The sequence below is a fragment of the Camelus ferus genome, chromosome 9 (assembly GCF_009834535.1).
Source record: "Camelus ferus isolate YT-003-E chromosome 9, BCGSAC_Cfer_1.0, whole genome shotgun sequence".
Lineage (NCBI taxonomy): Eukaryota > Metazoa > Chordata > Mammalia > Artiodactyla > Camelidae > Camelus > Camelus ferus.
In genome coordinates, this window is record NC_045704.1 from 18,745,721 (window position 1) to 18,868,605 (window position 122,885).

The following is a 122,885-nucleotide window of genomic DNA, read 5'->3' on the forward strand; positions in this document are numbered from 1 at the left end:
AGGGCAGCAAAAGTAGACCAATCCTCACACACGCAGTCGCAGACCACAAAGAGCATCTTTTCCTCATTGTTTATTTGCAAAATTTTTACAAAAAGTAGAAAAATAAACATTTTATTGGGTCTGAGTTTGAGAATTCATACACATAAATACAAAAATAGTGACTTGCAGGCAATAAATTAAGAAAATGGTTCTGATGCATCAATACACAAATAACATGTAAGATGCTGGAACAGGTTGCAGGTAGATCTCAGGCTCAGACACACAGGTGTCCGCTGGCGACACATTTCAGGTCCCGGGTGAGGAGGCGGAAGAGGTTGAACATGACAGAGGCCTCGAGGCAGTCCTGGGACTCCTGTGGGAGGGGAAATGGCTCAGTGGTCCCCGTGCCTGGGCGCCCAGCTGCTCCCAGACATCAGTTTCCCCACCGCGGTCACTCACCTTCTTCGGGGCCTCCTGGAGCCGGTGCAGCCAGTGGTGGAGGCGGTCCCGGGGCCTGGGGCCTGCTGTGGGCTGAGCTGGGACCTGTGGGCAGAGGAGGGGGGTGTGAGGGGGTGAGGAAGGGCCTGGGACAGAGAGGGACATTCAGGTGGTCAGAGCCCAGACACGCTGCGGGTGGCCCGAGCACTCACACAAGCCTGGAGCTGGGAGTGGATGTGGCCCAGGGTGTGCAGGGGCTGGTCCAGGGTGCTGCCCAGGGATGAGTTAGCCATGGTCCCCAGGACGGCCAGGGTCAGGGCCACCTCAGCCTTCAAGGCCACGGGACGCTCCCACACCTGAGGCGGGGAGACAGGGGCAGGGGAGAGCTGCATGTGAGAGAGGACAAGGGAGGAGGGACAGGTGGGGAGGACACAGGCAGGGACAGTTGAAGGGGAAGGTCAGGGTCAGGGGAGAGGCACAGCCGATGTGGTCAGCGGAGGGGAAGGGGTCGGGGACAGGTGGGCAGGGCGGAGAGAGGAGGAGGCGGGAGGAGGAGGAGGGGAGGGGCCGCCTGCAGAGCCAGGTGATCTGGGCCAGGTGAGGGCAGGTGGGCCTGACTCTCCGGACTCACCTGCAGCTGCCTCAGGTCCCGGGTCCTGGGGAAGATGCGCGAGCTGCAGTTCCAGTCCTTCTGCAAGAGTGACTCTTCCTAGGGAGCAAGAGCAAGGTCAGCCCACAGCACGACCGAGGGGAGACCCCGGTGAGACTGGAGGGAGGCCGACCTCAGGAGGAGGGGAGGTGAAGGTCCAAAGGACGGCAGAGGCACGACCACCACAGGAGGACAGGGCTCAGCCCTCTGCGGGGAGGGCGAGGGGCCGGTGAAGGGAGAGCAGGTCCCCCTTGAGCAGAGGAAGCCCGGGCACCCACAGCGCGGGGGTGGAGGGGAGCCCACAGCAGGCGGGGCTGGGGGACACTCACAAAGGCGTCCTTGGCTCTCTTGAAGGCCTGCAGCTCTTGTGGGGACAGAGACTTGAACTGGGCCAGGTGGCAGCCCCTTGTGCCCGGGAGGGCCCTGAGGGGTGAGGGGACAGGAACTGCTCCTGTCCTGGTCAGCGCTGCGGTCATCAGCAACAGCCCCAGCAGGCAGCCCGAGGTCATGCCTGTGTTGTGGAAGGAGAGGAACGTGAGGGGACGTAGGTCACTGGGGACTGAGGGGAGGGCGTTTTGTGGGGCTCAGGTCCCGGGCAATGATGTCGGAGCTCACCCAGCTTCATTCCTGGTCTCAGGTCTCTGGTCTCTGGTCTCTGTCAGCAGGTGGGGGATCAAGTGTCCACTCCGAGGCTGTCGCCTGAGATCTCTCAGTCTTGTTTGACGTCTCTGACCCCAGTCTTCTCTTCTGGACCTCAGCCCGCTGCTCTGTCCGAGTGTCTGAACTTCCAGCTCCGTCTGAGGTCTAATTCCTGCCTGAGCTCCATGGTGCCGCTTTTAGCCTGTGCAGCTGGGCAATCCCAGCTGATGTAGGAAAAGTGAAAACACAGCTAGAGGGTGACACCGGCCACCAGGGAGGCCCAGGCAGGAAAGCCCAGAGCAGGGCGGGGCCTGGGAGCCAGGTGAGCAGCTGAGTGAAAGAGAAACTGACATCCATTGGGGCTCACCTCCAAGAAAGTGCGTTCTGAAGACAAAATCCAGGCTGGGGCAGCTGCAGCCCCACATGGGGGTGCCTTGTGCAGTGGCCAGGCTAGATCTAGGACTGGAGTGGGGAGGGGACAGAGGGATTCCTTTCTGCAGGATGCCCCAGTGCAGGGAGTGGAGGGAAAGAGCACGCCTAGAAGGAGTTGCCGGGAAGAACCTGGACCTTCCAAGTGGGAGGCTGTTTAGGTGATGGGAGAAGATCTGGGGGTGCTGCTGGGGGTGGGGAGAGAGAGTCAGAAGGCAAAACACACCCATTAAGAGAGAAGACCAGCTCCTCCCCACCTTTTGCAACCTGGTACAGACAAAGATGGAATGGGGGAGGAGGGGAGCCCGCACTAACATCTCTAATTGTCCAGGCATAGAAGGACCCAGGAACAGGAGGCTCTGCTCTGGAATTGCGGGCCGACCAAGCCTTCAAGGGAACCAGCTTGGTTTGTGACAAACACCTTCATTCGTTCACCAAATATTTATTCAGCCACCACTTTGGGTCAGACCCTGTTCAAGGTGCCAGGGCAAGAGCACTGAAAAAAGAAAAAGACATACCACAATCCTTCATGGAGCTTTTTACTAGAGAGGAGGAACACACAGTGGAGGTCGGGGAGTTAGGCTTGTGGTGTGTATTGTGTCAGAGAACGTCAGATAACAGAAAATGAAAAAATGAAACAGGGATGAGAGCAGAGTGCGGGAGGAAGTTTGCATTAAATGAGGTGTCTGAGAAATGACATTTAGGGAAAGACCTAAAGGAAGTGAGGGAGGGAGCTCTGTGAAGATCCGAGGGGGAGCATTCTGCGAAAAGGGAACAGTCAGTGCAAAAGGAAAACAGACACCACCGCCACCCCCACTTTTGGTGTATGTCTCACCCTGTCACAGAGGCTTGGCCACAACGTGGTTAAATACCCACAATAGCACCAAGGACTTACTGTGCTTTGCCTACATGTCAAATACAGATGGAAGTTTAGAGACTCAGAGAGGTTAAGAGACTTGTTCAAGGTCACACAGCAAATAACTAGTGAGGGCAGGATTTTAACTGAGTTTTGCCTGGCATCAGGCAATAACCACTGCACCCTCCAGCCTGACTGTAGCGAGACCTCCTGGACCTGGAAGTGATGGATTTCTTGGACAGAAGTTGCTGAGTCCTTTTTGACTGTTACTCCCACCCTCTCTTTCCCTCATTTTAATTCCAGGGAGAGGGTAGACTGAAATCCATGTTGGGGAATATCTTTGAGGTCTGATACGCAAAAATGTTTTAAAATCAATAGCAGGGATGTGCAAGTCACCCCCGGTGTTCTGGTCAGTTTCTGTCACTTGGAGGAGGCCTTACCTCAGGGGAGGAGACAATGAAACAAGAATGAATTTTGAAAATTTACTTATTATCTCAAAATCCCTAGACATCATAATGTCTTTCTTAGAAAGAAAGCTCAGGGAGTGGTTAGGAACATGTGATCGAGAGCTGAAGACTTGGGGGCTCCTCACTAGCTGTGTGATCTTGGGAAACAGGCTTTGCAGTTGGCCACAAAGATTACCCATCCTGCCCAGATCTTGATGAATGTAAAAAGTACAATTGTTTGCACTTTTATGTGTGTGATTATTTCATGGAGACCATTTATTAAGATCATTCTGTGACTTCAGCTGGAAGCTTCACGAGCACTATTTCAATGTGTATTACTCATGGCAAGGGACGTGTAATAATATCATGGCATAGAAGACTAAACGGAGGCTGGGTACACAATTAAGTGTCAGGGGCAGAACTGAAACTCAGGTCACCTGATTTCCCTCTCAGCATTTTGTGCTGTACAGTCACCCTCAAAATGATCACAGAGAAACAACCAATGCAAATGCAATAATATTTAATAACTGGCGATAAATTAACCCAAGAAGACAAAAGAGCAAATATACATAGGAACTTCATAAATACAAAACACGCAAAAGTAACGGAATTCAAAAAACTACTTAACAGAAGGACTCTTGCCCAGTCCCTCATGGAATGAGGTCTCCCCAGCAGAGAGATCCAACAGTCCCATATTCATGGAATGTCAAAGCGGGCACTGAAGGTTCAAAGCAGGCGTTGGAACCTGTCAAGGGACAGGGAGGTTTCTGCAACCACAGAAGTAGAAACTGGTCCATGGTACGTGGTGGTCAACGACCAAGGTCGACACGGAATCCAGTCTTTTCCTGCCAGCCCGGGGCCCTGGAAGATCTTAGGGCGACACTTCCCACGGAAATAGAGCGGCTTCCAGGGGGAACTGGTTCTGGCCCTGGGAAAAGGGCGCCTCTGGCACCAGCGCAGGCGGGTGGAGGCTGAGAGACCCGCCGGGTCCAATGGGGCAGCGGAGGAGGGCGGCGCCCGCAGCCAGGCGACCTCGCAGCTTCGGGTCCCAGGCGGGGCCGCGGCGGGATCACAGACAAGGTCCCGAGTTTGCCACCAGCCGCAGGTCCCACGCGAGCAGGCGCAGGAAGTTGAAGATGACTCTGGCTTCATGACACCGAGGCGACTCCTGGAACCCGGGAAGGAGGCAGAGCCGGGCTGAGTCAGGCCCTCCCCCCCCCCCCTGCACTCCGTCACCGCTCCAAGGCGCGCGCCCGGCCCGTCTCAGCCTCACACCGTCCTCTCTGCGGTCTAACCGCTTGACCGCCCGCTCCACTCACAGCTCTGCGAGTTTTGTGACGCCTCCTGGGCGGCCGCGGGGACTTCCTCCAGGAGCCTGGCCGGACCAGCTGGAGCTGGAGGGGAACCGCACGTAACTTGAAGACGGCGAAGAACGGAGCCTCCCTCCCAGGTGGCTCCGCCCCTCACCCTCCCAGCCGCAGACCCAAGCCCGGATTAGGGGACACCGAGCGAGCTGGGAGGGGTGCGGGGCCAGGGCGGGACCGGCACTCACGCAGGCCGCCACGTCCCGCCCCGCGGCCGTCAGCAGCTCCAGGGTCGGGCCGACGCCGGGGAACAGCTCCGGGCTCGGCAGGCTGCTCAGCACGGCCTGGGCGTCGGCGAGGCCGCGGGCCACCAGGCGGAGTCGGGCGCAGGACTGCGGGGACCGAGCGGCAGTTAGATGGGGCCGCGCTCGGGGCCCAAGTCCCCAAGCCCCTGCCGGCCGCGGGCCTCACCGACGGCGGCGGAGGGTTCCTCCTCGGGTGGAACGAGCAGTTGCGCGGCCTCCAGCTCAGCGTCTCTTCCTCCTGCGGGACAAGGGCCGGGATGATGCTGGGGATCCTCGCGGATTCCTGCACGTGGATCGGAACTGGCCCTCAAGGTTGTGCTCATCGTGTCCTGACCAGAGAGCTCTCTGAAGGCGCGAGGCAGGCCTGAAATGCACCTGCGCTCCAGGTGCGGATCCTGCGCCGGGACGTGGAGCCGAGTCCACCTGAAGGGGGCGCCCCTCTGTGACAGCCACTAAGGCCCGGTATGAGCTGACCACCAGGGCGGCTGGAAAGATGTGATCTGAATTCTGGACCCCGAGATCCAGGATGCGCCTGCTGGACGCTAGGACAAGAGGGCCCCTCGGGACAAAGGTTGTCGTCTCGGGACCCGGGGGCCCAGGGTCCGGGGGACAGAGGCGTGTGGGCATCACTCACATAGCGGTTCCTCAGGGCCTTGGCTGCCTCCAGTGCCCGGGGATCCAGGGAGCGGTATTGGGAGAGGAGGCAGCGCCCGGGAGCCTCCACACCGGGGTCCACCGCCACGCCCGCTGTCACCAAGACCCACAGCCCCATGGCCACCGCGGCTGCGCCACTCGGCCCCATCTCTGCTCCTGCAAGAGGCGACAGACGTCAGGGAGCCCAAGGAGAAAGCCCCCAAGTCCAAGCCCCTGCCTCTGGTCAGACTCGCAGAGGGATTGACGCTCAGAGGGCGGGCACTGAGCCCTCTCAGGGGGAGAGACAGGATGGGCCCGGACACCTACTCCTACCTTCAGCCTCTCTCCCCTCACTCCTCACCTACCATGTGTCTTCGGTGCCACTTGCTGCAGCAGGGCCTGCCTTCCAGTGTCCCCTGGGTGGTGTCCCGGGTGGTGTCCAGATTGTTGTCCACCTGGGACAGTGGTACCTGCACCCTCCATGGTGGCTCTTAAGTGAGGGGCTGAGAATGATGAGCAGCCGGGCTTCCCCATGCAGATTGTTTCCCAACGTCATTGCTGGCCATTGATCGGCCTGGAGAGTTGCAGGCATGGTGTGAGGACTTTACCCGCTCGTGGGACAGTGCCAGCAATGACTCTACCCAAACTCTTCTGCCACCAGTTATTGTTTCTGTCCCTTTCTGTATCCTCTTGCTTTCTTTTCGTCACCGTCGGTTTCCTTATCTCTGTTGTATAATAATAACCAGCCCTTATACAGTGTTACTGTTACTAGGCCTTGTTCTAAGTAATTGATATGCACATGTCTCATTTAATGCTCAAAAATAACACTGCCAGAATTTTTCTACCTCCAATTCATGGGTGGGAAAACTGAGCCACAGTAAAGGGAAGGAACTTTTCCAAGATACAAAGTAACTGGCAGAGGCAGGATTTGAATATATACTCAGTCCAGCCTCAAAGCTTGGTCTAACCCATTAACTCCCCCTATATATCTAATTCAATGCCTCCTTCTCTCTCTTCACTGTCTGTCTGTGTTTCATTCCATTTCTCTTTCATCCCTCTCTTTATGCCTCCCTTTTGTCTCTGTTGCTCAGTTCCTGGTTTTGTCTCTGTCCATGTCTAATTCCATCTTTCTTTTTCTAGCAAGCATTCAGGCCAGGGTCTTTCTGTCTGTCTCTGTCTCAAGCAGTCTCTTTGTTTTGAATGAAAAATGAAATCTACCACTTATCTTGATAAAATTAGCAAAGCAGGATCATTGGTTAAAGCTTGAAAAATATAGACATAATATAAGGGAGGAAAAAACCCACCTCTCTCCCCTCACCCCAGCTCTGGAACAATTTTTCCCATGTGTAGAAATGTTAAACATATTTATTTGTGCATATGTTTTCTGATTATCAAAGTAACACATTCATTATAAAGATACAGTCAATACAAAAACATACAACTTGGAGAGTTAAAGTCTTGAATCCCACTTCCTGGACGTCATCTTTTTAGTCATCAGTTACTATTCCTCTTTTTTTTTTTCTCTCTCTCTCTCTCTCTTTCGATGAACAATTTCTCTCAAATTGAAACCAGGCTGTATAAAGTTTAGCAGCTTGCTTTTCGTGTCTTACCATTATCTCTTTTTTTTTCTTTTTCTTTTTTAACATTTTTTATTGATTTATAATCATTTTACAATGTTGTGTCAAAGTCCAGTGTAGAGCACAATTTTTCAGTTATACATGGACATATATATATTCATTGTCACATTTTTTTCTCTGTGAGCTACCATAAGATCTTGTGTATATTTCCCTGTGCTATACAGTATAATCTTGTTTATCTATTCTACAATTTTGAAATCCCATCTATCCTTTCCCACCCTCCGCCCCCTTGGCAACCACAAGTTTGTATTCTATGTCTGTGAGTCTATTTCTGTTTTGTATTTATGCTTTGTTTTTTTTGTTTTTGTTTTTGTTTTTGTTTTTTAGATTCCACATATGAGCGATCTCATATGGTATTTTTCTTTCTCTTTACCATTATCTCTTGTTTGCATTCCCCCACATCTTTAGTTATATTGTATCAGTGAAGGTCCCTTCAGGAAACAGATGGCCCAGTCAGTTTAGGGTAACTTGAGGTGGGTTTAATACCAGGAGTATTTACAAACGGATTGGATAGTGAAGGAAACAGATGAGGAGTAGTGCAAGGCCTTGGGACCCACATGCATGAGGGTCTATCATCTGTAGGCCTGAACAAAAGGGAGGGAAGGGAGTGGTTACTTGACCTGGAAGGGAGGGGTCAGGTACACAGGTGGAGGACACAGAGAGGTAGTGGTTGCCCTGAATGAAGGAAGCCTGGGGAGTAAATACTCTAACACTCTCCTTCTCTTCTCTCTGGCCCTACTCCTAGGCTCCCCATTGGCTGCACCCAACAGAAGCCAAAGGCCAGCTTCCTGGGGCCCAGAGGTGGGTGGAGAAGTGGGAGGGGCAAAAGGGAGACATCCCACCTATACCACTAGTAAGGCTTCCATTCTAACAGGATTATTGAATAACCATCCCCTATTGGTGAACATGAATGTTCTTTTCAGTGTTTTGTTAAAGTCATGGTTCTCAAGGCTAGGGGTGAGAAAGGAAGTAATTTTTCATTCTTTTAACAGTATCTTTCATAGGGCTGAAGTTTTATATTTTTCCATCTCATTGATTTTCTTCTTTTATGGATGATGCTTTCATGATTTTAATAAGTCATCACCTTGGTCCCTTACATTTTCTCCTATTTTACATTCTAGGAGTTTTATAGTTCTGCACTTCACGTTTAGGTCTATGATACGTTTTAAGTTAATTTTTGTGAAATGTGTAAGGTCTGTATCTAGGTTTTTTGTTTTTTCCCCTACGTGAAAGTTCTTTCAATACCATTTGTTGGAAAGACTATCTTCTCATCATTGAATTGCCTTTGTTCCTTTCTTAAAGACCAGTTGACTTTATTTGCATGGGTCTATTCCTGAGCTTTCTATTCTGTTCCATTGATTTGTCTATCCTTTCATTAATATCACACTGTTTTGATTAGTGTAGCTTTATAGTAAGTCTTGAAAGTCAGAGAGTGTCAGTCCTCCAACTTTGCTCTTCTCCTTTAATATTGTGAAAGCTATTCTGGGCTTTTTGGATCGCTGTATAAACTTTTACTTTGTCAATATTTACAAATTAACTTGCTGGGATTTTGATTGGATTGCAAGGAATCTACAGATTAAGTTGGGAAGAACTGACATCTTGACAATATTGAGTCTTCCTATCCAAGTTCATAGAGTATTTTCATTTTTAGATGTTCTTTTATTTCTTTCATCAGTTTTCCTCATATAGATCGTGTTCAGCATTTGTTAGATTTGTACTTAAGCATTTCATTTTTGGGTGGTGCTGATGTAAATGGTCCTTTTTTTAAATTTCAAACTCAAATTGTTTATTGCTATTATACAAGAAAGAAATGGACCTTTGTATATTAACTTTTATCTGGCAACATTGCTATAATCACTTATGATTCAGAAATATGTTTTTAAATGCATAATATTAAATACACAGGACTATGAAGGAAACTGACTATATTGAAACACAGTTACCAAAACATAAAAGCAATTTTGTGATAAGTAATACATATGCCTTTTTATTAATGTATTAAGTAACAAGATATTGCAATGAGTTTAATAACTACTATACTTTTGTGGTAGTAATGAGAGTAAATGATATTTCAAGATGTGTGCCACATCGCTAACATGTTATGAAATATTTATGACTCCTTTTAGTGACAAAGTCACAGATTCTGCTAATACTATTGTGGTTTGTTACTTACATTCATCATGGAAAGAAATGCTAAATTTCAGTTAAGGTTAGTGAAGATGGAAATGCAGCTTTTTCTCATGTAAGTTCACCCTCCCCTGAATCCTATCATGGGGTGGTCCACGAACCCCAGGTTAAGCTAGATTTGCAGCAGTTAAACAGAATGAAGTAGATCTATATGCACTGACATGGAAAAACTTTCAAGGCATATTACAGAGTGAAAAAAGTAAATTGCTGAACAATACACATGGTGTGACACTCCTTGTGTTTATAAGTACTCACACATGCAAAAGCAATTCAGTGGAGAAAAATCGCCTATTCAACAAATAGTGCTGGAGTAATTGGACACCCATAGGCTAAAAAAATGAACCTTGACCTAAACCTCACATTAAAATAAAAATTAACTCAATATGTGACATGGACTTAAACATAAATTATAAAGCTATAAAACTTTGAGAAAGAATTATGAAAAACCTCTTCAGGCAATAGGAGGTGCTGGAAGCAGATTGAGGGAGGAAGGAAAGCAAAGTTGGAGTATTTATTCTCCCTTCTGGTTCCTTCCTGGCAGGGATAAGATCTGACAGTGGCTGGGTTCCTCTGTCTCCAGCCACACATCTCACCTAGGATGGTAACAGCTCTCCGTGTTGCCAGCCTCCAGGTGCATCACCGCCCTTTGTTGATTTCATTAATCCTACCCACTTTTTCCCAGGTTAAACATTTGAATAGGTCCCCTGCTTCCTGTACATATCGTTTTTTCCGGAGTTTGTTTAATTGAAATTTTTACTGAGATCATTGTAAGGTACCTCTGGGAAGCACATGGGAACCGAGGAGATGATCATGCATGCTGTTATAAGAAATAATACAAAGAGATCCTGTACACTCTACCCAGCTTCCCCTAGTGGTCACATCTTACAAAATTACAATATTACAACCAGGAAATTGAAGGATACAATCCACCCGTCTTATTCAGATAGCCCCTAGATGTTCATCTAAATTGTTGCATGTATCAATTGTTCATTCCTGTTTCATACCAGACTTTGCTTAATCGTTCACCCTTTGAAGGACCTCTGGGCTGTTTCTACTTTTCGGCTATTACTAATAATGCTGCAATGAACATTTGTGTTCAGATGACTGTGTGGACATCAGTTTTCATTTCTCTGGAATAAATACCCAGGAGTTCAATTGCTGGGTTGATGTGCAGTTGCATGTTTAGTTTTACAAGAAGCTGCCAAACTGTGTTTTGGAGGGGCTGTACAATTTTTACATTCCTGCAGGTCACTTATGAGGGATCCAGTTTCTAGATTGTTTTTTAAGTTTTGCTCACAAATAAGTTCCCCAGAGCTTTTTTTGTTGTTGCTATTGTCTCCTAAATTCTTGAAGCAGTTTTCTTTTAATAGAGTAAACATCTCAAACAGTGGATCTCAAGAAACTTTTCTGCGAGGATGATATTTGTCTTTGTCCAGTTGGGCTGCTTATAACAAAATACCACAGACTGGGGAGCTTAAAAACAACAGAAATTTATTTCTTACAGTTCTGGAGCCACGATCAAGGCACCAGCATGGTCAGGTAAGAGCTCTCTTCCAGGTGACAAAATTCTCATTTGGTCCTCACATGGTGGAAGGGGGCGAGGGAGCTCTGTGAGGTCTCTTTTTAGGAGGACTAATCCCATTTTTGAGGGCTCCATCTCATGACTTAATCACCTCCTAAAGACCTCCACCTCCTAATACCATCACCTTTGTTGGTTAGGATTTCAACATAACAATTTTTGAGGGGACATTCAAACCACAGCAGCCTGTATTAAATGTAATTTGTGATTGCACCTAACTCAAGCAAATAACCTGCATTGCAGTGCCCAGAGTTGAATCACTGATTATTGAGAACTTGCATCTGGTACTTTCCTGTGTCCAATCCCACTGCATTCCACTCTTCCTGCCGTTATCAATTTTACTTCCAGTTCTTCAGTCTTTGAAGACACGTGGTTTCACTTCAGCCCCATCATGTGTATCAGGACACTTTTGGTAGCAAAAATAAAAAACAAACAAACCAAAAGTCCAACTCAAGCTGGCTTGAACAATGGAGAACTTATGGACTTATAAAACTGAGAAGTCCAAAATTAAGGTGAGGCTGCAGGTAAAGTTTGATCCTGTAAGACATAGTGAAACTCCCAATTTTGTTTTATCTTGTTTTTTATCTTTCAGGTCTCCCTTCCACTGGTGGGAAGACTGCTTACCCTTATAATTCCAAGATGAGTGCTAGTGATTCCCCTGGCTTCACACTTCATCCTTCTCCAGTAGGAAGAAGATAGCGTCTTTCTCCCAGAAAGTCCAGGATTGAGATTCATTCTGATTAGATTGGCTTAAGTCAAATCCCCAACCCCAAACCCAATCACCGTGGCCAGAGAGATGAACTAAAGTAAATGGCTGCAGCCAGGTCACATACCCCAATCCCAGGGATGCGGGGGGGTGGTCAAGTCACCTTCCTAAAACCATTTGGATCTGCAGTCGAAGTGGGGGATGCTGGGATGGGTGAGGGGAGAGGTAACAGAAGCTTGGAAAGTTTGCTGCATGGACACTTTGGAGGAAACTCTTCTAATGTTTCAGCAGAATTTCTCACGTGCTTTTTCAGAGTGCTTATGTTTCAACAACTTTGATGTTTCTTAAAACTTCTATGCCTTGGAATAGGAAAATATACACTGAAAAACAAAATAAGTTTCTCATATTAATGCTGAGGAAGACATATACCTGAAAAACAGCCATTACTTTCCTGCAATTATCAATATTTATTAATGAACTTAATTATAATTAATTAAAGGTGGTCTCATATAGGAAGCTTGGCTGAACGTGCCCTGAACATACCTAAGCTATTCTGCACATGGATAGATCTGTCTATATAGATGAGAAATGGCAACACTAACCCAGACAGCCTGGGATCATATCTACAAGCTGTGTGATCTTGGGAAGACTCATAGCCTCTCTGTGCCTCAGTTTCCTCATCTATAAAATGTCAGCCAGTGAGAGGACCTACCTCACAGTGTTGCTGGGAAGAATAAAGCAGTAAATATGTGAGAAGAGCTTAAAGCAGTGCCAAGCACACAAGAAGTGCTCAGTATGTATTAGCTATAATTATTATTGACAATGGTTGAGAAAAACATGTCTGCAATTCCAACTTTCAACAGCAAACTAACAATAGTTTTATAATTGGTAAAGGCATAAATATCACTTAATAACAGACTAAGGAGGCCAGAGAGAGCTTGTCTAAGGTCTTGATGAGGAAAAAACCTGAGAAAACAGAGGAGAGCAATATTCATGCAAAGAACAAGATATAAAAAGACAGGGAGAGAAAGACAGGATATAATGACAAGAAAAGAGTGATTGAAGAGAGAGCACAAGAAACCCTAGTATGAACTCCTGCAGGGCAGGCACTTGTATGGGGACCTCTGCCATGTTTGCAGCTTCCAACAGGAGGAAATAGTCTGTTTTCAGTTCACTCTTAGAGTGTGAAAGAAAGAGAAACACACAGAAAAGATAAACAGAATCCTCAAAATGAACAGTAGTAATTGACCCAGGAGAGAGGGTCCGAGCAAAGTCATTGTTGACACTGTCCCACAAGCAGGTAAAGTCATCACACACTGGCCAGGATCCCACCCGGCCAGCAGCCAGCAATGGATGACATTGGGAAACAACCGGCATGGGGAAGCCCGGCTGCTCATCATTCTCAGCCCCTCACTTAAGAGCCACCATGGAGGGTGCAGGTACCACTGTCCCAGGTGGACAACAATCTGGACACCACCCGGGACACCACCCAGGGGACACTGGAAGGCAGGCCCTGCTGCAGCAAGTGGCACCGAAGACACATGGTAGGTGAGGAGTGAGGGGAGAGAGGCTGAAGGTAGGAGTAGGTGTCCGGGCCCATCCTGTCTCTCCCCCTGAGAGGGCTCAGTGCCCGCCCTCTGAGCGTCAATCCCTCTGCGAGTCTGACCAGAGGCAGGGGCTTGGACTTGGGGGCTTTCTCCTTGGGCTCCCTGACGTCTGTCGCCTCTTGCAGGAGCAGAGATGGGGCCGAGTGGCGCAGCCGCGGTGGCCATGGGGCTGTGGGTCTTGGTGACAGCGGGCGTGGCGGTGGACCCCGGTGTGGAGGCTCCCGGGCGCTGCCTCCTCTCCCAATACCGCTCCCTGGATCCCCGGGCACTGGAGGCAGCCAAGGCCCTGAGGAACCGCTATGTGAGTGATGCCCACACGCCTCTGTCCCCCGGACCCTGGGCCCCCGGATCCCGAGACGACAACCTTTGTCCCGAGGGGCCCTCTTGTCCTAGCGTCCAGCAGGCGCATCCTGGATCTCGGGGTCCAGAATTCAGATCACATCTTTCCAGCCGCCCTGGTGGTCAGCTCATACCGGGCCTTAGTGGCTGTCACAGAGGGGCGCCCCCTTCAGGTGGACTCGGCTCCACGTCCCGGCGCAGGATCCGCACCTGGAGCGCAGGTGCATTTCAGGCCTGCCTCGCGCCTTCAGAGAGCTCTCTGGTCAGGACACGATGAGCACAACCTTGAGGGCCAGTTCCGATCCACGTGCAGGAATCCGCGAGGATCCCCAGCATCATCCCGGCCCTTGTCCCGCAGGAGGAAGAGACGCTGAGCTGGAGGCCGCGCAACTGCTCGTTCCACCCGAGGAGGAACCCTCCGCCGCCGTCGGTGAGGCCCGCGGCCGGCAGGGGCTTGGGGACTTGGGCCCCGAGCGCGGCCCCATCTAACTGCCGCTCGGTCCCCGCAGTCCTGCGCCCGACTCCGCCTGGTGGCCCGCGGCCTCGCCGACGCCCAGGCCGTGCTGAGCAGCCTGCCGAGCCCGGAGCTGTTCCCCGGCGTCGGCCCGACCCTGGAGCTGCTGACGGCCGCGGGGCGGGACGTGGCGGCCTGCGTGAGTGCCGGTCCCGCCCTGGCCCCGCACCCCTCCCAGCTCGCTCGGTGTCCCCTAATCCGGGCTTGGGTCTGCGGCTGGGAGGGTGAGGGGCGGAGCCACCTGGGAGGGAGGCTCCGTTCTTCGCCGTCTTCAAGTTACGTGCGGTTCCCCTCCAGCTCCAGCTGGTCCGGCCAGGCTCCTGGAGGAAGTCCCCGCGGCCGCCCAGGAGGCGTCACAAAACTCGCAGAGCTGTGAGTGGAGCGGGCGGTCAAGCGGTTAGACCGCAGAGAGGACGGTGTGAGGCTGAGACGGGCCGGGCGCGCGCCTTGGAGCGGTGACGGAGTGCGGGGGGGGGGGGGCCCTGACTCAGCCCGGCTCTGCCTCCTTCCCGGGTTCCAGGAGTCGCCTCGGTGTCATGAAGCCAGAGTCATCTTCAACTTCCTGCGCCTGCTCGCGTGGGACCTGCGGCTGGTGGCAAACTCGGGACCTTGTCTGTGATCCCGCCGCGGCCCCGCCTGGGACCCGAAGCTGCGAGGTCGCCTGGCTGCGGGCGCCGCCCTCCTCCGCTGCCCCATTGGACCCGGCGGGTCTCTCAGCCTCCACCCGCCTGCGCTGGTGCCAGAGGCGCCCTTTTCCCAGGGCCAGAACCAGTTCCCCCTGGAAGCCGCTCTATTTCCGTGGGAAGTGTCGCCCTAAGATCTTCCAGGGCCCCGGGCTGGCAGGAAAAGACTGGATTCCGTGTCGACCTTGGTCGTTGACCACCACGTACCATGGACCAGTTTCTACTTCTGTGGTTACAGAAACCTCCCTGTCCCTTGACAGGTTCCAACGCCTGCTTTGAACCTTCAGTGCCCGCTTTGACATTCCATGAATATGGGACTGTTGGATCTCTCTGCTGGGGAGACCTCATTCCATGAGGGACTGGGCAAGAGTCCTTCTGTTAAGTAGTTTTTTGAATTCCGTTACTTTTGCGTGTTTTGTATTTATGAAGTTCCTATGTATATTTGCTCTTTTGTCTTCTTGGGTTAATTTATCGCCAGTTATTAAATATTATTGCATTTGCATTGGTTGTTTCTCTGTGATCATTTTGAGGGTGACTGTACAGCACAAAATGCTGAGAGGGAAATCAGGTGACCTGAGTTTCAGTTCTGCCCCTGACACTTAATTGTGTACCCAGCCTCCGTTTAGTCTTCTATGCCATGATATTATTACACGTCCCTTGCCATGAGTAATACACATTGAAATAGTGCTCGTGAAGCTTCCAGCTGAAGTCACAGAATGATCTTAATAAATGGTCTCCATGAAATAATCACACACATAAAAGTGCAAACAATTGTACTTTTTACATTCATCGAGATCTGGGCAGGATGGGTAATCTTTGTGGCCAACTGCAAAGCCTGTTTCCCAAGATCACACAGCTAGTGAGGAGCCCCCAAGTCTTCAGCTCTCGATCACATGTTCCTAACCACTCCCTGAGCTTTCTTTCTAAGAAAGACATTATGATGTCTAGGGATTTTGAGATAATAAGTTAATTTTCAAAATTCATTCTTGTTTCATTGTCTCCTCCCCTGAGGTAAGGCCTCCTCCAAGTGACAGAAACTGACCAGAACACCGGGGGTGACTTGCACATCCCTGCTATTGATTTTAAAACATTTTTGCGTATCAGACCTCAAAGATATTCCCCAACATGGATTTCAGTCTACCCTCTCCCTGGAATTAAAATGAGGGAAAGAGAGGGTGGGAGTAACAGTCAAAAAGGACTCAGCAACTTCTGTCCAAGAAATCCATCACTTCCAGGTCCAGGAGGTCTCGCTACAGTCAGGCTGGAGGGTGCAGTGGTTATTGCCTGATGCCAGGCAAAACTCAGTTAAAATCCTGCCCTCACTAGTTATTTGCTGTGTGACCTTGAACAAGTCTCTTAACCTCTCTGAGTCTCTAAACTTCCATCTGTATTTGACATGTAGGCAAAGCACAGTAAGTCCTTGGTGCTATTGTGGGTATTTAACCACGTTGTGGCCAAGCCTCTGTGACAGGGTGAGACATACACCAAAAGTGGGGGTGGCGGTGGTGTCTGTTTTCCTTTTGCACTGACTGTTCCCTTTTCGCAGAATGCTCCCCCTCGGATCTTCACAGAGCTCCCTCCCTCACTTCCTTTAGGTCTTTCCCTAAATGTCATTTCTCAGACACCTCATTTAATGCAAACTTCCTCCCGCACTCTGCTCTCATCCCTGTTTCATTTTTTCATTTTCTGTTATCTGACGTTCTCTGACACAATACACACCACAAGCCTAACTCCCCGACCTCCACTGTGTGTTCCTCCTCTCTAGTAAAAAGCTCCATGAAGGATTGTGGTATGTCTTTTTCTTTCTTCAGTGCTCTTGCCCTGGCACCTTGAACAGGGTCTGACCCAAAGTGGTGGCTGAATAAATATTTGGTGAACGAATGAAGGTGTTTGTCACAAACCAAGCTGGTTCCCTTGAAGGCTTGGTCGGCCCGCAATTCCAGAGCAGAGCCTCCTGTTCCTGGGTCCTTCTATGCCTGGACAATTAGAGATGTTAGTGCGGGCTCCCCTCCTCCCCCATTCCATCTTTGTCTGTACCAGGTTGCAAAAGGTGGGGAGGAGCTGGTCTTCTCTCTTAATGGGTGTGTTTTGCCTTCTGACTCTCTCTCCCCACCCCCAGCAGCACCCCCAGATCTTCTCCCATCACCTAAACAGCCTCCCACTTGGAAGGTCCAGGTTCTTCCCGGCAACTCCTTCTAGGCGTGCTCTTTCCCTCCACTCCCTGCACTGGGGCATCCTGCAGAAAGGAATCCCTCTGTCCCCTCCCCACTCCAGTCCTAGATCTAGCCTGGCCACTGCACAAGGCACCCCCATGTGGGGCTGCAGCTGCCCCAGCCTGGATTTTGTCTTCAGAACGCACTTTCTTGGAGGTGAGCCCCAATGGATGTCAGTTTCTCTTTCACTCAGCTGCTCACCTGGCTCCCAGGCCCCGCCCTGCTCTGGGCTTTCCTGCCTGGGCCTCCCTGGTGGCCGGTGTCACCCTCTAGCTGTGTTTTCACTTTTCCTACATCAGCTGGGATTGCCCAGCTGCACAGGCTAAAAGTGGCACCATGGAGCTCAGGCAGGAATTAGACCTCAGACGGAGCTGGAAGTTCAGACACTCGGACAGAGCAGCGGGCTGAGGTCCAGAAGAGAAGACTGGGGTCAGAGACGTCAAACAAGACTGAGAGATCTCAGGCGACAGCCTCGGAGTGGACACTTGATCCCCCACCTGCTGACAGAGACCAGAGACCAGAGACCTGAGACCAGGAATGAAGCTGGGTGAGCTCCGACATCATTGCCCGGGACCTGAGCCCCACAAAACGCCCTCCCCTCAGTCCCCAGTGACCTACGTCCCCTCACGTTCCTCTCCTTCCACAACACAGGCATGACCTCGGGCTGCCTGCTGGGGCTGTTGCTGATGACCGCAGCGCTGACCAGGACAGGAGCAGTTCCTGTCCCCTCACCCCTCAGGGCCCTCCCGGGCACAAGGGGCTGCCACCTGGCCCAGTTCAAGTCTCTGTCCCCACAAGAGCTGCAGGCCTTCAAGAGAGCCAAGGACGCCTTTGTGAGTGTCCCCCAGCCCCGCCTGCTGTGGGCTCCCCTCCACCCCCGCGCTGTGGGTGCCCGGGCTTCCTCTGCTCAAGGGGGACCTGCTCTCCCTTCACCGGCCCCTCGCCCTCCCCGCAGAGGGCTGAGCCCTGTCCTCCTGTGGTGGTCGTGCCTCTGCCGTCCTTTGGACCTTCACCTCCCCTCCTCCTGAGGTCGGCCTCCCTCCAGTCTCACCGGGGTCTCCCCTCGGTCGTGCTGTGGGCTGACCTTGCTCTTGCTCCCTAGGAAGAGTCACTCTTGCAGAAGGACTGGAACTGCAGCTCGCGCATCTTCCCCAGGACCCGGGACCTGAGGCAGCTGCAGGTGAGTCCGGAGAGTCAGGCCCACCTGCCCTCACCTGGCCCAGATCACCTGACTCTGCAGGCGGCCCCTCCCCTCCTCCTCCTCCCGCCTCCTCCTCTCTCCGCCCTGCCCACCTGTCCCCGACCCCTTCCCCTCCGCTGACCACATCGGCTGTGCCTCTCCCCTGACCCTGACCTTCCCCTTCAACTGTCCCTGCCTGTGTCCTCCCCACCTGTCCCTCCTCCCTTGTCCTCTCTCACATGCAGCTCTCCCCTGCCCCTGTCTCCCCGCCTCAGGTGTGGGAGCGTCCCGTGGCCTTGAAGGCTGAGGTGGCCCTGACCCTGGCCGTCCTGGGGACCATGGCTAACTCATCCCTGGGCAGCACCCTGGACCAGCCCCTGCACACCCTGGGCCACATCCACTCCCAGCTCCAGGCTTGTGTGAGTGCTCGGGCCACCCGCAGCGTGTCTGGGCTCTGACCACCTGAATGTCCCTCTCTGTCCCAGGCCCTTCCTCACCCCCTCACACCCCCCTCCTCTGCCCACAGGTCCCAGCTCAGCCCACAGCAGGCCCCAGGCCCCGGGACCGCCTCCACCACTGGCTGCACCGGCTCCAGGAGGCCCCGAAGAAGGTGAGTGACCGCGGTGGGGAAACTGATGTCTGGGAGCAGCTGGGCGCCCAGGCACGGGGACCACTGAGCCATTTCCCCTCCCACAGGAGTCCCAGGACTGCCTCGAGGCCTCTGTCATGTTCAACCTCTTCCGCCTCCTCACCCGGGACCTGAAATGTGTCGCCAGCGGACACCTGTGTGTCTGAGCCTGAGATCTACCTGCAACCTGTTCCAGCATCTTACATGTTATTTGTGTATTGATGCATCAGAACCATTTTCTTAATTTATTGCCTGCAAGTCACTATTTTTGTATTTATGTGTATGAATTCTCAAACTCAGACCCAATAAAATGTTTATTTTTCTACTTTTTGTAAAAATTTTGCAAATAAACAATGAGGAAAAGATGCTCTTTGTGGTCTGCGACTGCGTGTGTGAGGATTGGTCTACTTTTGCTGCCCTAACAAATTGTCCCAAACTGAGCATCTCAACACAAGTTGAATTCCTTCTCTCACGTTTCCACAGGGCAGTGATCGGGTGAGCTCACCTGGTTCCCCTGCTGTGGGTCTCACAAGGCTGAGTCATACTGTGGCCAACTGGGTTGTTTTGGAGGCTTTGTAAACCCATCTAAGTTGTTGGCCGAATTCTGCTCCTTGCGGTTGTCAGGCGCCTTGTCCCATTTCCTTGCTGGCTGTGAAGACCTGTCCTTAGCTCTTGGCTACCTCTTTCTGGTCCCAGTAAGTGGACCTTCTACCTCAGAGCCCGCGATGGTGGGTCAAGTCCTCTTCATGCCTGGTATCCCTCCCACGTCTTCTTCTGTCACATTTCTGCCCTCAGCTTGAGAAAGTTCTGTACTTTTAAGAACTCATGTGTTCAGATTGGGCCTTCTCAAGCAACCCAGGTTAATGCCTCTATTTTAAAGTCAATAAACCTTAATTACATCAGCACTGTCTCTTTGGTGTGTACAAGATATTTATAACTTCTAGGGATGGTGTGGGTATCTTTGTTGGGTTATTATTCAGCCAAGCACAGTATGTGTGTGATGGTGTCACTAGAGTGCATTCTGTTACAAGTAAAGTAATAGTAAGTAAAAATGCCTTAATAATGAGAACATTTATTATTGTACAGAAGTCTTGAGGAGGGAGGGTATAGCTCAGTGGTAGAGTGGGTGCCTAGCATGCATGAGGTCCTGGGTTCAATCTCCCATCACTCTATTAAAATAAACAAGCAAACAAACAAATCTGATTACCTCCCCCCACAAGAAAGTAAAAAATAAGAATTCTGAAACAGCGGGGTCTATTTTAGCTGAACTGTCCAGTAGGGTCCCCAGATCACACGTAGCTATTTTGCAGGTGAAATGTAACTAGTGGGAGCCAAGCTGTGCTCTAAGTATAAAATATCCTCCAGAATTTAATGCCTTTTAATTTTTCTTATTTTATTTTTTCAGATGGTGCCTGCCAAGTTTCTCCACTGTGCAGTTTCTAGTTTTCTCTTTGTAATAAACAAGGATGTGGAGAGTCTTTGTAACCATGTTAATTCCTGTGACTTCTCAAACTCTGACCCAGTCTTTTTAGCATCTATTGATGGCTTTGCCTTCCTGGAACATTATGACAGCCACCCCGTAGTAAGCCTCTACCTTCATCCATCTTTCTACATTCCTTAGCAGACATTCTACTCTTAAGAGGAGGTTTCCTCCCCTCCCTCATGTGTACTTACCAATGGATTTATATCAATATGGACTCATGAATTCTTTTTTTTTCAATGGATTGTAATTCTTTACTATCATTTACTGTGATGCTCAGTTTGTCCCAGATGAGGCCAGTGAGAACCCTTTCCAGAGAGCTCATGTCCTTTTGATGTATTTCCCTCATTTTTGGGTACTTCTTCACCTTCTGGAATCAGATTTCCAGGCTCATTTTGTAATTTTCCTGTCCCTTCTCTATAACCAGCTATTTCTCCATAGAGCTGTGATTCTTTTTAGTGGAGAACAGTATTTGGAAACCAAGATTTGGGTGCTAGGTGGGCTGATTGCTGCAAGGATCTCATTGCCTCTACCCTCTCAGTGGACAGAGCTTGAGAATAGATGTTTGTATGTATAGAATTTTTATTTTCTGTAAAAAAGTAAAATTGCATTAATAATTTGTATATTGATTGTAAGTCAAAATGATATTTGGATCTATTATGTAAAATAAAGCTTAGAGATACTGGGAGTTTGTTTCCAGACCACCATAATAACTGGAGTATCAACAAATTGAGTCACACAATTTTTTGGTTTCTCAGTGCATGTCTAAGTTACGTTAACACTCTACCACAGTCTATTAAGTGTGAAATAGCATTATATTTTAAAAAGTACATAACTTAATTAAAAAATAGGTTATTATTAAAAATAAAAATAAATCAATTATTGTTTTTTTTTCCCCTTAAGGGAGGCACTGGGGATGGAACCCAGGACGTCGTGCATGCCAAGCATGCACTCTCCCACTGAGCTATACTCCCAGCCCCCCAAAATAGGTTATTGTTAAAAAATACTAACCATCATCAGAGCCTTCAGCAAGTCATTATCTTTTTGCTGGTAGACAGTTTGAAATATTGCAAGAATCACCAGATTATGACCCAGAGACATAAGGTGAGTGATTGCCGTTGAAAAAATGACACTGGTGAGACCTACTCAAGACAGGGTTGACACAACCCTTCAATTTGCATAATAAGTGATATCTGTGATGTGCACTAAGGCACAATAAAATGAAGTGTGCTTGTATTTAAAATTAATTTCGTATATTTTTAAAACTTTTAAAAGGTGGCTACCAGAAATGTAAAAACTATATATGTGGTTCACATAATATTTATATTGAATAGTGCTGGTTTAGACAGCGTGATGTCATAGAGAATCTAGGCTCTTTCCCTCTGGCTGCTCCTCCATTCTCAATGTATCAGTATTCTCTCCTTGTAAGAGCGTAAGATGGCTGCTTCAGCTCCAGCCATCACACAATCACACAATTTTCAACAAAGCAGGAGTGGCAGAGACTCCAGCTAGTTGTCTCTGTACCTATTCTAAACATGCATCTTGGCCATCCTAAGTAACTGTGGGCTGCTTCTGAACCTCCTTTCTGGTGGGAATGGAAATACTGCATTCGCCTGATCGAGGGCTGCATCTCACATATCAAGGCTGTGTTAATCCTCTCTGGAAGACATACCCTGTCCAGCAGAGCAGCTGCAATTTAGGCTATTACTTGGTTAAGTTCACACATCTACCATCATCTACCAGGATCCAGATGGTTTTTGAAAGGGTCAGATGGGTGAATTAAATGAGAATATGATACAAACAACCACTCTGGCATCCTTCATGTCTTTGTGAATGGCACTAATCTCTGCCATCACCCTTGGGATGTGATGATTTAAAAAAAAATTATGATGGCCAGGATGGGAAGGGGCCAGTTCATGGGCCAGAGCTGAGTCAGGACTCCATTCATTATCTGCCTCCATAATGTTGTCCCCCTCCCCCCACTCCCCCACTGCCTCTAACCGAAGGGCGAGAATGGCTCTCTGTGTCCTCAGCATCAACATTAATTCAGATCCTGTGTCCAACAGTTACCAAAGGTCCGAGTTTTCTCCTTTTGCCAGTGTGCTGTTAACCAAGGAAATTGCCACTGGCACCAGTCTGCCCATTAAATGTTCTACAACAGGGTCTCTGAGGAGAAAAGCTCTAATTTGTAGCATTTGAAAATTTCTGTGGTGCTAACACAACCACCATGGCTGATATCAAGCTGCCAACATGATGTCACTGAGCACGGAGTTTGGAAGAGATGCGTAACAGAACATTACATAGTATTTCTATATAGATGTAATACACAATGTTTTACTTTCATGGGGCTGTCATAACAAAGTACTTCACCTGAGTGATGTGGAACAACAGAAATTGATTGTCTCACAGTTCTGAAGGCTAGAAGTCCAAAGTCAAGGTGTCAGCAGGGCCCTGCAGGTTTTCCTCTGAAACCTGTAGGGGAGAATCTTTCCTTGCCTCTCCCAGTTTCCCGTGTTTGCCAGGGGTCCTTGGTATTTCATGAATGCATCACTCCAGCCTCTCCCTCACTTGTCACTCCACTGGCTTCTCCTTCTGTGTCTCTCCCGCTGTGGGTCTTCTCTCTATACGGACCCCAGTGATACTGGATTAGGGCCGCCTTAATGACCTCATCTTAAGTAATTCCATCTGCAATGATCCTGTTTCCAAATAAGGTCACATCTTCAGTCCTGGGGGTTAGGACTTCACGATATCTTTTTGGGTGGACACAACTCAACTCAGAAATAATCTCCAGAGCATAGATAATATAAAAAGGGGTAAAACGATCAGGAAGTGATTGATGAGTATTTGACTTTTGGTTTAATATAATTTTTAATTGTAAGTTTATATAATTTTAAATTGTAATGGCTTTATTTAACAGTCAACTTACAAAATTCCTGCAAATTGAACACTCAGTTAAGGCAAGTCCGGTGCAAGCCAGCTCCAGCTCGCCCTGGGTCACTGGGAAAGGATGTGGGAAATCGCTAATAACACACTGGCAGCGGCATTACAGCTCCGTCCTCATAGGGACCTGGCCTCCCCTGAAGTCTGGGATTTGAAAATTGACTCTGATCTGGAAACCGGGTAAGGGACCATGATTTTCTATGAGAGTGTCTGCCCTTAGCCTCCAGAGCATTCACCCTCAATTTCTTTTGATTACGTAAATGAAGACATGTTCTTCTTGACTGCTATATATCTTGCCTCTTGGAGACTTGTGTTTTACTAACCATTTCCATCGCTCTGTGGGCGTCGGGTCCACTGGCTGCTGATCCAGCCTTGCCCCTCATTGCAATGACTGTGTCCAGCTTGCTTCTGAAGTTTGTGTCACCACCTTGCTTCTATGATTTAGGGATCTTACCACCACCATCGTTATCAGGGAGACCAGTTTGTAAAAACTTACCCCGCCCCAACCAGCCCAGGCCCATGGAGGGAGCCACCTCTGACTTCCCTGAAGATGCTGGTTCACTCTTGCTGGGACGCTAGGGATGCACCTCTTTCATCCCGGAAAACAATGTCATTCATGCAGCACCTGCCATGGACCATGCAGCCTGTACGTGACTGTGGCCCTCTGAGTGTGTGTGGATGGTCACGGGGAGAGGGAAGAGAAGGAGAGGGAAAGAATATGAAAGAAAGAATGAATGAGGAGTGAAAGGCTCATTAAGGATGTTTTCAGCTATAAGCAATGGAATATTTCATTGTAAGTGACTTAAACACCACAAGCAATCATTACACCAAGTAATAAGATATCCAAAGGAGGCTTTTTGGCTGGATCAAATCAGTGGGACAATGGCTCTATCATGGACCTAGGGTCTGTATCTGTGAAGATTCTTAGGGATGTGGGTCAAACTTGTGTTTGTGGTTCATTCACTCAACCCTCCCGTGGTTCTAAACCTGGGATGACTATTGTCAGGGTAGAGATTGGCTGGGAGAGATTTGTCACCAAAAAGTCATTAAGTTCTACTGTGGGCATTGTTCTATGTAGACAATTATATCATCTGCATATAATTTTATTTCTTCTCTTCTGATCTCTGTAACCTCTAAAAATCATAATACAATAAAATAAAAAGAAAGGAAATGTTCCTTACAAGCCTCAACACTAGAAGAGGTAACTAGCTTTTGTGTGTATTGTCTCCACTTCACACAAGAGGACACGGAAGGTCACGGAGGTTGAGCGAGTTCCCGGGTTCGCGAAGCACGTAAGTGGCAGAGTGGGGATTTGAACCCGGGCCCCAGCACGCCCCAGCCCGCGACAGGAATCTCTGTGCTTTGGCGCCACCTTGCGAGTGCGCCCAGCCTCCCCCGACCCGGCAGGCGCACGCGAAACCTTCCGCGCCCCGGGGTGAGTAGGCTTTCCACTGCCCACCTGCCGGGGCTCTCGAGCCCAAGCTGCTGCAGCCCTCGGGAATTTCGGACTTTGCTTCTGCCACAAGCTTCCTTCCGAAATGTCATTTGGATTTTTCTTCCAGCTTCAACCATCCCGTGTTCCCCGACCTCTTCCCGGCCCCCAGGGCCTGGCTCACTTCTGAATTCCCGCCACGCCCTCCTGGTGGCAGGTTGCCAGTTTGGAGCTGTCTTCTTGCTGCATCTGTCTCAGCTGGGTGTGTCACCCTTACTCAATGGCCCCCAGCAGCCTGACATCACCTGGGAGCTGGCTGGAAATGGCGGACCCGAAATCCTACTCCAGACCTGCTGAACTGGGATCTGCATCTTAACAGGACCCTCCCCGCCCCACCTCACCCTCAAGTAATTTGCAGCCCAGTGAAGGTTGGGTAGCTCTGGCCTAGACCACAAAGGGGTCGTGGGACCCAGGGAGCCTTACAGATAGGCACCTCACCTGGGGCAGGTGTAGCTAAGAAAATGGTCTTCAGCCACGTCTTGAAGTTAGATGATGACTGACTTTTTGTCTGTTTTGGGGAAGATTCAAGTTCATTTCCAGCATTTGGGTACCAGGCACTGTCTTACGCCGCTGCATCTGGGATCCCCAGAGATACTCCGTTTTCTATTGCTAATGGAATTTTGTTTAATAATTTGTTTGGAAATCTATGTAAAATAAACTTTATAGGAGCTGAGCAAATTGAGGTATCAATATAGAAATTCTAGATGTAATAAACAACCAGTGACATATGAAGTGTTAGGAGACCAAAGCCCTAACCCAGTGGTTCTCAAACTCCAGCATCAAGTTACCAAGAGAACGTTTAAAACTCAAGACTGTTGAGGAGGGGCAGGCAGAGGTTGGAAGGGTAGAGCTCAGTGGTAGAGCGCATGAACGTGGTCCTGGGTTCAATCCCCAGTACCTCCATTAAAAAAAAAAAAACAAAACCTAATTACTCCCCTCAAAAAACATTAAAAAAAAAGGATTATATAGAAATGATCCCAGTCAGTGACCTATTCTTACAGAAGTGTAATGCATTCCCATGATCTAGTGTGAACTTAAGTGCTGATGTGATTTTCCTGTATTTATGCAGCAGATTTAGTATTTTCTTTTTTAAAAAATTTTTGAAAATGGAGGTACTGGAGATTGAACCCAGGACCTTGTGCATGCTAAGCTTGTGCTCTACCCCTGAGCTATACCCTTCCACCAGACTTAGCATTTTCGTTTAACTTATGTGTCACCTATCATGTTATTTATGTTTTGGTTCCACCCTTATTGAGACAAAAACTTCCAGTGACAATTTCACATGTATACCAATCTCCTTTTTTATGGTCTAATGAAAAATGTCAAATCAAGGTGTGACATCTAAAAAGAGGGTTTTTTTCCTATTATATGAATCAAAATATATTGGTGGATTTTTTTTTATAAGCCTGCTGTTCTTCCCACTGTAGTCCTAGAGTCCTTTATAACTCTTTTCACATTGTGTTCGAATTGTTGGTTTACCTTCTGACTTTCTCAAAGGTTCATGGGTTCCTCAAGGACATTCTTCCATTTGAAGAAAAAAAAAGTGTAATAAGGAGATGTTTATTTTTCTACTATTTGTCCAGTTTGTCTTATTAACAGTGAGGAAATTGTTTCTGGATGAAGATGCCTGGTGAGTGCTCATGTGGGCATGTTAGATGTGGGCATGGGGGTTTGTGATTTGAAATTTCATGGAGTGTAGGGGGGTAGTGGTTGAGGGGTGGGAGCTTGTTGGTGGCTGTGGGTGTGTGATTCTACAGGGAGTGGGGCATTGTCTGGGACTGTGTTTCTCTGGGACACAAGCATGTGTCTACATTCAATATGTGTAGCCCTCTAGGATCCACCAGTGAGAATCAGTGATCATCAGTGGCTGACTGCGTGAAGGAGTGTCCCTACCCCCCTGCCCATGTGTCTGTCCCAGGGTTGGGGATGCAGTGCCCATGTCCTGGGTCTCCATGGGTTCTCTCTGACGCTGGCTGTGTGCTCTGGCCCCATGGGTCCTGTGTTCCTGTCCATGGTCTGCCTCTCTGTCGAGGTCTCCTCACTATCCCATGTCGCTCTCCATGTCAGAAACTCATGGCCTTCCTGGGTGGCTGGGGTTCTAGGTGACTGTGTCCATCCCTGAGTCCAGATGCCCTTGCACAGCTGGGACAGTGGGAACTCTGTGCCCCTGAGGTTAAGGAGGCCAGCTGGGAAGTTAGCGGCTGGAGATTAGATTTCAAAAGGTCACGAGAGGAAAGGAGGGAGAAGGATCCAGGTCTGGTCTGAGGCAGGCCCAGGTCAGGGTCTAGGGTCTCGGAGCCATTATAAGAATAGTCTTAATAGGGTGGGGGGGTATAGGTCAGTGGTAGAGCGTGTGCTTGGCACGCACGAGGTTCTGGGTTCAATCCCCAGTCCCTCTGTAAAGGGGGAAAAGAAAGTATTAAGAACAGTCCTAGTAATTCCTGCTTATTGAGCACATACTGGACTTCATGCTTTATATTCATATTGTTTTTATATTATATTTATACTGTTATTTATAAATATATTTATACGGTTGCATTTATTCAATATCACACATGCAGTATTTATATTATATTTATAAGTCACAATTATGTGAATGGTTCCTAATATTCTATTAGTTATAAATGCCTTGATACAGTAATTTTCTATTATCCTTTTCTATTTTGATGATCATTTTCTAGTATTCCCTTGAAGGTAGGAGGAAAAGCTCAGAGAGGTGAGTTCACTTGCCCAAGGGCATTCAGCAAGGTGACAGAGTCAAAATGTGAACCTAGTTTCAAGTGTTCCCAGCCTTTGGCTCTTAACCTCTTAACCTTACCCTGGCCAAGGCGGAAGATGGCATCTGGGGGCCCAGGAGGGATCAGGGTCAGCTGAGTGGCCGTGGTCAAGAGCAGATGTGTTGTTCTGGTTTACGTTTATTGAGCCCTTATTGTGTGCCAGGCACTGCACTAAGGGCTCTCGTAATAATAATATGGCAGATGCTTGTATGGCGCTAAGCAAGGGCCCTATTCTCAGCACGGTTATGTGGATTAATTCATACTCCTTACACCAGCGTTCTGAGGTGGATACCCTCGTTGTCTCCATGAGGCCCTAAGATGGAATCCTGTGCAAAAGCTTGTGGAGGAGCTGGGATCTGGCTCCAGACAGCCTGGCTCCACAGGCTATTCCTTTAGCCCCCATACTTTCTACTATCCCTTGTAATCTTCACAACAATCCTACAGTGTAGGAAGAAAATTCGCCCATTTTACAGATGAGGAAACTGAGGCCCAGACTTGGACTCACCCAGGGAGCCACAGACTTGAACCACTGTCTGTCTGATCAGCTCACCCACACTTTTGACCCTATGCTCATCTGGCAGGAGGCCAGGAACTCCAAAAAGTCTCTAAAGGGCCTTGGTCACACAACCAGATGCCGGGGGCCCTGTATCTCCCTGGGGTCCCAGCCTCCCTAACATTCCTGTACAGCTGCTTAATTTTGCCTTAGACTTGTGTCACTGCTGCCTGCTGATTAGTAAGCACTCATTGTACAAGAATTGTCTGTTTTCACCCAATGAGGATTTTGTTTGTTCTTTGTTGCTATTACAAAAAGTTTAAGTTTTATACAGCTCAATAGGATCTTTATTTATTTTATAGATTCAAGTTATCCAAACTTAGTTAAGAAAATCTCCTGGCTCCTTGGGATTGGGAATAAGGGGGTGGCAGTTTCCTCTTTCCTCAGTCTCTCCCTCTTTGGCTTGTCCTTGGAAGAGGGGATCTTGATATCTTGTCAATTTGTAAGCCCTCTTTATATATTATAGCTACTAATTCTACATGGCCCCAAGTGCTGCAAATTTTTCCCCAAGCTTTTTGTACCTTGCAATGGTTTTTGTTATGCAAATATGTCTATCAACATCTCGACCTTGGTCTGGATCTCCTGCTTCGGGGGAGGTGGGAACGGGGTCTCCCTCCCCATCTCCTCCCCTCCTCTCCCTTCCCCGCCAGGGTCTCTCTCTCCTTATCTCCAGCTTTTCCTTTCCCAAGGTCCTGCGTCTGGGTAGGAGACCTGCCCAGCCTGGGAGCCCAGCCCCCCTCCCCCTCTCCCCTCGCTGGGTCTCTCCTCGTTTGGAAGGGGGTTGTTTCATTCCTTGTCAATTTTCAAGGGCTCTTCCTACCTAGAGCTATTAACCCTATGCTACCCTTTGTATTGCAAGTCACTGGTCCTGCTATTTGCCACATAAAATTTAAGCTGCTAATTTTCTACAAATAAGTCTGTCTTGTATTCTTCGGTCTGGGTTTTTGACCTACTTCAGGACGGTCTCCCTGTTCCTGGGAGAGGGGCGCCCTCCCCTTCCCTCCCCAAGTCCTTATCTCGCAGCTTCTCCTTTCCCACGGATCAGATGCATAAAAGGACATGGGGGCGTCGCTTCGCAGTGTCACCATGTCCCCGCTGTGCCCACTGCTGCTGGCCCTGGCCCTGGCCCTGGCGGCCGTCCCCGGTGTCCGAGGCGCCTGCCCGGTGCCCGCCGACCTCAAGAGCGCCAACGGGACGCGCACGTGCGCCAAGCTCTACGACAAGAGCGACCCCTACTACGAGAACTGCTGCGGCGGCGCCGAGCTGGCGTTGCAGCCGGGCGCCGACCTGCCCTACCTGCCCTCTGACTGGACGAACGTCATCTCTTCGCTCGTGGTGGGCCAGCGCTGCGAGCTCACCGTGTGGTCCATTCGCGGCAAGGCCGGCAAGAAGCGCAAGTTCTCGGCCGGCACCTACCCGCGCCTGGAAGAGTACCGCCGCGGCATCTTCGGGGACTGGTCCAACGCCATCTCCGCGCTCTACTGCAGGTGCGCGCCCGCGCCCGTCCAGACCCCGCCCCGCCAGTGTCTCCTAGTCCGCACATCTGCTTCCCCAGCTCCCAACCCAGCACCGGGGCTCCAGACCGCCCCCCCTCGCCCCGCCCCCTGAAACTTTGACCCAAATTGGGCATCCTTAGAACCAGTCCTGGAGATCCCCCTTCTCCTCACCCCAACCCCCACCTCCCCCCAAGCCCATGCCCCTTGGATCTCCCAGACCCAACTCTGAGATTCCCAGACTCAGAAGCTGACCCAACCTTCCTGCCTCCATTGCCCCCTCCAACCTTCCTGAATCCCCCACCTGCCTACCGCCTACTGGCAGCTGCACTTTCCAGGGAGTGCAGACTAACTCCGGAGTCCCCAAGTCTAGCTCACCCTGAAGCCCCCAGAACCAAAACCAGTTCTTCCCCACCCTCTAAGTCATCAGATCCCAGAGCTCTCAGACCTGACTCTGAAACTCCCAGATTCTACATTTGACCCAGAACTCAAGACCCCAGACCTAAGTCTAGGAATATCCTATCTAGCCTTCATGCTCCACCCACCTAGGCCTTCTAGTGCAACCATGGCTGTGGCCGGGAAACCAGTTCCAGAGCCCCTGTGAAGGTTCTGAAGCCCCCAGACCCAACTTTGGAGGCCCCTGAACCCACCCTGGACTCACATATCCACGCTCACAGACTTCGCGGCCCTAGATCTAGCCAGAATGCCCTCTAAAACCACCCCCAGCTGCCCCTCTATCCCCAAGAGCTCCAGGAGCCCCCAGCCCCAAACTCCCAGGCCAGGATGCCTAGGTCCTGAACTTCGAGCCCAGCTCCAGCTCCCCACCTCTTCTCAGGCTTAGAACTCTCCACACTTTAAGGCTCTGAGCCCTTGGCATCCCGTAGTAATCATTTTTGATTCTGTTGCAGATGCAACTGATACCTTAGAGGTCTGTCACCTCCATCCTCCACAAATTGCTGAGGCCCTCACTTGGCCTTGTCTGTGGGATCTGCTGAAGTCCCCAAGATCCAAGAGAAGAGAGCTTTCTGCTTGCCCCCACCCTGCCTTCCTTGTAATACAGCCCTTGTAAGTCATCCGGTCTGCTGTCTACTGTGCTCGGGACCCGAGTCCACATGAACACGGGGTGGGATGGTGAGGAGAACATGGTGGTGAGGCCTGGGTCAGCTCATGCCAGGGACATGGGTCCTGACATGGATTTAGGTGCGTGCACACCCCCCCACCACAGGACACGTGTGACATGCAGATTGTTAAACGTCAAAATGCTTCCCACACTTTTGGTGGACGGCCCTTCTCTGAAAGCTTCCCGGTTTTTCAGGCCTGCCCGGGACCTCTGGACTCCCTCCGAATTCATGCATGGGACAGAAGGAGGCCTTCAAGGACCCTACCCTAGGCTAGGGCCAGGGTCTGTTTTGTGATTTTGCCACTGCCCAGGACTTATGGGTTGTTAAATACTTTCAATGCCCCCCTCCCCAACACCTGGAGACCACTTTAGTTCAAATTTGCATCTTTCTGCAAATTTGACTTTTCAACCTATTTTCCCCTACTTCTCCCAAGGGTAATAAGGGCCCTTGATGGATATCTGGGTTTGGGAGGAGGTAGAGAAGGAACTAGAGAAAAGAAATGAGGGGTCTTGGAGATAAGAGAGGTAGGGGCACAACTCTAGGGGGCTGACAGCTGGGGTTGGAAGGAGGAAGGGAATTGGGGGAGATTCTGAGAGTTAAGAGATATGGCAGAAGAGGTAAGCAGAGATGCTTGGAGGCTGTATATTGGGGATAAGTGAAGAAATCAGAGGTCAAGGGAGGTGTAAAAGGTTCAGGGGTTGTGAGAGGCTGGAGGATCAAGGATTAGAGGATATACAAGTGGGAAATGAACTCAGTCAAGTTCTAAGGAGCAAACAGCAAGGAAATAGTCAGCATCCTTGGGCACGTGTATTTATTCATTTCAGCCAACAAAGATTTATTGAACCCCTACCATCCATCAAGCACTGGAAGAAGTGCCACTGCCCTTGTGGCACTCAGGGAGGGCAGAGAAAATGCCAGAGAGTCAGACATTCAAAGATGTGTGGAGATGTCAAATGAGAAACCAAGGGCCAGGCAGGATTAAGGGGTGTAGGAGGTAGTAAGTGATCCTGGAGCAGCTGACGGGTCATGAGGGTATCAAGGGAGCAGGGAGGTGCTAAGGGAACATGGTGGTGCTTCAGGGACAAGGAGGTGCTAAGGGTTAGGGACTTCTAAGGGCCATGGAGCTGCTGTGGGGTCAGGGAGATGCTAAGAGGCCAGAAGTGATAAGGGGACAGAGAGATGCTAACGGCTCAGGGAGGTGTCAAGGGGTGTATGGGTGAGACAAGGGGTCAGCACGGGCCCGGAGTTAGCCCGTCACTCCCTGAACTGTACAGACACGGAGGAGTCGGTCACCCTTGTCCGCCGCAGCCCACCATGCTCCAGCCGGTTCTTGGACTTGTGCAGGAAATGGACAAAGCGCACGCCGGGGCCATACTGGCGGAACACGTGGGACACCTGTGGCAGCCCCGGGGTCAGGAAGAAGTCCTTATTAGGGACCCAGAAATCCTGCTCTCCTCCCTCCTCCCTCTGCGAGGTCTTGGGACACGACCACTTGGGTACGGGTGGTGGCCGCAGTAGGGAGCCTCACCTGGACCCAGCGGCCGGGGGGGCCTCTTCCAGATGTCCGGGGGGCCACATGGTGCTGTGCAATGACTGTGCGGCGGTCAGCTGCCAGCAGCCAGACGTGCAGCTCATACACACACACGTCCAGCCGGCTGTCCTCATACCTGGGGGTGGGGGCCAGGCCTTCAGCTGCCACCACTGCCCCAAGCTCCCAGCTTCAACCCCTGGCTCTGTCACCATTCAACACACACTCACTGGCATCCACTCTGTGCACTGGGGATGGGTGGTGCTGGCCACACAGCAGTGACCACGACAGCCCCCTGCCCTGCCTTCATGGGATTCATGGTCCAGTGGGGGAGGCAGACATGTCACCAGGCAGTGACAACCAGGAATGGACAGGGCTGGGATGGGGGACATCCGGGGCACTGGAACATAATGCATCTGACCCAGTTTGGCAGTGGTCAGGGAAGGCTTCCTGGTGGAGCCATGTGCACCGACTCCTAAAGGAGAGGGAGGAATTTGTTTCTAGAAAAGAGGGTGGCCAGGATCCAGGGAAGAAGGAACAGCCTCTGGGCTGGCATGTTTGAACAACTGAGAATCAGAGAGAAGGGGCCAGAGAGGTGGGCAGGGCTGGATCCTGCAGCGGCAGGACAGGGAGAGGCTTGCCCTTTGAGGAGACCCCGTGTGCCACCTGGCTGGTCAGGCTGGCTGGGAGAGGCACGTACCAGTCCATGACCGTGATGTGTGGCTGTTCATCATCTAACAGCTCCTCCCACAAGCCCTCGGCCAGAAGGTCCACACACTGCTGCTTCACAGTCCAGCTGTGAGAGAGGGCATGAAGGAGGTGAGGTCTGTCACTTGCTGGGATTCTCAGGCATCCCCCAGGTTGGCCTGGCCCCCAGAATCAGGACACCCTGATCATGGCAGGCATCCTGACATCGAAGTGATGTCAAGGGCACCCACATAGAGGCCCTGAGCCCTCACTCAGCACCTCGCAGACTCAGTTCCCACAAGCTCCTCTGAGGGTGATGCATTCTGAACCCCGGGCTGCAGATGGGGAAACTGGAAACCGAGGCTCACTAAGGGAAGTAATTTGCCAAGATTAAGAAGAAAAGAAATGGCAGAGCTGGGAACCCAACCCTGGGATGCATAACTCTGAGCCCCTGAGTCACTCCATCTCACCCCCTGTGCAGAAGCAGGGCCTGGTTTAATCGAGAACAGCTGGTGGCCTGGCTGAGCCTCCACCTCCCACAGAAAGGCTGAGCGCAGAAACAGTATTAGCTGCTATTTATTGACCACCTACTATGTGCAAGCTAGTCCTGGTCAGATCCTTTGCCATATGTTCTCTCTTATGACGAACTCTGTTTACAGAGCAGGAGACTGGGGCCCAGAGAGTCAAAGAGGGTTACTCCAGGTCCCACAGCAAGGAAGGCGAGAGCAGGGAGTCACACTCAGACCACATGGGTCCTGGCCACTCACCTGAGGTTCTGCTGGAGATTCTCAGTCCTAATGTGCCACCCACGGAAATTGCCTGGCGGGTGGAGAAGTGGAGGATTAGAATGCACCTGTTCTCCAGGACCACCCCCTCCCCACCTGGCCAGCCACCAATAGCTTACCCAGGGCCTCCAGGGGCTTCTGGGTGGGACCAGTAGGGGGCGCTGGCTCGTAGATGTTGATGCCTGAAATGTACAGGGAAGTGGAGCCTCAGGCGAGCTGAGGCTGCCCACCTTCCTCATGCTCCCCACTCCCTGCCCCCAGGGCTCCGCTGGAAGGACGGGAATCAGTGCCACGCCTGCCAGGCCAGACCAGCCTGGCAGGGATGAGTGAGTCAGGGCCCTGAGAGAGCCCTGGGAAGGTCCTGGGGACAGAGGGACAATGCTGGGAACGGGAGGGCTTTGCCATGAGACAGAGAAAGGCACCAAGAGAAAGAGGCAGAATATGAGCGGAGGGAGGGGGAGAGAGATACAGGGTGGGACAAAGAGACACCGGGAGAGACAGACAGACATGACACACAAAGAGATAGAGATGGAGATGCAGGTGGGACAGAGAGACGCAAGGAGACAACTGCACAATGAGAGAAAAGAGACAGAGAATGATGTAGAGGAATAAAGAGTTGCAGACAGACGCAGAGACAGACGGAGAGACAGAAGAGAGCGGCGGAAAGCAGAGACACAGGGTCAGAGTGAGCGAGTCTAGGGGAAGAAGACGGGGACGCGGCGGCCTTCGGGCGGCTCCAGCCCGGCCGGGCCGCCATCCCGCACCTTCGGGGTTGGGCGAGCGCAGCAGGTTGCGGTAGAGCGGCCGCCGCAGGAAGAGCAGCTTCCAGGTGAGGCGAGGGGGCAGTTCCAGGCTCCCGCCCGGCGGCGCCCACTCCTGCAGCAGCAGCTGCCGCGCGGAGGCCTCGGTCGGCGGCTCTGGCGCGAGGAGCTCGGGGGCCTCGGGGGCCGCGGGCGACCGCGGCGACGGGGGCGAGGGCGGCGAGGGCGGCGACGGCGGCTCCTGGGGGCTTGCGGGCTGGTCGGCCTCCATCCCGCCACCGAGCGCCTGTCCGTCCTGCACCTTCTCCATCTGTCGGGTCTGGGCGACTGTCCCGGCTCCTCTGCAGGGGCAGAGCGCGGGGTTACCCGGGGCGGGAGAGGGCGGGGTACCTCGGCTGACATTTAAGTGAGGGGTGTGTTGAGGGGAGGATCTGAGCCCCTGGCCCTCCTCCATCAGACCCAGGAGTCCGGGTCCCAGCCCCTCCTCCCAAAATGCAGAAGTCCAGGTCCCAGCCCGGTTCCGTATCCCAGGCCTCCTGCCCCCATTTCCCCAGGGCCAGCTGAGGACCCAGCCCTGGGAGAGGGGTGTGACAAAGGCGCTAATGCCAGGGCTCCGGCTCACTAATGAGGCCCATCCACCTCGTTAAGATCCCGCATGGCAGGATTAGAGGCTAATTAATGAAACCCCCTCTTCCTCCCCATCCTGCCGGCACTCAGCTAGGCGGTGAGGGGTGGGGGTGGGGAGGGAGGGGAGGTCCTGCTTCTGCTACTTCCTCCTCTGCCCTGCCCTAGGACACAACCTTGGGTCCCTGATATTTCCTTTTCTGGAAACGTAATGGGGGTGGGGGGCGGAGGACTCAAAGAGACCCAGAGCCAGCGATGAGGAGTCACAGAGATGGGAGACCCCAGGGAGACACTGAGGGAGAAGCAGCAACCCCACCTGGGTATCAGGGTGCGTTGCTCCCCTCCCTGGGGCTGGAGCAGGCGGCACAGGCTGCCAAAGCCTCCGCCCTCAGAGGTCACAGGGAATTGGGAGTGAGGGCTGGAGCGATGTTGGGGGCAGGAGGTCAGGGTGCGGAGGAAGTGGGATGGCGGAGGAACCTGCAGGGCCAGATGCCCACGGCCACATCCTGCCCAATCCTCATCCCACACCTGGGCCAGGTAAGCACAGGCGCAGAGTTCCATACGGACGACCAGTAACATGCACCACAGTGAGCGCTTTCTGCTTGCTAGGTGCTGTTCTAAGTATTAGAAGTTCATTTCATCCTCTCATAAGGGTAAGGTCGTACGTGCTACTATTATGGACATTTTATGGGTAAAGGAAAGGTAATAGAGAAGTATGTGTGGAGCTACACGCCGGCCCGATATGCTCCAGCACCCTTCTTGCCTGCACACCAACCCTGAGTGGGGAGCTATTGCTATGCCCATTTCACAGATGAGGAAATAGAGTTCCCTCTCACAGGCCCATACCACCCCAGATAACCCCATTTACTTCCAAGGGCCCTTCATGCCCCAGATTCCCACAAGATGCTGAGAAACACGTGTTACAGACACTCAGAGTTGAGCTCACACCCGAATGACAATTCTCATGTAATTAAGGGCTGCCTGTGTGCCAGGCATTGTTCTAAGTTCTTTACGTGGAGTCATTAATTCAATTTCCACATCCTCCCTAGGAAACAGATACTCTTGTTAAACCCATTTGGCAGGTAGGAAACTGAGGCCCAGAGAGGTCTAGTAACTCACTCAACAAATCGGTGTACCCTTGGTAGCTTAAACAACAGAAATGTATTCTCTCACGGTTCTGGAGATCAAGAGTCTGAAATCAAGTTGGCAGGCACCCTCCAGAGTTAAGAGAGAATCCTTCCCTGCCTCTCTCAGCTCCTGGTGGTGGCCAGTGTTCTTTGGCTTGTGGTCACATCCCTCCAATCTCAGCCTTCCTGTTCAAATGCCTCCTTCTCTCTCAGATTTCCCTCTGTCTCACTCTTTTAAGGACACTTGTCCTTGAATTTAGGGCCCATCAGGGTTACCTAGGATAATCATTTCATCTCAAGGTCCCCAACCTAAATATAACTACAAAGACCCTTTTTCCTAATACAATAGCATGCACAGGTTCTGGGGATTAGGATGTGGCCGTATCTTTTGAGGGGGACCACCTACCAACCCATAGTGGGCAAGGGTGCCTCAAACGGTAGGACCAAAACTTGTAGAGGCAGGAGCGTCTGGCTCAGTGGTTCTCATATTTGTGTGTTGGAATCCTCTGGAGGGCTTATTGAATGCAGGCTGCTGGGCACACACCCCAGTGCCCACCCCAAGCTTCTGATTTGGTAGTTCTGCGGGGGAGGGGGGGGACCGAGAGGTGATGCTGATGCTGCTGGAATGGGACCCCACACTAAGAATCACTGTCCTAGTGACGGGGAGCACAAGGCTGCCTGAGCTCAACAGTCCTCACCCTCTCCCTTTGTGTCCTCAGGCAAAGGACTTTCCTTCTCTCCAAGCCTTAGTGTCCCATCTATAAGATGGGATATCTCTTCCCCACCATACTACTTGAGATGGCCCATGCCTTCCTCCTCACCCACTGTGAGTCCCATATTTTTGCTGGTCCTTGACCCTCCAACTGCCTACCTCAGGACCTTTGCACATGCTGTCTCTTCTGCCTAAAAGGCCTTCCACTCCATGCCTCCATAGATACCTTCATCTCCATTCAAATGTCACCTCTTCAGAAGGCACACCCCTTCTTGCTTTATTCTACCTGATTCTTCCCTACTGGTTCATAGAAGGCAGCTGGGCCCTCCCTTGCCAAGGTCAATTCCTGCCCCCCCACCCCCATCCCCCGTCTTCTTTATCACCACACCCAGTTCTTTCTTTCTTGAACTTAGTGTGATTTGTGAATACCTCTAAGTATGTGAGTATGTTCACTTGGTCATGACCTATGTCACCCGGTGAGAATGTCAGCTTCACCAGGGCAGGGCCTTGGGTGGGTTTGTTTATTGTTTGTCCCCAGCTCAGGGCTGACACAGACTGGTCGCTCTGTTTGTTGAGCAAGGAGGGCAAGAAGGCCGGGCCCTGAACAGGAGGATGAGGCTCTGTCCAGCCCAGGAACCACATCCAACCTGCCCAAGTCTAGCTCCCACAGCTCCTGTTGCAAAACTAGATCACCCCCAGGAGCATCTGTGCATCCCAGGGCCCAATCCTGCTGGTACAGAGAGAGAAAGGCAGGGGTCCAGGAGGGCAGGCACCGGGGCCTGGAGGGGAAGATGGTGGTTTCTCCGCCAGGGCTGCAGGGGATGGAAATCCTAGCCAGGTCAGGAGAGGGTTGAGGGTGGGAAAAATTTGTGCTAGGTTGGGTACCGCATCCCCCAGATAGAAACCACTGGGCTGAGGCAGGGATGTGTGTTGAGCCAGATTCATCCTGTAGGGGGCAACAGAGAGGCAGGGATGAACTAGGGTAGAACCAGGGAAATGAAGACAGGACAAAGGGAGAAGAGGAGGAGGTGGGAAGGTGTAGAGATGAAGACAGCTATCTAGGCAGAGAATTGAAGATAAAGACAGACAGAAGGAAAGAGAGGCAGAGAGATCTGGAGAGGCTGAAGCATAGAGACAGACAAAAAGAGAGACGCTTATGGAGACTGGGGTGGAGTTGACTAGTTCCAGGGAGGGAGGGTCAGGGGCCAGAAGGCATTACCTGCGGCAGAGGCAAGGTGACAGTCCAGGGGCAGGTGGGGGAGGACGCAAGGCATATGCACACCAAATAAATTTGCCCAGCACCAAATGGAAAGTGCATGAAGATCTCTCTTGGGGCATTGTTTAGAACAGCAAGTAACCACGGGGTTCCTGAACATCCATCATTTCAGGCTGTTTCAATAAATCATGGCTCATGTGCACCGTAGAATACCACCCAGTCATTAGCAGAAGTGAGGTTGCTTTTATGTACCAGCTGGGACCCACCTCCTCTACCAGAATGCACTATTAGATAGCAAAAGGCGAGGTGTAGAAGGATGTGTCCATTATGTTAACATTTGCACAAAGTAGAACATATATGAATATATGCACGTAGGTAGTTCCTGGTCTGTGCATACATTTCTGGAAGGAGACACAAGAAACTTGTATCAGTGGCTGCCCCTGGGGAGGGGACTGGGAGTCTGGGAGTGGGGAGGGAGGGAGGTTGACTTTGCAATTTATTCCTTTTGGGAGCCTTTACAGTTGGTACCATGGGCTTTGGTTACCTGTTCAAATATTAAATAAGATTAAATGATTGAAAGAGAGAGAGAAAGTTGGGAATAAAGGTGGACGGAAGAGATGGGGCAGGAAGAAAGTGAGAGAGAGTTTAACTCTGTTTAACCCAGTGGTCCCCAAACTTCTGCTGATGCCTTTGATCATCTGGGGAAAGGCTCTGAGCTGTCCCCACCTCCGCAAACCACAGGCCAGGACACTATTTGCTGCCCCATCTTGTCCCCCAACCTCAATACAGCTCAGTCTTCTCTAGGAGTGACTGTCTTTCTTCTGGAGTCCCTTTTTGGGGGTCTGGCCTAGTTGCTGTGACTGGTAGCCCCAAAAGACAGGGTTGACACTTTCCTGCTCAGACCAGGGGTCCCTCAGGTGTGGTATTGAGGGGAGCCCTGCCCAGTCTTCAGGAGGCTGTGGCGTGATGACGAAGAGGAAAGACTTCCAGGCCAAGTGCCTGGCTTCAAACCCTGCCTCTTTCTTCCTGTGTGACCTCAGGCTGGTGACTTCATGTCTCTGGTCCTTAATCTCCCAGCTGTAAATTGGGACAAGGAAGGTACAGCCCTCAGAGGGCTGCTAGGAGGGTAGCGTTGGTTTCCTGGGCTGCCATATTGAATTGCCACAAATGTGGTGGCTTAAAACAGCAAGAATGTCTTCTCTTGTCGTTCTGGAAGCTGGAGCCTGAAATCAAGGTGTCAACAGGGACTTGCTCCCTCGGGAGCTTTAGGGGGAGAAGACTTCCTGGCCTCTTCCAGCTTTTGGTGGCTGCCCATGTGGCTTAGCTCATGGCCACGGCGCTGTAATCTCTGCATGTCTTCACCTGGCCTTCTCTGGGTGTCTCAAATCTCCCTCTGCTTTTCTCTTCTAAGGACACTTGTCACTGGATTTAGGTCCCACCCAGATAAGCCAGGATGGTCTCATCTCAAGATCCTTGATCACATCTGCAAATACTCCTTTTCCAAATAAGGTCACATCCATAGGTTCCACAGGGACATATCTGATTTTTTGGTGGGGGGGAAGGGGACACTCTTCAATCCACTACAGGGTTAAATGAGGTAATACCAGGAGCTCAGCAAAGCACCAGAGGCGGTAAGGCTTTGATAAATGTTAACTACTACCTTGATTTTCCTTGGCCCACGTGATACTATGTTTGAATTAGTTGCCTGCCTTTAAGATTCAAGAGCTCTCACATGAAAATGGGGATTTCTTGAGGAAAGTCAGAACATTTGGCATCATTGGACCAAACTCCCACAAGGCCACAGAGCCCTGAGAAGTGACTGACCCTGAGAGGGGCGTGTGTGCGACCACCTCCCACCCCCCTACCCCCACCGATGTCACCTGCCTGGCCCTCCTGGACCGGGTCTGTCCTGCTCGCTGTTGCAGTCCCACCATCCAGCCCAAAGCCTGGCTCTAAAAGCCAGTGAGGGACCTGAGATTTCAAGCCTGGCCCTCGTAAGCCGTGAGACCCTGAGCGAGGCCCTTTCCCTCCGTGGACTTCAGTCTCCACATCTGTGAAATGAGGGAAGATGTGAGATGATTCCCTGGGCCCTTCTCATGGGACATTGGCTGGAGGCAGGCATGAGGTTTGATGCTAACAATGACTTACTGAGGCAAACTGCCATTCTCCCATTCCCCATCCTGGCTGCGGGTTAGAATCACCTGGATAATTCTCATTTTAGATACCTGTGGCCAGGCCCCAGTCCACACCAAAGGGGGTTGCGATTTGCTTATATAACAGACCTTCAGCATGGCCTTCAGGCCTTTATTTCTCCCAAGACCACTCTTTCATTCATCCTTCCCTATGAGCACACTCGGTCCCTGGCTCCCAACGGCTGCACAGGAGCCCCTTGCTGGTGCTCTCAGCTCTGGCAGAAACACTGCTGTGGTGAATATCCTTGTGCTCGCCCTGTCTTGGTCCAGAGGGAGAGTTTCTTTGGGAAGTCACCCAAGAGCGGAATTATCGGGAGATACGCATGCGCAGTACTTCGGTTGACGAAGGCCGACTTTCTAATTTTTACTAGGTTCGCCGTGTTAAAAATGACAGCTCATTGTTGAATTTGCTTTTCTCTGATCACTGATGAGCTTAAGCACCTGAGCATATTCCTATTGGCCTTTTGGATTTTTTTTCTTTCTGTAAATTGCCTGTTTATATCCTCTGCCCATTTTTCTGTTAGGGTTGCTCTTTTACCCGTTAAATTTTTTTTTTTTTTTTTTTTTTTTTTTTGCTGTTGCAAAAAGCTTTATTGTTACTATGTGGTCCAAGGGTTGGGAGAGGGCTCCAGGATGGTTAAAAAGCTGCCTGGTGACCGCAGAGAGAGGCTTCAGGCAGAAGCGCTGACACCAGAGGGGCTCCACAAAGGCCGCGGGGTTGCAGAGGCTCCTAGTCGTGCTTGAGGTGAGCCTTTGGGAGAGATACTCGCCCAGCTCAGCCTGGGGACCAGCCAGCCTGTGGAGGTGAGTCAGGTGGTCGCCCATCTTCTTGATGAGTTTCACCTCTTCATCCAGGAAGTGGCTCTCCCAGAAGTCACAGAGGTGTGGGTCTGGGTGGGTGGAACCCAGGGCATGCAGATCCAAAAGGGCCTGGTTCAGGTTCTTCTCCAGGACAATAGCAGCTTCCATAGCGTCCTGGTTTTTACCCCACTCATCTTGAGATGGCTTCTGCACGTTCTGAAAGAGGCTGCGGCCACCACACTGGTTTTGCATTTTCAAGAGATGCTCAGCACCCTCGCGCTTCTCCTAGCCAATTCACGGAAAAAGTGGCCCACGCCGTCCAGAGCCACATCATCGCAGCAGAAATAGAAACCCAGAGAGAGGCAGGTGTAGGAGGCCCACAGATGCATGTTGACCAGGTGGTTGACGGCAGCCTCCAACTCGGTGGAATAATTCTGATGAATCTGGGAGCTCATGGTTGATTGGTAATGAGTTAAGCTCACAAAATGGTGTTGGCTGGTCCCCGAGGCTGAGGATAGCAGAGTGGCTGCTTCTGAAGGTTTCAACTAGAAAAAAGGTTGAAGGGTGGTCGGAGGCTGGAGCAAGGGGCGTCCCTGAGTCTGTTCTGTCCAAACACTGTTGAAGCAAGAGACGATCCGCAGGATCACCGAGCACACTGCCTAAAGAAATATCTTGAAGGTGTTAGGCTTTGTAAACATCTTCTCCCATTCTGAAACCTATTCCATTTCCCGCAATGTCCTTCCTTGAACAAAAACTTAAATTTTTGATAAAATCAAATTGATTATTTTTCTTTAATGTGTTCCTTTGGGGCTTTAAGAAGACCTTCTCTGCCCCTAGGTCATCGAGTATTTTCCTCTATCAACTTTATAATTTACCTTTCATGGTGATGTTTAATCTGGCTAGAGAAGCACTGTCCAACAGAACTGAGATAATAGAAATTTTTCATATCTCTACTGCCCTGAACTGGGTTCCCTTTTGTTGTATTCAGTAGGGAGTCAGTTTTTACTTCAAAGAATGAACCAATTTCCTCAACACTATTATCAAACAATCTATTTCCCCCCATCAGTTTGCTCCTGTATACACTTGGGTCTGCCTCTGGGTTCTCTGGGGTGAAGCCTGACAAATCTAGTGAAGAGTAGGGATGGAAGGTCACAATTCTGCAGTAACAGTTTTAGTTAGACACACAGCCGCCCAGAATAAAGACTACATTTCCCAACCTGCCTTGCTGCCAGGCGTGGCTGCGTGACTAAGCTCAGGCCAAAGGGGCAATGGTGAAACCTCTGGGTCATGTCCTTAAAGGGAAGTGGAGTGCCCCGCTCTTCACGTAGGAGAGGCAACAACCCTAGGATGGAGGAGCCCAAGAGGGAAGGGGTCTAGGACCTTGCTGACCCAACAGGGCTGGATCCCATACTCCTTGGCCTTTTTACACAATTGTAGCTCTCAGTGGTTCTCAAACTTGAGTGGCATCAGAACCCCTGGGAGGGATTGTTCAAATACAAGACTGCTGGCCCCACCCAGAGTCACTGATTCAGCCTGGGGTGGGGCCTAGGAATTCACATTTCCAGTAAGTTCCCAGGGAGGCTGCTGGTCTGGGAACCGCACTTTGAGAACCACCGGTCTGACTTGTTTCAATCACTCATTTTGGGTCTCTGTAAACACGTCTCATCTATGGGTGAATACATCTCTGACTCCCCCTCCTGGGCATCTGCAGTTCAGACCACCACCTACAGCACCTGCTGCAGCGCAGGTTAACACTCACTCCGCCCAGAGGGGGCGCCACATCTGGTCAATAACCAACCCCTGGACAAAGGGAGTCCTCCAGGCTGCTTGGCTGTGGGCAGATGTCTGCTGCTGCTCTGCCACACTTGCCCTTCTAGGAGCCCCCTGTTCTGTAGAGGCTGGAAGCCTGAAAACCCTCTTGGTCTGACTCCCTTGCCAGTGGGAATCAGTAAGGTACCCGCGGTAGGAGGCACGGGAGTGGGAGCAGAGGGCTGGGAAGCGGGGAGAGCCACCCTGCTCCAGCCATGGCGGAGACTTGAACAGACCTCAGGGTTCAGGTGGTGCCACTGACCCTTTTGTTCCTCCAGCCCCCGGGAGGTGGCGGCCTCCTGCCAGGGCTGGGTCACTAGCCCTCTGGCTCCCCTAGACTTCCCAGGGCCTTGGTAACCAACCCCTTGTATTAACCTCCCCCATCCCCCAGGGAAAACGACTAGAGGGGCGACTGCTACCCTGGAACCCCGTCTGTGTGGGTGGCAGCAGCTGGAGGGAGGCAAGGGGTCTGGAGATGCCCTCATGCCACCCAAAACTATTCTTGAAACTGCAGGCTCCGTGGAGCCAGACAGACCTGCCCCCACCACGTAATGAGGCGGGCAGGTGCTTCCTGTCCCTGAGCCTAGAGCTGCTCTCAGTGCCCCGGGGCTGTGAGCGGAGACTCTGCGATGTTCTCTCCTCCACCAGCCTTACCTGGCTCTGGACTCGTGGGCATACCAGCCTCCTAAATGAGCCAGGCAGCCATCCTCTTTGTCTATTTTCTGGAACAACTTGTACAAGGTGGGAATTACCTGATCCATCCGTCTGGTAGAACTCATTTGTAAACGCATTCAAGCTCGAAGCTTTCTGTGTTGGGGTGGGGGGATGAATTTCGGTCTTTTCTTCTGTTCTATTTCTCCTTACGCCAGTTTTGGCTTGTTTTTTTCCCAGAGACGTACCCCCTTCACCCAGGCCTCAAACACACTCATCATCTATAGCAACAGCTGCCCGCACTGGTGTTTAAGTCTCTGTAATCAGCTATCCAGCTCATGCATGGACTTGGCCAGGCTGTCATGGAAACAGCGCCCAATCCTGGGGGACTCAGGGCCTGTGGAGGTGTGCCGTCGGGGCGGGTGCTGACAGTGGAGACGGGACTAAGCCCTTTCAACACACTTCCCGCCCACAAACCAGGCTGAGGTCCCTGACACTGGGGAGGGCTCTGGGGAGAGGGATTTGCTCCTTGCTCTCCCAGTGTCCCCAGGAGGCCGCTGCTGCCCTTGACACCTCTCAGGGTCCTGGGGAGGATGCACTCAAAGTTCACACTGGCCTGGGGCAGTCACTGCCCAGAGCGCAGCAGCAGCGCTGTCACCTGTCAGCCGGACTCCTTTCTCCATTATCCTAGTCACTGAGAGCCAGGCTCAGCTCAGCCCCCAGGGCCCAGCCAGGAGGGAAGTTCTCGGCCAGTGGACTATCTCTGAAGCCCCAGCGCTATGTCCATCTGCCTTAGCCAATCCCCCAAAGCTCACCTGCCTGCTGACCAATTTCTTAACGTCAACTCACCAAGAATCAGTTCCTGTGCACTGAACACACTCCAGGTGACCTTTAAAATAAGCCTCCAGCAAATCATAGATTCAGCAAACTGGTCACCGTGGAATGTGGATTAGTAAACTGGCTGCTTCCAGGCCGAAGGGGTGTCAACCCTGCCGCCACGATGGGGAGCGTTACGGGCTGCTTGGACCTGAACTCCCACCCGCTCACAGCCACAGCCCTGGCCCCGGCTGGCCTGGAATCCCAGGGCTAGCCAGGCCTTCCTTTCCCAACTCCAGAGCCTGTTCCCATCCACACCCGCCCCCCAGATGGTCTGGACAGGGAGGGGCCTCTACACACACCGCACACACACAAAACAAGAAAATGTTTTAATTGTAAAACTAACTTGAGGGAGGGGAGGGCAGGGCTGCGCCGAGGGGCCAGGAACCTGATTCTTCAAGCAGTGGCTCTGTCCCTGGTGCCACCCTGTGGGACAGAGACCATCTGTCCCCAGATGGGGGCTAGAGTGTTATAAAATGACAATATAAATAGACTTCTAGAAAAGAGGAGGCTGTCCAGGTGCAGTAGTCATGTTCTGCAGAGGCTGGGGGTGGGTAGGACGCCCTGACCCCTGCTCCCCACCAGCCACATAAAGGGGTGCGGGGCGACGGGAAAAGGCCACTCTTCAGACATTCATGATCGACCCCCCGTAGTGGCTCGGGGGGGAGGGGCTGTGTGTCAGGCGAGGTCTCAGAGACACCCACTTGCAGGCTGGAGGACAGAGGCGCTGGCCCTTCCACACGTGTGCACGCACACACACACACACACACCTTTTGTAGTGTTGTCTCTACCCCCAGTGGCCCCCAATGCAGAGTTCCAGTGATGGGAGGGCTGCCTGTCCTTCCTAGAGACAGGAAAACACAGGGGCTGGCCTGTCCCGGAGGGTGGGGGCAGGGGTCCTGGGAGCCTTACTTGCTCCCACAAGTCCCTGTGTTTTTTTAAAAGTCACAAAATCAAAACCGGAGTTCAGTAGTAGGGTCCCACACACTCCCCAGCAAGGAGGGCAGGGCCACACGGAGTGTCTCCCAGGCTGGGAGGAGCAGGGCCAGCTCCCCACTGGCCTCTGGCAGGGCAGGGGTGACCCAAAGGGCTCTTTGGTTCAGGGATGGGGCACTGGGCCTCATCTGGTGCGGTTCTGGCGCATGAGGGGCACGATGCTGGCGGGTGGGCCTGCTTTGGCCAGGAACGGGTGCTTGAGCAGCTCAGCCGCCGTGGCCCGCTGTGCCGGGTCACGCACCAGCAGGCGGTCCAGGAAGCCCTTCAGGGACGGCGACACCTGTCGAGAGGCAAGGGAGAGGGTCAGGGGTCTGAGTGCCAGTTCCACTGCTCACTCGCTGTGGGGCCTCAGTTTCCTCTTCTGTCAAATGGGCTGACAACATCTAATACTCAGGGATGGACGCAGGCAAAGAGGGCCCAGGTGTCTGGAACTTGGCCCCAGGGGCTCATTTCCAACCCATTTTTGAGGTTTGGCAAGGAGCCGGACCCTGGAGGCACCCCTTCTCACCAGGCAATCTCTCCACCAGGAAGGCCCCTCTCCTGGACCTGGCTGTGCTGTGTGCGGTCAGCCAGGCCAGCCCAAGCACAGCCTCTGTGGGATGGCAAGGGCACAGAGTTCATGTGGACACTTGAGGCCTCGGGGACCACCTCAGGAGCCATAAACACCCTAGTCTTGCCCATCCCCAGCACTCTGCTTGGGTTTGGGGCTGGGTGGCACCTCACCCCTCCTGCCTGCCTGGGGGTCATCTCCTTACACCTGCCACCTGCCAGAGTGGCCCACCTTGTGCAGGTTCTTCAGTCGGGGTGGCAGGTTGTCCCGAATCATCTTCATGGCTTTGAGGGGTGGCTCATTGAAGTAGGGGGGCTCCCCGTCTACCATCTCGATCACCATCACCCCCAGAGACCAGATGTCCACCTGCAGTGGGGGAGGGGCAGCCTGAGCTCAGGGGACAATCGCAGAGGCTGGCCATGGCTCTGCCTCTGCCTCTTCGCTCCTGGACTCCCTGGGCCCGAACACCCTCTGACACCCAGCCTGCCAGACCCTATGCACAGGGTGCCCTCTGAAGGGTTCTGCCCACCCAGCATCCATCCTCTTTTTGCTAACCTCCCTGGGTTCCTTTGGTGGACCCCATCCCACCCCAGCCCGTCCACGGAGCATGACCAAGTTGCCTAATCAGCAGAGTAGGAGACACAGTAATTGGTTCAGGAATGGACACGTGATGCAAGCCGAGCCAATCACAGTCAACCCTGAGATTTTAACCAAAATGTCCAGGAAAACGGTGGTGCTCATAGACAGGGAGATGTGTCCGGAGTTGCTGGGTTCATTTCTGCTCCGACCAGGGGAGCACCTGCCTGAATGAAGACTACATGGAGAACATCAGAGCTTGGAGGGAACGAGCACACCGACCGCTGGGCCAGAAGCCGGTCGCCCCTCCAACTTCACAGTTCTAGGGACCCAGAGCTTTTCGTTTTGCTAAATCTGTTTGAGCTGGTTTTGTCACTCACTGGCAATCCTGACTGAGATGGCCCCTCAGAACCTCAAACCAGCTTCCCCTCCCAGTGTGATCCCGCTCCTGCCTGAGGTCCCCCCAGATGTGCTTCCAAGGGGTCCTTCCTCATGCCAGGCACTGGGGTCAAGTCTTGCTGACTGACCAGGGGAATCTTCAAGGCCACGGGCCACAGCTCAAAGACCTCAGAGCCAGGCAGGTAGCGGCAGTGAGTAAAGCAGGTCAGTGGAGGGAAGAGAGATAGGTGAGGACTATGGCCAAGACAAAGGTATCCTGCCCTTTCTAAATCGAAGCAGCCCCTCAGCACCTGCCAACTGTTGCTATGTGGGGATGTGGCCTCCAGGTGGCCAGATCTCTTGGTTTTCCAAAAGAGGATAAAAATTCAGACTTTTATGAGAGCTCTCTTTTTAAAGTGCCTGCAAAAGCATCTTCAGACCACAGCAGCCAGCGCCTGCCCATTCATGGCCTCTGCACCAGGCTGTCAGGCAGGGCCAGGGCCATTTGTGCTCAGCATTCTGTTCCCACTGCCAAGCACTGGGCCTGGCTCCGAACTAGTACCCAGTCAGTGATGAGTGGCGCGTGTGCGCCTACCTCTCCTCGCACAAAACCGTCCACAGCACCGGGCCCCACCTCCCCCCAGCACTCCAGCAGTTCTAGCCTGTCACAGCGTAAACCAGTGCTGACAGTGGGACAAGCAGGCCGCCTCTGGCTCACCTCCGGTCCATAGGGAAGGCGGGAGATGAGCTCCGGGGCCATCCAGTAGGGTGTGCCGACCAGTGACTTCCTCCGTGGCACCTCCTTGCTCACCTGGGCACAGAACCCGAAGTCCGACAGCTTCACCTGGAGCAGGGTGCAGTCAGCGGGGTCAGAGGTGCTGGTCAGGGGAAGGTGAGCAGAGGCGTCCACCTATATAACTCCTTGGTCTCAGACATGCTGGGTCTCTACCATGCAGCCCAGAGGTTAGAGCCAGACCGCTGGGGAGCTCTGCCATCTCCCGGCTGGGGTCCTCAGGCAGGTCACCTGCCTAAGATCACACTATTTGCCTCCCTGACAGGGTCTGCACTGGGGCTTTTGGAGAAGTGGCCCGTGTCCCATGGGTACCAAAGGCTGGGTGGGGGCTTAGACCAGGGCTGGCTCCCAAAGCCCATGCCCCAGGCCCCTGCTTGCCTGCACGAAGCACGTCTTCAGTTGACATGTGTGGCAGGGACAGCCTTGCCACAGCCACGTCCCCCACGGATTTACACCTGTTTTGGAACCGTGGGCCCTGTTCAGGCTCTTGAGGATCTCTATGGACCCTCCACCCCCAGAAGACATACCCACACAGTGTGCGTACGATTCCATGCTCCTGATGTCCCCAAAGCACATCTGTAGACATCTTTAGGTGTTCATGGACCCCAGCTGAAATTCCCAGTGAAACAGAGCCCCCCACACACCCTGCCCTGGTGACTGGCTAAACTTTCCTGGAGGAGGGTGGGCCAATTACCAAGAATTTGGTGAAGGTCAAGGGCCCCCTCCCACTGAAAATCATGTCCACTCTTGGAATATAAATGCAGGTTCTGGGCCCTGGGACGGTCATCCTCAGATTTAGAACTTCAGTCCAGAAGACAGGAGACGGGACTGGAGTCCCCAGCCCATGCCTGGCTGCCCGGCCGGAAACAGGTTCTCACGTGGCCCAGAGCTGTGGCAGCCTCCCATGTCTGAGCCTGTGCTGACGGCAGAGCCCCCTCCAATCTGAGCCCCCTGACTGTGAACAGAACCCCCAACTCACTGGACTGCTCCATGAGGAACAAATAAACTTAATGTTCCTCAAGCAACTGAACTAGGGGTCAAAGCCCATCCTACCAGCAGAGGGGGAGCTGGGGACAGGCAGGGGGAGGCCAAGCACCCTACTCCTCACCCTGCCATCGTGGGTCAGCAGGATGGAGTCACTCTTGATGTCCCGGTGGATGACGCCCTGGGCGTGGAGCACAGACAAGGCCTGGAGCACCGCCAGGCACACGGCGGCGATCTGCTCCTCATTCATCCTGCGAGGTGGGGGGTGCTGAGAAGGTAGGGCAGACAGGCCCTGCCCTGGGGTCTGAGGGGGACACACCCTGCTGGCTCTGAGACATGGCCCCACCTCAGGGGTCTGGAGGGGATTAGTCCTGTTGTGGGAGAGTTCTGAGGGGACCCAGGTCTACCCTGGGGAGCCTGGAGAGCCAGCAGGCTGGGTGTCACCCGCTGCCCAGCAATACCTGGTGTGGGTGACGATGTCGGTGAGGGCGCCTCCTTCCAGGAACTCCATCACCACCCAGAGCTCGTCCCCGACCAGGTAGCTGTTGTACATCTCCACCACGTTCTCATGCTGGTAGTCCCTCATGATCACCACCTGGGTGCGGGAGGGAGGCTGGGTCAGCACGGTGGAGGACCACCAGCTCCTGCCCTCAGACCTAGCCACCAGCCCTCCTGCCTCCCTCTCCGGCCCAGGCGTGGGCCCTGCCACACTGCAGGTCTGGTTCCACCCATCACTTTTGTTCTTTGGGGTCACCCTAGACTGCCCTTCTACGGCCAGAGCCAAGAGCTGTCAATGGCAGCTTGGGGCCTGACATCTGCACTCCATTCCGGGGGTGCTCCCCACCCCACGCACACACCACGCTGCTGATGTCCATCTCTGACCAGCCCTGAGCTGGTCTCTGAGTGGCCCTGATGACCACGCTGATGTTGGGAGAGGGAGGTGGAAAGAGAGCGCCTAAGCCCAGGGCTGAGACCAGAAGGACAAGCAGGGATCAGCCAAGGTTAGATACAAGGTAGGGGGTGGGGGGGTGGATTTCGGGGGCAGGAAGGCCTGGAAGGCAAAGACTGGCAGAGGTGAGGGAACACGGTGCTCACGGGGCCACGTTAAACAGAAGCTCCTGGCGCAGCTGGACACTGTACTCCTGAGGAATGGGTCATGGGGCTCGGTTGGGGAGTGTGGAGAGATTGGGAGGTGAGAGCCAGAGCTGGACAACTCCGGACCTCATATCCTCCTGGGACTCTGGCATCAGAGTCTGAGGGCTGCTCCCAACACAGATTCCTTTTGGGAAGGATCCAGGAGTCTGTCTGCCTTTGGAACAAGCTCTCTGGCAGTGAGCCCCTCAAGAGCCAAAGCCTGAGGTCAGACAGAACCAAAGGCCTAAATGGGGGCTGATCTCAGTATCTGAAGGGCACTGGGGCACTGTAAAGGGCCGCAGCGGGGTGTGCGGCAGCCCTCTGGCGGTGGTGTGGGCATGCCTGGGGGGCACCCCAGAGGGGAGGCGAGGGCAGGGCCCAGCACCAGAGGATGGGCTGCACAGGCGTGGGGGAAGGAGTGACAGGCTTGGGGCTGACAGGCTGGGTTAGGGGCCAGGGAGGTCCAGGGCTCTGGCCTGGGGACAAGGGTATGGAGCTTCTCTGAGACAAGGAACTTGGAGGGGCAGGTTTGGGGGAAATGCTTGGGAGCCAGTTTTGGTGTCAGGGGCCTGGAAGGCCCGCAGAGGGTGGTGTTCAGTGGGCTGAGGGGGCCTGGAGTGGGGGCTTGGGGAGAGGCCAGGAACGGGACAGAGATGTGGCTGTGGGTGTCGTGGGGACAGAGAAGACAGCCTGGGAAGGTGTGAGCAGAGAAGACAGGAGCTGGGCCCAGCACCTGGCCCTGAGGCACCGCAGCCTGGAAGGGCCTCTCCCACCCTCACCCCTCCAGGGCCCTCAAACCATGCTCGGAGGAGCCTGGGGAGGAGGTGGAGGCAGAGGGGAGGCGGTGTGCTGGCTGGCCCACCTCATTGAACAGCAGCTCGCGCCTCTGCTGTTTGCGCAGGTCCATCTTCTTGACGGCCACCAGCCTGCCCGAGCTGCGCACGGTGGCGATGCAAACGATGCCCGTGGAGCCCTCGCCGATCTTGATGAAGTTGTCCAGGTAGGAGCGAGGGTCGCCAGGGTCCACCACCAGCTGCAGGGCAGCCCGGAACTGCTCATGGGACACTCGCTGTGGTTCCCGCTGTGGTGATCGGGGGCCAGGGGGCCCAGGGGCAGGAGGCACAGCAGGGGCAGCGAGGGCACGGGCTGGAGGGGCCAACTGGGGCTCAGAGGCATGGGGGCCCAGCACACCAGGGCTGGGGGTGCCGCGGGCTCGGGCAGGGGGCCGGGAGGAGGAGGAGGACTGGGGGACAGCCAGGCCCCCCACCGATGGCCCATTGGGGGCCATGTTGTGAGGCTCCCCCTGCAACAGAAAAGAGAGGCAACTGTCAGTGGAGGGGCTGGGGGATCGGCTCTGCTCCCTGAGCAGGACTGGGACACTGGCTCTGTGGGACAGACACATGGTGGTCAGGATGGAGATGGACAGTGGGTTGGGCACAGGCTGGAGCTGGTGGGCGGGGAATGGGGAAGCTCTGGGCAAGGGGACGCTGGAGGGGTCCTGGGGCTAGGGAATCGGTTACCTGGACGCCCCGGGATGGGTGGTCCGTGTCGGCCCGTGGGTACGTGTTAAAGGGCCGGCCAGCTGCCACTTTCGCCCCGCTTGCCAGACTGGCAGGCTGGTGGGGGGTGCCGACGTCGGGCCCAGAGAGGGGGCGCTTGTCCCGGGAGGACTCCTGAGGGCCCCCCGAGCCCTCCCTGGAAGACTTGGGCCTTTTGTCCGGCCCTGCCCGCCGCCTGTCACCACTGGTGCCACCTGCCTCGTGGCGACCAGCAACCCGGCTTTGGCCGCCCGCCTTCTCTGGGCCCCCTCTGGCCATGGCGGCCTGCTCCGCGGGCATCCCGTTTTCCTGGCGGGCACGTGCGGGTGGCGGCGGGCTGTCTCTCCGCAGGGAGTTGGAGCGTGTCACCGACATGTTCTCAAACTCGTCCAGCAGCAGCGTGAGGGCCCCATCCTTGGCGCCTTTGCTGCCCCGCACGATGGTCTGGGATGCAGGGCAATGGCGGGGTGGGGGCCAGGTAAGGAGGGGGACACAGGACGTGTATCCGACACACAGGGACAAGACAACACAACACACACAAAGACAAGACAGAGACGGAATGAAGAAATGCCATGGGGTGATGATGGGGCTGGGAGGGCAGGGGCAGCACCAGGGAGGCCCCTGCAGCCCCGCCCCCAGCACCTAGTCATGGGTCACAAGAGGGGACCTGAAGGACGACCTTCCCATCAGTCAGGCTGTTGCCCCCAGGCTGGATGTTCCCTTGAAAAGCACCCAGTCTTTCTCTTGAGCTCCAGGCTTGGGGGAAGTCCCTGCCCTGAGTGGTGGAGGGGAAGGAGGGCAGAGGCCACGCCACCCCATAATCAGCCCCGAAGAGCTGCAAATTACAGGATGCTGCAGCCAGGGCCCAGCCTGGCACTGCCTCCCCTGCAGCCTGCCCAGGGCTGTTAACCCCAAACCATGCTCTCTGTTTCCCTGGAGGCTGAGGGTGGGGTAAAGGGAGAGTCAGAAAGGATTGACCCCAAAATAGAGGGTAGGAGTGCCCCAGAAGTGGGGGTAAATACAAATGCCCACGTAAAGCATGTCCCAAATCTACCCAGGCCTCACCCGCCATGGCCGCCACCCTGATTCAGGTCAGAGCCTCCAGGGTTCCCCCTGCCCCTCACTCAGCTCCAGGTACATGGGTCTCCTCACTACTCCTCAAACACACCACACATGCACCAACCTCAGGGCCTTTGCACTGGCTGTTCTCCCTGCCTGGAACATCTTCCCCCATGTTTGCCCAGGGATCCCACCCCACCCTATCTTCAAGTCTTTGCTCAAAACTCAGTTTCTCAGAGGGAGGCTTTTGCTAACAACCCGTAGTCTAAACTAACACCTCCTGTCTCCCTACCCCGCTTTCTTCTTTTCTAGGGCACTTGAAACCAGCTAACATAAAGCACGCATATAGCTGTCCACACTGCCTGTTCCCCCAGAACAATGTTCCTGAGGGCAGCCATTGTTTTTTCCTGTCTGTTTCTGCTTTGGCTACGCCTAGCACCTAGAACAGCAGCTGGTACGCAGAAGGTGCTCAATAAATGTTTGCTGAATCCCTGAGTGAGTGAGTGAGGCCGGATGGGAGGAGGCTGTGGGGAGGGGAGAACATGTCCCCAGCCCTGTGCTGTCAATCACCAGCAGGTAGGGACAGGGGCTGCCAGACATCCTAAAGCCAGAACTGCCCATCCTTGTCCAGGGCCTCAATGAAGCAAGGGAGACACCTGGTCAGACTCTGGTGCTGGAATAAGAGGTTGAGAAGTCCCTGGGGGTCAGGGTCGGGTCTGGGATGACTAGGGAGATTCTCAACCAAAGGTAGCAAACACAAGTGCCCATGGGGCCCCAGGACAGTGTGAGCCCATGTGGCATTGTTGTGTGACTTAAGACAAGGTGCCCCTTCCTCCTGGCGGACACCGTCCCAGATAGAGCTCGTGGCGGGCAGGCTAAGCAGCGGCTAGATTTTAGGAGGCGCCCTGGGCCAGGTCAGGGATGGAACTGGGTGGGCTGGGTGGGGCCTGTGGGCCCAGAAGAGCCAGTGTCCAGCCTACGGAGGCAGCTGCCCCTCTAGTGGCCCCAGCCCATTGGTTGGGAGAAGCCAGAAATATAGATTTGGACGTGAAGTCTCTTGCTTTTTTAGGCAGTGGCAAAGAATTCAAAATATCCAAAAGCCCCCTGCATAGGGCACATGCACACATTGGTGGGCTGCCAGATGGAGGCCGTAGGGGGAGAGCGCCTGCACCTCTCTGCCCATTTTGGCCAGGCACCGGGAGAGGATGAGTCAGCCACAGGCCTGCCCCGGGGCGCTGGGCCTGCTGACCGGCACACCCAGCCCCGCCCCTCGGAACAACTCTGGCTGCTATCCTCTGGCTTGCAGCCCTTCCTGGTTTCTCACTGCCCTTTGGATAAAGTCCAGGCTGTAGCCCTTGCCCTCAGACCAGCCTCACCACAGGCCACACCCGGGAGCCAGGACCTCGGAGACAGGAAAAGGATTAAAAGCATGAGCCTTGGAAACAGACCTTGCTTCAAATCCCAATTCTGTCCTTTTGCTTAAGATGGCAGGGGAAAAAAAAACCAAACCAACTCCCACCCACAATGCTTTCGTGGGCGGGTTCCTCCACTAGATGCCCTGCCTCCTCACAATTTGCCTCAATGTCTCCTCCTCCCCCTTATCCCACAGGCCTCATCCCATGAAGCAGGCCTGGATCCCGGGGCTGGGTCAGGTGCCCTCTCTGGGTTCCCCCAGCCCAGCCCTGACCTGCTGGGGCAGTCACCATGTGGGAATAGGCCTGTCCCTCCCCCCGCGGTGGCCCGAGGACAAGTCTGCAGTACTGGGGACAGGAGCACAGAGCTCAGTGCGTGAGGCTCCTCTGAGCACGACTTGGGGCTGGTGTAGGGGGGACAGTCGAGGGGTCAAGGTCACTGTGGGGTTCTTGGGAAGGTAAGGCGGTCCGTGTTGAGAGGCCAAGTGAGGGATTAGGGGGTGGAGGGGTGACTGAAAGGCCAGTGTCGGGCGTGAAGATGAGGGGGGCAGCTGGTGTGTCTAGAGGTCTGTTTGGAGGAGGTGTTGGCCCCAGAGTATGGGATCGAGGGATGGGGTCCCCCTATGAGGGTTGGCATGGGTCCAAAGAGATGGTGGTGGCTGCCAACATACCTTGGGGGCCCCAGGCTGGATGGAGGTGATGCAGGCGGGGTCGACGAGGGGCTTGGGCCGGCGAGCAGACTCCTCGATCAGGCTCTGCCACTGGCGGGGCAGCCCCGTGAACTTCTGCTCATGTTGGTCGAAGCCCGTGTGCACACGGTGCTCGAAGTTGGATGGTGCCGAGATCTCGACCCGTTTCTTCTTCTTCCCAAACATGGTGCCAGGCTTTAAGCGCGCGAGGGTGTAGACTTGGGCTCCGGCTGGCAGGCCTGCAGGAGGGGGCTGCTCACCAGAACCTGCCCATCTCTGCCCCTTCCTCTGGCCCTGCCTGCGCTCCGTCCTCCCTCCTCCCTTCCCTGGTCTCCCTGCTCCCCCTGCCCTGTCCAGTCTGCCCCCCACATGCAGCCTAGGGACCCCGTGAACACCCGAGTCAGGTCCCTTGTTCAGAGCCCTCCTGGGGCTCCACCTCACTCAGGAAAGTCGAGTCCTACTTGTAGGCCCACTCCACAAGACCTGCCCCACCACCTCTCAGCTCTCATCTCTCCCTCTCGCTCACACTGGCTTCCAAACCTCAGGGCCTTTGCACTGGCGGTTCCCTCTGCAGGGAGCACTCTTCCCTGGTATTCACACATGGCTCCCTCCCTCCCCTCCTTCAGGCGTCAGTCATTGGTGACTCCTTTCCTGATAAAGAAAAAAAGCCCCCGTGCCCCACTGTCTTCCCAGTACATCATTTCATAGCATGCTTAATTTCTGGAAATTCTGCTGTTCCATCTTGTATTTACTAATTCAACATTTATACCCCCATCACTAGACTCTCAGCACCCCTGGCCAGGTTTCACCTGCCCAGTTTCCACATGTCCCACCCTAAGCCTGGCACACAGCGTGTGCTCAATGACTGGTTCCTAAAGACCTGCCACCAGCATCCTTGATTTCCCAGCCAGGACTCTGGGCTAGGAACACCACACACCTTTGGTTACCTGTTCTACAAATGGTCACTGAGCCCATCCTATGCGTGAACACTAGGCAGCCTCACTGCAACATTCCCATTTTACAGATGAAGATTAAGGCTCAGAGGAGGGAAGTTCCTCACCAAGATCACATAGCAGGGAAAGATCCGCTTCATTATAGAAACTAACAGACCAAACAGTCCCTGTCCTTAGAGTCTGTGGTCTCCACTCCAGTACTCCGAGCAGTACCAGGGGCTGCATAAATGCACACTGAAATCTGATTTAAAAACCAAAAGGGCCAAAGGGGACATGCATGATGGTGGTGTCCCCACAGCGGGACCAGAGAAATGACAGGCAGGGGAGCCAGATGGCTAGAGTGCAAATCTCTCTGCCGTCTACTACAAGTGACCCTGGGCAAGTGACTTAAACTGGCTGTGCCCTGGATCAACTCCCATGGGGCTGCCGGGAGGATTAATGAGTTAATATGAGTAGGGCTGGGCGCAGGGCTGGGCAGGAGCGAGGGCCCTGTCGGTGTTTGCTCTTCTGATGATTAGGGTTACTCGGAGCAGCGCCCGAGGAGGAGGGGCCCCAGGCGCTGCTCCCCTGTCCTACATAGGGGCCCTGGATGCCACAGACCTGGTTTGATGCTGGCTGTGCTAGAAGTGCCCTCTGGCAGGTGACGTCTCCTCTTGGGGCTTCGGGTTACTCATCTGTAAAAGGGGAAGAAAACACCATTCATTCATTCAGTAATAACTCACTCCTTTGTGCCCGGCCTTGTGCTGGCTGGCCAGGGATACAGCGGTGATGGACCAGCCTCGGACAGACAGCCCAGAGTGATTGGGGCTGGGGTCCCAGGGTCCCAGACCCAGCCCAGAGGGATGGCAGGATGCGGATGAGGTGAGGGGAGGCTTCCCAGAAGAGGGGCCATGTGAGCTGAGATCCAGAGGACATGGGGAAATGCACTGGGTAGGGATCTTGTTTGGTTCATGGCTGGCTCCTCAGTGCCTGGCACAGTGCCCAGCACAGGGTCAGCCCCGAGCTCAGTAAGTCTTGTGACCCAGTGAGGATGCTCACGAGCGTGTCTGGGATGTGGCCCCCGCAGCCCCTGGTTCCCCTCCTGGCTTCTTTCCTGTAGGAGCCGCTCTGTGAGGTGAGGACGAAGAGGCTGCCACCCCTGGCCCAGAGGCAGGACTATCAGTGGGCAGCCAGCCAGGAGAACCGGTTTGGCAATGGGAGCCCAGCGGGAGGCGGGTGGGGACCCAGCAGCCAACCTGTCTCAACTGGCCTGGACCTCCTGGCCAGCAGGTGGCCAGAGCCAGGGCTCTGCCAGCGGGGTCCAGTTTCCCTGGCTGCCCTGGCTGGGGTGGGGGCCCTCTGCCTCTTCTCTGATCCCTACCAAGCCAGGAGCCCTTCAGTGTCTCTCCCCAATTCTAGCCCCCAGAACACTGTCCGTCCTCTGCTCCCAGGCTTCTGGCCTGGCCTACCTACTAGTGGCCCTGACCTACTCTGTTTCTCTCCAGGCTTCTCTGCCCTCGGCCCTTTCAGTTCTAGCCCCTAGCCTCATCCCTACACCCCGACCCTCCCCCATCACCCCTGCTATCACTCCAGGTCTACGCCCCATGTTCTATCACCTCCTCTGTCTTCCCACATGTGCCCCTGTTTGGCCCCAGCCTCACTCCTCACTCACTGTGGCCTCTCTCACTGGACCTGCCCATCCTCCACCCCCCAGCTCAGGGCCTGCGGGCACCAAGTCAGCTCCAAGCCCTCCTCAGGAATAGGATTAGCCACACAACCCCTCACTAAACCCAGGGAAGGGAGGAGCTCAGGATCCAGTCAGAGTGCGCAGGAGGCAGCCTGGAAGATGGGGCAGCCAACCCAGGACCCCCACCCATAAAGCCCTGAGCACTGCCTGCGCATGGCAGCTGGCCCGCCCGCCCCCAGCTGCATGCGACTGCAGGCGAAGGGGACTCAGGGGCACACCTCCGGATATTTGCCTGGGGCCACCCCTTCCCTCTGGGCGCTGCATGGAGGGCAGGACAAACAGAGGAACTGACTGTGTTTATAATGATCAGGCGGGAGCCCCACCCTGGGGCAGCTCCAACACAGTCGGTTCCCCTGACCAGACCCCTGCCCCCGCCCCCTTCCCACCAAGTCCCCAAGATATGGACTGTATGGGGCCCGCAGAGGAGAAGGGAGAGGAGCTGCCACACAAAGGTAGGGGCCTGTGCCAGGAGCAAGGTGGGTGAAGAGTGGGCGCTGGGGTTCCTGGGCAAGTTCAGAGCCGGCCACCGCCGCTGCCACACACTCTGCTGCCTCACTTTCTGTGCCTGTGAAGTGGGGTGACCCACCTGCCTTGGGCGCTCACCGCGTGGCCCTGGACCAGTGGCTCAGCTGCATTGTGCCTCAGTTTCCTCCTCTGTTAAAGGAAGACCATGACAGTACCTGCTTCTTGGAGCTCTTAGACGGAGTCACAGAGAACGCAGGCACTGGGGGCCTGGCCCCAGGGACAGGGACAGCGCACACAGTAAGGAAGTGCTCGGTAACGCCGGTCACCATCACAGCGGCAGCAACACTTACTGAACCCCTACCGTGCCGGCCCCTCTCCTAAGCACCTGACTGGGAGTCCCTCATTCAACCTGCATGCCTGACCCTGGAGGAAGGTGCCATTATGGGCCTGGTGTTACAGATGAGGAAGACGAGGCACAGAGAGGGTGCCCCACTCGCCCGGGGCCCGTAGCCTGGGATGCAGAGTGGACATGACGCTCCAGGCCCGTCTCACCCAGAGCCTGGGCCCCACTGGTTCTTGGAATTACAGCAGCTGTGTCCTTGGAGATTCGTGTGTGCCCAGCCCTGCTTGGGGCTCTGTCTAATCGCATTCCACCCTCACTGCCACCTGTGAGACAGGCACTCTCATCGTCCCCAATTCACAGGTGGGAGACTGAGGCCCAGAGGGGAGAAACCTTGTCCAGGGCACCCAGGATCTGAACACGGGCAGCTGGGGAACTAACGTCTAGGCTCTTACCCGCCTGTCCCGCGCCCGTGGGCTTGTGGAGGTGCTTTTGTTTTTATCATCCTCCTCATCCTCATCTCCTCCAAGTCTCGTCCTTGTCTATTCCCTTCCTCCCTCTCTCCCCATCCTCTCTCTACAACCAGACTTGGCCTTTTCTCTCCTGCCCTGAGCCCTCCTGGAGCTGAGGGTCCTCACCTCCACTCTGACCTGTCCCAGCCCCCCAGGGGGTAGTAGGAGGCAGCACAAAGTGGGGTTCTGACCACCGCCTCCCCCCCCACCGCCCAAGGCTCCTTATTCACCGTTTCCACAGGCCTTTGGCGTGTCAGTCTGCACTGGAAAAGATGTCCAAGAACCAGTCCCCGCCACCGAATGTGGCTTACTGAGGCTCAGCCCCAGAACTCACACCCCCGCCACCACTGCGGGGGAGGGAGGGGACCATGACCCTGTGCAAATGCCAATGCTCAGCACTGGCTCCCCGCACTCTGGTGGAGTGGCTATTCTCACCCTCGTGTTGCAGATGTGGAAACTGAGGCTCACAAAGGTGAAATCTCTTGCTAAGGTCACGAAGCAGAGGTGGGCCTGGAAGATGGTCAGATCCATTACAGAGTCAGCATCCTTGAACACTTTGCTCGCCCTCAAGGCTCTTCCCTGTAGCCCACGAGGTCCTGCACCACCTGCCCATCAGTCCTGCTCTCCTCCCACACGCCCCCTCGCTCACTTTGCCCCAGCCACTTGGGCCTCCATGCTGTTCTTCAAACCCAAGACATGCCCCTACGTTTGCACTGGCAGTTTGCCCCCGCTGCTGGAACTCTCTTCTCACTGATCTGCACATGGCTCCTCCCCTCCTTCCTTCCACCCACATCTGTGTTCAAGTGTCCCTGTTCCTGTCCTGTCACCCTCTCTATGCCTCTTTCCTTGCCTTACTCACCACCTGTGTGTGTGTGTGTGTATGTGTGTGTGTGTGTAATTCTTCAGTGTCTGCTTCTCCCATTAGAATGTCAGCTCCTTGCGTCCTGCTCCCCGCTGTACCCCAACTCCTACAACACCGCATGGCCCACAGCAGGCATGGAACGCATGGTGAATGAACACGCTCCCCTGTACCTGCTACGTTACCCACCCGCTTAGACACCTCAGACTCTGCCCAGGAAGGACTTGTAAAACTCTGGCAGAGAAACCCCTGCAATCCAGAGGCAGAGGGTGAAGCGGTGACCCCAGTGACAGAGAACAAAGGAGGACAGCGTGCAGCCCGTGGCCACCAGCCAGAGCATGATGCCTCTGAAGTCCAGGTGTCTGATTCCCCAAACGCAGGCATGTCTCCATCCTACTCTAGAATGTTTATTTCAATTAAAAAAAAAAGGCTTTTGGATTATTTAACATATAGGAAGGGCAGTTTCCGATCTGTCCTAGCAAAAGCTTCACATTTTCTGTCACTCCCTGTGCTCACATCACGTGTCCTACCTTCTGACCTTTCATGAGAAAAACGGCCATCGTTTCACCATTCCCCCCACCAAGGAAATCAATGCAGAGGGGAGAGCGAGATCCGCTGGAGTGACAAAGTGTCTGGGAAGTGCGTGTGCGTGTGCGTGTGCGTGTGCGTGTGCGCAGAACTCCTTCCCCCCGCCCCAGCCTGCCCCTGCAGGCTCTGCATAAAGCTCCCTGATCACGGGCAGTGGAGGGGCTGACCCAGCCAGAACCTGTGGTGCAGGGGCAGGTCAGAGGATGCCGCAGGGGTCATAGCTGTCCTTTGGTATTCACCAAAATGAAACTAGTGCAGGAAGGGGACGATGCAGAAGCGCTCACTGTCCCCAGCCTGCTCTCCAGCCTGGGCTCCCATTCACCTTTCCGCCACGATCTTCACCTACCAGCTCCAGAAGCCCCCTCGCTACCTTAGTTTCCCCCTTCCTTGATGATGGAGGGGGAGTCTGACTTACCTTGGTGGCCCGCAGCAGGCTCTCCCTGCCCCCCAAAGCCTCCACGCCCTTCCCCCCTACACTTTTGCTCAGCGCCTACTGCTCACCTATGTGGCCCCCTCTCCCATCCAAACCTCTCTTCAGGCCTCCTGCCCTGAGCTTAGTTCCTGCAAGGAGTCCTCAGGTACCATGTCCCCCCTAGACCCTTCCTTAAGCTTTGGGACTGACATATGCCCAAGCCCCTCCTTGGCACCTACTCTATCCACATGTGACCCATCACACTCACACACCCACCCATTTGTCCAATCATCACTGTCCACTGAGGGCTGACCTTGGACCGGCCCGGGGCAGGGATGACAGCGGAGGCCTGAACAGCCAGGAATATCCTGCCCTTGCGGAGCTCACATTCTAGGGGAAAGGAGACTGTCAATAAGTGAGATAAATCAGAAAAATAGCTAGCAAGTTGGATGGTAAGTGCTGAGAATACAGTAGGGGTGGGGGGGAGGAAAGGTGGGAATATTCAATGAAATGGTCAGGGGGACCTTTCTGAGCAGGGACCAGAGTGGGGAGAAGAGGGAGCCCTGTGGGTACTCGGAGCAAGAGCACACAGGCATTGGGAACAGCCCATGAAAATGTCCTGAGGCAGGAACACGCTTGATGTGGTCAAAGAGCAGCGAGGAGGCCGAGTGGCTAGGCGTGGTGAGCGAAGGGTGAGAGAGGAGGGCAGATCATGTGGGAACTTGTGGGCCACAGGGAGGACTCAGGCTCTTACCTGAGTGCGATGGAGCTACGGGTAGGTTCTGAGCTGGGGAGGGGCGTGGCCTGACTCAGGTGTTTACAGGCTCCCTCTGGCTGCATGTGGGGACAGACTGGCAGGGCAGGGCAGGACAGAGTAGGGAGACCAAGAAGGAGGAAGATGTGATAGTCCATCAGGAGAAGAGGGTGGACGGGTCCACGTGAGGCCGTGGAGGGCAAGGAACAGGCAGGTTCTGGGTAGGCTGTGAAGGCAAGATGGCAGGATTGCCAAGGACTGACACCACCTCCTCTAACAGCGGGAACGTGAGCTCCCCGGGGGTGGGCGCCTGGTCTGATCTTGCCCATCACCACATCCCCCAGAGCCTGGCACATTCTGGCACCCGGTCCATTCTCCCTCTGTCCTTAGCATCACCTAACATGTTATATGGTTATGACTGTGTCTACTATTGTCTCCAGGATAAGCCGGTGGCTTGGTGCAGGCAGGAGCCACGTTCTGGTTGGTTACAGGTTGCCCCTCTGCGGCTGCTGAGTGGATGGAGAGGACGCACATGTATTTCAGCGCTGACTCTGGCCCAGCCTGCGCAATGCAGGCAGACCAGGCTGCATAGAACCCTCTCAACTGTTCTTGGGTCTGTGGGCTGAGTTTTCTTCCTTCCTGTTTCCTGACCTAGGAAACTGAGGCCCAGAGAAGGGAAGTCACTGCCCAGGATGGCCCAGCACCAGGGCACAAAGGCGTCCACTCTGACCCACGGAGAAGGCCTTGCTGCCCCAGAGGCTTGTGGGACAAGAACATGGGCAGAGACAACTCTACTTCCGATGACCAGGACCAAGATCAGGACTTGCCTTAGTTAGGAGGGACTCTGAAAAAATGTGAAACAAATCAAACTCTCCAAGGGCTTCTGGCTCCTCCGTGACTTAACAAGGCCCTGACCACCTTGGGACCTCATCACCTCCCGCACCGCACCCTAATCGTGCTGGCCTCCTCCTTTTCAGTCTTGGACACATCAAGCTTGTTCCAGCCTCAGGCCTTTGCACCCTCGGTCCCCACTGTCCAGAGCTGCATGTCTCACCCTTTCCTGATATTCAGGTCTCAGTGCAAATAAAGCCTCCTCTGAGAGGCCTTCCCTGACTCCCTGACAAAATTTGCACCCCTGCTTTCTACTTCTCCATGGCATTCAGGACCATCTGGTATTAAATACCTGTTGACTGTTGGTCGGTCCCCTCCCCTCCCATCCCCTCCTCCCAGTGGAATATTGGTTCCTTGAGAGCAAGGGCCTTTGTCTTGTTCTCGCCATACCCCTGGCATCTGGAGCAGGGCCCGGCACACAGTAGGTGCCCAGGAAACGTCTGTGCAACAAATGAGTGATGCCTTTGCCAAAGTGATGAGGCTGGACCCAGAAGAGGGGCAGGGAAAGCTGGTGAGGGCAGAGTGCAGATGGGGTCTCCAAGGCCTGTCCACAATGCCTGGAAGCCTGACCTGGATGCCTGCAAAGGAACTGGGCCTCTTTACAGACCGAATCTGGCTATTCAGTGAATAAGCTGGTGTGTGTTTTCAACACCACAAGTGGTGCCCAGCTGGGAGCCCACTTCCCCAGGCCCTCCACACCACGCTGCCTAGGCTGGAAACCTGAGCAAGTGGCAGCATCTTCTGACTACAGGCAAGAGGCAAGTCATCCTGGGGGTGCGCCACCAGCAATCTGAGTCCCCACAATGAATGGAATCCCATAAAAAGACACAGATCAGGGGGTCACCCTGGCCTTGGGGAGCAGGGCCTGGAGTTGGCCGTGTGGGAAGCGAGGAGCAGCCCTGCTCTCTGTGTTCTGGCCACTCGCAGTGCTGTCCTCTCCGCTCCAGGCCTTCGCACAGACTGTGCCCGGACAAGGACTCAGCAGGCAGTTGGTGACGAAGAGCAGACTGACTGCTCAGGCTCGGGGACCCGCTGCAACACTGCCAAGCTGTGTGCCCGTGACCAAGTGACCCTGGGCCTCTGAGTCCTCATCTGCAAACTGCGGGTAATGACAGTCCCTATCTCCCGTGAGTGTTTGGATGATCGAATGAGACGACCCATGTGAAACATGTAGAGCAGCGCCTGGCACCAAGTGGGCCCTCCTGACAGGCTAGCTGCTGTTACTATTACTGCCACTGTTGTTGTTGCTGCTGAAGGAATAAAGAAAGGAACGAACAAATGAAAGAGGGTGCTGGGCACAGTCCTCTCCCAGCCTGAGCAAAGGTGCCAGTCTTACTGTCTCCATTAAGTCTTTCTCCAGGGCTGGGATGGGGGAGCATAACGAGCTGCCACTTTGTAAGGACAGGTCTGCCTCTCCCCCACTGGACTGCGAGCTCCCCTACTAAGAGGACAGGGCCTGGGGCCATCTCAGCCACCCAGTGTCCCCACCCTGCCCAGCACAGGGCAGAGTACAGCTCAGAGAGTGGGGCTGAATGAAGAGATGGTGCTCTGAGCCCCCAGGGAGGCCAGATGGCTCCTGTGGCAGCCCCAGGCAACAGGGCCCCCTCCTAACCCGGCCAGGCTCAACAGGGCACAGACACAAAGGGCCCTGTTGGTGTCCCTCACCGCCTGGAGGCAGCCAGGGTGGGGATGGATGCCACAACAAACCTGAGAGTGTGGACGAACCCACAGGGACCAGGGAAATCAGATCAGACTTCATTCATTCCTCCCCTGAGGCCGGGCAGGAAGGAGGGAGGAGGTGACAGGCCGAAAAGAGGCCCCAGAGCCCTCCTGGGCCCTGCAACCTAAGCCCTGTCCTGCCATGGAACTCCCCAATACACACACACACACACACACGCACGCACACACATGCCCTTGACACAGAAACACATGAAGATGCTCCTCAGCGCACAGCTGTCTGCAGAGACTTACACACATGGCACGATGTCCAGACACACAACCACAGACGCACAGGACTTACACACACTGGTGGCAAGGAGAAGTCCCCAAGCAGCCTGAGATGGGGGGCCACCTTGACCCCACAGTGCCTGTGGACCCCAGTGGCCTGAGTGTGGGAAGGGACACCCGCTCTGAGCCTAAGCTCCGGCCCTGGGAACAAGGGCCCAGCTAAGCATGCGGCAGAGACTGTGAGGCATCAGTGGGAGAACGTGGGGGAATAGTCTTAAAGAGGGGCCTGGCTCAGAGGTAGCTCTCAGGACAGAAGGGCCAGGATGCTGAGGCAATCCACAGCCAGGACCCCAAGAAGTCATGGACCCAGGAGCCCCTCTACAAACACTGTACACCCCCGAGACACAGGGGCTCTGGAAAGAGACCAAGAGACACACAGCAATGATCCTGGGGGAACAAAATGACACCACAAGACAGACCTCAGCCACCACCTAGAAACAGCCACACACATGCACACACACAAGTCAAAAGCTGCTCCGTTACGGCTGGACTCACCGAGGAAGGCAGACCCCAAACTCACACCTAGGAACCCTCCCAAGCCAGAGTCAGACCGCGAGACCACACAGCAGTAGACCCGCACACAGTAGGTAACGAAACCCATGGCAGACCCAGGCACACTCACAGCCAACTCCAGGGTCACTCAGTGACCAGGGAACCACCCCATGCGAATCACACCCCAGAACACACTCCCAATCTGGACGCTGTGGGACCTGTGCTGAGGCGTGGGCTAAGCCCCAGTGGACAGACACCTGCCGTCACCAACATGGAAACACACACACCCAAGAAAGGTGTGGCCCCTCTAACACGTGCTTACGCTGGCTCAGGTGGCCAGGCAGCAGGACTGCCCTCCCCCACACCCAGGCAGCCCTCCCTCCCTCTCCTCCCTTCTTGCCCTAGGACCAGGCCAGCTCACCTCCACCATCCTCTTCCCTCTGTCCTGGCCCAGGTTAGGCTTCCAGGTGGGAGAGCAGAGAGCTGGGATCAAGGGGTTCCCCTGGTCCTGGATACACGCACCCACTGATGAGAATGGGCAGGGTTCTGCGCCCCCACCTCCCTGGCAGCAGCTGGTGACGCGGCCCTGCCCTGGCAGGAGTCGAGCTTGCCTGTGGTTCCAGCCCACGGGAGGGCGGAGGGTGGGAGGGAGGGATGGAGGGAGGTGGGGCTGAGCCTGGAAAGCTTGGGCCACAGGGCCCACAACTGTCCCGTGGAGGGAGGGGCTGGGCAGGGACACAGAAGCTGGGGACCATGACTGCAGCCCGTGTGTTAGCAGGGTCAGTCTCCCATCACACAGGCACCCGCACACCCCCATCTTCCTCTCCATGCCAGGCTGGGTGCCAGGGGCCAGGAAAGCAGCAGCTACACAGGATGGGGTTGAGAGCCAGAGAGCGGCTGGTGGGGCAGCCAAGTCTGAAATATTGGTGGGGCTGGGCTGCAGGGCAGAGCGACGGCAATGAGTGGCCTCTCTTACGGGGAGGGTGCCTGGAGGTCTGGGGCTTGCTGTGTTCCCCTCTCCCCCCACTCCCAGGCTGTGATTCCAGCAAGAGCTCCAGAGGGCACAATGAAGGGGCCCTCTCTGCTCCACCCAATTCACCCAGGAGGATGAACCTGAGACTTGCAGCCTCACTAGGGGGAGATCACTGTGAACCAACCCCCCCCCGCCCCCCTGTACTGGCATCTCTAGGCGCGAGGGAATGGGGAGAGAGAAAGGTGGGGAGGGCTGGAACTTCCGCGCGCCATGCTGGCTGTTGCCAGGATGTAACTAACCCTTCTGAAAATAAGTGGCCCAACTTTCCAGAGAACTTCCTCTGGGGCAGACCCTGCTCTGAGCAGTGACACGCATTAAGTCATTTTAGCTCACCACTGCCCTAAATGGGCAGGTACTTTATCAGGCTCATTTTACAACGGAGGAAACTGAGGCCAAGAGAGGTTGAGTGATCTGCCCAAGGCGCCCAGCAGGGAGGTCAGGCGCCAGGGCTTTCCAGGTAGCCATCTGTCCCAGTGCCTGGGTCCTAAAGCAGCTGCTCTGACCAGGAGGCTAGTTGGCTCCAGAGAGGGCAAATCTAGAAGAGGCAGTGCCGGCTCTGCCCCGTCTCTGCGTCACACCTCCCTCCCGCTCACACTTTCACTGCAAAGCTTTCGCTGGCCCAGGGCAGAGCGCCCTTGAGAAACTTGTTTCTGTCTGTCTCCCCTGCGACAGGGGTGGGGGTGGGGGTGGGACGTGGCGGGCAAGGGTTGGGGCGGCCTGGTTCATCCCTCTTCACCCTGGGGGCCCCATCTCAGGCCCCTCCTGCAGGAAGTCTTCCCTGACACCCCAGGCTCTATCCCAGTGCTGACCTTCGGGCAGTCAGTCTCTGACTCGTCCGTCTCCCGGATTGGTTCACACATTTGCTGAGTGCCTGGCCCGTACCAGACAAGCCTGTCAGAGGCCCTGGGAATTCATCAGTGAACATACCAGACAAAACCCTTTGCCCCAGGGGCTGAGGGCCAAGTAGGACTGCTCCCCGAGCAGGGGGTCATGTGAGCAGCAGGGACCAGGTTCAGGTGCCCCAGGCAGGTGCCCAGTGAAGAGTGAGTGAGCAAGTGGCCCAGGCGGGCAGGTGGACAGAGGCCTGCATCCTTCCCACTGCCCTGCTCTGGCCCCCCCCACGTCCCCCACACCCAAGCCAGCTCCTCCAGGACTCCACCACGTGGACCAGGGGACCAACTGGCTTGAAGAGCTGGGAAATCCCAACCACCCCCCTGCTGTCCACCACCTGCCCACGAGCCAGGGGCTCCCAGCAGGGCCTGGGGCCATGGCAGGGCAGGTGGGAGGCTCTGAGGTGGGGGTCGGCCAGAGGTCCCCGATCCCATGCCACTCCATCCCCCCCATTAGGGTGGAGCACCTGTCAGGCAGCCACCCAGAGAGGAGCCAAATGGGGCGGGCTTCCCAAACCTCCCCAGACCGGACCGGCTGGTTTGGGCTCTGGTGGAGGAGGCGGTCAGGACTGGGCAGTTCGGACCAACCAGGGAAACTAGGTCCCAAGGGGAGGGACAGGTAAAGGGGGGAGAGGATAGGGGGAGCACGCCTCCTCCAGAAGTCTCACTGGAAACAAGAGGTTCTCCTGGGGACAGGCCTCCAGGGGCAGGGAGAGGTCAGTTCAAGATCCTCTCACACGGGAACAGATCTTTATTACAAAACTTTTAAAACACACCCCAAAATAGAGACTAAACCAATGAAACCCCCATAAAACCCACCCTTCAGATTCTCAACTATTCACATTCTGCTGTACCGGGGTTTCATCCACCTCCTCCCTTTCCTTTCCTTCTCTCCGTCTCAGTCTCTATCTCTTTTCCATACGATACATGGTTCAAAAGCCAACAGCACCAAAGGGTAAACATTGACAGGACGGCGCCCTCCTGGCCGGCCCCAGCTTGGCCCTGGAAGCAATCTCTACTGGAGTTTCTTTGTTTTCTTTCTGAGACAGCCTACACATGCCTGTGTGCATGCGCACAGAGATGCTTGCAAGCTTTTTAAACAGAAACGTAACACCAGAAATTGACACAATACTGTAAACGGACTATACTTCAAAAAAAAAAAAACATATATACATACTTAAAAAAAGAAAAGGAACATAAATGGCAGCACACTGCACATACTAAAGCACTGTGCTTTACTCAACATTCCTTGGCTCCCCTGCACACCATGGGAAGGTTCACGCAGCACAGTCTGAATTGGCAAGAGCCTGGAAACAACACAAATGCTCATCCACGGGACACAGATAATGAACTGTGATCTACTAGCTCCGCCAAACAGGACACAACAGTTGAGAGTGCATGAGCACAGCTACATGTGGGTGAATATCAAAAACGATGTTAAACAGAAAAAGCAAAACAAAAGACAATACAGCCTAGGACTTTGTAAAGAAGAAGTTCAAACCCAGACGAAATGAAGTATGCTGTTGAGGGATGCACACAGGGGTGGTAAAACCAAGGAAAAAAGCAAGACAGTGTCTGCCTCAAAAATCAGGGGAGGGGCTGCCTTGGGGCAGGAGGTTTGGGAGAGGCTTCTGGGGGGCTGGCACCATCTATATCTTTACCTGGAGGGGGATTACGTGGGTCTGCCATTTAGAGTAATTGGTTATACTATACACTTATGCTTTATGCACTTTCCAGCATGTAAGCTAATCATTCAAAATTACGATGTTAAAGAAAAAAAAAAATGTCTTAGTGATCATGCCTCCTCCATCTCTGCAAAGCATGGCCTGGCCACTTTAGCAGCGGCATGGAAGGGCCACAATGCCTGGAGCCAGTCCCCATAGGGCCAGGTCGGTTGTTTCCAGGCATTTGCTCTTACAAACGGTGTAGCAATGATAATCGTGTGCAGATATCATTTCACAGGTGCGCCATGTGTCTGAGGGCCAAGTGCCTAGAAGTGCAAATGCCAGGCAAAGCTTAAAACCGCCAAGCTGCCCCATGTGTGGCCGCCCCACTCTCACCCCTCCCTCGGCCTCACAGCCCAGGGTGCTGTCAAACTCTGATCTTCACCAGTCAGAGAGGTGAAATCCAGCCCCTCTCAGCCTAGTTTTCATTTGTGTTTTTCTACTTAGTAATTTAGCATCCTTTCATATTTATAAAAGCCATCAAATTCCTTTTCTGCTAAGTGTCTCTTCAGAGCCTTGGCCTGATTTTCTGCAGGGTCAGGAAGACCTGTGTAAACCCACCCCTGCTCTTCCCACCTCTCCAGCCCCAGCTCCCCACCAACTCCTCCAATCACGGACTCCAGGGGCTTTCAGCCGCCTTCCTACATGCATGGATTTTGTCAACAGAAATCCAAAGCAAGTCTACCACATGTCCCCCTAAGCTGGGGCCGGGGCGCAGCATGGTCCCTGTCCCACTGGGGCTCACAGTCCACAATCACATGATGAAATGTGAAATTCCAGCTGAGTCGGGCTGGCTGAAGGACGAGAGGTGATGGAGCCAGGCTGGAGCTGGGGTAGGGGTGGGGGGGTGTCTGAGGCAGGCTCTGAGGACGAGCCTGCATCTGGGAGGTGTGACTCTGGCTGCCTTGCCTGTGGAGGATGGGATCAGGGGCCCTGAGTGGGCATGGGGACAAGTGACAAGACTGAAGCAGTGCTCCAGGCAACTGATGAAAGCAGCCAGCACAGTGGGACATGGAGAGAGGGGCACAGACCAGAGCTGAGTGTGCCCCAAGAAAAGAAAGATGAGTCAGATATGGGGGCTGAGGACTGGGCAGGGGCCAAGGGTAACTTTGAAAGCGGGTAAGCCACACTGCTGTCTTCCACACAAGGAACCCGCTGGGAGCTAAACAATGCAAGGCCCCAGGTCCTAGAATATCTCAATGGTGAAAAAGAGGAATGGATGGGGTGGACTCACTTGCTCTGACAGTAAGGCCTGCCGTCCAGTTACCGAAATCAAGACGGTGGGGAGAAACACATAGCTCAGGGAACGGAAGAGAGAACCCAGACCCACCTGGTTTTGAAAACACTGATTTTTTTCATTGTGGTAAAATACCCATAATACTTATCATTTTAACCATCCGTAAAGCATAGACTTCAGTGGCGTCAATTATACTCAATAATGTTGTGTGACCGCCATCAGAGCCTACACCCCAAACTTGGCCTTCACCATTCCTAACAAAACCCTGTGTCGCTTATGGGCCAGTGCCCCGCTCCTTCCTTCCCCCAGCCCCTGGTCACCTCTATTCTACTACCTTTCTCTACAAATTTGCCTATTCTAGGTACCTCATATAAGTGGAATCTTAGAGTATTTTCCCTATGTCTGGCTTATTTCACTAAGCATATTGTTTTCAAAGTCCATCCACATTGTAGCATACATCAAAACTCCATTCCTTTGTATGGCTGAATAACATTCCATTGCATGTATGCACCAAATTTTGTTTATCCACTCATCTGTTGATAGACTTTGGGGTTGTTTTCACTTTTTAGCCATTGTGAATAATGCAGCTATAAACACTGGTGGACAAATAATTCTTCAAGTCTGCTTTCAGTTCTTCTGGATAGGTACCCAGGAGTCAAACTGCTAAGTTATACAGTAGTTCTATACTTAACCTCCTGAGAAACTACCAGATTGTTTTCCACAGCCGCTGCACCATTTTACATTCCCACCAGCAAAGCATGAGGGCTCCATCTTCTCTCCATCCTCACCAATACTTGTTCTTTTCCATGTTTTAAAAAATAATAGCCATCCCGGTTGGTGCGAAGTGGTATCTCATTGTGGTAACTTATTTTTGACAAAGAAGCATAAGCAACTCAATGGAGGACAGACAGCATTTTCAACAAATGGCACTGGAACAATTGGACATCCATCTGCTAAAAAAATGAGTCTTCAAGGGGAGGGTATAGCTCAATTGGCGGAGTGCATGCTTAGCATGCACGAGGTCCTGGATTCAATCCCCAGTACCTCCATCAAGTAAGTAAATAAACAGACCTAATTACCTCCCTCAAAAAAAAAAAAAAAAAAAAAAAAAAAAGAGCCTTCACCTAAACCTCACGCTTTGCACAAATCTTAACTCATAATGGATCACAGACTTAAATATAAAATGTAAAACTATAAAACTTTTAGAAAACAAACAAATCTTTGGGATCTAGGGCTAAGCACAGAGTTCTCAGACTGGATACCAAAAGCACGACCCATAAAAGGAAAAATTAATAAAGTAGACCTCATCAAAATTAAAAACTTTTGCTCTGTAAAATTCTATGTGAAGAGGATAAAAAGCTACAGATTGGGAGGAAATATTTGCAAACCACCTATCTGACAAAGGACTGGTATCCAGAAGAGATAAAGAATTCTCAACACTCAACAGTAAAAACAAAACAAAACAAAAAAACAACCAAATAATCCAATTAGAAAATGGGCAGAAGACATGAAGACATTTCGCCAAAGAGGATACACAGATGGCAGATAAGCTCATGAAAGGATGTTCAACATCATTAGCCATTAAAGAAATGCAAATTAAAGACACAATGAGTTATCATTACATGCCTACTAGAACAGCTAAAATAAAAAATAGTCGTAACACCAAATGCTGGTGAGGACGCAGAGAAACCGATCACTCATACACGGCTGGGGGGATGTAAACCGGTGCAGCCATTCTGGAAAACAGTTTGGCAGTTTCTTTAAACATGCATCTATCACACTGCCCAGCAACCACACTTCTGGGTATTTGTCCCAGAAAAATGAAAATTTATGTTCACATGAAAACCTATATAAGACTTTTAATGGCAGCTTTATTTTTAAGAGCCCCAAACTGGAAACACCCCAGATGTTTGGGGTGAATTGTTCAATAAACTACGGCACAACCACACCATGGACACTACTCTGCAAGGAAAAGAGTGAACTACCGACCCTAGCAACAACTTGGATGAATCTCCAGAGAATGATGCTGAGTGGAAAAAAGTCAGCCTCAAAAGGTTACATACAGTAGGACTTCATTTACCTAACACTGTTGACAGAATTATAAAAATGGGGGACAGATAGATGAGCAGTTGCCGGGAGTCAGGGACAGGCCAGCTAGGGGATGTGGCTATAAAAAGGCTCCAGGAAGGATCTCTGTGTTGGAATGTTCTGTATCTTGACTGTCTCTATGTCAGTACCCTGGTTGTGGTCTTGTACTAATTTTGCAAGATGTGACTATGGGGGAACTGGGTAAAGGGTACAGTGGCTCTCTGTGCTAGTTCTTAAAACTGAATTTAACCTATAATGACCTCAAATAAAAAGCTTAATTAAAAATATTAATAGTTTATTAAAAAGGTCAGACCCTTTCCCACCTTTTAGCCTTAGAACACGCTATTCATCCTGCTTGGAACACACAGCCTTCCACACACTAACTCCTACTCCTCTTATAGTCCTCAGCTCAGCTGTCTCCTCCTCCAGGAAGCCTATCCTGATTTCCTAGGCTGGAGCCATGGCCTCCCACAGTCCTCAGGGCTTCCCCCACCAGGTCACTCTGGGCTGTCACTCCCTGGTGCTGTGTCTCTCCATCACTGGACCACAAGTTTCATGAGGGCAGGGCCTTGGGCAGACAGGTCACCAGCCTGTCCCAGGCATTAGCCAGCACAGGGCTGGACTCAGAGGACGTGAGGTACACAGTGATTATCTACAGAACAGACGCATGAATGGTGACAATGACAGTAACAGCACTCACTGAGCGGTTTCTACGTGCTAGCTCTCTTTTGAGAGCTTAACATGGATGGAATAACCTTAATACGACTCCATTTTACAAAATGGGAAATTGAGGCTGTGGCGGGGAGGGGGAGGTCGCCATGTGCACAAGGTCACCTAGCTAGTAGGTGGCAGGGCTGGGTGGCAAACCCGGGCCTCTGATAGTAATCTCCACCCCGCGGGGCCTCTCCATGAAAGGCTGGATGAGACTGGCTAACAGGAGACCCTCTTGCCCCCAGCCCCCAATCCACTCCCACATGGAGAGGGGTTCCTCACCCTCTCCGGGGACAGCTTCTCTGCAGAACTGACAAACCCAGGATGATACCAGAACCCCCTTACATATCAAGGGCCTGTAACTGAATCCCATGTGGCGACCTGGGAAGCCAGCAGTACCTTCCATGGACAGGAAGTGCCCCCTTTCACCCAAGACAGTGGTTTGGGGGGTGGGGGGTAGCAGCCCCAGAGTGCCCTTCTGCAGCGCTGGCTCTGCCAGGGCAGGGCTGCTTTCATCTGGCTATGGGGACAAGGAGCTGGGGACTCTGACATATGCTAGGGAGCCTTCCTATTGGCAGGGACTTCATTTATCCACCCCAAGAAATCTCAGAAGCGAAATACTGAGAGCAAGCTGCAGCCAAGTGCTGGCAGCCTGGTACCATTTACATGCAGTTTTAAAACGTGCAGAACAATACGGGATGCTGTTTAGGGAAGCAGCAAGGAACCACAGTGAGGCCTGGGTACCTATGGGAGGGGACCCAGGGGCCTTTATCCGCAGCGAGTGTGTTTTCTCTCTCAGCTGGGCAGCAGGCCCACGGGAGTCCATCAGGTGACTCTCTGATCTCTTGGGGGCAACCGAAATCTTTCATAATTCACAGACGAAGAGGTGACAATTAAAAGGAAGAAAAGAGGGTTGAATTCATTTGATAATGATGAAAGAGGACATGGAGGAGGGGGCTTCTAGGCTGCTGGCAACCTTTGTCTTCTTCATCTGGGTGGCCGTTAGTTGGGCATATGCTTTACAGTTCTTCATTAAACTGAACAGGGAGGTTCTACGCACTTGTATGTGCACATGTCATATTTTACACTCCTGTGCAGGAAACGCCAGGGACAGCAGTCCTGACAGCTGGGAGCTTCCTCCGTATCTGCATGTGCCTGCACAGTTCCTTGTGCTGTCTCTCTGTCCACTTCTCTCTCTCTAACGCGCACGCGATCAGAGCAGCAGCCCTCCTTGGCCCCTTGCAGCTCTTGGCCTGTTTCCTGCAAGGAAGACAAAGGCCTGGAAGCAGCCAGCCCTAGAGCCCTCAGACTCTCGGCATCCCCTGGACTGCTGCCTCCTGCATGAATCCCACTCCCCGGGGAGCCTTTCTGGCTACGGGGGACATATCCATCCATGGCGCCCCTGTCCTGAGGCACCACAGCCAGTCACCCGGAGTGGAAGGAGTTCGTCAGGACTGGTAGAGTTAGTTAGGACTGAGAAAGCCCTGGCTGGCGCATCTAGGCCCCTTGCTGGAGAGGAGAGTGGGAGGGGACTGGGCGCAGACGAGGTCAAATGCAGTCTTCTACACTAAATGCAGAAGAGCAGCAGCTCCTGGAGCCCAGGCCTCCTGACCACAGCCCTCCAAGTAGTCCCGACCCCTATCACGTTCCGGAGGAGGAAGCAGGTGGGGTTGGGAAAGCTTCCGAGGGTGGCCTGTGGACCGACTGGCCAAGGGCAGGGTGGGGCAGGAGTCCCTAAAGCTTAACCACCAGGCCAGGCTGAAGGGTGCAGAACTGAGGATGGGGGTGGGGGTCAGGGACAGCTCTCAGCTGGGGGCCTCTGATCCTAGCAAAGCAGGAACCCAAAGCTGTGCACTGATGACATGGGTTCATGGGAAGCCAGGGGCTCACCCACAGCCCTCTGCTCCCAGCCCCAGTCGTTCTGACTTTAGGCCTCAGTTCCTCCTGCCCTTCTCTGCTGTATCTGGGGACCAGCCTTACTAGGACCGACTGAAGAATCTTTTTTCAATCCATCTACTCTAAAAAAAACTTAATTAAATGCATTGTAAAAGTCACCCAGACACAAATGTTGGCCTGAAGTTCACACAGAGCACCACCTATGAAAGAACAGAACCTGAATCCAATCGAGCCTCTGGACCTAAGTTCCAATTTACAGGAAGCACAGGGAACATAGGAACACGTGAAGTGACACCACAAGGATGCGTCAGCCAGATCCAGGCTGTGGGAAACTCTAGAGGACAGAGGACCGGGGCTTTTGATAGATAAACGACCCAATCAGCAACCACAGGAAAGAACACATGGGGGACGTTCTACAGACTACAGAAGACTTAAAGGGCCCATTAACCAAATGCAAAGCAGACCTTGTCTGGATTCCAAGTAAAACAAACAAACTGAAGAAAGGATGATAAGATAACTGGGGAAATGTGAGGAGAATAATGAAGTATTGGTTCTTTTCCTCCAGTGACAATGGTGTTACATATATTTTTAAACACTCCTCATCTCTTATAGGAAAAAAATCTGAAATATTTATGGCTGAAGTATATGATGTTTGAGAATTGTTTTGAAAGAATCAGGGAGGGGGGGTACCGATGAAAAAGCCTGGTCATGACTGGTAATGGCTGACGCTAGTGACAGGGATGGCGACGTGGGGAGAGCAGCAGACCATTCTGAGCGTGTGAGGACACTTCCATTATACAAAGGTTTTAAACATTTTGCAAAAGGAAATGTGCCATAGTCACAACAGCAAAGAAGTATGGCTCGCTCACCCCCGTGAACCTTAATTACTAAATCCCTAAGTGTATCCTGCCTCTAATAACTGTAGCAGTGACTGCGGTGACAGTAACCATGATGACACAAGGATGGCAGCCAGTGCTGAGCGTCACACACACGCTGACTTGCTTCATCCTCCCAGATACCCTGGGAGGCAGCAAGAATTCTTCTCCTCCTGCTCCAGATGGGAACCAATGCAGAGATGTCTGGGGCTTGGGGCCTGGCCCGAGGTCACAGAGGAAGCTGGGTGCCCAGCCCCTGCCAGGACTGGGTGGGGAGAGGAGGCCAGGGAGCCCTCGGAGAGGGAGGACGCACAGGGGCACTGGACTCTCAGTCCCCCTCACTCCTGTCAAATAACCACAGCTCCTGCAATGCAACATTCACGTCTTATCACAAACCTTTGCTGAATTAAACCATTGGCCACCCCAAGGGAGCCTGAAATGGTAACCAGCAACAGATGACAACGGCAGATTTCGGGGCTCACAGGATTTGTTAGGGGCCACCTGCCTGGACGTCCTCCCCGCAAGGTCGCAGAGCCGGCCAGTAGCCCCCGCCCCCACCATCGGTGGGATGCCCTCCCCCTCCCCCACTCCAGGTGCCAGAAGCAGCAGGGGAGTCTGGCCTGCTGTGACATCAGCATCCTTCCCGTCCTCAGCCTGGACCTGTAGAAACCATCTTCCCTCTGTGGCTTCAGGGGGATCCTGGCTCTAAACAGGGAAGCTGGGAAAGCTTCTGCAGGGGAGGAGGGAAGCAGACCGTGAGGCAGGGAAAGAGGGAGAGAGACAAGAGGCAGAGACACAGGGAGAGAAAGACAGGAGAAGAGGGGGCTGGGGAACAGAGACAGTCACCCAGACAGGGGCCTGGAGGGCCCACGGGTGGGAAGATAGGACAGTGACAGAGGCTGCACTGCCAGGCACAGAAGCCTTCCTTGGGCCTCAGCTGCCTCGCCGGTATGAATAATAGTTGCAGCTTCCTACAGGGAGGCTGTGGAGGTGACGTGACTTAATCATGCCATGTCAGAAGACTAGAAAAGTCAAACATTACAAAAGCTAATACGTGTTTTCCACCATTTCTGTAGGCCAGTGGTTCTCATCCTGACTCAGAATCACACTAGAGTCACCCACGGAGCTTTGAAAAAAAAAACAAAACCCAAAGCTCAGGCCCCACAGCCAGAGATACAGATTCAAATGGTCTGGCCCTGGGCCCCGGCACTGATGCCTGCAGCAGGTAACCCTAACGTGCGGCCAGTGGTGAGCGTGGGTTGCGGGGGTAGGTACCTGGACATAGGCCCAGGCCTGAGCCCCTGAGAGGGAGCTGTAAAGTGAGACACATGGATGGTGGGATGGGACTGAAAGGGAAAAGGAAGGGGGAGGGGCAGGGTTATCGTCCAGGAGGCCCCCTCTCTGACTGCCCACCCTCCCCCACCTTGGGCCAATGGGAGTCTGGGGCCTGCTGAGGAATGCAAGGAATGAACCCAGGCCTGGCACGGCCATCTCCGGGTTCCCTCCCCCTTTGCAAACTCCCAAAAGCCCATCCTTGGTCAGGTCACCGGCCAGGTGTCCAAACGCCTCCCTCAGGAAGCCCTCAGAGATCACTCAGTCCTCCTGGCCTGAACACCCACTCCCAGCCCTCTCCTCGGAGCACCTGTCCTGAATCCCTTCTCCTCTTGGGGCCCCAGCAACTTAAATGCTGGGCAATTTAAATGCTGGACCACAGGGTGCAGTCCAGACATCCCCCTCACCACCCCTAGAACTTATTGCTGGTGGAGTGAGTGACAGTGACAGCCAGCATGTGGCTGGCAGTTTATCACCTGCTCTGGCAGGCAAGAGTGGCCTGAGAAGGCTTCCCAGAGGTGGTGACCTTTAGGCCAAGACCCAAAGAATAAATGAACTGAGAACACCAAAGGCCTGCATGGCTGAGGCTCAGCAAGCAAGCTGAGGGTCAAGGCCTTGCCGAACAGATGCGGGACTGGGTCCAGGCCCCTCCCAAGGCAGTGGGAGCCATGGAAGGATTTTAAGCAGGAAAGGTGCCCACTCTGACCTCAACAGCGCCCGCTGCCCTCCACCTCCATTCCCTCCCAGGGATGGAGAACCACAGCTGGCCTCCTGGGGGTGCCAGGGTATTCCCAGATCCTGCCCCCACCGTGGGGTTAGGGCTGGGCCCTGGCTCCTTCCTGCCACGCTGTGAGGGGACTCCAGCAGAGCGGCTTCCCGCATCCCTGAGCCTGCTCCCTGATAATTAAACCGTAAGCTGATTAGTCAAGGAAAACCTTTAATTAGCCCTTGAAATCATTCAGGAAAATTACAACCTCCTCTCTGGGCAGCCTGCCCGCCCTCTGCCAGGGCCCAGGGGCAGTGCCAGGGAGGAAGCAGGGGATGGGGGGAGAGGTGGGCTCCTGTCTCGGTGGTGAGAGCCTCACCCAGCCAGGCCAAGCCCAGGGAGCAAGGTGCCTCGTGGGAGGAGGCCACAGGCTCCCGCTGCCACGTCAGGACTAAAGCCAATGAGGTGGGCAAGGTCTGGCTGGGAAAGTATGACTTTGCTGAGAGATATCAGAGAAGACATAAATAAATGGAGAGACAAACTACGTTCACGGACTGGGAGACTCAGTCACGACTGTGTGTGTGGCAAGATGCTTATCTCATATCTAAATGGAATTACAAAAAGCCAAATGGTCAAGATACTCTGGAAGGACTTGTGGGAGGGTTTGCTCTCCCTGTCATCAAGACTTATTGTCAACTACAGAAGTCAGGAAGTGGGGTACTGATGCAGGAACAGGCAAACAGCATGAGAAAGGAAGACAGTACCTAGAACAGACCCAGTTATGCAGTGGAGAAAAGTAGGTCTGTTTGTAATAAACAGTACCTGAATGACTGGGGATCCAGGCGGAAAATATGAAACTGGGTGCCTACCTCACACCACACACATACACACGCACGCAAAACAATTCCAGAACAAAAAAAGACTAAATGTGAAAAGTGGAACAATAAGACTATAAAGGGAATGAGTGATAAATTTGACTCTGGTAAAACTAGGTGCTTCTGTTTATCAAAAGACATAAAAAAGAAGTGCAAAGACAAGCCACAGACTGAAAGGAGGTAGGAGTACCATCTTAGAAACACAAGGTTCTCATCCAGAAACTAGGATTTAACTCACAGAAATTCAAAATAAAACTGCAGGCAGCTCAGAGGAGAAACAGGCAAATGACTGAATCCGCCCTTCACAGGAGGGGCACTCCAGATGTTCGAGGAAGACGTGGAAAACCGCTCCAGCACTACATATGCTCAGCACCACGGGCAGGATGGGCCGAGCACTCACCACTGGTGCCACCCTCACCCTCCTCATCTGTGAAATGGGTGGAATTCCTCCAGGAAGGACTGGGCAGAAGCAGCAAGGGAGCCCTGCACAGGAAAACCCTCAATTAGGTCTCCCTATTAATCAGCCTCAAGAATAAAGGAATCCCCAGGCCTAAGGTCATTTCGGGCCTTCTCCTTCCTGTCTTCCGGAGGGGAGCTGGGGGTGTGGTCAGAAGGCTCAGAGTCCAAGAGACAGGCTCCAACTGGGTAGCCACTGGATCTGTTTATTCACCACTGTGTCTCTGGAGGCCACAAAGGGCCAGGCACTCCAGAGTATTTGTTGGAAAAAAAAATACAGGGACCACATTCATATTTATATTCCAGGCGCTGGGGTAAGTATGACAGAAGCAGAACTTCAGAGATGCCCTAGGACACCCAGAGTAGCCTCGATCCTAGAGAGGAAGAAACTGGGACACGGAGAGGCCCAAGTGGCTGGCTAGTCAAATCCAGACCAGGAGGCTGCCCTGACGACAGTCCAGGCAGGAGTTGAGGGTGGCTGGAACTAGAGGGTGAAAACAAAGGGGGGTGGGAGGCACCAGGTTCTAATCTGAAGGCAGAGAAGCAGGCTTTCTCTGGGTCCTCGGGCCCCAGCACTGGGCTTATCAAGGAACAAGCACTTGATTCCTATAGGCAGGATGGGTAAGAGCCAGCATGGCCAGGAACCTGGGAAGGGAGGAGAAAATGTCAAGAGGCTCATCTCAGCGATAAGAGGCACACACTACTCGCAGGAGAAGAGAATAAAATGTTCCAAGATCAATTACAAAGTCCCACAGACCCGGTGTCGGTGAGGATGCGGAGGGGCTGCTGTGCGCATGTGCAGGTACCACTCTGGATGGCTGCGCGGTGGCACCTACTAAAGGTGATGAGACCCCACTCTCTAACCTGAGCACCCCGCCCTGGAGAAGTGTGTGCACCACACCCCGGCAGACCCGTTCAAAGAGCACGTTCACACCCGCACAGCAGGAGCGGAGAAGTAAGTTACGGTGTGTTTATACCATAGAACTCTGCACAGCAATGAGGGTGAATGAACCCCCCACACTGCAACCCCAGGGATGGGCCTCACGGGCTAGGATGACGAGGGCAGACGCAAATGTGGACGTGCCCGAGGGGTCTGTTTATGTGAAGTCCCAAAGCAGGAAAGGCGGTAGGCTCTGACTCAGGGTGCACATCCGATAAAAGCTCCAGAAAAGCAGGGACCTGGTGACTCCCAAGGTCAGGGAAGTGGCTGCTCCTAGGGTGGTGGTCAAGAGGGTGATGGGGGGGTCATGGGGTGCTATATTCTCAGTCTTCTCCTTGGTATGCTGAAGTGCTGTTCACCTGTTCACCTGACATGTTCACTGAGGTACTTTTCTGTAGGCAAGTCATGCTTCACAATTATTAAAGGTTTAAAAAAAGTGGAGTTATAAATGTACATAAATACACACACACACAGAGCCTTTCAGAATCAAATAATCTGGGGCCAGGCTGCTGCAGAAGATTTGGAGGAAGGGCAGACTTGGAGGAAGGGCTGTGGAGGAGGGTGTAGGCAGCAGAGGAAGGGTCCCTAGGGAGAAGGAGCAAGAAAGAGGGAGAGAGAGAGAGAGGGCAGGACTGCGGTGGGGGGTGTCCTCACCTGGGGGATGACAGCAGCCCGGCCCTCCCTCCCTCCCTCCCTCAATGTCCTAATTCCTCTCCATTCCCAGCCCTGAGCGTGGAGCAGGGAGGAGGACGGAGGAGGCCAGGGCCGCTTCCAGTCGTGTGGGAGTGGCTGAAACCCAAGGGGGAAGCAAGCCCGAAACTGCCACACAATGCTGCTTTCTCAGGAGTTTTCAGGGCTGGGCTGGGGCGCCAGGGGTGGGAGCAGGGAGGCCGAGGAGGGAGACTCTCTATGTGGGGCCCCTGCCCAGTGCCCTCACCTGCCAAGGTGTACCCTCTACAGCTCTGGGGCAGCCTGGAATGAAGACACAGATGGACGGGGGGCTGGCAGGGAGAGCCTGCTAATCCCCGGCTCAGGTGAGGGGCGGCAGAGGGAGCACGCCTCGGTGGTTAGCAGCAAAATCCCAGCCATGCTGGCTCTGTGACCCCAGGCGAGCCTCCCAGGTTCTCAATTTTCTCCTCTCAAAAGGGAGATAATAAGAACATCTATGTCTTGGGGTTGCTGGGAGGATGCAATAAGTTGGTTCACTCAAGACACACAAAACAGTGCCTGCAAATGCTAAGGATACAGTGTCATGCTATGAGCACTAACACTAGCCACTAACCATCTTTGAACACTTACTGTGCATTCTGCCTGATGAGCGTGCATTTATATCCTCAAAACAATCCTATGAGGAGGTATCACCATCACCCCATTTTACAGATGAGAACGAGGCACAGAGAGATGAAGTGATTTGTCTGGGGTCACACAGCTAAGAGTGGCAAAGCGGGCTCCAGAGCCTGTGCCCTCCACATTTACTACGTCAGACAGGTTATGTTACGAGCTCCAGATTGGAGTTCGAGTCCCAGATCTGCCACTCACTTGCTGTGGGGTTTCCAGCCTGTGCCTCAGTTTCCTCTTCTGAGGGCAAAGTAAAAATACCATGAAGAGATAGCTCCCAAAAAAGGAAGCCAGAGTGGCTTTCAAGAAACACAAAGATGCTCCCCTTTACTCATACTAAACTCAGAAGCACAATGAGGTCCACTGGGCACCTGTGATTGGCAGAGGTCCAAGCATCAGGTAAACACCCGTCCACACGGCGAGCATATGAGGAGACCCTGGTGCCACCAGACACTGGGGTGAGGGTGCAAACAGGCCTGTGCTCTTGGGCAGGCTGAGACACTACCGCAGGGCTCCCGGGGTGCACATCTCAGACTTCTGAGCCACCCCTAGAGGTGTCCCCTGTGTGTGCAGGGACACGGCATGACACAGCCACAGAAAGCCCTCCACATCCTGATAGAGAGCTTAAGAGTGGAAAATGCAGGGGGCAGGACAGAAAACAAACATGGGAAATCGGCTCCACTTGAGCAAAAACAGAAGAGGGGAGAACATGTGTAGCAACAAATATCGCAAGAAGGGAAAGAAACCAGGAACAATGCTGTCGTTGGGCAGGGGCCGCCGGCTGGGCTGGGAGAGACCTTATCGCTGTGCAGCCTTCTGTGCTGTGTAGTTTCTCACTGCAAAGAGTAAATACATGCAGACGGTGCAAAAATGGGCCTTCTCCAAATTAAAATGCAGGAAAAGAGAAATGAGGTTAATAACACCTCTCCCTCAGGGTCCCTGGGCCGAGCCCCTGCGGGGTGCTCACCAAGCACACATCTGGCTGTGCACTGGGGTGCTGGGGACTGGTGTGGGGAGCACGGGGTGGAGGTGGGGGGCTCGCAGCAGGCGAACAGGAGGCTGCAGCCCAGACGGGACATGTACTGTGGGCTGACTGTGCCAGGCAGCGTGCTGAGCACCTGACAGCATGATCTCCTGTGTCCTTCGAGCCTCGCAAAAGCCCATCTGATAGGCGAGGAAGGCAAGGCCTGGGGAAACTCTAGATCTTCCTGAGGGGCACCCAGCTAGGGGTTCTGGCTGAGGGGCGTGTGTGGACTGGCATCCCTGGCAGGGAAGCTGTCGTTACCCCGAGGATGGCTGTACATCACCTGGCACCCTGGGGGAGGTCACGGCAGGGCCAGAGAGCCCCACCAGACAGGCTGCAGTGAGTGGTGGCTTCTGTTGCATCCGCCAGAGCTGGCTCCCCTGGGACCTGGGAAAGCTCCCCTTCTGACCCTCCTTGGCCACCCCCCAACCTTCTTGTTGGCCAAGGCAGCTGTCAGACAATAAGCCCCAGCCTAGGAGGGAGGCTGGGGCGGGAAGGGTCCCATTTCCTTGGCGGTGACTTGGAAGGAGACTGCTTCCTGCTGGCGGCATTCGTGGCCGCTCAGCTTGGGTGATGGGAGAAACAGCTGCTGGGGACACCCTGACCGGCGTCTGGCCAGGAAGTCTCGCTCACCGTGAGCCAGCAGGACAAGGAGGGGTGAGCAATGGACAAGAAAGGGAAGGGGCTGTGGGAGGCCCTGAGAGAGGTAGGGACCCAGTGCCCAGAAACTAGCCAGGCTGAACCAAAGAGAAGCCTGGGTAAGAACAGGAAGTGGCCCTGTCTTATCAAAACCACTTCCAAATCACTGAGGGCAACTGCGACAATCAGTGACTCTGCAGCCCAAAGGCCTGGAGTTCAAGTCCACCTCTGCCACTTGCCTGCTGCATCATGTACCTCTCTGGGTCTCAGTTTTCTCATCTCTAAAATGGGGGTGATAATGGTATCTACCTCATAGGTTGTCGTGAAGATCAAATGAGGTAAAGTACTCACAACCCTGGCCAGCACATATGGCTCTCCTCCAACACGGCCACCCTCAAGCTGTCCACCCTCTTCTACTCAGACTGTTACAGCAGCCTCCCCACCGGTCTCCCTGCATCCACGTCCCCCTTCCCCCCGCCTTGAGCTGTTCCCCACCTGGCAGCCTGAGCAATCTTTATAAAAGGGAAGGCAGATGTGCTCAAAGCCCTCCAATCACTCCCACTACACACACGACGAAATCCATGCTTCTTACCTCAGCCTGTCAACCCCTGCGGTATCCCCCCCTCCTGGATCTCACTGCCAACTCTGCCACCCTGGCCTCCTTGATGGGACCTGAAAACCCCAAGCTTATTTGGACCTTGGGGCCTTTGCACTTTCCATACCCACTGCCTGTTCTATTCTTCCCACCTCCTTCCCAGGCCTGGCCCACTTTCATCAGTCAGATATTGCCTTCACCAGAAAGCCTCTGCTGACTCCCCAGGCTGGGTCAGGTGCCTCCTCCGGATTCCTACAGTCCCTGTGCCTCCCCCTTCCTGGCCTTGACCACTCTGGGCTGTCACTGTCTGAGGACAAGACCGTCTCCTTCATGGTACTGTAGCCCAAGAGGCAGGGCTAAGACTGTGCTGGTCACCACTGGGAACAATGGTCAGACACACACGAATGCAGGAAAGCTTTGCCCATCCCTTTCCGAGCTGCACCTTCTTCCTCTTTGCCTTCTTCCTGAGGAGGGTCAAGTCAGTACCATTTCCCTTCCCAAATGCCAGCCGTGGGAAATGACCCCCAAGGAGAGTTGGGTCAAAGATGCGACCACTGTCCAGAATGCCCTAGAGGGCAAAGGTCAAAGCCTGCCTCCTCCTCTGGGCATGGGGCTCAGCAGGTGTCAGGCCCCAGCGAAGCCCATCACGTGAACCATCTCCCTGACGGTTCCCAACCAGCTGGTGTGGTGGGGGGCAGTCAAACCTACCATCTCATGGCCAAGGACGTGGTTTCAGCAAAGGCTACAAACCTGCCCGAAGCAGGACGTGAGGCTGAGGGAACCCTCAAGCACTGTTGGGAAGCATGTTGACACAAATGCCCAGGGGAACAATCTGGAAGGTCCAGCATTGCCACTGTGAGGCAATATGCCCAAGAGAGACCCTGGCCAAGGAAACACGTTCTAGAACGCTCACTGCAGCACTGTTTGTTACAGTCCCGATGGGAACCAGCTAAATGGCCACCAAAAGGTGAACAGGTAACTCCTGTGTGGCACAATCACAAGAAATGCAAGAAAGGAAAACGAATGACTGGCCCTAGACCTGCACGTGTCCACACAGAGACATGGCCAAACTAACACTGAGCAGAAAAAGCCAGTAGTTTACTGTGGTACCATTCAGACGATCCGTAAGACTGTAAAACGGGGGGCAACCATGGGGGCCACTGGAACCCTGTGCGGTGCTGGCCCCACCCCGGACCGAGGGAGTCTGAGCCGGAATCTCCAGGGTGGGCCTGGGCAGCAGTGGTTTTGAAATCTCCCGGTGGCCGCTATATGTGGCCAGGGTTGAGAACTATTGCTCTCTTGTTTGTGGATCCACCCGAGGGTGGTAACAGAAGGGAAACCTGCAGAGGGAGGCTAGCCACCAAATCCAGCCGGGTGGCCAGTACCGGCAGGGCAGGCGGGCGGGCAGAGAAGTGGGGCCTCTGACTGTACCCACTACATGCTCTGGCCCAGGCTGGAAGCTGGAGGCATGGGTGTTTTGCTATATTGAAAACTCTACTTTTCTCACTAGTCTACAATGTATTGCAAGGAACAAAATGGGCAAATAAGAAATCGCTTGCCCAAGGTCCCACGGCTGGTAAGTGATGGGGCAGTAACCTGAATGTGGGTGTCTGGTGCCAAAGCCCTATCAGTCCCCCTTATCTGTGCGAGCCCCGAGATGCTCAGTGAACTGGCAGTGCCAGGGCCCGAGGCTGGCTGGCCTCACAGGGCTCCCTGGCCGCCTGCCCACCCAATGACCCTGCCAGAGCTGGTGGGGGAAGGTTGGTTGTCGCTGCCAGCCAGGAGGCAGGTGCAGAGTGACCCCGCCACCATCTCTGAGGCCCTCCCCAGGGAGCAGCAGCAGTAGCACCCGCAGCGAGACTAGTGCTTACCCAGCGCCTACTGTGTGCCAGGCCTTGGGCCAAGCACTTTACTCTCTGCATCCTCACAGCAGTTCTATGAGGCAGCCACTATCATTATTCCCATTTTGCAGAGGAGGAAACTGAGGCCCAGAAAAGTAAAACAACTTGCCCACGGTCATACAGCCTATAAGCGACAGAGCTGGCTGTGACCCAAGCATCCATGCTCTGGCATTTGCTCTCTAAGCCACTCCCCAGGACTGTCTTGGAGCTCCACACACCCGGGGTAGCTCCTCATCTGCCCCTGCTCCACTACCCCCTCCACTCCCACCCAGGTCAGGGACCCTTGGGGTCTCACACAGGCTACATGTTGCTGACAAGCCCCCAACTCTGCATCCGTCCCGACCTCCACTTACACCTCACTTTCTGCCTGGTGTACCCCTTCCCATCCCTCCTACTCAGCCTTCAGAGCCTGCCCAGGGGACTTTCCCAGGGACACAGTCCCTGGCCCAGGTTGGTACCCAGACTCCGGGCACCCTCCTGGTTCCCTCAGCTTATCTTCTCAAGCTCCATCACCGCTGGCAGAGATGTAGCTGTGTATCACTGGCCAGAGATCTGGCTCCAGTCCACTCCCACCAAGAGAAACTGAGAGCCCTCAGGGGCCAGGGCGCCTGTGGACCTTGTCCACTGCTGAACACCCAGCACCCAGCACTGTGCCCAGTATTCAACCACCACCAACCAAGCATCCTCCGCAGACCAGCCAGTGCTTCAGGTAGGGATTCATGGAAAGAAAAACATGGACAAATTCCTGCCGGCAAGGGTCCCACATTCTAGTGAGGGAGGCAGACAACAAAATGTTCTTGAGAAATAAGGTAAGGATGAGTTAAGGGCTGGGAGAAAACAGTAGTGTGATAAAAGAGTGTCTGGGGGCAGGGAGTACTCCAGTGGTCCTGGTCAGGCTGTGAATGAGTGACGCATGAGTGAGGACTCAGAGTGGGGAAAGGATCCCAGGCAGAGGGAACGAAAAGGTCAAAGACCTGGAGGGAGGCATAAGCCTACAGACCTGAAGAACAGCAAACAGGTCAGTGTGGTGGGACAGTGGGGAGGGATGGGGAGAGCGGTAGGAAGTGAATGAGATGGGAGTGACTGAGGACCATGCTGAGAGCTTGGGGTTTTAAGCACAGAGAACATCCAGCTTTGTACAGGGTACCACCCCAAGGACACCCACCCTAGCCAGAAGCCCATCAGACTCACTTGGACTCTGGGCCACCCACAAACAGACCATCTCGTAGGCCCAGGGGAACTTCTCCTCCCAGATCACACCCTTCGATGGAGGCCAAACATACAATCTGTTCCTGCCCAGGGAGTGGCCCAGCCTTGCCCAGCCCCCTGCTTCCAGGAACAGACCTTTGGCAATCTACAACAGGGCAACAAGAGGCAGGAGCTCTGGAATCATTCAGATCCAGCTTGGAATCTGTCTCCGTCATTTAGCAGAAGCTCTTTGAGCCTCACGTTTTTGGTCTGTAAAGTGGGTCTATTCAGTACCCACTTCACAAGACTGCGATATAGTAAGACCAGGTGCACAGGGCGCTGAGCATAGTGTTGGCTGTCATTAAGGATTGACCAACATTACGAGTATATGAGAGGCCACAGGGCCTGGAACTCTGGGCCCAGGACGCCAGAGTTCAAATCCTGCACAACATACTCATTAGGTGGCCCCAGGCAAATCACTTAGCCTCTTAATAATGGCACCAAGCCAAAAAGGTTGTGGTCAGGATTAAATGTAGGTAAAGCCCTGTTCTAAACAGGGCCTGACACAGAGTAAGTGCTTTATGAGCGTTTGCTGTTATCTTCATTATCTGTGGGAGGGGAGCTTCCCTCCTACCCCCAGGAAGCACCTTTGACTTTTTTCTTGAATGTTCTACTCCTCCTCTCAAGCAATATGTCCCACTTGGGTTTTAACCTTTGACCCTTGGGAACATCATTTGTCAGGCCATGAGATTCTGATCTTTGCCCTTTGGTCACGCCCCACCTTTGATCCTATAAAGATGCCCCCCAACCTAAACCTCATTCATTTGCTCCACTGCCTTAAAGCTCCAACCCGCCGCCCCCATGGTTGTGACCTCTGACCCTCATAGGCGCACCCTCTCCTCAAATTAACTTTGACCTCCCTTTTTGGACACTCGCCTCGACCCCCTCCAACTCGCCCCCACTTCAAATTTCGCATTTTGCGCTCTCCTTCGCCACGCCCCCTCCGTTAGTTTGACCTCTGACCTCCTCTACACCTTCCTCCCGCTCAGCGTTGACCCGCGATCCCTCGGACACGGCTCTTCCACGAGTGAACTTCGACCCCAGCGGCCCCGCCCCCTACTCGTGTAAACGCTCTCCCACAGCCATCGCCCGGCCCACCCCAACCCCCTAGCCAGACCGCTTATCCTACCGGCTCGGCAGAGCACTTGCTCGAGGCCTAGCTGCTCGGCCCGGAACTCGGCGCCCTCACGCCGCCCTCAGTTCTCTTGCGCCGCCGCCACCGCGGCCACTGCCGCCGCCATGTTGAGTCCCCAACGAACATCCGGGGCTTTCCCCCACTCACCGCCCACCAGTCCCCATAGCAACGGGGCTGACCGGGCAGGAGTCAGGGCCGACTCAGGGGCGGAGCTGGGCGCCTGGCAGCGCCGGCTCCAGCCTCTGATTGGTGCAGATTATCCAATCGGAGACCTTTGGGCTGAAAATGCCAAGCCGGGATTGGAAAATTTGGAAAGGGTGCGGGAAGGGTGCCTCCCAGCCCACCCGGGTTCTTAAAGGGGAAATGTTTGCGCTCCTCTAACAGTCGTTCCTGCTTTCCCCGTGAAGGAGTTAGGGGATGGAAAGCATTACAGTAATGGGTAACAATGGCCAGAAACAGTTCTTAAGCACTTACTGTGTGCCAGATACCTGGCCAAGTGCTTTGCTTGCATAGTCTCGCTGAATACTCACTACAACATACTGTATTAATACCCATTTTACAGATAAAACGACAAGTTAGAGGGGCAAACTAACTGGTTCGGGATGACAGGAAGTAAATAATGAGTTTTGTACGACATCTGTCGGTCTGAGTCCGGGAACTTGACCCGGAAACAAGACATTATTTGATCTTAGTCTTTTCTGTAAGTTTTTTTTCTTTTTCAGTAATTTATTTCTTAAAGTTGTTTTTTTTGTTTTTTTGTTTTTTTTTTTTGTTTTTTTTAAATACAACAAGAAGAACAAAAGCCCATGAACTGAATTAACTGAACTCGGACATCGTTTTCTATGACTTCACTAACTGGGCTCCAGCCACTTTGCTCTTCCAAAAAAGTAACAGGTGCTCTCCCAGTTCAAGGTCACTGCATTGACCTTTCCTTTTGTCTGGAATAGACTTCACCCAAGAATCCTCCTGTCTCCCTCCCTCCTCTCCTTCAGAGTTTACTCAAATGTCACCTTATCAGTGGGACTGTTCCTGCCCACTCTGACTAAAGCAGCAAACATTCCTTTCACCTGCTACTCAACCCCTTACCTTGTCTGCTTTTTCTTAGTTTCTGGTGCTCGAATCACCTTCTAGATACTAGATAATTAGCTAATCATAGGTATTGTTTTTTGGTTGTCTCCCCTGCTGGAATGTCAGCCCTAGGAGAGGACGGATTATTGTCTGTTTTGTTCACTGTTCATGCCCATTTGTTGAATGAATGAGTCATAAATCCACCTCATCAGAAGTGCTCTTAAATATTTAGTGCATCTCCCGTCCCAGCACAATGTCTAGCACATAATAGGCATTTAATTAATGTCTGCAGAAGTAATGAATGAATGATTCCATAGTCTTTTTTTCTCTGTACATTTACCTACTTAAAAAAAAACAATTAGAAACACACATTTATAAAGAATTTTGTATCTTTTAAAAACAAGAATATAAATATCACTAGTATCTTTCTATGTCTTTAAGTATTCTTCAAAAACATTCATTTTAATGGCTGCATAAGATACCATTCATTCAATGAACTCTAATTTGTTCGAACTACTCTTTCTTGTTGAATATCTCCGCTGTGGTAAATATTTTGCTATGATAAATAATCCCCCCTCCCACATTCCAAACAGCTAAATATTCGTGCACATCTCTCATTATTGCCTTTGAATAGATCACTACAAATGGAACTGCTGGGTCAAAGGAAATGTACATCTTTAAGATTTAATAATAGTAACAGTTCCCATGCTTCAAACATTTCTGTGCACCATGCATGGTGCTTAGCTGTGTAATTTAAACAGCAGGGGCTATGATTATCCCTACTTTGCAGAGGAGGAAACTGAGGCTTGGAGAAGTAACTTCATTTGCTCAAAGTCACACTCTGGGCTCATCCAGTTTTGACTCCCAGGCAGGGCTCTCACTAACTGCCCTCTGCTGCCTCCTTACGGCCTGAGACGTACATTGCCGTTTTGTGTTACAGGGATCCAATTCACACTCCCGCCAGGGTTCAAAGGGGAAGATGCCCTTTAAAGTATCCTTGCCAGCATTAAACCTTGTTTCTGTGCTCTTTTGAAATTTTTATACCTTTCTGAGCATCCAGTTTTTAAAAAGTAGGTCTAGTAGTTGAGATGACATAGCACATTATTCAGGTCACAGGGACAGGAGGTTGGCCAGGTGCTGCCTTTGCTTCTTTAATGCAATTTACGCAGGGCCTCAGGCTCTAGCACCCATGTTGGGGGCACCCCCTTGTAACTTACTTGGGGATCACAGAGATCAGAGCCCTGGAAGAAGCCCACTGCCAGACCTGCTCCAGGGGCTTCCTTAGAATAGGCAATTAGGCCCTCCTACTTCAGGGCACAGGGAGAGGAAATCAGGCCTCAAAGAGCCCTCTTCAAAGAGTGCTTCCTGGAGGAGGTGGTCCCCAATGGATGGAAACAGGTGAGGAGAGTGAGGAGGATTTGGCCTCATAGAAATGATAAATTTCAGTACATCAAGGAAAAAGATCAGTGGCAATATAATAGGTGGCAAGCAAAGCTTTCTGTCCTTCTTATGTAAAGAGCATTTACAAATCAATAAGAAAGGTGAACACACAACAGAAAAATAGGCAAAGAACATGAACAAAAATTTAAAATACAATGAATAAGAAAAAATGGAATCAGTGAACAAGAAATTAATGAAATTGACATCAAAGTATTAAAAATATTTTTTATTCTCTCAAAAATATTTATTTAATACTATCATCAGTGCTGATGAGAATGGAAGGTAACAGTCACTCTCATACCCCATTTGTAGGACTGTGATCTGGGGCAGACTTTTGGCAATATTCATCAAGAGATTTAACAATGTGTTTTACCTTTTGATACAGTTTTGCTTCTAAGGATTTTCAAAGGAAAAGAAAGACATAGACAGAGGTATCTAGGTGAATATATTCATTATTAGTGTTACTTTAGAAAGAATTTTTTATCACAATTGTTTTAAAATTGTTGATGAATGATACTGTGCTGAACAATTCCCCTCTTTTGTGCATTTAGGTTGCTTTCCATTTTTGTCACTGCTCCCTATGCCAGATGCTCTGTAAACATTTCAGCTCCCTGACCTTCTCTAATCCTCACCACTTATATCTAAGATGGGATCCTGAGCCCCATTTAACAGATGAGGAAACTGAGGCATGGGAATCAGGTGGGAAATGGAATGAAGTCCCACAACTTGTAAGCAGCTTTGCTGGAATTTAAACCAGGAAGTCTGACTTCAAAGCTGATGCTCTTAAAAATTGCTCAAACTTATTCAGTAAGTATATTCATTGACTGTTACCTGTATGTCAAACATGTCGAATAATATATGTGCAAACATTTATTATATAGCAGGTCCTAGGCTAAGCACTTTACAAATATTACCTCATTTATCACTTCTTGGGCTTTTGGCTAAGGTTAAGTGTACAAACATTACCTCATTTAATCCCCACAACAGCCCTGTGCACTATTGTTATACCCATTCTACAAATGTGCACACTGAAGCACAGAGACATTAAGTAACTTCTCCAAAGTCACAAAGGCAGCGTGGCCTCAGGTCTAGGTTCCTAACCGTTTCTTCTCTTTTTCAGAGAACAAATGCTTGAATGATAGATAATAATAAACATGTGAACAAATAAATAATATAACATAAAAATGAGATGATGAGCAGAGCTCAAAACATGTCATGGAATACATTCGCATAGTCATAAAAAGATTCTAGAAGACACAGGACCCAGTGATTGCACTCCTAGGTATTTACTCAAGAGAAATGAAAACATATATTCACACAATGACTTGGATGGGAATGTTCATAGCAGTTGTCATGATTGCCAAACACTAGAAACAACCCAAAATGTCTATCAACTTGTGAAAAGATAAAGATATTGCAATGCATTGATCCCATCCATGGAATACAACTCAGCAATGAAAAGGAAGAAATTTTTGGGAAGCAGGACAACATGGGTGAATTGCAAATATATTAGGCTAGGTGAAAGACAGTGCTACAGTTCTTCCTCAGTATCCGAGGGGGATTGGTTCCAGGACGTCTGGGGATACCCAAATCTGTGGATGCTCAAGTCCTTTATATAAAATGGCTTCGTGTTTGCATATAACCTACACACATCCTCCTGTATACTTTAAATCACCTCTAGATTACTTATAAGACCTCACACAATGTCAGCACTATGTAAATGCCTTCTAAAATGCAGGTTAAGGTTTGCTTTTTGGAGCTTTCTGGAAAATTTCCAGGGTTGGTTGAATCGGAGAAGGCAGAACTGTAGCCGACTGTAAACGGTTCCATTCAGAGCATTCTGGGAAAAGTCAATCTAATCTATAGTGATGGAGAGCAGATTCGTTGTTGCCTGAAGCTGGGAGACAGAAGGAAAGATTAACCGCAGAGGGATGGGAGGGGACGCTCCGGGGTGATGCAAATGTTCTGCATCTTGATTATGGTGGTGGTTTCATGGGAATACACATCTGTCAAAACTCAACAAATTGTACACCTTAAAAGGGTGCAGTTAATTGTATTAAATTATATCTCAATGAAGTTATATTTTAAAGTTCCTTTAAATGCTGTAGAATAAAGTATGGACTTTAGTTAATAATAGTGTATCAGTATGGGTCCATTAGTTGTAATGAAGTTACTGTATTAAGGTAAGATTTTAATAACAGGGGAAACTGGATGTGGGGCTTATGAGAACTCTACTCTCTTTGCAATTCTTCTGTAAATTTAAAACTGTTCCAAAAAATAGTTTGTTAAAAAAAAAAAAAGCAAACAGAGCTGATATTATGCCCATGTTAATTTATGTGGGAAGGAAAAACAGGTTACAAACCCACCTATATCATATGACAGTATTTTCATTTTTCAAAAATGAGGTTATGAGGAAAAATATTAAAATGTTAAAAGCTAGAAGCTCTTTGGAATGGGACAACCAGGGAATTTTCAGTTCCACTTTAGTCTTTTTGGTATGGTTTGAATTTGTTTTATTTTTTTCTGACAATGAGTATGTTACTTTCTCCCCTGAAGCAAAAGAAAGATTATCTTTTAATTTGCTGTAAAGAAGCAGCAAAGATTTGGAGGGAGGTCTTGGAGGTGAGGAAGAAACCATTGCCTAGGAGTAGGGACCCCATATAACAGAGGTCCCTGCAGAACTCAGACAGCAACCTGTCCCTTCATGCATGTGTACAGGATCTGGAAAGGAATGTTTACCCTCTCCATGTCTTCTGTCCTCATCTTCCTCCACATTCTCCTTTGCTCATTCCTAGATAACCCTAGGTAATGAAAATTTGGCCAATAAAATACAGGATGCCCAGTTAAAATGGAATTTCAGACAAATTTCAAACCATTTTCAGTATAAGTATGTCCCATGCAATTCGGGGACATACTTATACTAAAAATTTACTTGTTACTTGTCTGAAATTCCAATTAACTGGGCCTCCTGTGTTTTATCTGTCAATCCTACTCACTCCACACTGGCCACCCCAGCCTCATGGCTGTTTCTCAAATCCACAGTTTCCTTCCTGCCTCAGGGCATTTGCACCCACTGGTCCCTCTGCCTGGATCATTCTTCCAGGTCATTTATTTTGACCCACTCCCTGTCCTTCGGCTCCAGTGTCACTTCCTCAAAGAGGCCTCTCCTGGACACCACATCTAAAGCACCCTCTCCTTTCCCACATTTTGATTCCAGTGTATTTTCTTCACGGTGCTGGGCACCATCTAGAATTAGCCTGTGATGGTATTTTTGTCTTCATGTTTCCTTCTCTACCTTCCCCAGTAGAATTCAGGCTTCAGGGGCAGAAACGCCATCTTGGCCACCACAGTGTCTCCAGCACGTGGATCACAGTAAGTGTATAGTTCTTGCACAGTGCCTAGTTGCAATCAACAGAGACCATTTGGAGCGATGAAGGACTTTAATAAGGAAGCATTTGTTAATGAATGAATCCAGAGATCCCGCAGCTTTCCTTTCCTTGTCTCTCTCTGGCGCCCCCTGCTGGGCTTTCTGGGAGCACTTGACTCCTCTACCTCCTCCCCTCCCCCCAACCCCAGCTACCAGGCAGGCATCCGCGTAGCCTCCAAAAGCCTTGCTCAGCTTTGCCTCCTAGAAGCCTCAGGGTCTCCGGCTTGCAACCTGTCACTTCCTGTGCATGTCACAAATCACTGGTGTTGCAATTAGCTGTACGTGCCTGTCTCCTGCACACCCAGCCTTGGCAGCCCCAGGGGACCGGCCTTTATCTGATTCACCAAAATCACTGGCATTCCTGCTATTCACCTGCTCCCTCAGCATCAGGTGCTCTAGTAAGCATTTTACCTGTATTTCCCCTGCTTTCCGTCCTTCATCCAATTAAAATAAAAAAACTATTAACTTATTAAATCACCATTCTCTCTTTTTTTTCTTTCACTGAAAGTACTGGGGACTGAACCCAGGACCTTGCTCATGCTAAGCACGCACTCTACCACTGAGCTATCCCCTCCCCCTCAATAGATTTTTAAAGTCAAAGCCGACACTAATACAACACTGTAAATCAACTCTACTTCAATAAAAAATAAATTTAAAAAATAAATTATTAAAAAGCCGACAGCATTTACTACTCAATTAAATGCGGGACGTGAGAAAAAGAAGAATTAAAGACGACACCAAGGCTTTCAGCCTCATTTAATCCCAAGGACACCCCACAGGATATTATCATTTTTTTGTTACAGATGAAGAAACAGAGGTTCAGAGAGGGCTGGTGATTCCACAACCCACCGGAAGTGGCAGAGCTGAGATTTGAACCCAGTTTCTGTGCGGCTCCAGTGCCGGGCCTTTGCCCTCTGTGGCCCCCACCGCCCAGGCAGGTTCACAGCCTCAGCCAGCCCAGCAGAACCCCCCAGGCCCATACAGGCGCCAGCTTGGTCTTTGGCCGCAGCATGCAGTGACTCCCCAGCTGGTGACTCGATGGGTCTGCAGCATCCCTCCATGGCATGGCCTCTTTGATTGTCACCCGTGTTGGGTAACTGCGTGTCCCTGCCTGTCCATGAGCTCCCACAGGACCTGACCGGGCTGATTCATCGCTGTCCCTGGCTTGCCTGGTAGAAGCCCGACATGTGGCAGCCTTCTTTAAGGCAACAAATAGTTAATAAGCATCCGTCGCATGCCAGGCTGTGCTGGATTGAGTCCTGGCATCACTGCATCACCGGCCTAGGGTTGACAGTCCAGTGGGGGAGGCAGGGCTGGAACCCACAGACAGTTAACAGCCCAGAGTGGGCAGGGCTGGGATTGGGGGTGGGGCAGGGCCCCAACCCAGCCAGAGAAGGGGTCTAGGGGAATTGGTGGAGGTGAAAGACCCCTAAATGAACAAGATGGCCCAGGCCTCCACCCTTACAAACCCTCAACCCAGGGGCAGCAGATTGACAATAAACAAGGTAACAAATCAATCAATGAGAGAATCGCAGAAGGCTAAGAGCCAGTGACAAAGAGCTTCTTGTGCTTAAGAGGTTGCAAAGAGCTGGTGTGCCAGTGTGCCTTGGGCCGAGGTGAAGCTGGGTGGGAATAAGATGCCAGCAGGCTGGAATTGCACAGCGCCATGGAGGAAGAGGTGTGTGGTTAGCCAGCAGCTGAGAACTCGGGCTTCCGAGGAGGGAGCCCTCAGCCCTACGGCCAAGACTTCTGGAGTCGGATCCTGTCCATCCTCAGCTCAGAACCCTGAGGTTCTGTGTGGCTCCACTTCACTCAGGATAGAGGACAGAGTCCTCCCTGTGACCCACAAGGACCCACATATCAGCCCCTGTCACCTCCCTGCCCTCATCCCCACTCTTCCTCTCACTCTCTGCCCCAGCTGCACTGGCCTCCTCACTGATGCTCTGACAGAGCAGGTGCATTTCTGTCTCAGGGCCTTTGCACGGGCTGTTCCTCTGCCTGGACTATTCTGCCCACATGGCTCCTTCCTTCACCTGTCACCCTCTTAGTACAGTCTCCCTGACCATCCTCATGAAAATTGCAACTGCCCACCCCCTACTACTCTCCATCCCCTCCCCTGCTTTTTCTGAGCACTTATCACTATTGACCCTGTTATATATTTTACTTATTTATTGTGTTTTCTGTCTGACGCCCTGGATAGAATGTCGGCTCCATGAGGGCAGACAACATGGCATGGAGAACAGGTCCTGGCACGTGATAGGTGCTCAATAAATAATGGTTGAATACATGAAAGAAAGAGGGAAACAAAGGGAGGGGGAAATGTAAAACGGGAGGAAAACAGCGGGTCCATGAGCTCCTAATGCTTGTCAGCTAGCCCAGTTAGGAGTTAACATCTGCCCCTCTTCCAGAATAAGTCAGTGCCAGGCTGGGAAACTGAGGCACGAAGGGACACTGGTTAGCATTCCTTGGGCCATTGAAGCCCCGCCTCTGGTTGGCACTGAGGGCGGGCCTGGAGGAGAAAGTCACAGGTGCTATCTGCTGGAGAGTGGCGTCATGACAGCCGTGCCCACTCTGCTGACTTGGGGCTGGTGATGGTCCTCGCAGGCCTGCAGGAGAGGAGGTGGCCCAGCAGGGCATCCCCAGCAGAAGTGCAGACTCCACGGAGCCACAGTCATAAGCCTCTTTATTCCAGAGGCTCTGTGGACACTCCGCCCAATCAGTGCTCTGCAGGAAGGCAGGGCTGTGCCACCCAAAACCTGTCTTGCTTCACTCTGCACATTTGCCCTCCAGACAGTCAGGAAGGGTAGAGCTGCTCCAGCTCCCTAGGGGCTGCATCCACCCCTCACAGGGCTCAGGAGGCTAGAGAAGTCGAGGCCCGCCCTGACTCCCCTCCTGGGCCTGGGCACCCCAGCCAAGGCAGTAAGGCCCGGGGTCCCAGATGAGAGCTGTCCCCATCCTTAGAGGTACATCATCCGGCCGAGCAGAGGTCTCACCACCCAGATGTCGTCTACAATCTTCCCATCCTGCAAGGGACAAAAAAAAAAAAAAAAAAAAAAGAGGTAATAAGGGCTGAAAGTCCAAACTCTGGGGCCAGGTGGCCTGGGTTCAAATCCCAGCTCTGCCTCTGATAGGCTGTGTGACCTTGGACAAGTTGCTAAACCTCTCTGAGCCTCAATTTTCCTCATGAGATATTTGGAAAGGCTAAAAGGGAGCCTGGCACATGGCAAGGGCTGAGTAAGTGTGGGCTATTATTATTAGAGCACGAACCCTGGAGTCACACAAATCTCACTTTATGTCCCAGCATAGCCATGACTCCTTCAGGATGTGAACCAACTTTGAGTCCAATTTCCATATTCTATAAAGTGGGGAGAACTGAATGGATAATTCACCCAAGAGCTTGCCTCTGGTGCCTGTGCTGCTCAATAATGATAGATGGTAGTTATTTACAATGAAAATAACATGGTCTTTGATGTCAGATCCCAGCTCTGTGTCCTCTGGCTGTGTGACTCTGGGAGAAATACTTCCCTACTCTGAGCCTCAGTTTGCTCATCTGTAAAATGGAAGGAAAATCTGCCCCATGAGATTGTTGTGGTGATTAAAGTGCTACTAAATATAGGGTATCTAGCCCAGTGTCTGGTACACAGTAGGTGCTCAATCAACCACTGTTACTCCCATTATTTTAAAATGATAGTGGCAAAGGGGAGGTATAGCTCAAGTGGTAGAGTGCATGCCTAGTATGCATGAGGTCCTGGGTTCAATCTCCAGTACCTCCATTAACAATAAATAAATGAACAAACCAATAAGTAAATTAATAATTGTATTACATTAATAATAAATAAATAAATAAATAAATAAATAAATAAATAAATAAATAATAAACCTAATTACCTCCCTCCCCCAAAAAAATCTACAATGGAAAAATAAAGAAAGTTAAGAGGGGAGGATTTAGTTCAGTGGTAAAATGTTCAATCCCCAGTACCTACATTAAAATAAAGAAGAAAATTTTTAAAAAAGAGGTAAATAAACAAACCTAATTACCTCCCCCCAAAACAAAAATAAGTAAATAAATAAAATAGTTTTTAAAACATAAAGAAAGATGAGTCACGATTATTTGGGTCCCTCTAACCCGGGAAATATTTTTCCCAGGGTCACACAGCCAGAGGGTAAGCCACTGGGACCATACACACGTCATTTGGGTCTCCCTCTTCCTGCGGGGGAGTGATCTGTTTTTGCCCCCTATTGATAGATATTTATGGAAGTTACCATGCTTTAGAAACTGTTCTAAGCAATTTCTGTATAATGTCATTCAACCCCCATACAGTCCTGTGAGGTAGAAACTATTAACATCCCCACTTTGCAGATGGGAAAACTGTGGCTCAAAGTTGCTTGAGGTCATCCAGCTGGTAAGTAGCAGAGGCAGGATTTGAACACAGTATTTCAGGCTCTTGAGTCCTCTTTTTTAACCACCGGCTCCAGAACGCACTGGGCCTGGTTACTCAGGCAGGTGATGGGGCCAGCACTCACCTGGTCATCGGACACCTGCTGGATGTGAACGTGGGTCCCATTGAGGATATGTAGCCGCGTGTACCCGTACTCTTTCACGCGCACAGCGCTCCAGGGCCGCGGGAAGAGGGTGAAGCTGGTCAGCCTCTCCTCACAACCCTGCCGGAGAGAATCATTTAGACCCAGGGCTGGGGCAGGTGGAGGACCCACTGGGAAGCAGAAATGACCAGCCAGGCCGGGACCCTGCCACCCTCAAGGAAGACAAGGTCAGTTAAGACTTGACCTCAATAATACTCACAATCGACTGTTTTGACCCAGCCAGGCTTCCTGTGCCCTTTGATTTCTAGAATAGTGCAGGGCTGTGCAAGACACTCCACTGCAGTATTTTCTGTAAAAGCCCTAAGCTGGAAGCCAGCCAAATGCCCATCAGTGTATGTGGGTGGGTGGGGGGAGGGGGTCAGTTAAATAAACGATAGCATAGCCGTCACAAATTGAGGTGATACAGAAAAATGGCCAAGATGTATTGTTGAGGGGAAAGTGGAATTCACAGAATGGAAGATATCAGTGGCTCTCAGCCCTCTCTGCACAGCAGATCCTCCTTAGAAAGCTTTTAAAATCATCATTGCCTGGGAGTGAGAAAGTGCTCATCCTTGCAGGAGAAAGCCAGGGATATGACAGAAAGGAGGAGGGAGCTCAAAAAAATCACCATCTTGCAGCCATCATCGTAATAACTGATTGAAGCAAGAATCATCAATGGATAGTAAAAGCAGTGGCAAAAGTTTGGGGACTAGAAGGCTATTTGCATAGTCTCAAAGTATCTCCAGGAGATACTTGTTAGTTACAAAGGAGAAAACCGTAACTGTGGTGGAGAGGATGTGTAAACTGAGGCTTAACGGGTTTAAAGAGATATCACGCGTCTCCTCGAAGAATGCACTGAGAAGAATACGGTATCACTTTTGTGCACTCTTACCAAAAATGCTTAACTTCAGTCTAACCACCAGAAAACATTAGACAAACCCAAACTGAAGGAAAGTCTACACAACTCTGTACTCTCAACTCTTTGTCATGCAGAATAAAGAGTAGGGAAATGTTTCCAATTAAAGGACATGAGAAAGACAAGACCCTGAGATAGAACGTAAGATCTTAGACTAGATCCTGGACCAGAAAAAAAATGATTTGCTTAGATTCAAAGGGCATGAATAGGACAAATGGCTAAATTTGAAAGAGGTCTGTAGATTAGATAATGGTATATTATCAGTGTTAATGACTTGAATTTGTTACACTGTACTGATGTAAGAGAATGTCCTAGTTTTTCAGGAAATAAAGACAGAGGGATAAAGGGGCATCGTTTGTGCAACTTACTCTTCATAGGATCTGAAAATAATAGTAAAATGTATATCTATGCATAGACAGACAGACAGTCAGAAACAGATTGAAACAAGCATGGTTCAATGTTCACATTTGGGAAATCTGGGTAAAGAGGATATGGAAAGTCTTTGTACTATTTTTGCAACATTTCTGTAAGTCTAAAATAATTTCGAAAATTAAAATTAAAGAAAAATAACTAATCTGTGCTGATTAAGGTCAGAATAGTGATCACCTACGGATGTGAGGCACCATCCGTGCTGATAACATTCCATTTCCTGCTGTGGGTGGTGGCTGCGCAGGGGTGGTAGTGTCAGGGCGGAGCCCTCAAGAGATTCTGGTGTTTGTTCTGGGGTTGGGTCCAGGCATTGGAGTTTTAAGAACCACCCCCCGGTAATTCTAATGTGCACCAAGGTCAGGAGCCACTAGGGCATGAAGCATGATTCAAGCTGTTTTTTAAAAGTGAGGGATGCTGTAACACATCTCTACTGAGACAATTACTCATTTGCATACACAGGAAATATTCTAAAATGCCACCGGAGAGATGAGATTCGTCACCAGTGAGTGTGGGACTAGGAAGGGTGTGGAAGCTGGTGTTCACCTCCTGCCCTCTAGACTGTTTGACTTTTTATCACAAGAGGTTCTTACTTTAATTGGTAAAAATCAGCTTAAAATAAGCCCCAGCTTCTTGCAGGAGTGACTGATTGCAAGGCCAGGACGGGGAAACCCAAGATGACCCCAGAGCGCCTCACGGTGCCAAAAAGTAAGAAAGAGCCCACAAGATGACAGGGGCGCGTAGAAGGGACACGGACTGGTCTGAAGAGTTCCCAGTGGCCAAAGTTAGAGCAATCTGAGCCGCAGCATAAATAACAGTAGTATTGGATGACAGCTCACAGGATAATATAATTACCTACAAGCCCAGACTGGTATAAACCCATAACTAACTAACCAGATAAATGGGGCAGAAGGGCCAACTCTTCCTCACAGAAGGATGCTAATGAATAAATCTAGGAGGAATGAAGGAAATAGAAGATCCCCTGGAGAACACCGCAGTCATCACTGCTGCAAGCAAGCCCTACTGATGGATTCAAAAATTAGTGGGTAAAAGGATGGAGGGTATAGCTCAGGGGTGGAGTGTGTGCCTAACATGCACAAGGTCCCAGGTTCAATCCCCAATAACTCCATTAAAGATAAATAAATAAATGAAACTAATTACCTCCCCTCTCAAAAAAAAAATAATTAGTGGGTGAAAGTTAGAAAAGAAACAGAACATTTGCAGCGTCTAAAAGTATCTCCCCCAAGATATTTATTAATTCAAAAGGGAAACACAATAGCTTTATGGTGGAGGGACCCAGCAGACACTGCCTCAGCTGGGTGATTCAGAGAAACACCTCCAGGAACGAGACACACCGAGGACACATACCTCAGTGTGACAATTGAGAAGGACACAATGTCACATGTGATTGTCTGGCCCCAAAAGGCAAGGCAAACCCCGAATCATGACAGGAGAAAATAGCAGACAAACCCAAATTCAGGGCGTTTTGAGTAAACAACTGGCCAGGATGAAAGACAGGGAAGACTGAGGGACTGTCGCAGATTGCAGGAGACTAAGGAGACACAATAACAAAACACAGTGTGCAATCCTGCAGCAGAAAAAGGTGGTTAGTGAGAAAGCTGGTGGAATATGACAAAATCTGGAGTCTGGTTACAGTCATAATCATAACCCTTCTGCGCCTGGATCCTGGTAGACCTGGGCAAGCAGCCCCTGCCACTTCAGAACCTGCGACTTTGAATGAGGACTGTTGGAGCCTCTGTTTCCGCATCTGTGCAATGGGCATGCTGCTAAGTGCACCTAACCACTAGGGTTGAGAGTTAAGTGATAGTAGCAGTATAAAGGATGCAGGACCCAGAGCTGTACACGTGTGGCCCTCAATAGGCAGCAAGAGAGCGGGTGGGGTGATAATAGCTCAGTGGTAGAGCGCATGCTTAGCATGCATGAGGTCCTGGGTTCTAGCCTCAATATCTCCATTAAAAAAATAAAAAAACAGCAAGAGAGAGACCCAAGGCACCTCTCGACCTGCTCACCGCAGACCCTGTGATGATGTGAACGGGGCCTCGAGGGTTGGTGTAGGGTGTCTCCCGGCTGCCGTTATATACCTGGAGAAGGGACAAGGGGGAGGGGGCGTCACAGGAGGCCAGGCCTGGGGATCTGACCCGGGGCCCACTGACACCAGCCACGTGAGCCTCAGCCCTCCGCGGGCCTCACCTGGTAATTGTAAATTGGCCACAGCCGTTCGTAGGAGTGCTCGTGAGCCCACAGCTGCAGGTCGACCCCTGAGACAGAGCAAGTCGGGGTCAGGCCCTGCATGGAATCAGGAGAGATGGGAGGTGGGGCCTGGGGCTGGGGAGTCAAGGTCACTCACCATATTTGTAGAAGAGGTCCTCCAACCCATAGAACTTGCCGAGGAGGCCTTTGCGAACCTGGGCAAGATGAGCAAGGAGGTGAGGGACGACTCAGGCCAACCCCACCACCTGGCTTTCAGCACCTTGTCCCCAAGGAAGGGGTTCCTCACCTTGCTTTCATGCCACGTACAGTCATCCAAATCGGCATTGGAACAGTACATGGGCCGGTGACCCATGGTAATGATCCAGGGCCGGGCTACCCGGTTCTGATTGGCTTTCTGGAGAGAAGGGCACAGAGTGAGGGGCAGGGGTGAGGGAGGGGGAGGAGGGGACAGGTCCTAGGGGGATTCCACCCAGGTTACCTGGAGGTCACTCTCCAGCCAGTGAAACTGTTTCTCTACCAAGTGGCGGCCGTAATGGAGGAAGAAATACACCTCGGTGGAGAAGGAGATGATGTGTGCTGGGCCCAGATCCCAGCTGGAGGGGTCAAAGGGCATGGGTCATCATTAGGGTCTCCCCTGCATCTCCCATCCTTCAGGAGAGGGAGGCCGGTCTTCATGCCCCTCCCCCGATATTACCTGTACCACAGGCCTTCGCTGTTCCCAGGCATGCTGAAACGAGCCTTGTAGTTGGAGAAGTTGCTGGAAAAAGGAAGTAAAAGGGTGAGGAGAGGGTCTGGGTGCTGCTGCCCCACACCTACCTCCTACTATCAGGCCAAGCCTGGCTCTCTGCCCAGCCCTCATCTCCTCTCCTCTCACTACCACAGTTGAGCTGCCACAACACGAGAGACTAAGGTGAGACACTAAGAAGGACTGTCTTCGTTGGCCAGGCCCTCGCCCACCCTGAAGCCCTCGGGCCTCACTAGCGTTCTTCATGATTCCCAGGGCACGTCATGTAGGGCAGGCTGGCGGCCACAGGTTCAATAAGATTCATGAACTTGTCTCCGACGCGCGCGTTGTCCTCATCCATATTGTAGGCAAAGTCTCCTGGAGGCAGGGGGCGGGGGAGAGGATGAGGACTCAGACCCTGCTCTGCTTTTGCCAGAATTGAGAGACCTGATTGCTCTGGTGTGGGCTGTGTAAGCCCTGGCCCCCAAGCCATCCCAGTTCTCTGGTCCCTACCTCACACCCACCCGCCTGTGTGCTTAGAACCGTTTCCCAAACCTCTGGTCCCTGAGACCCCACAGGACCAGGCGGGTCTCCTGTACTCTGATCACACCAGCCCCTGTCTCATTCGTTCCCAGAGCAATAACAATGATAAGACTGGCATAGTCTGGTCTGGTACTGGTTTTGTATCAGGCACAGTTCCAAACTGCTATACACACTTGGTCACCTGCATCTTCAAAACACCCTCTGAAGTGGATGTTATTACTATCCCTGTTTCAGATGGGCAAACTGAGGCCCAGAGGGGTTAAGTATTTGCTCAAGGTCACAGAGCTGGCTAGTGAGGATCCAGGAACCAAACCCTGGGAGTCCGACTCCAGAGTCTGTGGCGTTGAACCATATCAGTCCCAATCTCCATCTCCCTTCTGGTTCCTGTCCTCTCAAATCACAACAGCAATGATAATGACAATGAAGGCTTATGTCACACTTACAACATGCCAGACAATGTCAACTTATTTAGCCACCACAAGAGCCCAAGAATTCTGAACAAGCGCTCATAACTATAACACAGAGGAGAAAACCAATGCACATATCTCTAAGTGTCAGAATTGACTTTTAACCTGGGCAGCCTGATTAACACCATCTCCATGGCCAGTCTTATCCCTTGCCTTGGCCCTGGTCCCCTCCACAGTTCTGGAGTTGCCTCCCACCTAGGCTCCCCCTGCTCCCACCCCATACGTTCAGGTGCACCCTTGCTGATGCCTCACCCACATGGAGAACAGCATCGTACATGCCCTGCAGGGTGTCCCTGCGCAGCCGGGGTAGGGCTCTCGGGTTGTCAGCCCCCAGGTCCCCAAACACAGCCAGACGGGGGCTCCAGTGAGGCCCATTCTTCAGGGCCCTGAATCGGAACCGACGGCTCCAGCCCTGAGTACTGCCGCAGCGGTAAACTGAGGGGAAAGGAAAAGGTCATAGTTGGTGGTGTGGGAGCCCCAGACATCTCCTCCACTCCTATCCACCTTCAGCGGGTTGGGGGATTGAATCGGTCTGCGCCATGCCACTTCTGTTCAACTCCCCCAGGTCCCCAACACCTTCCATTTTCATCCCAAGGTCTCATACAATAGACTTGCAGATAAGCAGAGCAGTTACCAGCCCAGCCTGAGCCACCTGCCAGTGGTAGCTTTTAGTCCATGTCCCACTGCTCTTCCCATTCCCCCCTCAACACCTGGCCCGGGGCCCCTCTAACCATACTGGACCCCGGGCAGCAGCCTTCGCAGTGTGACTCGGTGTATGTAGAGTTTCCGCCGGAGAATGCCCCCGTCCACAAAGGGGCTGACGGTGCCCTGAGCCCGGAGGGGCAGCGGCCCCGAGATCTGCAGCCCAAACTGAACTTCAGAGGGGGCTGGGACCCACGTGGTCCAGGTGACAGTCATGGAGCCTGGCTCACCTGGAGAGAAAGGAAGAGGGGGCTGGGCAGCGAGGCCTGGGCAGGGGCGGGGAGGGATGGGCAGAGAGCATGGGGGGCAATACTAGAGATTGAGGGGCTCTTGAACATTTACTGGTTAAGGACACTGGTTCTGCAGTTTCCCAAGTTCAGTCCCAGCTATGCGGTTTCCAAGTTGTGCTTTCCTTGGGCAAATCAGTTTGCCTCCCTGAGCCTCGGTTTCCTTATCTATAATAGCTATAAAATAAGAGTGTCTACTCTAGAGAGTTCTTATGAGGCTTAAATGAATAAATGTGAGTAAAGCAATGTGCCCAGTACAGTCAGGGTTACATGAGTGAATGAATATCATTATTAATATCATTATGAACTGTGTGTGAGCCTGTACCAGACACTTTACATGCATGATATCATTTAGGGGTTGTAACCTCAGATGTCCCAAAGGCCACCTAGGTAATATAAATGGGAACAGGGGCCAGCAGTAAGGTGTGGAGTGCGTGGCAAACCATAGAGCCTGCTGTGTCTAAAAGCAGAAGCCATCGTTCTGCTCTGGTGATGGTGGCCGCACAGGAAGCAGGCCCAGGGCCACCAAATCTGTCAACTTCTAGAGCAAATATCTATACGGTGGCTTTTCTAGCCCAAGAGAATCTGTAGGTAGATATACAAACTTTTAAGTGATCACTCCAAATTCTTAAAAGTCAGCAAGGAAATCAAGGTTTTAAAAACACCATGTGGGATGGTATGATGTTAACAGCATGAGTTCTTCCTCCTGCAAGATGTGCACAAAATGCATGTGCACAAGGTTATTCATGGCAGCAGGGCTTGTAATTGCAAAATATCAGAAACCATCAAAATGCCCATACATAGGAGAGTGACTGAATAAACTATGTAATATCCAAACCATGGAGCACTATGCAGTTGTCAAAAAGAAAGAGGGTAAGTTCTAGGAACTGATATGGAATGATGTCCAGGACACAATGTTCAAAGAAGCAAAGTACACAAGAGTACCCAAAGTTAGCCACTCTTCCTGTAAGAGAATATAAGAAAATACACAGGCATCTGTTTATTTATTTTACAGAAGAAATGCAGGAAGAACACACCAGGAACTAAAGAGATGAATTACTTATGGGGGTGGGTTGGGAAGGGGTAGAAAAAAGGGGAAATAGGAATGGAGTAGCAGGGATGTGGAAGGAGGACATATCTCTGAGTCTGTCTTCTTATTTTTTTTTTAATAATCTAGACTCCTAGAGCTAGCCAGGTTTCATATTTTCTTCACATACCCCAAAATTTAACTAACAATTAAAAGCACCAGGTTGTGGGTGGGAAGCCAATATGGAATATAAACACTAACAAATGAGTGTAACTATATTAAAAAATAAATAACAAAGCCACACTGAAGTGGTGGAGAAGAAAAGAAAGCATTGATATAGTTTCTTGACTGGGCACTGTAAGCTCTTCTATAAGACTACAGAGGAAAAAGACCTCACTAAATGCCATCATCTCATAAGTGTTCCTCACAGGGATACAGGCAAACAATTCTGAAACTGCTTTATACTTGCTCTAGCATGGAACAAATAGGCAAGTATAATGTAGACAGCAGGAGCTTGGTTTCTCAATGTTGGAGAAAGAAGTTACAAATAAGGAAAGAATGCTAAAATAGACCCTTGACGCTCGACCAAAATCAGAGTATGATTTCATGGTATATACACACAAACACACACATATACACATACATACATACATATATACACACATACAGATAAATATATATGTGTGCATACACATATGAACATACACACATGTAACGTCTGTTTGTAAGAGGGCCTAGAAGCAGTGACACCTCAGTAGCAATGAGCACACTTAGTGCTCAGATCTGAGTTTCTAAATACCCATTCTTCGATAAAAGGCAACAGGGCTCCTTGGAGAAGTGATTGATTCCAGAGATAGGACAGGAAATAGACAAGATGAGCCGGAAATAATTCTTGGTGCCAGAAAGTGAGGCAGAGCTCAGGATATGAAGTGGGGTTGTTGAAAGAACCCAGAAGCCAATCTGAGGGAATACCAAAAGACCAAATCAGGGATGACAATGTGAACCATAAAGTAAATAGCAATAGTATTGGATTTTAACCCGGGGATAAAATAAATATCCATGAGACCATACTAATGTAAGTAAATTATTGAATAAATAAATGTAGTGGGGAGGGACAGCCCCCTGTTACAGTAAAATTTCAACTAGATGGAAAGAGAAGTTTAGAAAATTATACAATCACAATTAGGCAAACCCCACACTAATAATTGTTGCAGACTCGATCCACTAGTGGATGCTAAAATTAGTGGGTAAACATTTCAGGAAGACCCTGATTTCCACAGTCTTAAGGAATCTCCCCCAAGATAGTTATTAACTACAAAGGAAAGAATAAAAGCTTTATGGTGGAGAACCCTCACTTAGGCACCACTTCAACCAAGCAATGAAGGTTAACAACACAGTAACAGCCGTAAGCCACGTCAGTGTCATGAATCCTCTGATACCACGTACTGAGAGGCCACTGCATCGCAGCTGGGACAGTCTTGCCAGAAAAACACAAAATCCAGTACTTGGTTCCAATCATGAGGAAGTATCAGACAAACCCCCAGTGAGGGCTAGCCTACCAAAAACACAAAAACACAAAACAAAAACACAACTGCTCAGTACTCCAAAATGTCAAGATGTTAACATTAGAAGAAACTGGGTGAGGGAGATATAGGAACACTGTAGTATTTTTGCAAAATTTCTATTAAATCTAAATTAGTAAGAAATTTAAAGCTCTAAAAACCAATATCGTGGGCTCTTGAGCCAGCCTGCCTGGATTCAAATTCCAGCCTGTGTGACCTGGGGTCAGGTTTTTCATCTCTGTGAGCCTCAGTTCACTTTTCTGTAAATGGGAGCAACAGTAGTATCTACAGTGTAAGGTCCAGTAGGAGGTTTATTGAGTTTTCCAGCTGAAGCCCTTGTAAGAGCATCTTTGTTGTTGTTATTATTATTATAGTGTAGGTCAAAGGACAGCTGCGATCTCACTGCGTTTTCACAGCAGCCCCAGGACATGGGTCTTATTTTCATGCCATGTTACAGAGGCCTCTAGGCAAAATGCCTTGTCCAAGGTCACTTGGCCAGCAAATTCCAAAGCCGGTTCATTCATGGGGTTTCAGATTCCACATGGCAACTAACCTTTAAGACCCTACCTTAGAAGTGTCAAGGACACAAAAAATTAGGAAAGACTGAGGAACTGTCACAGATAGGAGGAGATATTAAAAAGACCTTAAAAGATGAAAATCAATGCCACTCTTCTCACTCCACTTCTTTCCTTTTGTAAACTAGTTATTTTTCATGAAAAATGTCATTTACCTTACTTCTGAATGAGTTCATTATTGTTTATTTTAAATGATTTAATCTATAGTTTTAAATGCCTCTGTTTTAGTTTCTAATATGGCTACTATTACAGCTATTACTTGAATAAATTAAAGCTCTCTGAAGTTATTATAATCTTTAGCTGTGTAGTAGTGTCCTGAACAAAAACCTGTGAGACCCACGCCACGTGCCCAGATCCATTTTGCTGCTTCACAGTTAATATTTCATTGACTCCTCACCATGCGGTCTCACTAATATAACCCCTTTGTCCAGATGGGAAGGCTGAGACCAGAGAGGTTTAGTCCCTTGCCCAAGGTCACACAGCAGGTAAGTAGCAAAGCTGGGATTAAAACCCAGGAAGTCTGGGTGTAGAGGGTCCAAGTTCAGGGTCTTGCTTCCCCCGTGCACCAGCACCCCAAGATCAAGGACCAGGAGGCAGCTTTGTGGGAACACAAGGAGCAATCACACAAATGAGTAAGGAAAACAGCAGCCCCCCTAGGAGAGTGTTAACTATAGTCTGGGTACCAGAATCATTTCCCTCACAGCCACATGCACCACTGCTTATAATCCTCATTTAACAGAGGCAGACACCTGAGGCTCAGGAAGAACAAGCCACCATTAGGGTCCCACAGCAATTAGTGTGGGATTCCTGAGCCCCCAACTAACTGGATCTTGCTGGGAAATGCCCATGGAGAGGTCGTAGACACTTACCTGGGTAGGACAGGTGGACTTGCTCCGGAGCAGCACTGGGAGCCTTTGGGGACCCCTGAACTCCCAGGGAGGAAAAGAGGAGCAAGCAGCAGCAGGACCAGCAGGGATGAAAGGAGCGCATGGTAGGGGAGAGGGTGGGAAGCGGAGAGGGGAAGGGAAGGGGTCTGGAGTGGATCAGATTCCCTCAGGGACAGCAGGAGGGACTGGGATGATGGGGGATGCAGGGGGATCTGGCAGCCTCACAGGGAAGGAGGCAGGATGGCAGGGAGGTCTTCACACGAATGGTTTTCCAGATGCTGCAGAGAAAACAAAAAACATCATCAGTACCAAGAGGCAGGTGCCCTCTGAGCCTCATTGGGTGCTAAGCACTTTGCATAGATTAACTCATGGGAGTCTGACGACATTCCTACGTATGGTGGCCACTGCGATCTCCGGTCCCACATCACAGATGAGGAAGCTGAGCGATGGAGTGATTCAGTTGCAGGGCTCGGGCGTGATGGAGTGGGGGATTGGGACCGGAGGCTGGAGAGGTCCTGGCTCCCCTTGCTCTTAACCGCAGCCCCCTCAGTGCAGGAGGTTTGGGAATGTGGTGGGGGAGCTCAGTGTGGGAAGTTGCCTTTGACGATGGCATCCCCAGTATTCCACCCTGCCCTCAGAGACCTCAGCATCTCCATCCTCCATCATTCCATTTCCGTCTTAGTGACCCCAATCCCTCACTCCATCCCCAGACCCCTCAAGAATTCCATCCTACATAGAGAGCCCCATCCCCTCGGGCCCCTCCCCAGTATCCTATCCTGCCTTTAGTGACTCCAACCCCCCTTATCTCCACCTGTCTCCCCCGCCCTGCACCTGCATGGATATTCACCCTCCTCCTCCCCAGCTCTTCCCCCACTGCCCGCCCCATGCCCGCCCCCAGCCCCTCCACCGCCCCGCTCCTGTTTGGTCTCCAGCTTCCCGAGGACCTGCCTGCCTGGGCAGAGCCAAGCCAGGACCGTCCATCCGGGGGCCAGGAGCTGGGGCTGGGGGTTGCGTCCCTGTCCCCGGCTCACCCTCGCGGGCGCCAACTGCCCGCACGCGCGTCTCCTGCCACCACTGCTACGGCGGTATTTATGTTTGCAAGCGCCGAGGTATCCCGCCGCCCACAGTTGTCCCAGCCCCGGAAGAGCCTTCCTTCTCCATTTGACGGCCTCCCCAGACACCCGGGGCCCCGGGTCCCACAGGTCCGGCCTGTCCTGAGCGCCTCACGCGCACCCGCCCACCCCCCGGGGCGGGGCGAGGGAAGGGGACCCAGGAAGGTTTGCTACGCCTCCGCCGCCACCTCCAAGTCGGCCACCAGGTGAGCGCTGGGACAGGTAAGGCTGCGCCTGTCCCCCAGGAGCCCCACCCGCGGCTGCGAAGCCCCCATGGCACGGACACTGGCCCCCCACTTCTGGGGCTGTCGGATCCCGAGGTACCCAGGTGTGGAGGCACCAGCCCCTGCGACCGGGGGTCTTCCCCCATCCCTTCCCTCATCCCTTCCCGCAGCCGCAGCTTCGTGGTCCTTGCAATTCTTTCCGCCTTCCTCTCTTTGCAGTCTTAGCCCACACTGGTTCCTCGCCAGGCCCCCGGGCTTGCTGAGGAGAGAAAATCAAAGTCCACCCAACCGCAGCGCTGCTTCTCAGCGGTTGCCCCAGGCCGGTTACTCGACCTCGCTGGGCCTCGGTTTCTTCCCTTGCGAAATGAGGGTGATAATAGTACGTTACACTACGGGTTATTGTGAGGGTAAAACCAGTTGGCACATGAAATTTCATGCTGAGAACATGGCCTGGCCCAGAGTAAGGACTGAATAAGAATCAGCTGCTCTTTTTATTATTATTAATGCATGAGCTCCAGAAATTGCCCTCGGGTCTAGGTGAGAGCAAACGAGAATTTTGCCTGTAAACCTTTGTGAGCTGTTTGAAGGTTGCGAGTGATTTGTCACAAAATACCCTTGGATATTTCCCCAGAGCAGCAGGAAAAGTCAGAGAGTCCAGGTTTTCAGTTGTTTCTCCTTCCTGCCTGCACATAAAATGACTTGAGATTTGGCTTTGTAAATTCAAAGTATAGCAGCCGCTGCTGATTGGGGACAGCAATTTCATAGACTGGCACTCAGGGAGGGGGTTCAAGATGGGCTTTCGTACTGTGTGGATTTCCCCCCACCTCCTGGCGTCTTCATTACAACTTAACGTGTAATAAAAAGTCACTCTCTTAGCCGTACTCAAATACCCGCAAGACCCCGCTCACCTCCACCAGTTGTAACTTCTTAGTTTTAGTTTTTCTTGTGGTCTTCCAGGAGCTGAGGTTCTGAACCATTTTTTGCTAGACACCTGTGGCAGGCTGGTGAAACCCTTCTCTGAACCATGGTTTTTACATGCATAAAAAATATGCAGGATTACAAAGGAAACTAGCTACTGAATTACACATATACAATTTTTTTTGTATATGTGATACAGTAATATATATACTTCTTTATCAATGCATTAAACTTCAAGATCTAGGCATAGGCCCAAAATTATGGTAATTTAAAAGTTTTGTTGAGTGTATAGAAAATGTTTGGGAGCCTTGTGATGATTACAGTGGGATTTGAAAACATCTGTGATTTCTTCTCATGACAAAGCCAGATGTCTGCTGACTGTCTTGTGGTTGCCCCTCCCTACTCCCCATGGCAGAAAGACTTGGTAAATTTTAATTACAGCAGCAGTTCTTAAACTTGATACTCTTAAAAATTATTGAGGACCCCCAGGGGCTTTGGTATATGTGGGTTATATATATTAATATTTCCATTGTAAGAAAATAAAACTGGAAAGTTTTTAAAACACAAGAATACACATACATTAGCCATCACAGCAATGACATCTTCACAGCTCAGGTTGCTTCCAAAGGGTGAAAAAGAGGAACAGAACTTCATTTTATTATGAAAAAATTTTGGTCCCAAACCACATTTTGAGGGCTATTGAGTTGAAGGATTGTAAAAGCAAAGTTGTATTTGTGGGGAGGATGTAGCTCAGTGGTAGAGTGCATGCCTAGCATGCACAAGGTCCTAGCTCAATCCCTAGTACCTCCATTAAAAATAAGTAAATAAAATCCTAATTACCCCCATGAAAAATAAAAACAGTAATAAGTAAATAAATACATAAAAATTCAAAAAAAAAAAAAAAAAGCCAAGTTGTTTTTCCAATCCAAGTCCTTACAGCCCCTGAATTTCATCTGACAACTCGCATTAAAAAGCCCTGCTGGAATTGTACTTGTTGGTCCCTGATGTGGTGGAAGAAGGCTCATAGCTCACTTCTGGCCCCTTTCCCCTCTCCTGCTCATATACTCACCCCTCTCTCACTCTCAGGACGATCATAGATTTCTAGTTTCTCTTTTTAGATACCTTTGTGTTTTGAGAAATATACTTCCACTTCCTTATTTCTTACTCCACTCGTTAGAAGAATCTTGTGGTGGTGAACAGAGCATCTACTTTGGGACCAGGTGGCCCCTGCGTTTAGACCTAGCTCAAGCATTGACTCAAGCTTAGGTGAATTATTGAACCCCACTGTGCCTCAGTTTCCCCATCCCTTAAATGGGGATAATAGTAACTGTCTTATAGGATTGTTGTGAGCATTATATCAGATAACAGGTATAAACCACTTAGAGCATTGCTCAGCACAGAGCAATGCCACACACATCCCTACCAATTATCATTATACCCTAGACTTCCAGTCTGCCCAGTTTGTGAGATAAGACTATGATGAACTACTTTTCTCAGTCATTTGTAATTATTTAAACCTCTTTTATTGTGAAATATGACATACATACAGAAAAGTACCTGAAACAGAAATATTCCACTTAATGAATTGTGACAAACACCCTTGTGTAACCAACCACCACCCAGATGAGGAAGCAAATCTTCTCAGCTTTTCACAAGCTCCCTCCTTCCTCCTTCTGGGCACTGCATTCTCCCTCCACATGAAGGTACCCACTTCACTGACTTTCATCTGATTTACCTGAGTACCTAGGTATGCCTCTCTGTGCACAGCAGTTTCGTTTTGCCTGTTTTCCACATCACATAGACAGAACCATACAGTGTAATCCCTTGTGTCTGTGTTCTTTCTCCCAACAGTATGACTGTGAATTCATCCAGGTGGGTGTATAAGTGCGATCCAATCTTTCTCATGGCCGAGTAGTATTCCATCCTGTGAATACACCACAATTTATTTAGATACCGACTGCCGATGAAAATCTGAATTCTTTCCATTTTTTGGCTCTTGCAAATGGTATTGCTCTTACCACTCTACTACATAGTTTGTTCTAGTACATTCATAACATAGTCTGAACATATGCATACATTTCTCTTGGGTATGGACCCAGGAGTAGAATGGCTTGGTCATGGGAGATATATGTATCTTTAACAGATACTACCAAAGAGTCTTCCAAAGTGGTTGTAATAATTTCTTCTCCTTCCTCCAGCCAAGTTGAGCATTTCCATTGCCTCACATCCTTGCCAACACTTGGCCATGTCAGCGTTTTATTTTTAGCAATTCTGATGGATGTGTAGTGGTAGCTCATTGTAGTTTTAATTTGCATTTCCTGAATGTGTAATAAAATTAAATATCTTTTCCATTTGCATATTGGCCTTTTGAATATCCTTTATCATGGTGTGCTTGTTCAAGTGTCTTGCCTACTGGGTTGTCCATTTTTTGAGGGGGCGTAATTAGGTGTATTTATTTAATTATTTAATTTTTTTAAATGGAGGTACTGGGGATTGAACATAGGACTTCGTACATGCTAAGCATGAGCTCTACCATTTGAGCTATACTCTGCCCCCTAGCCGGGTTTTTTAAAAATGAATTTGTTATTTATATAGTCTGGTCACCAGCCAGTTGTTAGCAGTACATCCTATGAACATCTTCTCCTACTCTATGGTTTGCCTTTTTACTCTCTTAATGGCATTTTTTAATGAACAGAACATCTTAACTTTAGTAACATCCAAGTTCTTAATCTTTTCTTTATGGATAGTTATTTTTACATCTTGTTTAAGAAATACCCTATGCTGCCAAAACACACTGATTTTCTCTTGTTATTTTTCCAAATGCTTTATCATTTAGCATTAATGATTAGGTTGACAATCTATCTGGACCTGATTTTTGTGTATGGTGTGAGGTAGGGTTTTTAATTTTATTAAACTAAAACACATGGCTAATAAAATGAAGATAAATGAGTCTCCTTTCTTAAGGAGACTTCTTTTTTTAAAGTATTTTTTAATTATGAAAGTTAATCATCTTATTACTTATTATGAAATAAGAAAGCAGAAGGAGCTAGAAAGTTTTAACATCTCAGGGAAGTGATGAACCTGGATTTGAATCCTGGTTCTGCCACTTCTTGGCTGGGTAAACTTGGGCAATTCCTGCCCTTCTCTTAGCCTCAGTGCCCTAATCTCTAAAATGGGTATAGCAATGGCTAATTCTTAAGTGCTTGAGTGCTTATATTAAAGCCTATAATACTTTACAGGGCTTCTGCCCTGTTCCTTAAACACAGCAGACACATTCTTACCTTAGGGCCTTTGCACTGGCCACTCTCTCTGCCTGGAACATTCTTTCCTGATGCCCACATGACTCCCTCCCTCCCTCCTTCAGGCTTCACCCAGTGTCACCTTCTCAATGAGGCTCTCCTTGACTTTCTAACATAAAATTGCAATCCACCTCCACACATCACTCCCAATCCCCTAAGTCAGGGGTCTGCAAACATTTTCTGTAAAGGGCAAGATATTAAGTAGTTCAGGCTTTGCCGGCCATGGGGTCTTTGTCACAGTTACTCAACTCTGATTATAACACAAAGTAGCCAAAGACAATAGGTCACTGAATGAGCATGGCCATGTTCCAATAAAACTTTCTTTATGAACACCGAAATGTGAATTTCATGCAAATTTCATGTATCACAAAATCGTCTCTTGATTTCCTTTTCTTAAATGTTAAAAGATGTAAAAACCACTCTTAGTTTGGGAACTGTACAAAAACAAATGATGGGCTAGATTTTTCCTGCGTGTCACAGTATTTTCACGTGACACTCACCACCTTCTAACAGACTGTACTTATGTGATATGTTTATTGTCTAACTTCCCCACTAGATTGTCAGCTTCAGGAAGGCAGGGGTTTTGTGTGTCTGGCCCATGGTAGGCGCACAATAAAGATTTGTGAAATGATTGAATACTTGAATGAATCCTAATGACTATTGGAAGCGTAACCTATCTTTGACTTCCAACCCCCATCCTCACCAGGGGTAACCATGGCCAGTGCTCACACCCAAGAGCCCAGCTGCTGCAAGAGGAATCTGGCTAAGTGCTGGGTTCAAGACTTTGAGATTGGGAGGAAGAGGGGAATAGAGAACCATTCCTTCTCACCCCAACCTTTGGGCCCCATGATTTCATCCTGACTGTGATGTCATGGGTCAGGGGACCTGTGAGCCATCAGAAGTGAGGGGCATGCCCAGGGCACAGATCACCTTCTGGGAGATGCCACCCTGACTCAAATTATGGCAGGAAGGAAGGGTGACTCACCCCTTGGATATGGAAGCATCTTGTGACAGACCCAGGGCAGACCCCTGAACACTCCATCTCTGCCCACCTGAGACTCCATCCTTATAGTCATGGCCACAGCCATAATGAGCCATACACAGGTCACTGTGTGTCAGGTACTATGAGTGTGACTCTGTGAATTCCACAGCTCTTCTCTCATCCCCATTTTCTAGAAAAGGAAACTGAGGCTCAGAGAAGTGAGCTCACTTACCTGAGGTCACAATTAGTAAGAAGAAGATCTGGGGTTCATTCCCAGGGCTCCCTGCCGCTAGGGACTTAACCACCAGACTTCACTGTCTCTAACTCATCCCTCTGCCTAGAGACATCGGCCATCACATCCTGGATTTCAAGCCTCAACTCAAGGCCAGTGACATCTCCTCATACTGTCCAATCATGGGGTAGAAAAGATGGTTCCACAAAACCGGCATTAAAACCTGGGACAGAGTAAACCCTCAACAAATGTGAGCTCTCCTTAGTGTTTGCCCAACTATTTATTGTACTGTTGGTTTGGCTACGTTTTCCATTACAGTCACACCGAAGGGTAGAGGAGGAGTTGAAAGTCAATATGAGTTGAAAGCAGATGTTATTTTAAATTACCTTAAAAAAAAAAACCTTTTCTATGTCTTTTTAAAAAAAAGAACTTTCCAGATCACTCAGTGGGGGGTGGGGCACTATTCTAAGTGCTTTATCCATGGTTGTAACAAGGCTGTGAGGTAAGGATATTATTATACCCATTTCACAGATGAGAAAAGCCACGCATAAACGTCTTCTCTCTGGGTAAGCCGCCACACAGACATCTTGTTTTTCCTCAGACGTTGGAGTTGATCACTGCACAGTAGTTTGGCTAAAGCTTGAATTGAGGTTAAAATCTGAGAGCAATGACAGAACCCACTGAACAAGCTTGGCTTGCATTGATGATCCAAGATATCTTACAAATATGTATCATCATATACTAGGATGACAATTACCATGAGAAGGAACGACAAAGTCATGAAACACATGCTTATCAAATAGAATAGCCTTTAGGGAGCTGGTTTTGTTTTGGAAGGGAGGATTTTCCATGAGACCACAAATTGAATGCCTGTAATATGTGTGTTCACTCAGGCTGGGAGTGTCACTGGTGATAGCAGATTATAATGAAGTATTGTGTAAGACATTACCCAAATATTGTGTTATGTTTCCTACAACACAGAACTGAGTGTGAAACCCATACATACAGCTTAAGGAATAACAATTTAAAAACCTGTACACTTACCACGTGGGTAAGGAACCATTTCATTATCAGTGCCTTAGCACCACCTGTGTGTCCTACCCAAGTCCCCTGTAACCATTATCATGGCTTCTTCTTTAAAAAATTATTCACTTATTTTGGGGGTTAGGTATTTATTTATTTATTTAATGGAGGTACTGGGGGTTGAACCCAGGACCTCGTGCACGCTGAGCTATACCCACCCCCACTAACATGACTTCTGTGTTAATCATTTCCTTGCTTTTCTTTATAGTTTATCACCCACGCATGGATTCCTCCAACACCATAGTGATTAAGGTTTCTTTTCCACCTTTTTATTTTGGAATTGTTTTAGATTTACAGAAAAGTTGCAAAGATAGTACAGAAGCTCCAATATACCCCTTGCCCAGTTTCCTCCAATGTTAGTGGTTCTTATAAAACCATGGTATATTTGTCAAAACGAAGAAATTTATGTTGACACAATGTTACTGATTTGACTACAGACTTTAGTTGGATTTTACCTGATTTTTCCACTACATATCCAATCTATTCCACCCCCCCCCCCACTATGTAGTTGAGTTTAAATAAAAAAAAGTTTAAAGAGAAAGGACCATCTGTTTGTGCAAGGAAAGGACAGACAGGCCATTCTTGACTGGAGGCCCCTAGGGGAGGATGAGCTGGACCACATCCAGGTGTAATCTGGTGTCAGCTTCCTGAGAGTCTACGAAAACCCTTTCTGGAGAATTCAGTGAGTGAAGGCATGAGAAGGCACACAGCCAACTGTAAATGAGGGTAGCTGTCAGGACCAAAAAGTGGGCCACATTCTGCATGGCCAGCAGGAATGCAGTCAGCACTGTTTTCCCCTTCTGAGAACACCCTAGCCTTCCACAGGCTCTCATGCTCGGGCGCCATACAGTGCATTGATTAGGGGAGGAATGAGCTTTCCCAGTGAATCCAACAGCCCATGCCAGAGGGAGAGCAGGCTCTCCATCACTCTCTAGACAAGACTGGAATGTGGTTCATGTTCACCCACCATTGTGTCTTCAGGTTAAAAATCAAAACAATACAATGGCAGTTGGCATGCTGGTGATGCCAGCTGTCAACACAAGTGTCCCTTGAGTCACCTAGGTTATTTTTTTTTTTGGACGGGTTGACCTCTAACCCAGCTGCCCGGCTGGGATTTCCATCATCCTGGCGATTCCCACTCACTTCTGTCCCCTGTGTCTTGGATCCCAGTTCTTCCTCTTTCTTGGTGCTGCTTTCATTTTGGTGGAGCACATCCTGTAGCTTCCTGAGGAAGGTTTCTTGGGAGGTACATTTTTGAGAGCTTGCACATCAGAAAATGTCTTTGACTTCCCTGTTACTGATAGTTTGGCTGGCTAGAGAACTCAGGGACAGAAAGGAGTTTCTTTCAGAATTTTGAAGATATTGCTCCCTTATCATTGTCTTGTTGGCAGTTCTTGAGAGTCTAAAACCATTCTGTTTCCTGATCCTTTGTGGTTGCTGGTGATGTTGATGATGATGGTGATGATGGTGACCTGTCATCTCCCCACCCTTCCAAAGCTTATTAAATCTTTTTGTCCCCAGAGTTCTAAAACTTCACTGTGACGTGTCCTGGGAAGGGCCTTTTTTTTTTTTTATCAACTTAGTGGACACAAGGAGGGGCAGGTAGAAGCAGGAGACCAGTGAGGTGGCTTCTGAGATGGTCCAGGCGGGAGATGAGGGTGGACAGGACCAGTATAGAGGGAGCATGAAAGGGGTGAGATGCTGTCATGTTTTGGATAGATTTTGAAGGTAGAGCTGACAGAATTTGATGCCAGACTGATGAGAGGATTAGAAAGAAAGCAGAAGACACAAGGACAACTCCAAGGCTTTTGGTTTGAGCAACTGGAAGGATGAATTGCTTTTCACTGAGATAGGGAAGAGAAAAAATTTTGGCAAGAAAATCAGGAATTCAGTTTTCAATATGTTAATCTGGGGATGCCTATTCAGCATCCTAAAGCAGATGTCAAATAGGCAGTTGGATAACGAGTCTGGAGTTCAGGGCAGAGTTCAGGCTGGAGAGAGAAATTTGGGATCCAGCAGTTAATCAATAGTATTTAAGGCCACAAGACTGGCTGTGAGCACCAATGGGTAGAGGTGAGGACCAACGACCGAGTGTTGAGAGACTGAAAAGGAATGCTAATAGACATGGTATCCTGGAAGCCAAAGGAAAAAGGAAGGATGGAGTGCTTAACCATGTCAAATGCTGCTGGTGGACCAAGGATATTGAAAGAATTGAACTCTGGAGCTAGCAACATAGAGGTCATTGGTGACCGTGGCGAGCTATTGATTGATTCATTTTTTGTGGCCGCGTGTTATGCTGTGTTGGGGGTTCCATGACTTATTTAACCAATCCCCTACTGAGGGATATTTAGATTGTCTCCTATCTTTTGCTATTTCAAATGTATTTGTATACTCTGTCGTGTGTCATTCTCCTGCACATGAATTTCTGGGTGGAAGAGTAGATGCATTTCTAATTCTGACAAATATTGAAAACTGTCCACCAAAGAAATGATATTAACTGACACTTCCACCAGCAATGCCTGCCCTTTCCCCTGAGGTCTTGATAATACAAGGCATTGCCAATCTTTTTGTCCCTTACCAATTTGCTTTATAAAAAGTGATATCTTAGTGCTGTTTTAATCTGCATTTATTTTACTTCAAGTCATGTTTTATAGCTTCTCATATATTTAAGAACCATTTTAATTTTCTTTTCTAGGAGTTCTTGTTCATATTCTCTGTGCATTTTTCCCCCTATGGGATTGTTCTTTCCTTATTGATTTGTGGGAAATCTATATACAGATCTTCCTTGACTTATGACAGGCAGGGTTAAACCCATCTTAAGTTGAAAATATCATAAGTCAAAAATGCATTGAATACACCTAACCTACCAAACATCATAACCTAGCCTATCCTACCTTAGAAGGGCTCAGAATACTTACCTTAGCCTATTGTTGGGCAAAATCATCTAACACAAAGCACATTTTATAATAAAGTGTTATATATCTCATGTAATTTGTTGAATACTGTACTGAAAGTGGAAAATAGAATGGTTGTCTGGGTAGAGGATGGTTGTCAAGTGTGTTAGTCGTTTACCTTCCTGATCACGTGCTGGGACCCCTGTTTCTGCTGTCCAGCATCATGATAGAGGGCCTTGTATCGCTAGCCTGGGGAAAAGAGCAAAATTCAAAATTCAAAATACGATTTCTACTGAATGCATATTGCTTTCCCACTGCCTTAAAGCCAAAAACTCATATGTTGAAGCATCATTAAGTCAGGGACCTTCTGTACACATTAGGAAAATTAGTCTTTTGTATGTAACACGATTTGTATCTTTCCTATTTTTGTTAGTGTTAATTCTGGATTGACCAAATTTAGGCATTATCTACTAACTCTTCATTATGAAGATTTAGATTTCTTACCCCATCTTTTTTCTTCCCTTCCCTATAATTTCCATTATTAGAACTAACACTGCCACATTTAAGCCTCTTGCAAACACAATCTCCTGACCAGCAAGCTTGTTGGGTAAAGCCAGGATGATCTAACCACACACGATATGGTTGCAGCAGAAGAATCAGAAATGATCCATAAAATATATGAAAGGGACTTTCATCCCTCACCATCAGTGAAACCTTTGCCCTGAGTGGGTATTAAACTGAAAGATGTGCCATCCAAGGCTGGCAACTCCTATTTAAGAGTGTTTTTCTACATCTATCAAAAAAAAAAAAGCACTAATTCATAATTTAACAAAATGTGCATGATCTATAGAAAGACAATTTAAAATGTTACTAAGTGATATCAAAAAAAGTATGTAAATAGAAGAAAAAAACACAATTGTTCTTGGGTGGGATGACTTGATATTGAAAAATGTCAATCATCTCTGTATTATTTTCCTTTCGTTGCTGTAACAAAGTGGCTTAAACAATAAAAATGTGTTATCTTGCTGTTCTGTAAAAAAATAAAAAGAGGGTTTCGAACTTTTGTGGCTACAATTCACAATAAGAAATGCATTCACATCACGGCCCAACATGCACATATATCTGTGTATCTACTATTTAATTGAAAGTTTTATATAATTTGTGCAACATTCAGGGAGCAGTGCTTATCCCTGGGCAGTGCTGACTGACATTGTCTATTCTGTTATGTTTCACCTTTGTATTTAAATGCCTGTCCAAGTCCACTTGATCGATTTCAAGGCCTTAGCAGATCCCATGCCTCTTTTACAACAAATATAAATTGAATAATTTTTCTGTACAGATATGTTGAGATTTATGGGTTTTTTTTTTTTTGAGATTTATGTTTTATTCAACTTGAGTGAGGTATAATTTACATCACAATGAAATGAGCCCATTTTAAGTGTGTTGTTTGATGAGTTTTGATGATTATATACCACCCCAATCAAGGTAGAGAATGTTTCCATCATCCAGGAAGTTCTTTTGTGCTCCTTTGCAGTCCATCCTCTCACCACCTACCACCTACCTCCCTGCCAGGGTAACTGCTGTTCTGATTTTTATCACCATAGATTAGTGTTATAATAATTATTTTTATATGCTCCCTTTACTAACCTGAATTAAAATGTATGGATAATATAACCTACCCACATACAAAAATTTTTTTATCAAGGTGTCCTTATTGTAATAGAAAGACAAAATAAGAGGAAAGTAATCTGTGGTGTGATGCTGAAAGGCTCAGGCCTGGTTGAGCTGCAAGATATAATGGTGGGGCTAGGGGTCTGCACTTGGGGCAGAACCTCCGGGAATGCTGTCTGGACGGCCACAAATGAAGACAGACACAGGTACATTATATTTGCCATTTAAAGAACAAAATGGTGAACTGTGAACAGAATTCCCTTGTTTTACGCGGTAGTTGCATTCCTGGGAAATTTTTATTTTTGTTTATGAGTGAAATGGAGCTCAGAGCTGGACTTGGGTAGTGATAACAGGTTCTTTACTTCCATGAATGTTTCATGGGATGTGGGGAGGGACTGCCCGTTGGGGGCATTTAGCATCCTGGTCCCCTCCCGGGAAGTGCTGGCGCACCCCCTAACTCCTGTAACTAAAACCTTCCTCCAGTTTCCCAAACACCCCCAGGGGAGCAGTAGCCACTCCAGGAATGAGTCTCTACTGCAGTTCTGAAAGCATTGCTTTAGGAAATAGTCCATCCTCCCTCTTATCTTTTGGTGGGTCATGGGTTTAAATGTTGGGTTACCCGGGCTTTGTGGTTGGAGGTGGAGCAGGAAGGAAGAGGTTGTAAGCAGCCAGCTAACACAGCAGAAGCCCCTGTTGTCATCTCTTCTTCGCACTCATCACCTGGCCCCGCCTTGTGCCTCCTGTAGGCCCTTCCTGCAGGTTCAGGACCAGGAACTTCTCACTGTCCCAAGGTCAACAGCTTCCCAAATAAGTTCCATCTTTGGGAAACTTGTTGACATTTCTATCCATTTGCACAGTTTTCTTCCTAGACCCTTTTCTTTCCCATTGGGGAGATTCTCTCCTTTTATTCCTTTACAGACATTTCCAGAAGTGGAATCTTCAGAAGATGCAGGCCTATGAGCCAAATCCATATTTTCTCTGGCCCAGAAAATTGGCCCCAGAGGTGTGGCCAACTTGAAAGGGGACATCTGAAGCAGTCATACCAAGGGCTTAAGAGCCCCACCCTTTATTAGCTCAGTGGCTTTGGGAACATGTCTTTGCTCCTCCTGACCTCCATTTCCTCAAAGGGAAGAATGAGGATGATGATCATACTGTGCAGAAAAGAGTTAATGCAGCAGGTCTGAATTGCCCAAACCCTGCACATTCCCAAGAAGGACCCAAATTGCTGTAACGGGCACTTGGCCAACACCTGGAAACTGAACTCTTCGAAGGTTCTGTTAGGAGTGTTTTGCACAGTTAGGATCTTGAACTACACTGTACCAGTTTGTCTGGTTTGTGCAAACAGCATGATTTGTGGTTCAACACCTGCTTCCCTTCGAGGGGGTCTGGAGCTTCAGTGACTATGGCCAGTCAGCTGAGCATGTGTGTCTACATGACCGGTTCCCAGAAAAAACTCTGGACTCCTAGACTCAAATGAGTATCCCAGGTAGACAACACTGCACATGAGTTGTCACACATCACTGCTGGAGGAATGCCATGCATCCTGTGTGACTCCACTGGGAGAGGATTCTTGGGAGCTGGCACATGTTTTCCTCTGGATTCCTTCCCATGCACCTTTCCCTTTGCATACCTGGCTTCACATCCTGTCACTATAATGAACAACAACTCGACAAGGCATAAGGAATATGGTCAATAGTGTTGTAAGAACTTCGTATGAGGACAGATGATTACTGAACTTACCATGATGATCATTTCATAATGTATGCAAATGTCAAATCACAGTGGAATATGCCTGAAACTAACACAATACTGTGTGTCAACTATATTTCAATAAAAATAAGTAAGTAAAAGTGGACAGAAAAATACTCTGAGTATTACAACTTCTGAGTCTTGTGAGTCCTTCCAGGGAATCACTAAACACAAGGGTTGTTGGGGAGACCCCTAACACCATACCCAAGATTCTTTGGGATATAGTAAAGGGGGAAAATCCGATTCCAAGAGGCTTTGAAGATAAGGATATTTATTCTCCCTGATAACCATAGAGGTTGAGACAGGGCCACACCTGGGTTAGTGTGGTTTCAGCAATGGCAGCAGGAGGCGTCTCTGTCCATATTTCTCCTCCAGTACTTTGACATCCACCTCGGGACCAGACGTCTCATTATCTTATGATAGCCTCTCGTGCCTCCTGCATGGCTGTGTCTTCAAGCTGCGCTGCAAAAAGGAAAGAAACATTTACACACTCACACTATAACATGCATACCCAAAATACATAAATAAAC

At 51.1% G+C, this 122,885-nt stretch overlaps 9 protein-coding genes and 1 non-coding gene across 15 annotated transcripts; 4 read left to right on the forward strand and 6 right to left on the reverse strand.

Moving 5' to 3' along the window:
* Window positions 1-253: 253 nt before the first annotated feature.
* Window positions 254-1,575, reverse strand: LOC116656617 (interferon lambda-3-like). 2 transcript variants are annotated; one of them, XM_006195352.1, is made up of 5 exons: window positions 1,396-1,575; window positions 1,049-1,126; window positions 630-773; window positions 439-522; window positions 254-349 (listed from the first exon to the last, which is right to left on the reverse strand). In XM_006195352.1, exons 1-5 carry the CDS (start codon window positions 1,573-1,575, stop codon window positions 254-256), a joined length of 582 nt encoding a protein of 193 aa, XP_006195414.1. The 2 variants fall into 2 exon arrangements, with proteins under 2 accessions (XP_006195414.1, XP_032344066.1); XM_032488175.1 differs by having other exon boundaries at window positions 254-352.
* A 2,669-nt stretch (window positions 1,576-4,244) lies between these two features.
* On the reverse strand, window positions 4,245-6,049 carry LOC116665703 (interferon lambda-4-like). Its single transcript, XM_032486064.1, has 5 exons — window positions 5,680-6,049; window positions 5,212-5,283; window positions 4,989-5,132; window positions 4,756-4,830; window positions 4,245-4,604 (listed from the first exon to the last, which is right to left on the reverse strand). The coding sequence occupies exons 1-5, from the start codon at window positions 5,845-5,847 to the stop codon at window positions 4,506-4,508; spliced, it is 558 nt and encodes a 185-aa protein (XP_032341955.1). The 5' UTR covers window positions 5,848-6,049; the 3' UTR covers window positions 4,245-4,505.
* A 7,113-nt stretch (window positions 6,050-13,162) lies between these two features.
* LOC116665954 lies at window positions 13,163-15,233 on the forward strand. The gene is made up of 4 exons (XM_032487404.1): window positions 13,163-13,226; window positions 13,520-13,954; window positions 14,169-14,619; window positions 14,768-15,233. Exons 1-4 carry the CDS (start codon window positions 13,163-13,165, stop codon window positions 15,207-15,209), a joined length of 1,392 nt encoding a protein of 463 aa, XP_032343295.1. The 3' UTR covers window positions 15,210-15,233.
* Window positions 15,234-17,796: 2,563 nt separating this feature from the next.
* On the forward strand, window positions 17,797-19,118 carry LOC102507602 (interferon lambda-3). Its single transcript, XM_006195351.1, has 5 exons — window positions 17,797-17,976; window positions 18,246-18,323; window positions 18,599-18,742; window positions 18,850-18,933; window positions 19,020-19,118. The coding sequence occupies exons 1-5, from the start codon at window positions 17,797-17,799 to the stop codon at window positions 19,116-19,118; spliced, it is 585 nt and encodes a 194-aa protein (XP_006195413.1).
* Window positions 19,119-29,253: 10,135 nt separating this feature from the next.
* SYCN (syncollin) lies at window positions 29,254-30,759 on the forward strand. Its single transcript, XM_014567976.2, has 2 exons — window positions 29,254-29,680; window positions 30,595-30,759. The coding sequence occupies exons 1-2, from the start codon at window positions 29,280-29,282 to the stop codon at window positions 30,602-30,604; spliced, it is 411 nt and encodes a 136-aa protein (XP_014423462.1). The 5' UTR covers window positions 29,254-29,279; the 3' UTR covers window positions 30,605-30,759.
* An 842-nt stretch (window positions 30,760-31,601) lies between these two features.
* NCCRP1 (NCCRP1, F-box associated domain containing) lies at window positions 31,602-35,099 on the reverse strand. Its single transcript, XM_032486062.1, has 6 exons — window positions 34,572-35,099; window positions 33,927-33,989; window positions 33,790-33,841; window positions 33,036-33,131; window positions 32,336-32,474; window positions 31,602-32,202 (listed from the first exon to the last, which is right to left on the reverse strand). Exons 1-6 carry the CDS (start codon window positions 35,020-35,022, stop codon window positions 32,062-32,064), a joined length of 942 nt encoding a protein of 313 aa, XP_032341953.1. The 5' UTR covers window positions 35,023-35,099; the 3' UTR covers window positions 31,602-32,061.
* A 5,715-nt stretch (window positions 35,100-40,814) lies between these two features.
* LOC116665702 (ferritin light chain-like) lies at window positions 40,815-41,798 on the reverse strand. Its single transcript, XM_032486063.1, is given in 2 exon segments — window positions 40,815-41,527; window positions 41,530-41,798. Coding segments are annotated over 2 exon segments (720 nt in total). The 5' UTR covers window positions 41,696-41,798; the 3' UTR covers window positions 40,815-40,973.
* Window positions 41,799-44,889: 3,091 nt separating this feature from the next.
* PAK4 (p21 (RAC1) activated kinase 4) lies at window positions 44,890-87,513 on the reverse strand. 2 transcript variants are annotated; one of them, XM_032486060.1, is made up of 10 exons: window positions 87,322-87,513; window positions 56,239-56,312; window positions 54,668-54,924; window positions 51,508-51,969; window positions 50,850-51,290; window positions 49,315-49,448; window positions 48,978-49,104; window positions 47,795-47,920; window positions 46,354-46,488; window positions 44,890-45,852 (listed from the first exon to the last, which is right to left on the reverse strand). In XM_032486060.1, exons 3-10 carry the CDS (start codon window positions 54,869-54,871, stop codon window positions 45,697-45,699), a joined length of 1,785 nt encoding a protein of 594 aa, XP_032341951.1. In that variant the 5' UTR covers window positions 54,872-54,924; window positions 56,239-56,312; window positions 87,322-87,513; the 3' UTR covers window positions 44,890-45,696. The 2 variants fall into 2 exon arrangements, with proteins under 2 accessions (XP_032341951.1, XP_032341952.1); XM_032486061.1 differs by lacking the exon at window positions 87,322-87,513 and adding an exon at window positions 65,106-65,274.
* Window positions 87,514-93,981: 6,468 nt separating this feature from the next.
* ACP7 (acid phosphatase 7, tartrate resistant (putative)) lies at window positions 93,982-109,879 on the reverse strand. 4 transcript variants are annotated; one of them, XM_032486066.1, is made up of 13 exons: window positions 109,628-109,879; window positions 108,174-108,469; window positions 103,883-104,083; window positions 103,404-103,586; window positions 102,396-102,519; window positions 102,112-102,174; window positions 101,896-102,010; window positions 101,704-101,811; window positions 101,554-101,611; window positions 101,397-101,464; window positions 101,216-101,287; window positions 97,787-97,924; window positions 96,220-96,285 (listed from the first exon to the last, which is right to left on the reverse strand). In XM_032486066.1, the coding sequence occupies exons 2-13, from the start codon at window positions 108,292-108,294 to the stop codon at window positions 96,220-96,222; spliced, it is 1,317 nt and encodes a 438-aa protein (XP_032341957.1). In that variant the 5' UTR covers window positions 108,295-108,469; window positions 109,628-109,879. The 4 variants fall into 4 exon arrangements, with proteins under 4 accessions (XP_032341958.1, XP_006195035.2, XP_032341957.1 ...); XM_032486065.1 differs by lacking the exon at window positions 109,628-109,879 and adding an exon at window positions 109,223-109,574; XM_032486067.1 differs by lacking the exons at window positions 103,883-104,083; window positions 109,628-109,879 and adding an exon at window positions 109,223-109,566 and having other exon boundaries at window positions 93,982-96,285.
* On the forward strand, window positions 96,963-97,035 carry TRNAT-AGU. Its single transcript has one exon. It is a non-coding gene; the product is annotated as a tRNA-Thr (tRNA).
* Window positions 109,880-122,885: the final 13,006 nt, after the last annotated feature.

Excerpts from the sequence above, each read along its gene's own strand:
- LOC116656617 (XM_032488175.1), bottom strand. The coding sequence starts at position 1,575 with ATGACCTCGGGCTGCCTGCTGGGGCTGTTGCTGATGACCGCAGCGCTG. Across the intron at positions 1,127-1,395 it reads AGAGAGCCAAGGACGCCTTT|GAAGAGTCACTCTTGCAGAA; the intron begins GTGAGTGTCCCC and ends CTTGCTCCCTAG. Across the intron at positions 353-438 it reads TCCAGGAGGCCCCGAAGAAG|GAGTCCCAGGACTGCCTCGA; the intron begins GTGAGTGACCGC and ends CCCCTCCCACAG.
- LOC116665703 (XM_032486064.1), bottom strand. The coding sequence starts at position 5,847 with ATGGGGCCGAGTGGCGCAGCCGCGGTGGCCATGGGGCTGTGGGTCTTG. Across the intron at positions 5,133-5,211 it reads GGAACCCTCCGCCGCCGTCG|TCCTGCGCCCGACTCCGCCT; the intron begins GTGAGGCCCGCG and ends CGGTCCCCGCAG. Across the intron at positions 4,831-4,988 it reads GGCGGGACGTGGCGGCCTGC|CTCCAGCTGGTCCGGCCAGG; the intron begins GTGAGTGCCGGT and ends GTTCCCCTCCAG.
- LOC116665954 (XM_032487404.1), top strand. The coding sequence starts at position 13,163 with ATGGGGAAGCCCGGCTGCTCATCATTCTCAGCCCCTCACTTAAGAGCC. Across the intron at positions 13,955-14,168 it reads GATCCGCACCTGGAGCGCAG|GCCCGCGGCCGGCAGGGGCT; the intron begins GTGCATTTCAGG and ends GCCGTCGGTGAG. Across the intron at positions 14,620-14,767 it reads GTCACAAAACTCGCAGAGCT|GAGTCGCCTCGGTGTCATGA; the intron begins GTGAGTGGAGCG and ends CCCGGGTTCCAG.
- LOC102507602 (XM_006195351.1), top strand. The coding sequence starts at position 17,797 with ATGACCTCGGGCTGCCTGCTGGGGCTGTTGCTGATGACCGCAGCGCTG. Across the intron at positions 18,324-18,598 it reads GGGACCTGAGGCAGCTGCAG|GTGTGGGAGCGTCCCGTGGC; the intron begins GTGAGTCCGGAG and ends TCCCCGCCTCAG. Across the intron at positions 18,743-18,849 it reads ACTCCCAGCTCCAGGCTTGT|GTCCCAGCTCAGCCCACAGC; the intron begins GTGAGTGCTCGG and ends CTCTGCCCACAG.
- SYCN (XM_014567976.2), top strand. The coding sequence starts at position 29,280 with ATGTCCCCGCTGTGCCCACTGCTGCTGGCCCTGGCCCTGGCCCTGGCG.
- NCCRP1 (XM_032486062.1), bottom strand. The coding sequence starts at position 35,022 with ATGGAGGAGGGCCAGGGGCTCAGATCCTCCCCTCAACACACCCCTCAC. Across the intron at positions 33,132-33,789 it reads AATCTCCAGCAGAACCTCAG|CTGGACTGTGAAGCAGCAGT; the intron begins GTGAGTGGCCAG and ends CCTCTCTCACAG. Across the intron at positions 32,203-32,335 it reads CCCCCGGCCGCTGGGTCCAG|GTGTCCCACGTGTTCCGCCA; the intron begins GTGAGGCTCCCT and ends GGGCTGCCACAG.
- PAK4 (XM_032486060.1), bottom strand. The coding sequence starts at position 54,871 with ATGTTTGGGAAGAAGAAGAAACGGGTCGAGATCTCGGCACCATCCAAC. Across the intron at positions 51,291-51,507 it reads ACCCATCCCGGGGCGTCCAG|GGGGAGCCTCACAACATGGC; the intron begins GTAACCGATTCC and ends TTTCTGTTGCAG. Across the intron at positions 46,489-47,794 it reads GCCTTCCCTATGGACCGGAG|GTGGACATCTGGTCTCTGGG; the intron begins GTGAGCCAGAGG and ends CCCCCACTGCAG.
- ACP7 (XM_006194973.3), bottom strand. The coding sequence starts at position 108,294 with ATGCGCTCCTTTCATCCCTGCTGGTCCTGCTGCTGCTTGCTCCTCTTT. Across the intron at positions 101,612-101,703 it reads GTACGTGGCATGAAAGCAAG|GTTCGCAAAGGCCTCCTCGG; the intron begins GTGAGGAACCCC and ends CATCTTGCCCAG. Across the intron at positions 101,288-101,396 it reads GGCCAATTTACAATTACCAG|GTATATAACGGCAGCCGGGA; the intron begins GTGAGGCCCGCG and ends TCCCTTCTCCAG.